Raw genomic sequence first — 114,555 nt, forward strand, 5'->3', positions numbered from 1 at the left:
TTAAGTCTACTTATTACCTGCCACTATTTTTTTTCTTAATGCCTGAATACTAGACATTTTCCAAAGCTTGAAGCAGACTGTTGAACCACGAGATTTAACTCAAAAGATTAAATTGGAGTGGATATACTAAAAAATATGAGTTCATTCAACACTAACATGACTGATGTTCAGGGTTGTGTAAGGACTTCATACATAGATTACTTTTGAAGTCTGTCTTATCACCAGTGTTCATGATAACTTAACTGCTTTCTGTGTCCTGCAGATAAAAGCAGCAGCATTAATGGAAAATTCAACTCTTATCAAGTCTTTCTTTAATAATTAGCTTACGTATTATCTCCGGCCACTTTATTGGCACCTCTTACTAAAACCAGGTTGGACTTACATTTGACTACAGAAATGACTTCTATCTTCATGGCATCAATTTAAAAAGGGACTATAAATACTTTTTAAAGATTTTGGGGCTTATTGACGTGAGAGCGTCACATAGCTGCCTGAGATTTGTCAGCTGCACATTCATGGTGTAAATCTCCCCTTTCACCACATCACAAAGGTGATCTACTGGATTCGGATCTGGTGACTGTGGAGGCCATTTGAATACAGTTAACTCATTGTCATATTCAAGAAGCCAGTTTGAGATTACTTGAGCTTTGTGACATGACACTGTGGTCATAAAGAGAAAGAATACTCGGGTAGGGTGTGGCATTTAAATGATACTGAGTTGATACCAATGGGTTTGATACAATGCAGGATGCATCCGTGGTTTCATGTTGTTTACATCAAAATGAAACCCTACCATCCATCTGTGTCACAGTAGAGATTGAGACCCATCAGAATTTTAGTCAGAAAATTGCAGTTTCAGTTTCCTGTTCTTGGCTGACAAGTGTGGCTTTCTGCTGACGTCACCCATCTGCTTCAAGGTTCCACATGTTTTCTGTTTAGAGATGCTCTTCTACATTTTTGGTTGTAAAAAGTGGTTATTTGAGTTACTGTTTCAGCCAGAAAACTGTTGCTCACTGGATATTTTCTAATTTCTGGACCATTAATTGTAAACACTAGAGACGGTTGTGTGGGAAAATTGACAAGCCTGTCTGGCACCAACAGCTATGCCATGTTCAGAGTCACTTAAATTACTTTTCTTCCGTATTTTGATGCTCAATTTGAACTTCAGCAGGTCGTCTTGACCATGTGCATATGCTGAAATTCACAGAGTTACTATCATGTGATTCATATTCGACTTATCAAACAACTGAGAAGGTGTACCTAAAAAGTTGTAAAGTAAGATAAAAAATTCAAGTAAACTACGATCAATTATGGCACAAGTTCAGTTTGTTCTTTTTATTATTTAGAAGTGATCATACATAAAAAAATAAACTCATAACATTAATTTAGTGACTGTAAACCACTGACACAAAGAAACCAGAGTTCTCTGCACTGTGCATCATTTCAAGTGTATCAGCACATACAGCAGGAGACCCTCACACAAACATAAATAAATCACAGTATAAGTGTGTACAGATACATCGTTTTAAAAGTAAAAAGATGTTACTAGCTTTTTCTCTATCTTTGTATGAACGCTTTAAAAACCAGAAGAGGCAGAGCATTCAATGTTCAGCTGAAAATCTGCTTTGAATCAAATACTAGAAAACTTTCCACAGACAAAACCGCTTAGCAAAATTTCTCCAAAGTTGAATTATCGATCTTTTCCAGCCTTGCAGTAGAGAACCATTGAAACCACCATGGCAGCGATCTGCAAAGACAACAGTTAATCAACATTAGATCTAACTACAGTGATCTGAGATGAGATACAAGTTACAATGTGGACAAATTCTGTGTCATATTCTGTACTCTGTAAGATGCAAATTGCTGAACAAGCTGTGGACTTTGCTGCAACTGTCATGCCATTTATAAGGTAAGGTTGAGTCAAATTATGGGATGTTAACTGAACTGTTTATTTTATTCAAAAATAAATAAGGTGTTCATTTGGGCTGAAACTATTTCCCCTTACTTCAAGAGTCAAATCAGTATGAAAATTAACTTTTTTTAAATATGTTGTTTCACAGTAATAAAATTAAAATGAATCACCCAGAAAAAAGACACACACACTGTGTCATCTAGTATCATTTATAAGTATATGTAAGATATATGGCCATAAAGAAATTGAAGATAAAAATATACACAATAGATAATAACTAGCATGCAGTATATAACTGATGGATGACGAACGTGAACGATACCTCGAGAGCAGCGATCCCCATTGCCACACCTGCAATGACCAGAGCGTTGTCCTCTATCAGCTGCAGCAGTTTGTCAAAGCAGCCATCGATGTTCTAAAAGCAAAACAAATGTTTTTAGCTGAGGATGGGAAACACTGCTGTGCACTGTACATTGGATTCATTCTGTTGCTGACATGCATAAAATTAGGCCAAATGTAGGCTGGTCTCATACCGAATGTTGCGCTTTATTTTCATTGCATTTCTCAGCACTGATGGTTGAATTACAGCATGGGGCTGGATAGAGAGCACCGTTATTGTTAAAAGGCGAGTCTGTAAAATCTGTGTAGTTCCTGTATCCACAGCATTTAAGCTAGAAGAGAGCAAAAAACTGTTAATGCAACAAGTTTTTAATTACCATAACAACAGAACAAAATTACGACTACAAGTTTGATTAATGTGTAAAATGTGAAGTAATTCAAAACGTTAGTCTTAAAATTTTGATCAAATAAACCTCCATGTGCAGATAGATCACAAACCTTTCTCTTAAATAAATAAATGGGTACAGTACCTCTTTCATTGTGTTGTCCCAGACAGAAGTCAGCTGGTTTTCATTTCCATAGTTGTTTTTAATGCTCTTTTGGACGTTTTTCTCCAGTTCCTGAAGAAGCTCACCAGCCTGAGAGACACAGACAGACAGTAGCACGTTATCATGCTTTTTAGTTTCTAAATCTGACCATTGGCAGCTCTTGCCAGATTTTGCTCTTCAGAGCTACTTACCACATCTTTGAAGACAAAGAGCACAATGGCTCCTGCAACCTCGATGAGGAAGATAATCAAAACAATACTGAAGAACTAAAAGGGGGAAAACGAAAAAGCATACTGTAAAACATTCTTAACAGCATACTCTTAAGGTGTCAGTGGAGAAACAGATGTATAGTTACAAGAAAGTACCTGCTCAAATATGAAGCTAAAGAGTAGCTACAGAAGAATCACAATCTTAAGTCACTATACAGTACATGTCCATTGATACGGTAAAGTTTTCAAGATGGCTATTTACTGTGCATTTCTAAGTCAGTGTAACAGCAAACCCAGCCCTAAAACACATTTATTTCCTGCAGTGTTTGTTTTTTTGTGTGCAGTACATTAATTGGCTGTTGGATATGCCTTTCCACACTAACTGCCATTTGTACACTACGAGTTTTGTCTTCTTTATCCACTCACATCTATCATATTGCCTTTAGCCTCATTAATTTGACAAGAACTAGCGTCAGCAGTCATAAAGTGCTGGCTCTGGTAAGTCAGACTGTTGAAGAATCTTTCAAGAGCACCTGCACCTGTTTTCAAATGTATCGATAGCACACGAAGAAGAAATTTACTGATGTGTCAGTATTTGGTCACATCATGTGTGAGGACACACGTCTTTAAATGAATGGCAAAAGGAAATACTAAACACTTCTTTTAAACATTTTTCTGACTCAGCTGACTTAAATATAATTCTCTCTACTCCCCAGTTGTAAACTGAAATTGTCATCTCAAGGAAAGACTTTGGTGCCATGTTATATTTTATTGATTTGGGCAAAGTTGCAAACTTTATTATCCTACTATTACAGACACAGAAGACCATATCTGCTGTTCTTTCTTTCTTTCTTTTTTTACAAATGTTTTATTCATTTATTTTTATTCCAAACTTTGCTCACCGTCAGCAGCATGCACTTGCTCTCCCTGATGGCACCGCAGCAGCCCAGGAAGCCAATCAGAACTAGTACAGCACCCACGGCGATGAGCAGGTAGCTGACGTTTGCCAGTTGTGATAAGGAGGAGGTGTCTTCCACCTCATCTAGTATATCCAGAAAGGAACTCCTGTCCACCTGCACCCAAATTCCCACACCCAGAATGACGGCACCTGCTAACTGCAGGTTTATGAAGAAAGAAAGGAGAGAAAGAAAAAAACTGTAAGATAATGTAAGCAGACGATTAAAACATGGAATGCTAATGGGAAATTAAACTAAAAAACTGAACGTGAATGATATGAACTGCACTAACTTTTTTAATAAGTAACAGTGGCAAAATAAATTGTATTTATTTATAGCTGTCAACATTTTAAGAAAAACAGTTTCTTACTACATATTAAATTAATTTTCTGATATCACTGAAAATCCGAAGGAAAAAGACAAAAATAGGGAACAACATACGTAAGAAGAAAAGTTGGCAACTGGATTTCTTTAGGTTTGCAAAGACATTTCACCTAAAACTACTCAATCTACTGAAAACTACTCAAGACTTCCAGTTGCCTCTTTTTACGCTTGATCGGGGTGACTGATAAATTACACAGACATAAAGAAAAATACTCTGGAAATGAGTTCGTTCATTCTAGCAACATCAGTAAAATAAAATGACAATGTAAGAAGTGACACTGTTACAATAGAAGTAATGGGAGCTGTAATTTTTCTGCATGCGCACAAAGTAATCATAAAAAAAGATTGATGAAACTGTTATGGTGATGAAAAACTGTGATAGTGGAGGAAAAATTGTTTCCGAGCATGGAGGGCAATCCACAGATCAGCGCTCCTGTCAGTTAATGCTCACTGAAAATATTCGACCTGAATGTGACATGTTTGCATTGAGCGGGAGCACTGTAGCGATAATTGGTGTTATGTTGTAAGTTAGTTAGCTAAGGCTAAGCAGACCATCTTTTCTCTTCGACCTTACATTAAATAGACATAATGTTCAGTGGTAATGTTCATCTAATCTGATTTATGGGGAAAAGCAAATATTCACATTATCGAAAACTCTGACTTAAAGCCATATCTGAACAGAGAAAGTGGGCTAAAATGTACGTCTTATTGAGACTACCTATAAAAGAGAATAATTCATACAGCCAAATGAAATGGTTTGGCCTTTTTTGATTCACTACTCTCTGTAAAGTCTTCTTTGTAGTCTGGTGTAGGATGTGAAACCAAGCTGTTGAAGAGATGCAGACAAACAGAAGTTCTCTCTTTTTTCCAACTTACAAAGATGCCGCCATTGAAGATGAACATCATAATTTTGAGAAAGCCGGAACAACACATTTTGGCTGATTTCTGTTTTTTCACTCTGTTGAAGAAACAAGAACAAAAAAAATTATGTCAGTTCAGGTGAAAACAACTTATCTAGTGTAATTACAATTATTCTTTTTCAGCATTTAACATGGGGAACTTTTCTTTTACTGCTGAAATTCAAATCAATAGCAAGAGGCAGACAACAGAAGCAGTGGCCAACATGGGTCACTCTGCATTCGCTTGGGTTAAACATTAACCAAAGTAGCTGGCAGCAAAAGAGTGGGGGGTCGTAATCTTCTTTAAATATACCAATCGTTTCATGCTGACGTCATGCAGTTTCGGTTGAAGCATTGCCCAAGTCTACATGTTATTTTTTATTCATTTTGCTGCTAGTTATTTAAATCATCCTACTCTAGGCACCTCAGCTGGGTGATATGCTTGCTTCTTTTTTCCTTGCATTAAAGTCTGTATTTGGTTGAGTTGAGGTAAAAAAAATAGCTTCCTCTAGCTTTGAACTGCAAGTGTGCTGAAATATTACAGCTGAGGTACCTTATCAGGTTAGTGGTTTCACAGTTTAGGTAGCACAGGAGTGCCATAAAAGAGGCACACACAACCCCTTGTCCATTAACTTGCATAACCTAACATGCCTGTTCCTGGTATCAGAGAAATAAACTCCGTTTTATAGTGACTGTCATGTTCTTCCTTATTGCAGCTTTGACAACAGCAATCAATTGGACCTACTTTGCAGCTGCAACCTTGTTTCCATGAGGCAATAAAGTTCCCTTATAACACCTCCATGTTAATTTCTGAATACATACTCGAACAGCCACAGAAGAGGGGAATAAATTACTTAAACTCTAAGAAGAAAAGATGTTTCTGCACCAACACTTTTAATAGAAATGCAGCAGCTAAATAACTCAGTTTGATGGTTTTTTTTGTTTTTTGTACCTGTTTTTATACAAAATAATAACACTTGGATATTGCTAAGGAATAGTAATCATGTCACTACAACTTGCCTAATGTTAATAAAATCCTTTGATTACAGAACAAACCATTCATCATCCGGATGAGCTTTAGAATAAGGAAGATTAATAGCAGTGTAGTTGTGGAGTTTGAATTAAAAAGTGAAGAAAGCAACTATACCTGTGTTGTACTGAGGTGTGCGTGTCCGCTGAGGTCTGATCAGCGAGGAGTGTCTGTGCATCGACGATTTGGACTGCCCATTTAAGTTCTCACAGGTCGCACAACCCCATGACCAACACGCCCACCATAGGACACACACACACACACACACACACACACACACACACACACACACACACACACACAGGGTTCAAAGTTATTTTCAATCACATTTCACAACTTTCCATGACATTGAGATACGTTTTTATGACCAAATGTCACGAAGACAAAAAAAAATCAGACAACAACATCATATAAAGCAATTTAATCTGACAAGAGATATTTTCTCAGGTGACGTAATTCAGTCACAAGCTCCTATACAAGGGTATCTGGGAAGCATGTTTTCCAAAACTTCCTGGTTTCATTGTTTTCTTGCAACTCATCAAGGGCTGAAAAAAATACTAATTTAAAATTCAATTAATAATCCAGGTTTTTCATAACAAACACGACTCACACAATCACAATTGTGCTCTACACAATAAGATCTTTCTTGGTGATCAGTCCAATCAAAGAAACCATGGTGATCAAATCAATGCAGGTCATGGTCAAAGTAAAAGGTTCACTATTAAAACACAGTAGGAAGTCCAGTGTGATGTCATTGAACAATTAAAACTGTCATGATAAACGATAACTGGTTTACTCGTGGAACATTTTTACGATAATATTTATGACTTTATTGATTTGTCGTGCTATTGATTAGTGAATGATTTCAACACTGCATGGAAACTTCCGGGAATGTTTTATTATTAACTTCATGGATCATTAGGAAGTACTTAATCTGATTCAGCACTGGTTCCTTCCCGGCTCCCTCAAAATGACATTTCTTTTGTATAATAGCTTTAAAATATCAGTGCGCAAAATTTACCCTTCATGCATTAAAAGCTACCTTTGAAGCACATACGCTATATTGCCAAAAGTATTTGATCATCTGCATATGAACTTGAGTGACATCCAATTCTTAATCCATAGGGCTTAATATAATTCCGTAAGGGTTAGTTAGTGTATCTATGGGAATTTTTGACCATTCTTCCAGAAGTGAACCCTGAGAAGGTCCGGCCCGGAGTCTGTGCTATGATTCAGCCCAAAGGTGTTCTGTCAGGTAGAGGTGTTTGTTCTAATACCATCCATCCATTCGCGCTCACATTCACACCTATGGGCAATTTGTTCTAATACCACCTAAGCAAAACTACACCAATTAAATGTCTATAACACAGTAACACAAAAGTGTGCCGGCCACTCACAGTGTTTTATCTCCTTTCTGATAATTCACTGGAGAAAACTGTCTTTCCAAGCAATGACTCATCCATTTAAAAACAAATTACAAAACTATACATGAAATGTTTTCATACAAATGAGGCCAACAGACATAACATACATATTCCTTTCTTTTAATTTCAACTTTATTTTAACTTTGGACTAACATTAATAATTAAATGTATAAAAAGAAAAAAACAAATACATTACTTAAACACAACAGATGATTATATTCCTATAAAACATCCAACAAAAAATGTGGTTTATTAACTGGAACTCACGCAGGGCTATCTGGCGTGTGTGATCTCAGCTTTCAAATATGTTAGACTTTGTACTGTACCTTCTTGCTCATTTGGTTTACAACAGGCAATTTCAACAGAAGTCACAGTGATGCAGTTTTGTGCGACGCCCACTAGGGGGTAGCATGACACAAGTCAATCGGGGTGATTCCCCATGCAATTTCAGTCTGGCACATGGCTTTCTTTCACATCCTGACCTGCAACAGGTGCTGTTCACTGCACTGTGTGAACAGGAAACGATAAAGAGAAAAGGCTGCTCAGTGGAGCTCTTTGGCATCTTAGTGTAACAGTTACATTGGGATTACAAAGACGATCCTTGAATCACCACCGAGTCAAGAAAACCAGGAACAAAAAGAAATATAAAAAAAAGAAAGAAAGAAACTGAACGCCAGGCATCCATGATTGCACTGCAGTAACATTTGGTAAAGTACAATCACAATGAAAGATTTAGGGGCAATTCTGGTCATCTGTGTAAGTGTGGGCACCTATATTTAATTATTAAACCTGTTTTATCAGGTTTTACAATCAGTAATCAGCATGCACAGCCACCCCGACTGCTGTTGGGTGTGTCCTTCAGGCCATCTCCCTTGTGATTGGTTGCCGGATTGGCATCACCGTTGACGCTCTCGTTCATCTTCTCGCAGATGACGTCCACCAGCTTATCAAAGACCTGCTTCACGTTGATGTTATCTTTGGCACTGGCCTCGAAGAAATGGAAGCCTGGCGAGAGAGCAGAGAGAGATAAAGAGCTTATGAGTGATTATTAAATAATGTTTTGTTCACGTGTTTTCATGCTGATAAACACCAGCGCGTACTGACCGAGCTCTTTGGCCAGTCTTTTGCCATCTTCAGTCGGCACCTGCCTGTCATCTTCCAAATCCAGCTTATTGGCCACCAGCACCACCTGAGCGTTGTCCCACGAGTAAGTCTTGATTTGTGTTGCCCTGAGAAAAACCAAAAAATCCAAACCATGTTCACAACTCTACTGTATCACCTACAGAGACCCTCAGTCCATCACAACAATGAACCAAAGTTGAGTCTCTTCTGATTTCTAGCATTCAAGTTCACTTTAATGGCAATGAAAAGGTTATTAATCACTGAAGGAGATCACTGAAGATGCATGGCACAAAATGATAGCACACTGTATAGACGAATAAATAAGGAAGTTAAGACACCAAGTAGTGCAAGATGGCAAACAGGATTATGATAACAATATCAACACACTGACAAATGAGACTAAACCTGTTTGAATGTCACATGATCTCGTCTTCTCATTGGTGTTGCTGTGAACACAATAGGCTCTGCTGACAAAGGGAAGTGGCATTAAGAGATTTTTGCTAAAAGGATTTGATCATCAAATGAGAGCTTTCACTTGAGTCCAAAATTCAAACGTTTCCGGATGTGTATGTTATTAGGAGGACTGTTTATTGCGCCTATCGATTGGTTTCCTTTTCATTTCTACAGGTTATGCAGTGGAACATTGCATTTCTTTAATATAACACAGCAGAATGATAATGCTCCTTTGACATTATTTGTAGTATTATTGTCAACCTGTTGCTATATGTGTTGATTTTTTTGATCGTTTCCAGGTCAAAGACGGAACCCCCCCGCCCCCCCCAAAAACAGTCTTTTAGAGAAAAGCCATAAGATGAACGTATCCATGGCGACACTGAGAAATTCCCTTTCTGAAGCGCACTGAATGTTTTCAACATCATAGCCTTTGTAAACTAAACATCATGGTCAAAAGACAGATCTAATTGCAAAACCTATGGACACACCTGCACATCTACACAGTGGATGCCCAAAGCATACTGTGCCTTTTTTGTCCTCGTGGACCTTAATGAGGGCCGTCATTAATATAATGAAATTCACTGAATTTATAAGGACTTGAAACCATACACTCCTAAGGGCAGAGGTTACTGAAGTTACAAAGCAAACCAAAGGGAACCAAGAGCCATTTTCGCACAGATTTTTCTGAGGATTCATTGGTCAAGAGTTGTCTGCAACCACTGGTTGCTAGGGAAAAATGTGTATTCCTTAACTGCTCGGCAGTGATTCATGGAAGCTACTGGCTGTTGCTGGATGAAATGAGATGCAAAGAAGGTGCAAAGAAGGTTCAGTAAGTTCACTTTAATTAGAATGAAAAGGTTATTAATCACTGAATAAAATCCCTAAGGATGCAAGTGGAAACATCACAAATGATGAAAGCAGTATTCAAAATGAAAGACTGAATAAACTGAAACTGTATGGCACAAAATGTCAGTGCAATATATAAATGAATAAATAAACAGAAATATCCATTAAAAACAGTGCACTGCTGTCATGTCAAGTCAGCTAAGAGCCCAAGTAGTGCAAGCTGGCAACCCGGATTAAGATAAATGAGACTTAACCTGTTTGAATGTCACATGATCTCATCCCCTGATTGGTGATGCTGCGAACACAATTAGCTTTGCTGACAAAGTGAAGCAGCATTTACAGATTTTTGCAAAAGAAGACCGTTGGAAGAAGCTCAGAGTGGGATTTAGAGAAGTCTGAAGCAAAAGCATCTGATTATTGAAAACAGACTGAGAGCTTTCACCTGATATCATTTTCTCACTTTTGATGAAAGTCGTGTTTCAAGTCTTCTGTATCTGAAGTCTTTGACTAGAGCACTGGTAATGATAACATAAAGTAACAGTAATTATAACACACACACACACACACACACACACACACACACACACACACACACACACACACACACACACACACACACCTTCAGTTACCCCAGAATTCTAGAGGCAAATGTTGACTTTTTACTCCACCATATTAATTTAAAGGGCGTTGATTTTCAAATTGTACTTAGAAAACATACACTGATCAGTAACTGACGGATTAAATTAATATTTTAATGTTTCCCGTGGTGTCCATTTTCAGGAGGACTGTTGGTTGTGTCAATTGATATACTGTCCTTTTGTTTCTACAGGTTATACAGTGGAACATTATGTGTATTTTCTTTAATTAAACACATTGTTATATCCAATTTTTTAATGCAGCATCTATTCTTGTGAACAAGAGTGCTGCTTTTTTTAATTTTCTCCAAGTGATCCAAAAAAAACAACAAACAGTTGAAGAAAATGATAAGATGAATGTATCCATGGCGACATTGAAAAGTTCCCTTTCTGATGTTTTCACCATCACAGCCTTTTAAACTAAATGTCACGATCAAAAGACAGATCTAACTGCAGAGCCTATGGACACACCTGCACATCTACACAGTGGATGCCCTAAAGCATATTGTGTTTTTTTGTCCTTGTGGACCTTAATGAGGGCCGTCATTAATATAATGAAATTCACTAAATTCAAAAGGACTTGAAAGTAGTGACTGAGACCATACACTCCTCAGGAAAGAGCTTACTGAAGTCACAAAGTAAGGAAACCATGGGCCATTTGCCCACAAATTTCTATTGAGGTTTCTTTCGTGTCGTCATGCACACATTGCTCAAGAGTTGTCTGCAACCACTTGTTAGGGAAAAATGTGTATTCCTTAACTGCTTGGCAATGATTCATGGAATTTGCTGGCTGGAAGGAATCAGATACAAAGAAAGTGCTGCACCAAAAACCTCCTAGTTATCGCTGTTTTTTTTTTTTTCCTGTAGTTTTTCGTGTTTGTCTACCAGCCCAACGTCAAAGTAGAGGTTGTGTCTCTGCTCTGCAGCCAGCATGTTTCTAGAAGAACAAATCTTTTACTTTGAAGGCAAACGGGTCTTCAATTCTGGTTCATGTTGCACTTTTCAGTTTCCCTAGAGGATAGCTGGACAGGCTTTGTAGACAAATCTGCCACTTGCATTAAAACTAAGACTGCAGCAAAATTTCAGCAACCAAAGCAAGGAGATTTTACTAATTGAGGAATAAACATTTTCCCTAGCAACAGCTAGTTGCCATGGGGGTTACTGACCAGTCTGTAGCGCAGCATGAGTGGGATGAATTAACATTTTCCCTGTCACTGCCATCACATTCAGCAACCACTCACAACCAGGGAATATCCCATTTTTCTTCACCATTGCTGGTTGCCAGATGGTCGTGAACTGGTCCCTAGGCCTGTGTGACTGAGGCCTAGACGTGGCTGGTGTTCACGGGTCTGTAAAACCTCAACACAACCACAGCGTTTTTTTGCAACCAAAGTGTCACCTCTGCTAGCCATTAGAAAGAAAGCAAGTTTAAGGCACTTCTGTGCAGGTATCACTTTTTAGACCAGTGAAAACCCCCCCCCAAAAAACACATGCCTTGGAAAAATGCCTTCAGCCACTGGAAAACACACATGCCTATTCTGCATTAATTATATGCTTCATCTACCCACCAGTCCTGAACAGCACAGAACGACTCCTGGCTCGTGATATCGTACATGAGCAGAAATCCCATGGCTCCTCTGTAGTAAGCTGTGGTGATAGTCCGGTAGCGCTCCTGCCCAGCTGTGTCCTGTAAACACACATTGAATGGTGGATGAATTATTTTTACTGGCCCAACTCCAGAAATCACACAAAAAAATGAAGAAACAACAACCCTACTGAAATTCAATTTCACCACATGCAACAAATTTCTCAAAAGCAACATGAAAGCTTAAAAAAAAACACTTAAAACACTGAAAGTTGTTTGCAAAATGAAAACATGACAGGGGAGCAAACGTAAACGAATGGTTAACTCTGCAGAAAATGTAGCTTGCCATCACCAGTGTGTGAATGTGTGTGTGAATGGCTGGATGACTGAATGTAGTGTAAAGCACTTTGGGGGTCCATAGGGACTAAGTAAAGCGCTATACAACTACAGGCCATTTACCATTTACCAAAAGCAAAGGTCAATCATGAACTTTCTTAGAATAGAATAACCCCTCACTTTTAAAATGTTGATGCTGCCACACCCTGGAAGCACACTAGGACACACTCTCAGGTCTTGCCTACATCTCCAGATGGTATTTTTCCTCTTCATGTTGCCTTGGGAAAAACCTTAAAGTAACAAATGTAACACTCCTGTGGATTCTTTGAAACTGCAGTAAGAAAACTAAGACTTTGAAACTAACTTCTTTAAACTTTCTCCCATGTAATGTGATGCCAGTAGCTGCTATGGACCTCATTAACACCACTGACTCTAATTGTACACATTCCTGGGCTTGTCAGCAACCTACAATTTATGTCACATGTAGCTGCGCTTATTTTAATGGTCCTAAGAAATCCCATTAAGTCCCTCAGCAGCCAATAACCCCGATTCTAAAGTGAAGGGCTCATAACAAAACATTTTCACAACCAATATACTGCGTGTCTTTCCTGAATATAAAACCTCAAGTCAACCAGCTGGGACGTTAAAAATCTGCTTGCTTGTTAATGCATCGGTAATAAAACTTTTACTGTTATTTATCTGAATTTTAATATGGTTATCTTTTATACTACTGGTTCATCATTTCACTTGGCACCTTCCTTGTGTGAAAGTGTGCAGCTGGATCATTGTAAAGCGCAGCCGAGAAGGCACGGCCCGCTGAATACATTAACTTCAAAAAAGATGCATTACTTTCATCTAACAGGAGTACTGTGGGTGAGTCCTCGCCTTCCGCTAACATTCAGTAATAGATCTGTCCTGGGTGTCAGTCTGCGCGGTAAGCACATTCGGCTCCTGCAGCTCAAACCCATGCATCTTTCATGAACCCCGCCGTCTGGGGACAATGTTAAACATCAACTGTTATTAACTCCAGAGAGTGAGAAATTAGTTCACATCCATGACAGGCTGCAGCATGTAAGAGGGCAAATCAGGGAATGGGAAGAGGATAAACACTCCATGTTGTGTAACAAGACTTTGAAAAGCTCTATTCATTTGGCCTCTCCTTTGGTTGAAGATGTATTTTAAAACCTCTTTGCCACAGGTAACGACCCCACATAAATTACCACCCCGACTTTAAAGAGACTGGAGCATTTTATAGTCAATTTTGTTGATATATTGTGTGTCAAAGCTGTTCTCTGTACAGTAGATTTTTACTCCGGTGTGGGGAGACCGGAGTAAAAATCTTCCTGAGCATTCAAGTGGAAATTATTAGGGACTTTTAAGATCTCAGTTATGTTCAAATGGAGCTACCTCTACATTAAGTGCCTCTAGGAGCATCCCAGACATCTATCACAGTCAGAGTAGTTAAAACAAGAACAACAAAAAACGGATAGGTTTTGTGTGACAGCTTGATTAAGATTACATTTGGTCAAACTGCAACACTGCCAGTGAGCTTTTAGTTCTTGGCTGCTGCAATGAATAAACATCTTTCAGTGAGTCAACAAACCTTGTTCTTGCCCTAATCATTATAACTATGTGCATGTGGTGACAAACAGTTTGAAAGCAGGAAGAAAAAACAGGTGTTTTTCTTTGGTTGGAAACCCCCCCGAAGTAAAATTAGTGTCTATTATTCCACGTCTTCAGATTTAAAAAAAAAAACGTCTTGGTTAGTACTTCAGCAAAACGCCACAAACTATTATTTTAATCATGAGGACTGAAGACATAATTACACTAGTGTATAAGCTGCTATTGTGCTCCCAGTGGCCTAAACCGCCTCTCCTCTTGCCCTGTTAATGGAGGTCAAATACCAGGTAAAGAAGTACAAAAGAAAGAAAGAAAGAAAAAAAAAACCAGCGGATGAGAGAAAATAAATCCTTTGCTTAGAGGGTTTAGGGGGTTTTCGATCCTAAGGACTTCTTAAAAATACTACCTCGCAGTGCAGAGGCTCTATCTCATGCCCAATCTCACCCAGATCTGTAGCTTGACCCGCTTGTTGTTCCTGTAGATGGTCTTGACTTTGAAGTCGATGCCCACCGTGCTGACAAACGCTGAAGTGAATGAGTCATCTGCATATCGGAAGAGGAATGAGGTCTTTCCCACGCTGCTGTTGCCGATGATCAGCAGCTTGAACATGTAGTCAAAGTTTTGGTCGGCTGGATCTCTCTGCTCGTGAGCCGCTCCTGGATCTCTGGCTAAAGCCATCTATCAAATGACGACAGACAAAAAGGAGAGGCACATGTGTGATCACTGAGATGGGCTATAAAGCATCTTTCTTTTTTGTTGTTGTTGATAAATGTTGTCTTTTGTGCTTCTTGTATTAAATATTGTTTGCAGCAATTTGTAGTGGTTGTGTGTGTACATTTTGGTTTTCTGTAGTGTCTGTTGTTGATTGCTGTCCCTTAAAATGCCTAAAAAGGGACAAGTTCTGCCAGTTACCTGTGGCTGGTAATCCTACATATACTCACTGACCACTTTATTAGGTATGCCATGCCAACAATGGGTTGGACCAATTTTTGCCTTTAGAATTCCCTTAATTCTTTTTTGCACAGATTCAACAAGGTGCTGGAAATATTTCATCAGAAGATGGGTACACGATGGTCATAAAGGGATAGACGTGGTCGACAACAATACTGAGATGGGCTGTGGTCTTTAAACAATGCTCAGTTGTGACTAAGAGCTCAAAGTGTGCCAAGAAAATATCCCCCACACCATCACAGCACCACCAGCCTGAACTGCTATAAGGTAAGATGGATCCATGCTGATCTTGCAATCGATTTCTGCTGTGACTCATCAGGCCAGGCAACTTTTTTTTTTTTTTCCAATCTTCTACTTTCCAATTTTGGCAAACCCGGGTGAACTATACCCTCATTTTTCCTGTTCTTGGCTGACAGGAGTGGCCAATCTAAGTAAACCCTAGACATGGCTGTGCAGTCCCAGTAGATCAGCAGTTTCTGAGATGCTCAGACCAGCTCATCTGGCACCAGCAGTAATGCAACATTTAAAGTCACCTTTCTTCCCAATTGCAATGCATGCCATGCACCGCAGCAGCTCATCTTGATCACGTCTATATGCCTAAACATACTGAGTTGCCATGCGATTGGTTGATTAGATATTTGCATTAATGAGCAATTGAACAGGTGTACCTTACACCTGTTCAACTGCCACACAAAAATAACACAAGTACAAGAACAACACAGAATAGGTGTGGCTGTAAGGCAGTTAAGGACAATTACATAATTGCAGGCTCAGGGTGCTGCACTGGGTCAACTGCTGGTAAATGCATACATGTACAGGAAGAAACAGGATAGTATCTACTAGTTCCTGTTTTTAATCAGTCACATAACTGCTTGGCTTTAATGCATACAAAAATAATCTAACAGAGTCTGACTTGCCAGTAATCTCAATATATTGCGCAATGATGTCTTATAGCAAAGACAGGAACATGTGACCATGGTAGGGAACGTCGATGCCGATGTCAGACACGTCATCTACACAATCAAATGCCCATTGCAAATAAATTTTAAATAAGGAATTTTTAGACAAAGGCAATGCAGATACATTCCTATAATTGAACATAGTCAAATGTACTGGTTAATCCTTTCAATGTTAGATGATTAGCTAATGTATGAGCTCATGTTAGTTTCTCTTAAATGTTAATATTGGAGGTTTAATGTTTGTTTGAATTAAAAAACAAAAGATGGCAACTGAAAACAAAAAAGGAGGGGGAATACTAAAGTTAAGAATAGCACTGGCTTTCGCAAAATCCAGGATTACCAGTATATCAGCTGTGGTGTCACAGTGATAAATATCAGCTATTTGAGAATTCAGGTTAACACTCAGACGTCTGAAATCCATCCACACTAAGAGCTGAGCAGATGCTGATGTTGGTAAATGGAAGTGTTATTTTAAAAATGGTCCGTCTTCCTCCCTGATTCCTCTTAGCGCTTATCACTGTGCTATGAATCACAGCCAGGGCGTGCTCCTTACTCTTTTTCTTCCCTGGACCGGTCACCTCCTGCTCTCTCCATCCATTTGTCACAAGAACACATGTTAAAAACGTATAGGATTGGTAGAGACTGAGCGGTGGGAAGGGGGCAATAGATTCTCCCCCGCTTGTGTATTTTATCTATCACCCATCTGGTCATTCATTCACCCAGTGACACTACTACTTACATGCACACACAAACACACTCCTTACTCTCATTTATCTTCCTTCTCTCCTCACATATTCATCCATCTATGCATCCCTCCTGTCATCATCCGGCCAGCCAGCTTCCCTCCCACTCTTAACTCTCTCCTTCCTCCATCACTCGGCATCAATCCATTCATCTATCTACCCCCCCTTCTCCCTCTCTTTCTCCTCCACCCCCACCCCCCTCCTCTTCTCTCAGGGGTTGAGTCCTGCTCCTCCTTGGCTGCTGAGAAGTCTCTGGAGACCAGCTCAGCATTACAGCTTCCAAGATCATAAAAGAGGGGCTGAGCGGCATGCTGCTGTACACACTCAGCAGAACATCAATATCCGCGCATGCGCCTACATCAGCATGAAAGTACCTGGCACACACTGAAGTGTGTGTGTGTGTGTGTGTGTGTGTGTGTGTAGTGTCGTGTATTTACTTTAGCTTGGGAAAACATGTCAACTCTCATTAATGCACATTCAATATTTGACTTCAGAGCATCTGACGCCTGGTTTGTAACTGCTTTAGTCAGTCAATGCAGTGCACGAGAGCAGCTGTTTCACGGGACACTTCATTGCCCCACTTGTTGACACCGAATCCAAATATCTGTGTACAAATTAGCCCGATTAACCACGAACAAAGTTCATATTCTGAAGCCACCGATGACACTTGTAGCCTTTAACTAACTAAGAGTCTAAGTTGCCTACACCGCCTTACCATACGGCAGCTCAGCTACAAACCTGATGACATTTAACAGCCCCCGTCTGCCTTTGCATACAACTGTGAGTGAATGCAAATTACCTCGGGTGTTGTTTATGGGTCTGTCTCCTCTCTCCCTCCCGAAGTGTTCACACGTCTACCTGAAAGTCGATGAGTGTGTGCTGGCTGCTGCAGCTGTTGCTGTCTGTCGGGCTCTCCTGCTCAGGTGTTCCTGTCCCGGATCTCCACACTATGCATGTGCATATCTATCACTGGGACGTCCAACACGCAACTTGTCAAGTCATGCCCAATATGAATCACGCACTTCCGGTATAAACTTTCAAAATAAACATTACAAAAGAAAGCTGACGTTTTAGGGTAACATACATCTGAGTGCAAATTTCTGGCAGTTGGGTGTATTTGTTTCCAGGAGTTTTCAGACAAAGTTGGCTCACCCTCTGCATTTCTATGTAAATTAATAAAGGATAACAATTTGTTCATCGCGGGGTTTTATATAGTAGGCAATCTGCACCCACTGATGGCAACCGAAGGAAACTAATAAATAAGTTGAGGGAGAGCTGAAGGTGTTGAGAAAATCTTCGAACTCCATTTCATAATGAGCTGAGCAGTGTAGCTAAGCAACAAGCCGTGCTACTTGATACCGGTACTGTTTTCTCATTACTTGGCCATCTTGTGCAAAGAAAAAAAAAGACGAAGAGATTTTTCAAACTCGGTAAACACGAAGGAATCATTTTGAGTCAAATGCAACTGAAACATTCAAAATCAAGCGAACATTTATTCAAATAATTAAAGAAATTAAGGAAATCATGAAGGAAAATGGGCTTGGTATACCATTCAAGTAAATTTCATTTAATCAGGTTCCATTAAACCTAAACTTTTACATTGCACTTATATAACGCATTACACGAAAAATTTACATGTAATTAAAATTGTTAAAAGCAGAATTTGGGGCACAATTATTTTACTTTTTCTTTTGAGTGTACGATCAGCTCTCGATGGTCAAAAAACGAGTTTATACTGGTTTATTTTGAAGGTTATTGCTAAATTTCCGGTATTCTGTTGCCTCACCTGCTGGTGGACGCACTTTCAATACTAAGCCTTCCGATAAAACAAACAGAAAGTAAAAAATAAAAAAACTAGAAAAACAAATAAACAAAATTCCCAGGGCAGCTAAATAATGTGTTGACTTGTGCAACAGTTAGGCATCCAAATCTCATGAGCTCCCAGGTTTACTGGACACCGACACGGTAAATAAAATTGTCTGATTTTGTGGAGCTACCAGCTGTGGCGAACCCTTGTGTGAATAAAGGAAAAGTAGCTTTTTCTCTTACCATTTACAAAACTGCACTTCAAAATATAACCTTCTAAAACACTTCAAGTGTTAGGTCACACAAACCAGCTGTGGTCTTTATTTACATGCATCAGCCTGACTATGAGCAAGTAGTCATGCACACCAGGGCACATTAATCATGTCCCGACCCGATTATCTTCACTCGTTGGGAAATCTCAAGTGATATTACTGCTACAAAACGCTTCAGGTGAAATGAAATGAAGTGAATCATGTCAGAAAGGAAGAACCCTACACCTACAGGATCATTTTTACAACAAACAAAGACTTTTATTCAGGTTTTATTGGCGTTTGCCTGCAATAACAAACTATAATAAACAACTCTTATTTACGCTATAAACAAAGAACTGTATGTAGATTTGACAAAGGACATTAAACACAATCTATATTATAGATTTTCTCTTTACTTCCATGGAATGAACCACCTATTAATATTATTGTTTAAATGAGAAACGACGTCAGCTTGATAATCTAAGATCCTAAAAAAGCTAATTTTATTAATAACTTTTGTCAACCTGTGACAAAACCTATAAAAACAACACTGAATATATAAAGTAGAATAACAAACGAAAAACAAGTATTCAGATCCTAAAACAGAGGAATACACACAAAGAAAAAACATTGTAGAACCTAAACGCGTTAATGTTGCAGGGTTGTGAAAAGCAGTGGAACAACAGCAGGCCAGTCAAGCAGTTAGCACCTCAAAGGCTTTGTTTTCATCTAAAACCACAAAACCTTTAACTTCACACTTAGCCAGCTAAATCACATAACAGTGTTATGAATCATAAGCATAAAAAAATCTAACTTTTAATACTTCTGTTATCTACACACAGTAATGCTGTTACATTAACATGAATGAAGTCTCTCGAAACCTAAACATAGCCTCTGGAAAAAAAAGAAAAGGCCACTTTTTTTTTTGAATCCTCACTCAGTATTCATCATAGCTAATCAGTCAATGAACTGAGGTACTGGGCCGAATCATTGAGCCCCCATAGCCTGCAGAACTCCTTGACGAAAGGCTGAACCAGGTCGGGCTCCTCGGTGATGATGATGTTCTCCATGTTGCTCTGCACTGCTGTCAGCGTCCAGTTGAGGGAGCCGGTGATGAGCGTGCGGCCATCCACCACTGCAAACTTGTGATGCATGTGGACGGCGCTCACATCGCACCGCACGCAGATCCCTAGGGAGCAGAGGGTGGATAGGCAGGAGGAAGGAAGGGAAACTCTTTAATGCCTTACAGTATACAGCGCTTGTTTCCCTTCATCTACTTACTGTGAAATTCTGCACAAAAATTCAATGCGCCTCAAAAGGGAAAATGGTGGTTTTTAAAAGTACAGTATGTATGTAACGATCTCTTTAGTGCTACACCTTTAAAGATTGAAAGACTGTTACATATGTGTTTCTAAATGGATGGTGTGGAAAACTGAGGACCCAGAGGACCTGTAAAATACAAAGGTATTGTAAGCAGACGAAATGTAACCGCATTAAAACCTGCGCGCTTTGACCACATATAGGATTACCTAACACCACATCAGCCTCTCATGAAATATTTAGGACACTCACTACTTATTTCCATTATGGTTACCTTTTCTTGGAATATAAAAAAATATATATATATAACATGCAAAGACTGTATATCTGTATATTTTTTGTAAATGTGACTGTTATGTGCATCTGAAAGTCTAACATTAACTCATATGCACTGCAACACAGTGAACTTGTGGGTTTTAAACAGGCAATATAAAGTAAAAAATGTAAAACATTCTGATCTAAACTACAGCACTGAGACCGAGTTTTTTTAATGCATTAAGTGTTTCTCTGTTCTTCAGTTGTTTTGTACGGAAATGATCATAAGGAGGATGTTGGATCTCAGTATGCATTACCCGGCAGACTGCTAATTTTTAGATTGGCCTGCAGATTACTCTCACAGATTAGTCATGCAAATCTTCTCTTGAATTTGGCAAGTGCATGCCTCTTAAAAAAAACCCACATTACCAGAAATGGCTTTTTAGCAAACCGAAGAAAGACAAGATCTTTTTCAGAATCTGTTTTATCATCCTTGTTAAAATGTTTAACAAATGAACTCTTGACTATCTTAAGTGATGATAACCTTTACCCCTGTGTTTATTTATGTACAGCGGTTCAAGAAGCTCCACAAGATAATGATGAAATATAATAAGAAGAAAAGAGACGTTGACTGTTCTTTGTGCCAAAGTGGTTTTCGTGTGATTTGCAGTCAATACACACATGCACACAAAAACACACACACTTTCTCTCTGAAGAGACACACTTTGCTGTCTGGCTGCCAGTTTTGCACTTACTTAATTCTTACTTAAAGCTTCTGTCTTGCAAAAAAAATAAAAATAAAATAAAAAGGGTTACATTGTATTAAAGTTGAGTGTCTCATTAAAGAACCACAAAGATCTCCAGTGCCCTGCAGTTGGAAAATAAAATACACTGGTGAAGATGGTGTCATTTTCACCGGTGGATGTACAGCTAATATAATAGTTCAAAGAGTATGAGCGAGAGTGCATAAGGGACAGAAACAGAAGAAAAGGGACAGACTCAATCAAATATAGGTGTGATATATAGTTAGTTAGCTAAGTGCAAAAAGCTGCAAAGACGGCTCAGACTTATTAGGGCAGACAAATCAAAAATGGAAAGGTTTTGCTGATTGGTTTTTGGAAATAATTGTGTGTGTGGGTGTGTGTGTGTGTGTGTGTGTGTGGGGGGGGGGGGGGGTTCTAGCTTACTGACGACAGGACCCAAAGTTCAGCAGTAAAAGGGATATTGTTGATATATGTTTCCAGAGGCTGATATATGGTTGGAGTAATCTATTAAATGCAGAGAGGGCTGCAGAGAAAGTGAGACAGCATGAGTCAGACACGTGACACAAAATCTTTCAGAGAATGATTAGTCTGACTCATAGGAGGGCTTGTAGCGGCAACCTCCATTCACACAGACAGCTCCTTTTATCTCTCTCTAATCACAACTAAGGAACCCAGTGATAGTAACAATGACACTTAAAGTCAAAGAACATAAACTGAGCAGCATTTCTTGAGCAGGACCTGAGTCATCCTTCTCGTATCTATAATAATGATCTCAGAGGTTAGTGTGACTGTTTTTTTTAACCAATAACACCACCCAAAGGACTACATACAGTATGTCTCAGTGGCCTGTGTGAGATTTATGAGACACTTTGCAACAATAGCACCCTGAGTCACACACTGACTCAAGTTACAATATATATGTATGCTTCCAAAACATTTCATATATATATATATATATATATATAAAAAAAAAAATCTCCTCCCTTACCGGCTTTGCGGAGGACGCCGATCTGGGAGCCACTGATGGCCGAGTAGACCTTGTCAGTGAGGACTCGGATGGTTACGCCCCTGCTATGCAGCAGTAGTACAGCCCTACTCAGATCCATGTTGGAAAAAGAAAAAAGACACAAGTCCAGAGAAGAGCAAGCAGACAGGATGTAGCGGAGAAGACGAGAGAAAGAGGTGTCTACACCATGAGGCAATGAGCAGACATGGGAGCTGGAAGAGCAGAAAACAAAAGATCACCTGTCATAATTCATGACCACTTAAGTAAAGTTTAGCTTTCAGGGTTCATTTCATGTGAAAAAAATACTTAAGTAGATGAAAAATGATTTTAAAAAGAGGTGAAGTTAATAGACATTGTAACATCTTTGGCAGCGATATAGGAAAACAATAATTACTTCAAGTTTCACTGATGTTCCACTTACTGAGGTAACGTGGGAGAGAAGATGTGCTCCACACAAGCCACCTCTGAGGGGAAGAAGAGGACCTTATTGGTGATTCTTTCAGATCGGCGACGACTGAAGAGCCAAAAGAGCAGCTCCAGACTGAGGGAGAGGGCCACCACTCCCAGGCTGACCACCTTTACTGTCCACATTGCTACCATGTAAAGAAAATAACTTTAAGAATCAAATGTGTAGCATAATGAAAACATCCTTGTCCTCATGCATGATCATAACGTGTTTTAATGTAGATTCTTTAACAGATAGAAAACAGAAAACAAGCTGAATTGTGGAGGACTCCAGCTTATCAGTTCTGAGGATTCACGCCCTTATAAACAACCTTTTCTTATTTTCTCGTCTCACCCTTCATTAGATCAGTAGTGCAATGTTTGTAGCTCCACAATGTTTTTTTTGTTTTTTTTTAAATACAGAACATCTTCAACTCTGTAGGAAACCTCTATGAACGCTGTTAAAATAACGCACCACAAATCATACATTTAACACATGTAGCTTGAACACAAAGGCTTGTTCATATTTGCCAAAGAGATCTTGATTATCTCAAAGACTTTTGGGAAAATGTTCTGTATGAGACAACAGTTTGGGTCCTGTTACATCTGATGTAAATATAACACAGCAGTTCATTAAAAATAACATCATACCTACAGTCAAACATGGTGGTGGTAGAGTGGTGGTTTGAGTTGCTTTGGTGCTTCAGGATTTAGATGACTTGCAGTAATTGATTGAACCATTAATTCTCCTCTTTACCAGAAAATCCTGAAGAAGAATGAACTGGCCATCAGTTCATGCCCTGAAGTTCAATTGCAATTAGGTTATGCAGGAAGACAATGATCTGAAACATATCAGCAAGTCAACCCCCAAAGTCCAGATTTAAAGGAAATCGAGAGGCTTTGACATGACCTTAGACTGTTTATGCTTTAAAACCCTTCAGTTTGGCTGAATTTAGAGCTGGCCAAAATTCCTCTACAGTAAAGTTAAAGTCTCACTGCCAGTTATCTCAAACGCCTCATTGCATTTCTTTGCCTTGTACTTGTGACATGTGCAATGACAATAAAGTTGAATTCGAATTCTAATTCTGATGCCAAGGGTGAAAAAAACAGTTATTAGACTTTGGGGCAATTGCTCTTTTCACACAGGGCCAGGTGGGGTTTAGATAACTACCCACTTTAATAAATTAAATTATAATTTAAAAATGTTATTTTACTATATGCTCTATTGGTTTTATTTGAAAATAAATGATGTACAATATTAACATAAATGTTGCCATTATGATACTTTATATCAGAGTTAGCATAAAGCTAATTTTCACCTCCAGTCACGTGCTAGGTTACATTACAAATAATTATAACAACAATAAAACAAACAATATCTCATAAAGGGTCATTCACAAAACACACACCCACATGCCCATGAGCGCCAAATAAGAAACAACAGGAATTATCTCAGCCTGATTAGAGTACTGTAGTTCTTTTATACCCTTACTCTGGTTATCTTTGTCTAAGAAGTTTAAAAATGATCTGAAACATGTAAGTGTGACAAATATGCCAAACAAACTGTTGTTCACTGCACTTTGTTTTCGGCTTTAACCAGTAGAACGCAAATTAGCTCCCTGAATCGGTTAACCAAGCTGAACTGAGCGAATCAAACCAGCATCTTAACAGTGTTGAGCTACTGTTGCTGACTAGAAATCGAAGCACATTTGACCAATGTTAACCTTGCGAGATGTGGAGCATGTCAAAACAGCAAAACTGAGGTTTTTATTTTATATTATTTTATTTCTTTAGAAAACAAAGGCAAACCTGAACAAGCTTCTGTCGCCACCACGTGGGAATAGGCAGCGCCAAGATCTTTGTCGTCACTATCAGGCAGTTAACAGACACGTCAGCTAGCCAATAGCAGGCCACGACGCTCACACTCTTCTCCAATTACGTAACGCGAAGAGTTACGGGTGCTGGAGCCAACGGAAGCCGTTTCCGCAAAACGGTAGCGTGTGTTTTCAACAAGAAAAGGTAAACTATCAATACATAACGTTTACCGGTCATTCTGTGTTTAATATGTGGGGATAGTTGAGGTATAATGAAATAGAATATAGCATTAAGTATTTTTTTCTATCGCGAGACGATTTGTATTGCACGAGAGAGCAACAACAAACATGCTAACGTTAGCCTGTTAACAACAGTGTGGGGCACCAGCAGCAACTAGCAGCTGGTGTTGTTCTTTTAGCAAATATTCTCACATATATATGGTGCTGTTGGTCCAGTGTACGTGCCGTCTTTGTTGAAGCAGTGTGATTTTTGTTTCTTTCACTCAGACTCGATTCCCTTTGTGTAAAATGGGTCGTCGCAAATCCAAAAGAAAGCCTCCTCCAAAGAAGAAGATGACGGGGGATCTGGAAACTCAGTTCACATGTCCTTTCTGCAACCACGAGAAGTCATGTGATGTCAAAATGTATAGTGCCCACCTAAACACACCTGGTCTATGGTTCGTAGGTAGATTTCTTAGGTGATTGGTGGTCTCTGACGCTTCTTCTCGCTTTGTCTTTCAACAGGGAGAGAAGCAGAAACACTGGGATAATATCATGTACAGTCTGCTTGGAGGAGTTCCAGACCCCCATTACCTGTATCCTTATTTAGGTGGCAGCTCTCTTTCTCATATAGCAGCAAAGCAAATATAAGGCAGAGCAGTTTCTTGTTATTTTATTATCTTTGCACATTTAAATTAATTTTTTATATGAGGAAAAGTAGTTTGACAAAATAAAATATTAGCTCATACATTATTCAGGGGTTAAAGAAGTTCATAGGGATGTACTATAAAACCAGTTTAATGGCTTGTTGAGCTATGTTGCGCTTAAAGTCAGCGTTTTCTTTGTCACAAAAGTGATCTCGTTTTACCTTGATAAAAACCTATGCTGAACACACAACCTGGTTGAGAGTAGGTTATCTTTAGAGTTTTGGTGTAAAATTCAATTATTCTTAAAATTGATTTATTCTTCTGCAGGAAATCTACGTCCTAGCTTACGTTGTAACCAGAAACTCATTTTATCCCTGCACTGCAACCATGCACCCCGTCAAAGTAATCGTGGTATGCGTTGATCCGACATTTAGTTGCATTTCTCTGGAGGTGCACATCAAGTTACCTAGAAGGTTGTGGCTTAGTGTTAAAAAGGCACTGAGGCTCAAGCGGTTATTATGTAATTAACTTAATTTAAAGTGTTTGTTTTACCGCTCTGTGCGATTAATCCCAAGATTTGCCGCAGGAGTAATCTCCTGACCTTTTCTTTTGTACCGGTCTTGTTCTTTACTATTATATGTTTTATGTTCTTGGTGGATTTTTAGACAGCATTGTATTGTCATTATCTGATAACATCTGTGAAGTGTAGGTGGCACTCACAGGTATCATTTCACGTGGAAGAAAATCCACATGATTTTATGTGAGCGCCCACAGAGCCTGAAGCAGAACACTCTTAATGGAGAAAGTTTATAACGTGCATCACAACAGTGGTTATCTAGGGTTATAGGCTTTGACAAGCACATTAAAGCAAAGAAACTGGCTGTATTGAGCTTAATTTGTTGTATACTGCCTCTTTGAATAATATAGAGTGGCATTAGGCTAAAACCTTGGTCATACATATGCAGGTGGTCAGGTTGTTGGTCATTTCTTTCTTTCTTTCTTTGTGAGGCCCTATATGTTTTACTAATAGCTCGTCTTAGGAAACCTGCCTTAAATGTCAACATCAGCATTTGCCTTCATTGCCTCACCACATCACTGAAATGAGACAGTGTCTCTTTCATATACCGTGCATATGACCATAGCTTCTAACTTATCTCAGGTTGACTATGTAGTAAGTCCACCTAAAAACTAACTGGTGCATAACTAAATCAGTATTTGTTTTGGGAAAAAATAATACCGTTATCTTGTTTTCACTTGGCCACAGTAACCACATAGATTAAATCAGATATCTTGAGAGCTTAATTGTAGGTCATATGAGCAATTTAATGATATCAAATGACTGAAATACTTGGTTGTTGACAGCTGGGAGACAAGGTTAAATTATCAGGAAAAAAGAGGTGGTAGGCTGACTTTAAATAAAGGTTATATAATCAAACTATATTATTATACTTTAAACAACAGCAGGTCACGTCATTTTTCCATCTCCGTGTAGTCTGAGACCAATATGAGGAACTGTTTAATTTTATCAGAGTAATAAAAATGTTGTGGTACAAGCTTAGAAAGGCAGGAGACCTTTGGAAAATGTTAATTTGTTTATTTTACTTCCAATAAATAACCTGGCTTCAGAATGCGATTTGCTCAAACACATTGTAATAACTGGAACTTTGTATTGATTTTTAAAGTTCACCTCATTCTCTGTCTGTGGATGTTTTTATTTTTAAGCAACAGCATCGTTTTTTTATCCTTAATCCATTCTTCCTCAGATCTGTCAGAGCCAGTTGATGTGTATAGTGATTGGATAGACGCCTGTGAAGCAGCCAATCAATAGAACTCATGAAAATGGTTAGAAACAGAGCGCAGTTAAGTTCTACCCACACTGAAGAGGAAAACCTTTTTTTTTTCTTTTTCTTTTTGCATTGCTTGATGCATGCTTGTCACATGTTCCTGTTCACAAAAAGCTGTCAATTGCCCAATGGCCGCTTTGCAGGTTCTTGAACTCTTTATAAGCTGCCAAACAAAAAACTGAGCTTGAATCAGCAGCAGAAATGGGAGAAAATGTGCAACTACTGATAAATAAAATATCCAAATGTCAAATTTGTGGGTACTCTGTTGCCGACACATACCTAGCATTAACTTTCTAACAGCTAACTAGACATGGATGCTACAATAATTAAACTGATAGTAAAATCTAATCTATTTTAGCTAGCTACAGACATTTTGTTGCACATTGTGAGGCCGGCTGTTTTCCTTCTAGCAGGCCTGATTTCAGAGTATGACATGTTGCGCTTTGTCTCTACACCTGTCAGAAAGGTGGTGAAGAGTTCTCCCCTTTCTGTTTAAGGTTTCAGCTCACAACTCTAGTTTTGACTCTTGAGATTTATTACATAATTTGTTCTGTGCAGTGTACCCTGATTTATCTTTACACATTTAGCAGAGCTGTCTGTTTTAAAAATACAGCTTCTTTTTTGGGTGGGTGGTTGGTTGGGGGACCTTATTGGTGATCATCTAGGTCCATTCTTTTAAAATAAAGTATTTTGCATTGAAAAAATGCTTCCAGGTATTTAGTTTCTAACTGCTAGAGATATCTAAGAGATACAAAGATTATGCAAGCGAACATATTCACATCTTAGCATTTGAATATTTTAATATGAATATTTGTATCATGAAAGAAACTATGAATATGGTGAGTAGGTTGATTTTAAAATGGACAACTCTTGAGTATTATTCCTACAGTTTTTCAAAGTCTGACACAAGCAACTCGATCTAGTTGAAGAGTAAAAATTGTCTTGTTTTTTTAATGATTTATACAGTCTTGGTACAAGGAATCCTGAGCCGGATGTTTGTTCAGTCCAACTGCAGTGCTGGAAAATGTCACTGAAATAGCTAATCATGAGCTTTGTGTGTATGTGTGTGTGTGTGTGTGTAATCTATAATGATTACTCAGATTTAAGTATGATGTTACAGATTCTGGTCATAATGCAGTCACTCAGACATCTGTGTCACAGCATTAGGTCATTCCACTCTAGAGAGGAACAAGATGTTCAAGATTCATGCTGAGCTGCTGAGTTCATGAGTTTTGAAATGTTTTTAATCCATTCAGTTTCTGTTTCTGATGTCTTTAGGTTATATGTTCATGAAATAAAATAATTTTAAGATGCACAAATGTTCTTTTAATGGGCATGTATATGCAGTAATGTGCAGTATTTCGATGCCTTGAAGTCAGTAGTTTATGCTCTATGACACTCTCCTACTCAGCCATCTGTTTTAGGTATCATGAATCAGAGCTGTTTTGTTTAATGTTTACTTAATGGATATGTTTGATTTTGATCCTGTGGTAGAGACTTAAGGGTAACCCCATCATTATTACATTTTTTATTACGCTCCACAAATCTGATGAAAATTCCAAATCCAAGCAGTATGTTATGTTTTCTGACTTACCTGTCCTGTTGATCTCACGTCTGCCGTTTAATGGGAAGAAGCAGTTTCGTTTTGCAGAAATACTCTGTAAATTATAGAAACAGCATGCTACTGTAGCTTAGTAAATATTACAAAAACAAATTCTTGGATTTTCACCCACATGTTCATAAACACTTGGGGTGCTAATAAGTATTTATGGAAGCAAGAATGTGTGTGTGTGTGTGGGCTTGCCTCCAAATACACCACATTGTCCAGATCTTAATGAGAAAAAACACACAACCCTGTTAAAGTCTGGCTTATTAATGTGATTATTTTTTTTGTAACATTTTTACGGCAATCGGTGGCTCTACAAAGAGACAGATGACTTAATTAGTTTTTTACTAAGAATTGTTAAAGTAATTAGGCTTGCCACCTTATATATTTTATGTGATATTAAAATATTCCAACAGAATAACAGAAATGTAAAATGATAACCGACATGACTGTGTGTGTGTGTGTGTGTGTGTACAAGCACAATTAGAAGAGATTTGCTTCCTTGAAAGGTTGAATGATTGAAAGATGTTTCCCCACATTGTTAAAAAAACATTAAACTTATTTACAAGGCCATCTTATAATTTCAAATTATTATCTTTGAAATAATTTGAAAGGCAGTATTAATTAAAAATGGTACAAAGACAACAGAATGATGAAAATTAAAAATTTTATTTTTTTTGAATTGGACAGCAGCAACATGTTTTGTGTTTTGCACAGTTTCACAGTGGTCGTATACTCGCGTGTTTAATCCACACCGTACATACGGCATAACGGCAAACACTTGTATAAAGATGTAAATGCTGGAAAGGGCGTCGGCAACTTGCATATGCTACACCGTAGGCTTTACATAGAATCACTGCATAAATATTAATAACGCGCCAGTGCTCATGAGGTTAATTAGTAACATGAATGGTTACAATTAGCATCTCAGAAGCAAACATAGGGAGTTCACCACTGTCGCAGACTGCACAGGAGAAATCATTTTAGGATTTTTATAATTTATGGTACATGATATCATTAAGAGCATCCACAGAAAAGTGTATACACAATGGGCACCGCTAATTTTAGGAAACCATTATTAGAAAATATAGTTAATCACTCCACCCACAAATCGGGGTTAAAACTACCATGTGAAAAAAAAAGGAGAAAAAAACATTTAAAAAATCATCTTGGATAAGAGGAGAGGGATGTGATCTGATTTGTGATTAGCATGCAATCCAAAGGGAAGGCGTTTCTGCGAATGACATCTGTTAAGGTGCCATTAATAGTGAGCAACATATGCTTCAATCCAGACAACATCTTTTCAGGGAAAGCCTTGTTTTATTTCAGCAAGACAATGCCAGACCACATTCAATATGTATTATAACTGCAATGCTGTGTGATAACAGAGTCCTGGTGCTAAAACTGCCGGCAGTCCAGAGCTGTCACCTACTATAAACATTTGGCACACTATGAAACAAAGAAAAATAAAAAGAAGCCTGTAACTGCTAAAATCTTAATGTAAGCAAGTAATGTAAAACACCCTGCTTTCAAAAATGGTCTCCTCGGTCCCAAATGTTTACAGAGAGGTGTTTAAAAAAATGCAACAGCAGCAAACAGCACCTTGTTGCAGCTTTTTTGAAAAGTGTTGGAACCATTATGATCGTCAAATAATTGCATTTCATTTTTAATTGGCCCTTTACACAACTTTACAGAGCCTTCATCAAACTGGGTTTGTATTGTACAGTATGCTTCGCGCTAAAAGCAAAACAGTTTGTTTTTTTTGGCGTTTGTGCAGTTTTGATCCTTTGATATCTTTAAACACAGAGTCAAAAATACGATTTCTGATATATAGGAAATTCCGCACAGCACAATGAAACCCTCCCTCAGCTAACAAAAGGGTAGATGGAGAAAACCAAAACGCTGATTTAATCAATTACAGTAATTTAAATGTTCCAAAGAAAACGATGGCACCTATTTGGAATTAAACGTCTCTGTGCAGCTCCTTATCTACTGTCTTGTGGCATTTGTGACCGTGACGCATTTTAGGAGTCCAGTATCCATTCATCCCCACGGAGTGGAGGATGTAGCAGATCACAAATGAAAGAAGACACAGCGTAGCAAGGTTGTGCACCAGGCAGGGCTGAGTGATAATAGATGAGATGTGGAGTGCCTGCCTGGGCTCTCCACCCAGGAAGAGTGTGTCCATGCATGCGAGCACTGTACTGTGTATTGTGTTTGATGATGGACCCCAGCTGGAGAGGTATTGACGACGCCTTATGAAACATGCTGGAGGATGATTACAATGGAGAATGATTATCACTTAGTCTCTTCTCTGTCTCTGCACGTCCCCTCCCACTGCCTCCCCCTCTCTTCTATTTCTCGCTTCTTCTTTCTCCTCTCCCATTCAGCACGCGAGGTCAAGTGTCACTCCGTCTCCGTTGTCAAGGCTGCCAATCACCCACACAGTGAGTGCAAGGCAACTGTTGCCAAGGAAACAGCGATTTGGTTGCTAGGCACCTGGAGCTGTGCTCACAATAGTCATTTTGTTGCTTAGAAGCGCACACACAAATACACGCCAAACCGCAGAAATGGCTTTGCCCAATCAACAAGTTTATGCAACCACGGAGTGAAATTTGTATAAATTATAATTACACACTCTTAAGAGATTTGCTTACACAGTAGTAAGAAATCGTGTGAATGATAAGGGTGTAATTTATCACGGACATAACCAGATGCTAATGTATTGCTGAATTCGCAATGAAATGCTGATTTTCTAATTTATAATACTTAGCAAAATGCGCCCAAAATGTAAAATGTTTTATTCGAACACAGCTGCTACCTGATTAATCAGCACGCCCAAACGTCCGGGAATTTTTCAAACCCACACCTCAGCTTGATCAATAAAGAACATAAACATCCATCATTCTGACTAAAAATAGTTAACCATAAAATCAGTCAATCCCTTATTTCCTCACTGGCACGCGGACCCAGTGAACCTACTAGCTGCACCGTGAGTCATATATGTGAGATCTATCTATATGCCTATTTTTGTGAGATCCCTCAATCCCCGATTTTCCTACCAGCATCTAGATTATGTGAACATTCAGGCACTTGAGCGTATATGCGAATGTGGGTCTGGATCTCCATCGTGACAGCCAGTCAGCTGAGCTGAACGCTGAAATGTCAGCCATGGGTGCAAGCCTTGACATGTCCTCATGTGGTACTGTCTACTGTTGCTGCTACGGGCATCAAACACACATTTTTAGCAAGATTCGAAAATAGGAATGCAACAGTGGTTGCAAGTGCAGCGGTACGATGCTTATGCACAGTTATAATATAATATATTATCCCCTTGCCTGGGGGATGTGAAGTCCAGGAACACACGGCTAGTTTTTTTCTTTTAACTTGAAATTTCTGCTCAGCTTCAGGAAAATGTTCAGTGCAGAGTGTGAAGGTCTGTGAAAGACACCCATCAACTGATAAGATTATAGGATCACTTGTGTGCACGACTGAATGACAAGGATATGCAATCAAGAATTTGGAATTAACGTCTAAGTCTGAAGACTTTTGTGTTAAGCTCCCTGAACTAATGCCTGGGGGTTTAGCTTAGTGGCATGGTACAAGTCTTTCCCACCAGCACCTCTGCAGGGGAGGCTGAATCTAGCCAATGACACAAACTCATTTCCTCCACAGGTGTAAAGGGTTGACATGGTTGATAAAACTGCGATGATAAAACCCTTTCATTGGCTGGATTGGATTTGGGCTCCTGCTGGCCTCGATTGGATTCTATTTAAAAATAAAAACCCTTTCTGATTAAACAAAATAAGCCTTTGCCATAAAAAGTCACCTCTGGGCGCTTAATTAAAAATCACCAAATGCCTCAGTTTGACTATACATTTAAATGTGTCTGCCTGGGCTCTGAGCAATGTTCTGTTTATGGTCCAGTGCTGATGATAAAGCTTCCGCTCGACTACGCGTATTCTCAAGCAATAACATCCACATCTGTATTATCAACCCAAGAATACCCGTGGTCGAGACAGGAGCAGAAATGCCCACCTCCTCCCCTCTATTACTTTCTTTCTCCTCTCGACTGTGGAGCTCACTTTCCTTTTCTGTGTGCTTCCCTTCAGCTTCTGCACTCTGAATAAGATTGCAGTGTTGAAGTAGGTCTGTGTGGAGGCACATCTTTAAGGACAGCACCTGGGATAAAAGAGACAAAAGAGATCATTTTTCTTTTTCATTTTTTATCCTTGAATGACAAGGGAGCGGCATTGCTCTGAGGTTATAATACGCATTTAACACACGCAGTCACATCTCGAGCACACTGTTAGACTGATAGCCCGACTGTAAGCAACAGCAACGCATACATCCACACACAGACACGCAGGCAGCCTGCTATGCGTCTGTACCTGAGCTGCACCAAGTAAACAGATTACACTGCCAACAGCTAGTCCCTGTGCTCTCCCCAGTATCAAGCAACCATTTAGCCAAGCGCTGAGGGAGAGGGCAGGCTCACCAATTATCAAATAGGTGTCAGTATGTGTTACACTGCACTGAGGGGAGAGAGTGATTACCAAACAGATGTTTAGTCCTCACCTCCATCCTCCCCTCCTCACCCGCTGTCTTCCTTCATACTGTTTACGACTCCGTTTGACCATCTATTCCCTTCTTCCTTTGCTTTGTCTCCTCTCCCCTCAACTATTGTTGGACCACTTCCCTGGATACGTCCCCCATCTCCTCCCCACCTCAACACACACTCTCTTTCTCTCTTGCTTGGTCCGTCCCATGGAGAATAAGCTCTACTCTCCCCTATCCACACTTGCCAATTAGAGCCACAGTAGCTGTCAGTCAATAGCTGAGTAGGAGAGAATGAGGGAGAAGGAGATTTTATTGGGAAAAGAGGGGGTGGGAGTTGTCGGGGTTACATCAGCACCACAGACAGTTCCCCCCGGAAACAAACTAGTTTACAAACCTGACTTGATGCACTCTCTTTTCTTTTCTTTTTCTCCTCTCATCTCTCACTTTTCCACTTAACCTTTCCTCTCTAATCATTGTGATCCCTCTGCTGCCTTTCCCTCTCTTTGCCACGCATTTACCCTTTTATCCCTTTGTTATCCTCGGATCAGCTTGTTTATCCATTTTCACACACACACACGAACCAATCACCTATCAGAGGTGCACTTCAGGGAACCTGACACCCCTCAAAAGTTCCCATTTGCCACTGACAAAACCCCTCACCTCTCAGACTCTGGTGATAGTCTACTTCCTATCCTGCTGTCATTCTGCGAGAAGTGCCAAAACTAGCTAGGGCCATCACATCGACAAGATCTTGACGCCTCCCTCATTACCTATACTTCTCTAGTCTTCTCGCCTCATCTCTCCCCTTCGCATCTTGCCTCTTCCTCCATCCCAACTGTCCATGTCTGGGCTGCTGATGATGACAACTCAAGTGGACGTGTCTTCTGTTCTCACCAAGAGCTGTGAAGAGATGTACGTAGGTGTCAGAGATCTGGTGTAAAAATACACCCTGCTGCTGCCCTCTTCACTACTCAGGACCGGTCTGTGTCTGCTCGGTGTCACTGGAATGTCTTCATGTAATTTGAAGACATGCTTCAGTGTGGTTTTAGCCGTGTATGCGGGGGTTAAGCTATGATAGCAAGACACTCACATATGGGTGTGCCTGTGGCAGCAGTTTTGAGTGTACAGACAGGCAGGCCTTTTTTTCTCGCCTCCTTTTTACGTTCACAATCATATGAACTTGCCCTGCATGCACATTTTATAATTCTAATAATTTCTGCATAGACTTGGTAAGAACTTCATTTCGCAGCAAACGACATCTGGCTCGCATTTATAAGAAAATCCATTTCCTGAATTGACTTGATTGAAATTGAACTGGCTCCAGCTGGAGGGCCTAATGAAAGAAAATCGGTCTGTGTTTCATATTTATGTCTGATGCAATAGACTTATCAATCATTTAATGTACCTGGTATTTCAGATAGGATGCAGAATCACAAGTGGCTGTGCCAGGGGCAAAGACAAGACAGTCTTGAGATGGAGACAGACTAAGCGGATGCTGAGCTGCTGCTTGCACATTACTGCTTAATTGCTTGGAACTAAAGGCACTGTTATGAGGATGTTTATGCTTATGCCTGCAACAGCAAATCTTTCCAGTCATTTTTTTTCTTTTTTGCTACACTGTGGGGTCTTATAGTCACCACACAGACAAAAACTAAACGACCCAGCGATGGCAATTGCAAAAAATTCAGCCTATAGTGCAGAATAAGAATCCAGCCCATCAGCCTTGGGCCAAACTTTTAGTGACAAACTTAAAAGAGACACTTTGGTTTCTTTAATCTTAATGCATAGGCTCCAGTTGGCCTACTAGCCCAGATAACCAGACAACCACACACACCACTGTAAAAATTGCAGATAGCCAGCACCTGTCCCCTACGTGACAGGCTTGGATATTAAGCTTTCTTTGTTTGTAAATACATCCGCTTCTACTGACAAGGAGAACCCAGTTCAGAGTGGCAGGCGTGGATTGAATCCTTAACCCTTTGCAGGGAGCGTGAAAGAGATTTTTAAGCATCTTTTCTTTTTTCTTTTTTTCGTTCTTCTTCCCCCCCCAACCGGATACAAAGGAGGAAGACACGTTGGCATGCTGTTGTGGTTAAATATTAGCCTAAGCTGCATGCAGGTACAATTCGCATCAAGTAATCTGATAGGCATTTGGGAGTGAGGCTGCTGGGACCAACCTGTTTAGTTATCAAATCCTAAAGCGTGCCAGCGACAAATTGATAGGGCGTAATCTCATGCCATGCTGTGCTGCAAAGCGGCTAATGAAGCAGAAATCTACAAGTCTTGTTTTCTTCACTTCAGGGATTATCAACAAAATATCTTTAATAAACAGGACAGTGTAAAGTGACGGGACCCTGAGCAACAACGCCGTGCTGCGAACTATGCCCAAATCGCTTTTCGTGGTTAATGAAAGCGAAAAAAACAAAGACATTTAACTTACCGCCACGTCCACCTTTATGTCAGCTGAAAAAGCCGCTCCATATGCTGTACAACGTATCCATGCTCAAGTGTGGTGATAATAGACTGTGCTGTGCAGGGAAACGCCCCCCTCCCCGCTATTCCTTTTCTCCACTGTGCGCTCCTCACCCTGCATGTGGGGAATCACATAACCACTCCTTGTTTTTTCCATTCTCTCCGAGGGAGGGATGGAGCGATGGAGCCTATGCAGCAGCATCACTATCCCATGCCATGCAACTCATCTGCAACCTCTCACCTCTCTTTTCCCCCACCTCTGATTCTTATCCCCTCCTCCTCTTCTCTTTCTTTCTTTCTTTCTTGTCCATGCCTCCATAAAACCACGCCGACAAGGACCAATGCCCCCCGCCCATAGTGCAGCGGTCCCCAAGTCCAGGGCCATAATGGACCACTGGCAGGCCCTAGAGAAAGAAAATAGAAATATTGGCTTTACACATCGAATGCAACACTGGTTGATTAATTCGCCCGCTGGCTGTAGCACACGGTGCCTTTTTGTTGTTGTTGTTGTTGTTGTTTTTAATTTTCCTATGCAAAAAATATTATATGTGGGCGGCTTTCACACGAAATCTGTATTTATCACAGGTGTCACGTTTTGTAGTTCATTGTTCGTGGATTCGTGATGCTTTGAGCCCGCAGCAGTCTGACTAATATTCTAAATAATGTGAGTGAACAAACCTGGAAAAAACAATGCAATCTGGAGCAACAGCCAGGTTTTAATCTTTCACGATATTGCTTCAACCCCATGGTCATTTTAGATTTTAGTTTGTGCTGTTATTGACTTAAAGGTCTGGGCTGTTGCAGTGCGTTACATTTGGCATTACATATACTTACCGTTGGCTCAGTTTGTTTTAAAATCTCATTTAGCTGCATCTCTTTGGAGGGGAAACCGAATGTAGTACTTATTTGCCCACTTAAAAGAGGGTTCTGTTGTTTGTCATTGTTGTTGATGTTGATTTAATGGGACCATTTTAAAATTTACAGCCAGCAACACATTTTATGTTCACTCTGTGTTTCATTATTCTTCATCAAATAACACTCCTTTTGGGGGAGAACTGAGGATATCTGTAGTTGTGGAAGTGATATCTTTCCTCAGTCTTGCTCAACAGTTCAAGGCTTTTAGAATGCTGTATTTTTATTGCACAATGGGCCAGATGTTTTATATAGGTGACAGATATGATATGCAGCCAGCCCAGTTTTGCACCTGGACGCTCGTACTGTGTGCACAAGGTTTCTTGGCTTTACCTTGCTTAAATAAGAAAGGCCTACACTGGAAAAGATTTTGTCGTGATTGCAGCATACGTTAGTCCAAAACACACGTATCCTGTGCAGAATTGGCGCTGCCTTCACAGAAGTTTGAGTCATCCATGCCGTGCTAGGTGGTCCTCTTGGTCTTTGGGCTGCAGGGTGTGGCATCCACCGTTTCTCAAAAAGAATTTTAGCTTTTGATTGGTTACCTGATAGTACAACTTTTCTGCCCATCTAAAGTGAGCTTGGGAGTGGCATTTCTGGCTCTTGTTCATATTTGTTTTATCTTTGCGTGACAGAGATTTAACTTTCATTCATGGATGCAGAGACCAACTGTGTTCACTGACAGCGATTTTCGGATGTGTCGCTGAGCCCACTTTTCAGCGGTTTTCAGTAGAATCCTCACTGCAACCCAAACGGATAAAAGATTTCGACCACTTAGTGTAGATTTACAGATTTCTCACTACAGAGAATGAATCTGGATTCTCAGAGTGTTTTAATGACAATGTATACCACAGACTACATATTCTTCCAATTATCGTGTGCGTATTTATAGTTGCACTTGATTAAGGGCGTTTGCTGCAGAGTCTCAAAAAGATTTCTACTGTATATTCCCCCGGTGGAGTGTCTGTGTTCCTTTTAACAATCTTTCTCTTATATATTCAGCGGATGGTCTTCCTTATTAGACATGCTGGATAGGATTGGTGGTAAAGACATTTTTGCTCATCTCCTCATTTGGCGGTGTGTAAAAGGGCTGACCGCTCAAAACCATTAGAGTGTGTGCATGTGTATGATTGCCAAGTGCTCAGTAATGGCCGACACACGAGATAGTCTGTATACACCCTTTTCTAGTAACTTTTGTGTATGATTTGTTTTTTAATCCATTTCTTTCTTTGTGCCTTACTGTCTCTGATTTGGTCAGAGGCATCAGTAACAATAGCAGAAAGGCAGCAAACATGTAAATTTAATGTTTGAGAGCCCAGAAGGCTGATGCTGTAAGGCACTGGAGCCTCCAGGGCCATAAAATAAATGAAAGCATATTTCTTCAAATCAGCAGCCATAGCGTCTCTGTATCTCTCTCCTTTCTCTTTTGGACACACACACATATATATATACACACACACACACACACACAAACGTGTATATATGTGCACTCACACTCGCAGTGTTAATGGCTTCATAATTGTCAGAGGCAGACCACTGAGGATAATCAGGAGACTGCAGCAAGGCAACAACCACTATTTGGAATTTACTATGACAGATAGTGCCTTTTTATTACTCAGAGGCCTCTGGTTTGTTTTGGGATGCGATAAACCACACTCATTTGACTACCCCCCCCCCTTGATACTTCTCTTTCTCTTTCTCTCTCTCATCCTCAGTCTCTGCTTCTTTTTCTCTGTCTCTCTCTCAAACACACATGCATAGCGGTTCAGTCCCAGACAGCGTGTGACTCAGGGATCAAGGCCATTACTACCAAACACTTAGTCAGGGAGTAAAGTTCAGCTTATCACAGGAAATCACAGACACGCACACACACAAAGGCGCACACAGACAAGCATGAACGTACTCAAGGAAACGCACACATAGAAGCGCAGTCAGTCATACATGACCCTTTAATACATAAATTGAATGCCTATGAGCAGTTTGGTCTCGGGTGAGAGCCAGATATGTTTTACATTTTTCATTTTTTTCCTCAGAAGGTTTAATGGTGTAATTACATTTGCACTTCTTTAAAACTGTCTCACTCACGATGAACAGGTAAAAAAAAAAAAATCCAGATCAAAATCCATGCATCAGGTCCAGATATTTAGCTGAAGCCTCAGCACAATACAACGCAATAGCTCTGCACCAAATTCTACTTTTACAACCCTTCCTCATTTTCATTTTTTTTTTATAGTTGATTGCTCTGCTATATAACTGAGTGGATGGTCATGGCATTCTGATAAATTGCATCACTACATTTATAAAAATGCTAATTTTCTTTTGTCCTTTTGTGTGTGTATGTGCTGAAAGTAGTAGGCTATATGTAGAAGAGCTGCTGTACTAGCCAGTATTAGATTTCACACATGTATTTTGATGTTAATGTAACATCAGTCTGCTCTCCCAGCCTGGCTAGCTCATTCTTTCTAACTCCACCTCAGATTTGTTCCATTTTCAAGCTTGTTGTCTTCAGATCCAAGTGCTTTGAGGCAATTTATAAAACTTCACACGGCTCCCTCTGGAACCACAAAAGGCTTTATACTACTTTTTTTTTTAGTTTTTTACACTTGTAGTACTCCTCCCCAAGACATTTAATAACATTTTGATGTTTAAAATCAGTGGAATCCTTTCTCTTTCACACAGGTATCTTAACAGATATGTGTGCTTCTCGTGTTCGCGTGTTTACGTCTCGCGCATTATGTTCTGTCATAACCGCTGATCTATCTCTGACTGCACTTAAAGTGATATTAACACATTCTAATCACCCAAATCAAGTTCATCATTCATCTCAGATGGCCTATATCAGCTCTAGTGGCTTGACATGTTACAAAATATCCATCCTGTTTTCTCAGTGTCTAGCTTTGAGAGAGAATTACTCATGTCCAAAACACTAATTTAACGGTCACAAGTCATTAGAATAGCACACATAAATTATTAAATTGAGTGGTTTTGCACTCTGAGGCAGAACTTCAAGATGTAAGTGATTCATACTCTAATTGGAGTGGATGTGTGCTTTTGCTCAGTAGCCAGTTCGTACGATTGGGAATGGGGATGCTGGCAATCAGGATGTAGAAAATGTGTGTGTGTCTGTTAGTGTGTGTATGCGTGTGTCAGTGTTAACAAGAGAGACAAATAGGAACAGAGAGAGAAGCAGGTGCATCACTAATGGCTTTTTAAAAAGGTTACAGCGTAGCGCTCTTCTTTTCTAATGGGGCTCTGGCTGTGCTTGAGAAGCAATTTCCGGAAAAGATAATGTTGTCGAGAGAGTGCAGAGAGTTCTCTGTTTGCGTGTGTGTGTGAGTGCGTGCGTGCGTGTGTGCATGTGTGTATTTGTGTTGCTATTAACAAGACTGACAAACACAAACTCAAAGGAACACAAAGAGGGGCGGGAAGAGATTGGGGCAATTGAGAGAGAAAAGAGAGGGAGAGAAATTGCCTTTGTCTTTATTGCAAAGTAATTGTGCCATATTGCATTGCATTTATTAGTTGACGAATAATGCCTGCTCCCGGGCCAGCAGAGGTCTCAAGCCACAACAAATAAATAAATAAAATTTTCTCTTTTAGCATATTTTTACATTCATAATGTGGGGTTTGATTTCATAAACATTAAAGCTGGTGAGTCCTGAAAGCTCCTCTCTTGCGCTTCCCTTTCCCAGTAACCATGGTAAACAGTGCCACCCTGTGTCCACAGTTATCTGCTTCAACGTTTTGAGCCACGTTTCTGCAGATTCACAAGGAATAAAGCTGCAATCCCGAAATGCTGCAGATTTTAATAGTATATTGATAAAGACAGATTTAGACAAATGTACTTCCAAGTGCGCGTTAGATAATTAAATGCAAGTGCATATGTAAATACATTTCATGTGTTGATTGGTACATCTTAAACAAGAAGTTCAATTAAGACCACTAAGGGGCAGTACTTTCCCATTACTGCCTGCATGCTTTACAACAAACCCTGTAGTGTTTACACTGTGAAATTGACAAAATTAGTAAGAGTCGGCTTTTCAGAATATGATGTTGATGAGAATTTTATTATTTTATATTTATTTATTATTTTCCTAAAAAGGAAATGAGTGAAGAAATCACAGATGCAGACTAATTGTGGTTGTTGTGGTATCTCCAGGAACACTTCACATAAGAGAAACCCTTTTTGTGAAGTGTAGTGAGAATCTAAGATCACAGTTTGAGTCAAGCCCTAATTTCTAATATAAAGTCTTTTTGTGTCGAAATAGCAAAACGGTGTGCTGTACAATACACTGAGTACTTGTAGTATGTATTGTGCAGATGTGTGAAACTGGATCATGACTCCAGAACCTGAGCACAGACAGATCTTTCCCACAGATCATCGCATGTCATGACATACAGCAGCAGGAAAAATGGAAATTGAATTCCATCTAGTGGCGTGCTGGGTCACAGTCACACTGTCCCGGCTAGAATTCTTGTAATCAGTCACGCCGGTGTTTCATTTAAAATGTCTAACACCAATCAGCTGCAATGTTAAAATCACCAGCCTTATATTCTGTCCGTCTAGTTCTGACTCTAGACACCTCTAGCAGTGCCCTGTGGTTGGATAACCACTGTGGATCTGGTTCATTTCAGTCAGAGACATTATAATAGAGAGACATGGCACTCATATTCAAATCTATGGCACAATTACACAATGGCAAAAATGGTGATATTAGTATAATTTCCAGGGGGAAAAAAGGAGTTTTTAGAAATTCTTTTAGGGGCAAAGTCAGCACACCACTGCAGCTGTTTTTATTGAATTTGTCCCATGATGGGTTGAGATGATTTGGACATGTAAAGAGGAGGGATAGTAGATTCATTTATTTCAGCCTGTACTACTTGATTATTCCAGCATCGCCCATCATAACATACACTGGCATCAAAAGACTTTCCTTGTAGACCTTCACTGTCTTAAAATAGTTTAAAAAATATTATTGCTGGTTTTTAAATCGCTGCATAGTCGGTTTGTGGATGCGCTCTGCATCCATAAACTGCTGACTCCATATAATATTGCCTGAGATCTTCCAACATGACCTTTATAAGTAATGCCAAAGACTTGTCAGGACACTAAAGATGATCAAGCCCGTGCACTCTCAGCAGCACGACTGTGTAATTCCCTGCACGAAGAACTCTGTGAGATAAGTGTGATTTATTTGTATTGTTTTGCTTCTTTAAACCATGTGTACTTGTTTTCAATTGTTTCCACTGAATTTGAAATTGCTTTAAGTTCCAGTGAAGTTATTTTTGCATTTTTCAAATTTGTACATTCTTATTCTTTAGCACTTTGTATGTTTACTTTGTTCTCTAAAAATCCAAAAAAGTCAAAGCAAAATAAAGGGTGCTGTCAGGGAAGAGGAAAAGAGGAAGACCACAGAGACGCTTCATGGATGTAGTGAAGGAGGAGATTGATTTTTCTGGTCACTGTTGTCAAGATTAACAGAAACCATTTGTCCATTTTCTTCAGCTATCTAATTCAGGGTCACAGGGAGGCTAAAATAGGGCAAGTAAAGGGTACACCTGGGACAGGTGATTCAGCGCTAACACAGAGAGAGACCTATGGCTGGTTTAGTATTGCTAATAAACCTAACCCTGTGTATGTCATTAGACTGTGGGTGGAATTACACAGAAAAGCCTCAGCCGCCTGTGGATTTGAACCCAGGACTCAGGGGTGGCTGTAGCTGGGGGTAGTTGGGTTTGGCTAGAATGGGTCATCTACTAATTGGTGGTTGGTTGGTGGTTTGATCCAGACTGCATGCAGAATTCTTGTAATGGGGCAAGATACTAACCCCAAGTTGCTCTTTGACACAGAGTATGAATGTATGTTAAAGTTATATAAAAAGCACCAAAGCATAGTGAATATTTGTGTGAATGGCAAGTTATATAAAGTGCTTTGAGTGCTCAGGCAGAGTAGTAAAGTGCTATATAAGAACCGGTCCATTTACCATTCTTGCTAGCTGCCCAACTGAAACAAATTGTCCAAAAACCGTCACTTGCATGTGCAGCATGCACCACTACTGAATGTCCGGTATTTCAAATAAGACCATGCAACAAAAAAAGAGTAACACATAAAATCCATATCCTCATTAACGGTAGCAAACAAAGTGAAAATTAGAAAATGTAATTCACCAAGCGGTGTGTTATAATTGTGATTTATTTTGGTAAATAAATACAAAACAGTGACATTTCAACATGAAAATAACATTATTTAGACAGTTATGGTATTCTCTATCTCTTCAGTTATTTACAAAGTTTCACCGTAGGTAATCACAGAGCTATAATGAGCACCTGCTATAACAGGCATTGTTAAGAAGCCTTGGCAGGGGTCCTTCGAAGGCCTGCAGTTACACACATGTACAAGTGTGTAATTATAGCAGCTACTTTTGACAGTTTAACTTAAGAAAACAGATTGCCAAATTAACAGTTATGCTGCCATACAATGTGCTCATTATAAACATACACACAAATATGCACACGCACGCACACACACGCTTAATAAAACCTTAACAACGTCTTCTTTATATAACCCAGTGTGTAGAGTAGTATACCCTCCCTGGAGTGTCCTTTTGAACTGAGCAGAAGCAAGCAAGTTGTGAGCCAAACACCCCAATTTTATGCTTTTAGATTTCACACACTTCTCCGCTGTGCTACATTCCTGCTTTAGATCAGGCTACTACTCATGTTCATACAAGACAGCTTCAGGTAGCTTCACATTTTTCACACAATAAAACATAATGTGGTATATACTGTGTAAAAAAAAAACCTATATTCTGTACAAAAGTATACACAGCTCAGAGGGCTTACCTCTGTCTTACACACTGGTCTGTGCCATCACTGTTAGAGAATCGGTGAGAGGAAACACTGATGGAGCTAGGAACAACTAGACAGGACAGATGCATGAACTGCAGCAAACTGATGTCATAACCACTCTTATTACAGACTAGTTTTGGAAACACCAGCTGATATAAATGTAGGAAACATCATACAGGTGTCCAGTATTTAGATGAATGTACTCTGGAATAAAAGACGATGCATGGAAGTGTTAAAAAAGGGGACGAGGGAAACAGACAAAAGGGATTTTGTTTTTACAGACTTTCACATTGGAACAGGCAGTATGTCAAATCACAGAGCTCTCCATAATGTTTCACAGGATGGAGATTAATCCTACAGTACATTTAGAACACACACCTGAATAGAAAGGAATAAGGATATTTGGAAAGTTGGTGAAAATCAAATGCTGTTCACTTCGAGGATGAATTAAATGATGCCACAAAACACGTGGCATCACGAGCACAGCTGTGGTGTGTATAAATCTCTCTTCTATCACGTCACACAATATAAAATAAAAGAAAATAGGATACAACACAGTTTCGTGAACACTTAGTCGGTTCATCTGTGCTATAATTTACAAAAGTGCTTTCTCTTTGACAGCATCTCTTATTGACTTTGAGGACAAAAGAAAATGTTAATACTCTCGATGGTACGTGTATTCTTATTATAAAGGTCTTTGTTCTTATTCCTGTCCTCTGCTTGTTTCTATTTAATCATCCTGAGTGTTACAAAATGGTCTTGAGGGCAATTCACTTGTGCCCGGGATTTTCTTCGATCCCCAAACCCTCAGCGCTGCTGAGTTGTTTTTTTAATTGTTTTTGTTGTTGTTGTTGTTGTTTTTAAAATATCAAGTCATCACCAGCCAACAGTCTTTATAGTCTTTGTGGAAAAACTGGACAAGAAAGCAGGAAACAGTATTGCTTTAACAGCTCTGGCTTTGGCGAGTCATGAAATGGGTCTTTTTCACCCAAAGGAGAAGGTAGGCCACCGTGGATGACAAACAGGACAGTGCAAGGTAAGGAGGGCAGGTCTCTGTCTCCGTCTGGTCCTTAGCAGATGGCGAATTTTGGCCAGGCTCGCCGTGTGTGATTTTTGCTGGTTTGTCTCATGTGACGGGTGGACCTTCAGACCTGGGTGGATTTGACTCGTCTGAGAGGCTTTCGTCCTTCAGGGTGGGCGTGGCAGGGCGGGGGGCACTCAGTGGGCAGGTCTAGACTGCGCTGGTGAGGCAACGTCGTGAGGGGAGGAGCACATCGGGAGGGGCGGGGGACGGGATTGGCTGATGGTCATGTGATCTCAGAATACGGTAGCCCTGGAGCCTAATGGGAGGACACAGGAAAGGGAGGGGAAGACGAGAGAGAAAATTCATATCAGAACACATTGTAAAATATTTGGGAAGTTCAATTTGAGCGAAAAGGGCAAATGAACTTGACTAGACTGAGATAATAACAGTAAAAAAAAAATGCCCAGTGATGATGTCTAGACAAGAGAATGGACACACAAAGCTGGGATATCAGACAGAGATCAGAGCATCTGGTACACATTAAGACATAATGAGTCAAACAAGACAGGAAGATCATTCCATAAAAGATCCATAAAATCTGACCCCTCAAATCAGCTGACTTTTTTTTAGTATATAAAAACAAAGCCTTACAAAGTTGCTCCTTCATACTGATGTATGAAAATTTTCTCTAATAGGTTGTCTTGTTGCACATATGCTTTATGAAAATATCAATTCCACAGGTCTCTGGGTGCGTGTTGTTTTGTCACTATGGTTTTTGTATATTCACGTCAAATTGCAATCCAACCTTTGCACATACAATCACTGGCAGTCACTGGTACATCTGTTCAATTGTTTAATAATGCAAATATTTAATCACATAGCAATAATTGGGTCCATTTAGATCCATGTACACATGGTCACGCTGACATCCTGAAGTATAGTCAGACTGCTTCGAGGTAATAGAAAGTAAAGAGTAACTTTAATAACCATTAATCACATCCAAGCTATGCAGAAGAGCATATCTGAACACATGTTAAACCTCAAAGCAGATCAGCCACAGCAGCAGAAGATCACCTGGTGTGTGCAACTCCTATAAATTGCACAGGAAACAGAAGATTGGAAAAATGCTGCCCAGTCTTATCAGTCTTGATTCCTGCTGCGACATTCAGACGGAATCAGAATAAAATATCAACAACATGAAAGCACTGATCCATCCTGCCTTTGATCAACAGTTCAGACTGCTGGTGTAATGGTTTGGGGAGTATTTTCTTGGCAGTCTTTGGCTCCCTTAGAACCAATTGAGCATTGTTTCACTACCACAGCCTGCCTGAGTATTGTTGCTGACCACGTCTATTCCTTTGTGAGCCGAGCAGCTATGTTCTGATGGGTTGAACATGACAATGACATCACCGTACTCCAATGGTCTCCATAGTTACCAGATCTCAATCCAATAAAGCACCTTAGGGATGTGGGGAATGGGAGATTCAGGATGTGGATGTGCAGCCAAGTAAAAATCTGCAGCAACTGTGTTTCCAGCACTTTGTTGAATCTATGCGATGAAGCATTAAGGCTATTCTGAAGGAAATGGATGTTCAATTAAAAAAAAATGGTTAGTTGTTAGTAATGATTAGTAAAGGATTTCAACACAAAGGAATCAGAGCTGGAAAATGAACCTGGCATCAAAACAAAAGACCTTTTATATTCTACTTGTTGTGACCAGCCACCTCGATCACTTGTGGATATGACCCTTAAAAGTAAATGCTTTTTTTTCTGTTCTTCTACATTACAGACTACATCCCATGATATTGACGCTCAAAGCTGGTTATAGAAATAAGAGAAAACATGCATAGCAATAGATAAGATCTGGGTTTAGACTGTAGCACTCAAAGTGGGTGTAAAATTGATTTGAAGCTCAAAAAAAGATCACAAACACTGGAAAATATGTAATATGATGGCCTGTAATATGTCAAGTTTTTTTTTCTATAATGTTAAAAATTTATATAGTTTTTCTAAAGACACTACAGCTGATTCTGAGGAGGTCAGGTTGGATGTACTCACTGATTTGTCATGGAATGAAAATGCCCAAACATTTCGATAAAAAAACAAGTACATGCACATTTAAAACATTGTTTTGATTGCTTTGGTACATTTCGTTTCCCCCACCCCTTACCTGGAGGCCACTTAACTTTTCAAGTGGACTCTCCACGCGGGGCAGGCTGAGAAGAGGCAGCCCAACGGGGGGCTCTGAGCGCTGAGGAGGTGGAGGAGTCGACGCTGCTATCTGGGTTGGCCTGAAATTGTTGATCACACATGACACCTGGTAGAGAGCAGACAAAAAAGGTGTAAAGGGAAAAGGAAGGGAGAAATTCTCTCTACTCCACTATAGAGATGGATGATTTTCTGCTGCATGAAATGCTGAAGTGTGCATGGAAACAGATAGTGAAGTGGGAGAGACTGAGATAAAAGAAAGAGGGATAGGCAATGAATTTTGCGGGGAGGCATGGAAAGAAATTTATATTCTTAGGGACACACACCAGAAATGACTTTGATCTTTGAAGTTAATACTGATACTTTGGGTCAAGAGGTCCAACACTAAATGACATTATTTGAATTATCAATATAAAAGACTCTGTTTAGTCCACGCTTTTTTTTCTTTTACAGTCATGTATGGAAGTGCATCCTTTTTGTAGCCTTAATCATCAGTAAATCCTCCCACCATCATTCCTGTAACCGTATTTTACCACATTTCTCCCTTCAACATGTCCCACACACAGAAAATGGAGTGGAACAGATCACAGTTTGAGTTTTTATGATGGTGAAGGCTCAGAAAGTACGACATCCACAAAAACAGCATGTAAACTCGAGAATGACAAGAAAATGAAACTAAAATGCAAACAGACAAAGGACAGTGACATACGAAAAGCACGCTGGTTATGTTATTCATTTATTTTTGCAACGGTTGTTCTCTGTAACTGTAAAATGGAAATACAATAAATGTGAATTAAAATTCTACCTTTAAATCACACATTTAAATACAAGAATACAAATATTAACAGAACATTCAGTCAGTTTAGTCAGAGAAGATTGTGATGTCCATTGACAGTAATTTATATTTGACAGCAAGGCCTGATGGCTACAGAACAGAGCAGGCACGATGGCAGCAGACGTGGCATTGATTAAGTCAGGCACAGAATGAAAATAAGGAGGGTGGAGGATGTAGGCGGGTTGCTGAGCAGCTTGCAGAGATAGAAGCAGCTGTAGGCAGCTTATAGCAACTGACAGCATATAAGGTGACTGTGTTCCTATCTGGAGGTGTATAAATAGGCTATGATCTATCGCCTCTTTCACCCTACTTTCTTTTACTACCCCTCTCAGTGTTTCCTCCCTCCCTTTCTCCTTCTTACCAGAAAGGCAGCAATGGCACCACCCGTTACGAATCCAGCCAGAACATCGTTCCAGTGGTTCCTGTGTTCAGTCACCCTCACCACCCCAACCAGCACAGCCAGAGACAGCAGCACCAAGCATAATGTGGGCTTCATCAGGCGGGTCCCTTTTGTCCTGAACACCAGAGTCACATACATCTGGAAAGCAGTAATATACTGAATTAGGTACATTTTTAAAATGCTATGTTATCTTAACAAAGCAAAGAGTTGAACAATGTGTTGAAAGCTCAAGCAGCAAGCTGAGATAATGCAAAATATTCTAGACACTGACTAGCTTAATAGTTCAAACAGCTTGAGTAAACCAAAAGAGGCCGCACTCTGCAGGGATTTTTGAACAGCTGAGTGGTTTATCCGCAGGGAAAGCAGCATAATAAAACCACCGCAGCTGGTTTAAAGGTTCTAAAATGACAGGAGCAAGTTAATGTAATTCCAGAGAAAAGAGGCAGAAGGGTGTGCGTTCTTTTTGTCCAACTTAGTTAAGTGAACGTTTTTTACTTTATAATCTCTTACATGAACATATTTTAATTCTGAATATTCAAAACTTTGAAAGTCAGGTATAAAACTTGCCAGTTTGCAGAGGGATTGTTTTAAGAAAAGATGATTTTCGGTTTGCTATGCTCTATAAAATATATAATATTAATATAAAGACTGTGTTCAAGCTGTTTATTTCAGTATGTTCGTAAAATGTAGATTTCTCTAGGGATAATCGGGAATTTTACTTCTGTTTTTTATTTGTGCACATACCTTAAAATGTGGTTGAAAGAACTACCAGGCTTAACCTTATATTTGTCATAACTGATGTAAAGTGGTAGCATTGGCTAGTGTTTGAATCCCGACACATATGATTCTGTACCCCAGGATCTCCAACGTGGAGATGGAAATGGACGGCTGCCTCGTGTTTGAGGAGCAAGTGACTCTGGGATGGTGTATAGAGCCACATGGCCATGACGAAAAGGAAGATGCACACAAATGCCAATTTAAATACAGTTTATTTTAAAGAAGAAAAGAACTTTAACTAACTATAATGGATGTAGTCAGTACAATCAGCGGTGTAAGTTAGAGCATGGGTAAAGAAATGGTTCATGCAGTGTTGTTTAGTGTAAAAATCCAAACCACAGAGCCACCCAGCAACTGAGCTCAGAGGCATTTCATAGAACGCTGGTGTGCTCAAAACATCACTTCTAGATGCAATAAATCAGAAAACTGGAGTTCTGCAGCATGTGAACCTTTCATTCCTTTCAGTGTCACTGATGGGAAACAAGCCACACCAGCCCTCCAGTGCCTGTGGTTAAGACCAGCCACACAAACAGGTTGAAAGGAAGGAAGGGTGGAGGTGGTTGTCACGGGATGAAGATCAGTTCATAGAGGTACATAGGGCCAAGACTGTGGAGGGACTTGTAGAAGATCTCATATTTATATCAGTGCACTCTATTGGGAGCCAGTGTAGGCGGAGAGTAGGGTTGATGTGCTGCCAGGATTTAGTGTGTGTCAGATCCAAGCAGCTGAAAAATACTTAACAGTGGAAAAAATAACCATGTTTTCAACCTGGTACAAAAACCTGTTTGGACATCTATACATATACAAATATATGGGGGTAGTCTATTCTATTATTAGTTTTTTAAATTACAGACTGTTGAATTACAGGTGGCTGAGGGCTCCAGCTGCGTGCTAGTGTTTACGTCAGCTATCTGAAACCAGCCATGTTTTCATTTCACTTCCTTTTGAAGCATTTTTACTGTAATTATTTGACAGATATGTATGATTAATTGCACAGCCAGTCCAAGTAACCTATACTCCAAATTTGATGAGTAAAATTATAGTATTTCATTTATATTTCTTCTGGCACAAAATGGGAGGTGTATGTGTCTGTGCAATTCACCTGTACAGTCTGTGGATGCACCTTGCTTGCCAAGCTCAGCAGCTGATAACTCAGCTCTCAGCATTAGCTAGACTTGAATAATAGTAAAAATGTTAAACAATATAAACAATATTAGTCTACTTTAAGCCACTTATCAGAAACTTTTCTGGTGCTTTGTTGTGTGTTACAGCTCTTCTAAAGACTCTTCATAAAGTAAAACCAGATCATCAGTCATCTCATCCGGTGCATCTCCCTTCACCCAGACTCAAAAAAGAAAGTCTCCTACCACCGTGTAGATGGCTGAGTAGAAGCTGAGCGCTGCATCTTTGGAGGGGAAGGATTTGCGGGCGGACACCACCAGATACGGGTTTCCTGTGCAGGCTCGGTGCTCTGCGATGTACTGCAGTGGAGACTGGCAGCCCAGAGCTGTGTAGTTTGGCTTACAGGCAGATAGGAAATGAGGCGTCTGGTTTCCTGTCACCACCTGACCGGCATTGGCAAAGATGGTGGTGGTAAAGAGGCCGAAAGAGTACACACCTGAGCGAAAGACAGACAGAGTGAAAGTGAGGGAGTGTGTACAAGAAAACAAGCACTCTCCTGGGATTTCAGCTGTTATTGTTGATTTTATGTGTTTCGCACCAAATGTGTAAGGACAAGAAAGACATTGTGGACAAAACAAGACACCCCCCATAATCTTTAGTGACAATATTGTAGTTAGTTAAATGGTCTGATTGTTCAAATCTGTATTTTCTTTGATTGTGGTAAAATAATGTGTGCCCCAGTCTCCAAAAATGACATAGTGCAGGAAGCGTAGTTATTCCTCCGTTACACCACAAGAGGGAGTATCCCCTAAAATGAGCAGCTCTAGTGGGAGTAAAGAAGCCAGCCACTACCCATAAGGCAGTGCGCCAATAAGCGTTATGTGAGACTGCAAAAGTGTGGAACGCTGTGCTATGTTCATGTATATATTTGCAGGTAAGCAGATACAAGATGGTAAATAACTTAAAATGTATCTACAGATGAGTCCACGGGGTTGCAGAGAATGTGGGAAAGTTGGCCGTTAATCCCCACTATGTGTCATTAGTATACAAGTTATTGGTAGCGATGTGAATTAGCCGTGATGCTAACGATTAGCAGCTAGATCTAATTCATTAGTTTGTGCGGAAACCTCGTGGCACTTTTGTGGATTTATACCTGTACCGGGCTGTAATCACAGCAGATATAGACTGGTGGATCACACTATCTTTTGTTTATGTTTATTTCATTGTTCCACTGTAAGAAATATTAGTGGTTTGAGTTTAAACACTACCCATAAGGCAGTGCGCCTATAAGCGTTATGTGAGACTGCAAAAGTGTGGAACGCTGTGCTATGTCCATGTATATATTTGCAGATGCAGTAAAGGCGAACTCACAAAGCCACACTGGTTTCAATTCATTTTAATTCAAGTGTGCAACAAATGACTAGACAGAAGCAGTCTTTGCTTTTATGCTTCAGAACCTCAGTCTGTCATACAGATGTGGTGAAAAAGATCACAGAGCATCAACAGAATGGGACATAAAAATAAGGCTAACGAAAATGCGTCCACAGGAGACTCATGTTAAGGACAAGGGCTTTTTGTGTTTAGTCTACATACTGTAAGATAGAGATGTAGTGGTGTGAGCCTTAATGAGGCTGCACCCCAGAGAAGAGAGGATTTATTAGTTAAAAGCAGAAGAAGCTCTGATCTTTAAGACTGTGACTGACCCAGAAAACGTACGATCCTACGGAGGAGAGGGTTGAAGTAACAGCAGTCAGCCGTCACTATGGTCTTCTCCTGAGCGCCTTCTGTCTTCACAAAAAAACTGGTCACCTCCCCGATAAGAATCTGGGACACACACACACACACACACACACACACACACACACACACACACACACACACACACACACACACACACCAAGAGAGAGAGACCACAAACATTTTTGTCAAACAGAAAGCTTAAACTGTGCGCTTAAGTATTGATCAGCCTCGATGAATATTCTGTCAGTTAAACATGGTGCAAAGCCAAAATTATTCATGACTGTTTCTCCCACAGCCTTGATTAAAATTTCCCCTCATCATTTGGCTGATTTTATGCTGCTAGTAAATCCCGACACCAACACCTCCCATTCCTTGTCATCAGCGAAAGTTTGTTTGCCAGCGTCTATCCGGTTTTTCCGCTCAGATTTTACTGCAACTCCATAAAATCATGGATGGACTGGTTATGTCACACAAGTTAACAAGCTCGGTCTGAAAGATAAGATCAATCAAACCCATTTTATATGACTTTCTTGAAATGCTTAAAATCTATGAGCAAACGCTTTAGCTCACACTGATCGCACCCTATCACCCATCACTGTATATATCAGTATTTTTACATTCCAAAACTCATTTGAAGAGCGCACACCCAGAGCATCTGGCAGCTGTTTGAAAAGCACTTTTAAGTCAAAGCAGCAGGACCTTGATCTCTTTTGACAGGAGAATAAATTGACTAAACACTATAATACACACTCCAGGACACCATTAAACTCTGCACACTGAACCTGTCTTATCAGGGGACCTCCGCTGACAGAAGCATGGGTATATGTAGGTTGCCTGCTCATACAATATGCGTGGCCCAGGGCCAAAAGCGTGGGACGATGCTAATGCACTAAAGCTCATTGCCCTTAGTGTGGCAGATGAAGGCTGGGGTTTGTGTTACGGAGTAAGAATTACCAATAGAGGACTCGGTGTGACATGTAGTAGCGTGTGTGCCACCATAAATTATCTGTTTGCAGCATAATGTCACCTGAGTGCCGCAAAGCTATGCAGCAGGGGTGTGCAGGTTGAGTGTTGCTCCTGCATCCCTGCGATCACCTTCAAAGTTTAGCATGAAAATGAAGACGACCTACTACAGAGTTCTAACTATTTATCGAGATTAATTCAGCAAAAAGTGTAAATTCATTTTGCCTGAAGAGAGTTCTAGTCCCAGGAATTTTTCTTCTTAGTGGAAATTTTTCCCTTTCAAAGCAGTCCTAATGTTTGCCATCCCGTCCCTCTGAGCTATCGAGGAAATCCATTTAATGATAGTATATTGTATAGTGCTAAGTGCAAGTGATCCTGGATCTACATCAGAAGAGCTGGCGTGTGACTGAATAATAGATGAATAATAGATAAGGAATTAAAAAAAATCTTTTAAAACAAGTATCGTAAGATAAATCTGTCTCAGGATGGACGATAAAGTTTTGATTTTTCAGAACTGAGTACTGGTACTGATGCTAGAGTGAGTGACAGGTGTGGGTAGGTAGAGCTATGTGTCAGAATGGAGCTGCTGTCAGTTACTGACCTTATGTGCACATCATTTCTGTGGACGTGATGGCTGTATGACACATTTATTCAGTATTTATTTATTTATAAAGTTTTGTTATGTATGTAAGTGTGTTACGGTCATTCTTTGGGTCCGGATTTTCTCTAGCTGCTCTTGTGCACTGACTTGACATGTATGCGTGCACATGGCAGATTTCACCCTGTTGTGTTGCTTTCAGGCAGAGACTTGTACTCATTCATCCTATCCTGCGATGTCTCCTGCAGAGATTTAGGTGACACCCACCTGTCTCATAGTGCAAGCTTCTTGTCATTTTACTGAGGCAGAGATGTTGACTTGATATATAAAACTCTTTTTTTCCACATGAAGAAATACAATATAACAGGTAAAGCAGTTACATGTAAATTTCAGTCTGATGCCCAAACTTAAAAAGCTCTATCAAGCCTCTGTTGGTGGTCGTAAAACTTGGATCACAGTGAGTTTCACTGAGAAAGCAACACTACAAAGGAAAGGCTTTCTTGTATTTGGTTTAAAACATATGGTCAGAATCCACAGAGGCCGTGGCAGAGCTTTAGAGAGGAGGAAATGAAAGCAGTCTTTCTTTGATTCTCTGAACTGAACTTGGGCGTTGCTATAAAATTGAAAGAGAGCATCTGTCTGACAGGAACATGTGTAGTGAGGTAATTATTTAGGTTGCAAGGCAATACAAAGATTTAAGCCATCACAAGGAACTACCTTTGTAGTGTTTCTACAGTAGGATCATGATAAAACTCTTCTAATGTATTCCTGTGACTTGGCTGTGTGAAGTGAGTGTGGGGAGAATATGTAGAAGACCGGAGGAGACAGCACCACTGATGATAGATACAGTAGCTAGCAGCCAACAAGGCAGGAGGCAAAGAGACTTGCAAATGGTGCTGGCAAATAATCATTGTGAAGCTGAGATTACAGATTAAAGAGGTCTATAACAACATAATTAAAACTATCAAGAGGCTCAATCTACAATTCTCAAATTAGTTTTAGCAGCTTTCTTTCTAGTGTGGAGTGCAAAAAAGATTTTCTTTTGTTTGCTTTTGTTTTTATAACAAATCAAGGAAGCATGCCACGTGTGTGGTTTACGAGTGCTCTGGCTGCCACTAGCACGACCACAAAAAGGAAGACATCTCTGCAGGGCAGCAGGATGTGTAAGCAGCGTCACACAGACCTTATAAAGAACAGCATGCGCTAATTGGGTGCAGCGCGTTATTTGGCTATTTTTAAACTTCAGCAAAACCCACAGAAGACAGCTGCATCCCTATTTGTACATATTACACACACACTGTGTCTCGAATCTCATAATTCCATACTTATGCTCACACCATTAAGTGCCTACGCGCATTTGCGCTGACAATTATATGGCTACATTAAGTACTCTATGAGAACGCAAATGGTGGAGTGGTGCAGTATACATTTCTAATCTTTAATGGTTGCCATCTTGACAATGTTGCAAAAACTTTCAGCGTGTAGAAGCAGGACACAGCAGCTGTTACGGCCATCAACTTATCTCCATGACCAAAAAACTTCTTTTATTTAAATGGAGAGAGAAAGAGCGTAAAAAAGAAAAAAAAAAACAAGGTGAAATGGGTTTGGGCCAGAGAAACAATGGGGTCTTGGACCCAGAAACTCCTGCCCTGAAGAAAGAAAACGAAACTAACAAGTACAGCTGCAGAAAAACAGACTTCCAGGACCGCCATCCCAGCCATCAATCATGCCATGAGAAAGAAAGAAGAGATAAGTAAGGGAGAGGAACAGAAAAGAGGAAAAGTGGATAGAGGAAACAAATACAAAGGAAAGAGCATGTAACACTGAGCTAACTGTAAAAAACAACAGTGAAGGTGGTTGTGCTGGCTCACAGAACATCACATGTGTTGTGCACATTCAGACCTCCAGAAACCTGTTCTAAAAGGTGTGTTTGTGACATTCAGTAATAAGCTGGTAAACCTAAGGGATGGATGTTTTTTTTTTAATATATAAATAAGGACAAGTAGTTACAATTAAAGATCAAATCAAATCACGGTGCTATCAAGTCACTGAAAGGATTAAATAAATTAGAATACCATCATCTTAATCACTAATACATCCACAATTATAGCATCTTCGTTGTCTTTAAAGGTCACCAAGCTGGAATCTAGTGTAACACAATAAATATCCATCCACGCCTCCAGCTGGCATTTTCTGTTTAGCCACTGATGTTACGCATGTTTTTTTTCTTATTCATTAATGTTAAATTGTCATCTTCATTTCAGAAGAATCCAGTTCTAACTTCACAAATGCTCACAAACTGCAGAAACTAGCACAACCATCATTTCTGGTAAGAGGACAACTAAATCTGTTCAAGACAATCCACCTCACAACTGAATACTTAGTGAAGATGCACAAACAAATATCCTAATTAAGACTATACAAATTTCCACTCAAACAACCACCTGGTTTAATTCTTTCTTATTTCTAACAGCAAATGACATTTTGTGTAATTACTGAGGGAATATTAATCGTGCACAGCTTCCTCAGACAGCATACCGAGGTTACACAAACAGTGTTACTTAATGAATACTGATTTGTCAGTATATGCCTCAGAAAATCTTTGTTACAGACCCACCTCTATATTTTTTTTTTAAAACATTACATAGCTTTTCAGATTGCACAGGAACAAAAACAATTCTGTGGGAAGACAGAGTGGAGGACACTTGTTGAAGCATGTATTTGAAGGTTTACGTTTAAATAAAATATTCATTTCTGATGTGATAGCAGTGCAATGTTCAGTGCTTTAGGAAGTGTGGTGTTTCATACAAAGCTGCAGCTACAGCTAACAACTGAATGGGCTTGTTACCCCTTCCTCTGCCATGTTTTTCCTCCCCCTAATTCTCACTGTGAGAAAATCAAGACTGCACACCAATTAGGGAAGTGGTTGCCATATCCACTCCATTATCATTAATTTTTTCCCGCTACTCCAAAGCTGTGTTCACACTGACATTCACAGGAAGGGTTCCAACTGAATTGTTATCCCCTACATGTCTCCTGCTGTCATCAGAATTATGTGGTTTCAATCCTTTTCCCCCACACCGACCTCACTAAAAGTAACTTCCTGCTGCTCCACAAAACCCCGACTTTAATCACAGTGAAACTTCTGAACGGAAATTTTAAAAAGTAGTCTTGGTTTTCCCCAGCTTTTAACAAAGAAGTCTCTTCATAGTAATCAGTAGGTAGTCCAGCTCCACCAGGACTGTACATCAATATGTGGCATTGCAAGAAGGTTTGCTACTGTTGCAGCACAGTCTCAAGAGTGTGGCAGTTTTATCAGGACACATGCTGTAACACAAGGACAGAGCACCACAGCAGACTTACCAGTGTTGGGATTTTCTGGCGAATGCTGATTGAGCTGCGAAGTGTGAGCACAGGACCCACTAAGGATGTTAGCACTTGTTAGCCACCCTCATAAAGACTATTTCTCAGAGTCTGATTAGGAACATGCACATTAGTAACCTGCTGGAAGCAATTTTGTGCCGCCTCTTCTTCCTCGCACAAAGGAGCAGAAACTGGTCCTACTACCACTCTGTCACCCCAGCTCTACTCATGTAATGGCACATCTCCTGCTAAACCACTTCCTTTTTGGTTGTCTTGTTGCTTGTCCAGTCACTTTCATTTGCACTGGGAGGAAATAAAATGGATTCACAATGGTTTCTGCTTCCTAACTGAACAGACTGACATCCATGAAGTTTTGTGTAACACTGTGATGATCAAGTATTAACTTAATTTTGTTGAACAAGGTATGTTTGAAACATAGTAATATACAGTACCTTATTATCACAGCACATATATCAAAGCTACACTTATAAATACTTTATAATAAAAAGACATGGGGATTGTTTGCAGTTTGAGAGGGCTCCCCTCAGTGATACAGAGTTAATTTGTATTTGTCTCATTGTCATAGCTTTCCAACATTTCCAACGATACAAAATAAAATTCCCCATATTCAGCCTGTTCAGCTACAAACAGCAGGCACACAGTTAGCAGCTATGGGCTCAGGAGAGACAGCAAGGTGTTGACTAATCAGTAAATCTGTGGTTTGATCCCCAGCTCATCCAGTATGTATTCTGTAGAGTCCCCAGGCAAGATACTGCACACGAAACTGCCTCAGATACATCCATGAGTTTGATGTTCGTGCATGTGTGCGTGATAGATAAAGTGCTTAAAGTCTGCAGAATAAAGTGCTGTGTGACTTTTTTGGATTGCAAAAGCGTTAAAAAGGTCACTCAGTTTACATAGTCCAGCATTTAACAGAGTCACATATTTCTCTTAGTAGTTAATGGATGCTTTCAGATTAAACAGTTATAAAAGAGAATGAATAATGGAATTAATATTGCCAAGTACATTACCTCAAATGAATGCTAATGTTGTTTTTTTAATGGTAGTTGCTAGCTGTGTAAATAGGCACCTGTTGTTGGTTGTTGATAATATACTAGTACTGTGCTTTTACTGAATGAAGAGAGACCTGGCATCATGGCAGCAAAAATTCAAAAACACATGCACCACATAACAATTAAAACAAATACAATATTCTGTACCAGTATGTGAGAAATATACAATAACAGATCATTAAGAGCGACGTTAAAAACAATCACTGAAAGAGTGATGCCAGGTCTCTCTTGGAAATGAGATTTTTAAATAATAAATAAAGGATTAATAATATTATCACAGGTTTAAATGTGTGGTGTGCAACACATGTGCATGTTTTTGCTTATCCTTGCAGTCGATCACTTTCTCTCTTAGACTGTAATTCTCACTCACAAATATCTTTTTTTTACTTGTTGTATCAGTAAAAAGTCCTATTTTTTTTTTCCACAATAGGCTCTAAAAATCTGGTAGTGCCGTACCCTAATCCTTCTCCACCAATAGGATTCCTTTCCTCTTCAGCTCAGGCAAACCAGTCTTTGCTTGCTAACAAAAGATGCACTGGGTGGGTCATTGCACTGTGTTCTGAGGATGGTTTTGCCCAGGTGTGACCGGTCACCTTGCCCAGCTTTCACATTGCAAACAGGAGTTCAGAGCTCTTTCAGAACCCACACATTGCACACGACTATGTCAGCACGAATCTCTTGCTGCATAGTCAATTGAGAGAGTGAGCAAACACTAAAGATGGACATGGATGGACAAACCAACTGTCTGCCTGCTTCTCTTCCGCAGGAACACTGAAGCATTAATTCAGCAATATGCCTCCATCCCAGGCTGCTCATGCAAACGAGCAGACCGCTTATTTTGCAGCACTACTTGTTGATGTAAAGGGTGCCAGACTATGAATGTGGCCATGAAATGGACAGTCGGGCCACTTACAAATATCCTGATGGGCTCTTGCATTTGTTCTATATCAGCAATGAAAAAAAGAAAAGGCTCTTAAACCAGACAAAGCTAAACGCTGCAAGGTAGGAACATTTAGGGCGAAAAAATACACGCTACCGTAAAGCATACACACACAGACACGGATGAACATATCACTGATATTTATAACTAGTCTGTCACTTATTACATCAACCAGTGGAGCTAAGCTACAGAATGAGCGGTCTGGTGCTTTGTATGAACAGGATGGCCCATCATGGAGAAAAATCCTTGGTTGAATTGTTGCTCAGTATTCGGCAGGTGCGCCACATCGGAAATGCAACTGCAGACACAAAATTTAAAACTGCACACTATTAAAAAAATAAATAAATACAGAGAGCTTTATCTGATGCTGATAGACTTACTCAACATTGTGTGCAAGGATTGGCACATACCCAATGCTTATTTACATACATACAATACCACACTCTAGATTTAACTTTTGTCACACAGAAGTATTTCCAGGCTTCCAGTGTATCAGTGATAGCAGCCAGTACTGAGTGTGTAAAATGCAATTGAACAGTTGCAATGTAAAAAAAACAGCTGAAACAAAGTTAATGTATGGAAAAGTATACTGAAAACACACAGTTTGCTGTCAGTATAAATGACATTAATACATAGAGAAAGCTTGAAAATGCTTTATAATCAAGCAGCAAGATCTTCTGTCAGCATGATTTGATTCTGACAGCAACTTCATGTCAGCAGAATTTCTGTGAAACTTCAAAACTCTGCTAAAGCAGCAACAGTATATTCCTCTCGCATTTACAGCAATGCAAATTAAACCCATAGAAGATATCGCAATCGTAATCTCTGCTTTTTAGCAATAGCAAATACTCAACCACAACCACACACATATGGTCAACCAAGCCAAAAGAGAGAGAGAGAAAAAGAAGGTTGGTGCAAATATGAAAAGGGTGAAATATTATTATCCGACAAACAGATAGTAAAGCAGGTGACAAGCTTTGTGAGGAGGTTCCAGTTTAGAGGAAGGTAATGAGGTGAAACAGCATTCAGAAATACAAAGCAACTGATTCCAAGCTAATAATCTGACTCTAATGGTGCTAAGCATCGTTGGGTAATTTGAAAGTATTTGTGAGGTTCAATGAATTTGTTAAGATCAGAACAATGTGGATGGGAGCTGCCAGACTGCCAGCATGCAGCCCAAAGCAAAATATAACCTGCTTTCCATGCTTTAGGTGTCTGGTGCCATTATGTTGATTGAAAATCAATCTGATTGTTTATGGGTTGCTTTCAAAGCCATCATGAGGTCTATCTGAAAGGTATTTTTGAGGCAACACATACCATATGTATTCATGCAAAAGTGGGATATAGTATAACAAATTCCGACATGCACTGATTTGATTTGATTTAGGAGACTCCAAATGAGCAAGGCTAGGCTGTAACAGTATGAAAACACAAGTACACGAGACAGGTGTCTGAGTCCTGCCAACATTAACTTTAATTCGCACAGTCTTGGTGGACTGAAAATCCACTGAAGCAATGTGAAAATCTGACTTGGCAGTCAGTTAGTTTTGAGCAGATGTTGGCTGTTTTCTGGAGGCAGTTGCTGTGTTTTTTAGGCCATATTTATTTTTTTGTAGGACTATTCAGGGAGGGATAAAAGAGTTCTCAGGTAGTGAGAGGAGATGGCAGGATACAGGCAGGCATTTGTGTGAAAAATACCTGAAGAGAGATAACGCAACAGGGTGTGGGAATGAGATGACACGGAGATAGTGGAGGGAGGAACATGGGGTAGCAGAGAGGGGCACTAAAAAGAGAAATGATGAATGAGTGTCACAAATTGCCCTCTCCTGTCACAGAGACCAAACAACCTTCTTTGTTGAGAAAATAGGCACATTTATTCATGTGTTGTGCACAAATGTGTAGGTGTCTGTGTACAGCAAAACCCGTTAGTGTGACTTTGCGAGTCAGGGAGTAGCTGTGGAGTCTTTGATGTGCAGCCCTGACAATTAGAGGTTGAAAAAGTTATAAGGACATCCAGGGAAACAGAGGTGGCACAGGAATGAGAACATGAATGTGTTTGCTCAAAGTGAGGGAACAAAATCAAGAGGCTGAGTTGATCTTAATTGGCGTTTTGGGCTCTCTGTGACCAGTTTTGGGTGTAACGTAAATGGTAAATGGTCTGTATTTGTATAGCGCTTTACTTGGTCCTAAGGACCCCAAAGCGCTTTACACTATACACAATCATCCACCCATTCACACACACATTCACACACTGGTGATGGTAAGCTACAGTGTAGCCACAGCCGCCCTGGGGCGCACTGACAGAGGCGAGGCTGCCGGACACTGGCGCCACCAGGCCCTCTGACCACCACCAGTGGGCAACTGGTGAAGTGCCTTGCCCAAGGACACAACGACCGAGACTGTCTGAGAAAATGCGGTCCGTTACTGTTTTTCAACAAACAGAAGGTTGAAGCTGTGTTCAGCTTACCGCATCTTATATACATACAATCACATGAGTGCTGCTGTTTGAGTGAGGAAGAGTAAAGTAGTTGTGGTAAGCCAGTCACATGACCACTTAAAGACAAAGCAACAAGGTGATATATACCAGCTTTCAAATTGTGTAGATAGAGTCAAAACCAGAGTCATGATACAAATGACTCTGGTTTTTCCCTCAAAGCTTAGTCGCGTTTACTGTCTAAGGACAGCGCTAGCAAGCACTCTGTGCTTATGAGAGAGAAAAAAACACAACAGGGGACGTTTTAGGAGTGACGGAGAGAGAGAGAGAGAGAGAGAGAGAGGGAGAGACAGCAGAAAAAGAGAGAGAGCGAGTTTTGAGATGTGAGAGATTTGTGTTTAGCGTGTTTGGAGTGTGTAGTTAATGCGTTGTCTTGTGTAGTTAGTGTGTAGTGTTGTGGATAGTTTTGTGTTGTGTGTCAGAACAATGAGGCAACTGCTGTCTCCAGGTAGAAACAGGAGTGATACGCCTGCTGCTGTCAGACCTGCAGATATCAGGCTGTGATGTTCTCCTTCATAGTGGACAGAAATGATTTTTTTGGAGTGGCACAAATAATTTGTGTGGCTTCTTATTTAATGCAGAACAGCTGATTTGTTCTGTAAATAGTTTGAAATGGTTATTTAAAAAATTGAGGTAAAAGGTAAATGGATGCAAATAACTTTGTTTGCAAAACTTGTGCATAGGATTTTAAAATTGAAGATTTACATTTGCATTTAAAGTTATGAAATATGATTCATTAAACATGTTTGTGGTTGTTACAGTAAAAAAAAGAAAACTTTTTCTACTCTGATTTTACGATTTTTGTCTGATTTTATTGTGGTAATACAGTATATCAAAATGAAAACACAACTGTAAATTCAGACATGTGAGGTTGTGCTGAAAAGAATGATACCAAACAAGGCAAAGTAAATTCCTTTTTAAAGGTAAAATGTGGAGGGAAAATCAAAAGTAGTTAAAAATGGCCAATTATACCCTGGACCCCAGAGGGTTAAACGTTTTTTTAAAGTAACGCAATAGTTACTTTTCAAGTAATTAATTACTTTTAGAATATTGTAACTCAGTTACTAACTCAGTTACTTTTTTGAAGAAGTAACTAGTAACTATAATTAATTACTTTTTCAAAGTAACTTGCCCAGCTAGAGCCTGAACTTCAACAGGTAACTAAAGCAGTGACGAGCAGTCAGGCTTGAAGCCTCCATTTCTGCTTGTTCATGCTTCTAAAGAATCACTGTGGAATTTGCTTTGTAGGAAGTGTCTTTGTGCTGGTGTTCATATGTAAAAACTGAAGAAAAGATGGTACGTGTATCCTCATTAGGATAGGAATTTGTGTTGGTGTGTGAGCCTGTAGCCTGAGATTTCTATTGTTAGCTGGTTATTATGTACGTGTTTCAGGTCATTTTAAAGAGAAACAAAAACGTAACGAGTACTCGTGGCTTTCTCTGCTTTTAATTATGCTACGTACTTCATTACTTTTCTTGAGTAACAACCAAAACACTGCCTGGGTCTGAGTGACAGCTGATTGTGGGATGTGCTTTTGCCTGCTTTTGTAAGCATGACTCTGCACACTCATTCTTGCTTCACAAGCGAGCGAACATCAAAAAGGATGAAAGGGTGATCCTTCTTATTTTAACAGAGAAAAACAGCCTGTTGAAAACCTAATTTTTCAGAAATGTATTGTAAGACAACGGAGCCGTTAACAGGCATCTAATCGTCAGCTTTGTCTGTAAAGGCAGGACCTGCAAACTCATGTTTTTCTGTAACATCAGATGTATCCAGGGTGTTCAGTCAAGCGTCACTTTCAATTTCTCAGCCCCTCCGCAAAGAAATATACGAGAGCTCCTTCAAAAACAGACATCATATCACACACAGACACACAATATACGTAGAAAACAGACACACACACTCGTTCGCAGGATGCACTGTGAGTAACAACAATCAGGAATCAGTGATGCAGCATTAAATGTTGGTTTGACGTCACGACGTATAAAAAGCATGTAAAGCTTGAGGCAGAGTGTGAAAATGTAAACCGATGCATCCATTCCTTCCCTTTTTTTTGTTCCAGATTTGCGAGGACTTTTCTTCGCTAACACCTCGGGCACATCGTGAGAAAACAGTAAATTTAGCTATCCATTTACACCGTGAAATGCTCAGAGTGACTCACATTTGATGCAGTGCTACATTCCTGCTCTATGTATTTACGGTTTGTGTCTATAACGCGTGTCTTGATAGATGTTCTTTACAATTATCCACAGTTTAAAAATGATGTAATGCTGAAAACGGCTCTTCGTTGGTTAATGTGGAAAGAAGCAAATTGAAAGAAAAAAGCCTTCATAAGGATTACACTCAATCTACATAAGCCTTCTGCAAATATCACATGACATCTGTTGACACTGCAAGCCCAGTGCTCTACTTTAAACACACACGCACGCAGATACACGGCCAGCCTTCGCACAGACTAGCAATGGTAACCATGACAATTTAGCTTCATCATCACCCACACTCTCTCCATCCTTCTCTGTATCTCTAGCTCTGTTTTTACTGTTTTTATTTTTATAGGCCGGCTTTCTCAGGTCTTTGTGGAGGAGAAAGTAGGCTACCAGAAGCATCTCTCTTTTTCACTGTTTTTCTTTGATATAAATAAAAAAAAAGTCCTTTCTTGCCTTCTCTCAATCCTCTAAGATTTTAACTATGACCCCAATATTCTTCCTTTCCCATTTTCTCTATTGTTTCTTTTGCATTTTCATCTCTCTCGTTCTTTGAGTCTCCCCCTCCCTGTCCTCTTCCTGCTTTGTCTCTGTTTTTTCTATTTATTTCTCTTTCCATATACTCATAATCTTCTCCCCATATAAGTTTCCTTCCATCTGTGTCCTCTTAAGAAGAAACTGAGGGATCCTGGCTCAGTGTGGGAAGAGACCTTGCAGCTAATCTACCAGAGTGCGAGTATATTGGGGGATTAGGGTTCTCATCTGCGGGTTAGACCATGTCTTACAGGCTATCACAATGGGAGCAGATAGCTGGTCAGGCGTATCAGCATGGGCCCTTCTGTCTTCATTTTTCAGACCTCAACCAAGTATGACTGGCAGTGACAGGATAAAGCTGTGATTATCCCTTATTATCCCTGCCCTTTTTTCCACTGCTCCACCTCATACACATGATGACGCAATGATCTCGCCAATGATCTCGAGACACTGTGATTTGATGGTCACTGGTCAAACAGCTTACAACTTTTTTTTTTTACCAGTGCAAACCCCTTTAGATTATGAAAAGTAGCTTATAATTCTAATAATTCATCAGTGACAGTCAGATAACTGATGCACAGGAAGTAGAATGGATTATCTATAAATTGGAAGACTTCTCTATCATTTCAATCCACACGTATAAGTGTCCTTGAGACCCTACTGCAGTTTAAAGGTTTTAAGGATCAGGACACAATACAAAACATCAGGTCCATTGCATGTCTTAAAATTAGGTAAATACATCCTCAGGTGAACAACATCACATCACATATTAAATTGTTATTATCTGTTAAACAAAAAAACTAAACCAAACGCAGAAACAGTGTTTGCCCAACTGATACAGGATTTTAAAGACATATAAAATTTGATTTATGGGCAGATATTTTTTTCCCAGACAAATAAAACAAACTGATTTCCCCAATATTTGTGTAGTTATGTGTAGTTTTATGAGTGCCTACTAAGATAAACAGTAATGCCATTTAATTATGTTTGCAGATTTGAAAAATGAAGGTATGTGTTAATACAATAGTAAAGGAGGAAAGACATCTGAGACAGGGCCATTTCAAAATAATTGTATACCTATCATTTAGAGTGAAAAAGATTATTTGCAAGTGGAAAAAGTTCACCCCCAATGTCTGACCATGCAATGCTCAAAGAAACTGCAAAGATATAAACAAAAACAAAACAAGAGCTGCTTCTCAGACGAGCCTCAGTTAGTTAGATGTTAAAATTCTTGACAACTGGAGAAAAATGTGAAAAAAAAAATATCTGTTGTTTGGAAGTGCTGGCAGGAGACGCTGTTCTCTCGAAAAAGAACATGGCAGCAGCTGCAGAGCTGCATCTGAGAAAACCACAAGACTTCAGAAACAATGTCCTTTGGACAGACGAGACCAAAGTGGAGATGCTTGGCCATAATGCACCGCACCATGTTTGGCAAAAGTCCAATTACACAATATCAGCACAAACACCTCACACCAACTGTTAACTACAGTGATGGAGGGAGGATGATCTGAGATTGTTTCACAGCCACAGGACCTGAGAACTTTGCAGTCGACGGGTCAACCATGATGTCAAAGGGTTCTAAAGTAAAATGTGGGTCCGCTGTCCGACAGCTAAAGCTTGGCCAAAACTGTGTCATGGAACAGGATGATCCCGAGCACAGCAGTAAATCTACATCAAGGTTTTGCAATGGCCGACTTAAACCTCAATGAAATGCTATGTTGGGGCTTTGAGAGCGCTGTGCATAAATAAATGTCCCTGAAAGTGATTACTTTAGTTTAGGTTGTACTGCTAAAGCTGCTTCTGCAAGCTACAGGCTCTGTAGTTTTTTCCTCATTGCTTCTGCATTTTTTGTTAAATAAATAATGACATCGTGATTTGTTGCTGTTCATCTGAGGCTGTACTTACCCAATTTTAAGATCTGGTGAGAACCAGGTGAATTTTTTATGTGCTGATATGTAGAAGGTTGTGTTTCCTTTTTCACAATTGTTAATGCCAGTCTAATTATAGTCACCTTTTGACAGTTTAATACCTTCTCTAATGCTGATCTATGACAAGGAGAAAGTACTAGGCTAATATTTTGTGATTTTACTTACTTCTTGTCCTTCTGGTAGTTCCAGACCATGCCATTTCCTCACCCTCAAGCAGCTGTCCTGAGTTTTTCCCAATGTTCCCCAGCCCCCTCATCTACTCATGCCAACAGTACACATTTGCCCATCATTTCCCTAATCAGTGTACAGCCACTTTCACTCTGTTCCCTGCAAGAATGTCTTCTGTGATTTTGCCTTCACATTCTCTGCTTATCTCTGTGGAGTAATTTTAACCAGAAAAATATTTATACTGGACTGCGTGCAGGAAGGTTTGTTTCACTTTAACCTTGTTCTAGCATTGATAAGCACACAGACACTGCTATGTGTGCTTTGTGTGACTATTAAGTCACACCAGAAACACTGCTGCCTCTCAGGGCCCCCAGAAATATTTAAGGTCCCGCTCACAAATGAAGCTACTAAGGCATACATTACACTGATCAAAGCATTTTGTTAACCTCTGGGGCTGAAAAATGAAGCCAAGACAGAAATGCCAAAAACTACATTATTTGAATGGCCACTTGAGGCTGACTCTAAACGCAATCCCCATAGATTCCCACGTTAAAATAAATAAACAGGTTTATAGCCTGTTTTAGGAAAAAATGGTTTGGTGGAACCTTAATTTAAATGCATCTGTTTAAACTAAGGCTTAAAGTTATGGATTATCTGGGTCTGACTGCTTTGACTGACAGGTGGATGCTGACACAGGCCCCTGATAGTTGTCAGCTAGGCTTCACCTCCAGTAATTCAAGTCTGGGCCTCTCTGCAGTGTTTGTAGTGTTGGTTCATTTTGGAGCATGTTTATTACACTCATCTGACACACTCTTCCAGTCTGCGGATGGAAAGCACTAACCAAGTTTGCTGAAAACTTCACATGCACTCTGTCAGCAAAACGTGGTGACTTCTAGCTCTGAAAAATCAACAACCACAGGCTTCAAAAGTTAACAAACAAAATATAGGTGACATCATAGTGTCCACATCTATGTGTTATATACAGTTTAAAGCTCTCATGCACTGCAATTCAGCAAACCATGGCAACAGACACAGAAGGTAGCACTGAAACACACAGGATTAATCAAACATAATCAAGTAAACTAGAGAGTGCAAACAATAAGCACTGAAAATACAGTGACGGCAGCATTACAAGCACCTTTTCACAGCAACTACAACATCCATGGTTTTGGAACGAAAATACTGGAAGAGTTTCAGTGTCACACTCAAATCTGTCCTCTCACCCAGTGGCTCTGCTCAGTCTTCTTCTGTCTTTCATATGTGACTCCATTATTCATGAGGGATTGTGCCCAGGCTTAGCAGTATGCAAACTTCTGGTCAATTTGTATATGATTATTTTGTTATGTTAGGCTTATGTGTGCACGAGTGTCCAAAAAATACAGAAGGTAACTGCAATCAATCCGAAATGTCTGTACAAAAGTATGAGTTCAGAGCCGTCGTGATCCACGAAAGACGCTCGTTTCAGCTTTCCTTTACAGTTTATGAGTATGTAGTTGTATGTTTCTGTGCATTGGTGTGCATGTGTGCGAGCAGATTCCTTTTGGGCTGCTTGTCAAAGATGACAAGTCTGATTAGAATAACAATAGGAGGTAAATATAGAATAGAGAAAGGCAATAAATGGGAACAGGAAAAGCCCGGATTTTCTGAACATCATAATTTTCGAAACATTAGCATAACAAAGGCTCTGTCAAGGAGTATGATGGGGACCATTTTCATACATGAGAACTCCACTGTTGCTGGGCTCACCCACACCCTTCCACCAATTTAATCGGCAAGTCTACACCTGAGCTGGGAGTAAAGAGGGAAACCAATTTCCCTATCCACAAGTGTTTACGATGGAGAAACAGAGGACTAATTGTTGCCGGCTGCAGTTACAGCTGACATTTCCATCTCTTTTCTGACATCTAATTGAGCAGATTGGCTGTTGTGAAGTAGCCGCATGTTACCACAGGAGGAAGTGTAACTGCTCCTGAAGGTTTTTCATGTTCGAAGTAGAATAAAGGGCCATGCTCCAACTGATGTTCAGCCAGTATTTTAATCTTCTTTTCACCAGCAAACACCGTGAAAAACTATGGTGAAATGATCAATGAAAAACACGGATATTACATCAGCAGAACAAAAATTACAACTCAAATAAAACATACACACAAAGTAAATGCACCAACATACCGTGTGCGCCTTTCTACTGAACATTCATGAGCAATTGTAGTCCATATCTTCTATATTTCCACCCTTTACACAGGCCAGCATTCTCTTTCTGGCTCGAGCCTTCAGTCTCTGGTGACACGTGCGCTTAATTGAGCATCACCCCAAAGCATGCGCACTACAAAGCGCCACACTCAGGCCCACCAGTAGGTGGCGACAACACAACATGAATCCAGATTAAACACCAAATTTTGAACATTGCAATCACATAATAATTACATTTCAATGCGACGGCTACACTGCCACCAAAATTACAAAGGATTTCTATTTACATGTGTTAAACAAAATTAAATCCTGTAATTTTTAATAAATTGACAATCAAACATCAACTTATGTTACAAAAATGTTATGTTTGTGTTCTTAACCCTTGTACTACTTCACTGTAGTTTAGACCCTTTAACTAGTACCACTAGTTTCTGAACTGGTCTCTCAAGAAAAGAGACTTGTTTCAAACGTTCACCTTTCTTTCCCAGATCCTTTTGCCCTATTTGGATCTTAACCTTCCGCACTAAACCATCATCATCTTCATTGGCTTCAACCACCCTTGCCAATTTCCACTCATTTCTTGGAATATTGTCCTCTTTTAAAATCACTACATCTCCAACCTGTACATTTTGTTTAGGAGTATGCCATCGTTGTCTTAAACTAATGCTGGTTAGGTATTCCTTGCGCCACCTGCTCCAGAACAACTCTGTTAAATATTGCACCCTCCGCCACCTCTTCCTGGCGTACAAATCTTCTCTTACAAATCTACCAGGAGGCGGAAGTGGCACAGACTCTTTCATTGTGAGCAAATGATTAGACGTCAAAGGCTCAGCACTGTTGGTGTCGTTGATTGTATCAGTAGTGAGTGGACGATGGTTCAAAATTGACATGGCCTCGTAGAAGAAAGTTTTCAATGAGGTGTCATCTAACCTCCCTGTGGCTTGGGCTAGGACAGAACTCATGACATTCCTAACAGTGCGGATCTGTCGTTCCCAAATGCCTCCTCTGTGACTAGCTTCAGGAACATTCATTTGAAAGTCACACTGGTTTTTAGCTAGATAAGTAGAAATCATCTCCTTGTCTAATTCCAACAGACCCTTCTTGAACTCGTTCTTAGCTCCGACAAAATTTGTCCCTTGGTCAGATTGAATCTGTCTGACTGTGCCTCTGATTGCTATGAAGCATCTTAAAGCGTTTATAAATGCGTCAGTGGAGAGATCCTCCAACATCTCAATGTGTGCGGCTCTCGAGCTCAAACACGTAAACAATAGGCCATACCTCTTCCATTCCTTTCGACCTTGTTTCGTATAGAAGAGGCCAAAAACATCAACTCCAGTGTAGGTGAATGGGGGCAAAGGATCCACTCTGTCAAATGGCAAGTCAGCCATCCTGATGTATGAACATTGTCCATAGCCACTTCTGCTGGCATCCGAAAAATGATGCAGCTCAATTTTTTTGACCTTGCCGAAGTTCTCAGGAACAAGGCATCTTGGTATTTCAATCCTTTTTAGATTCTCCAAGTCACCGAACCATGCTTTCCATTTGGTCTCTAGTACCGGGGGAATAGGATCATCCCATCCCACTCCGCGTTTGCACATTTCCTGGCCTTTCTTTGAGGGCTACACTGAATGAGAACACGTCAGCGTCTATGTTCCACTTTACTCCCAGCACACTTTGCATTTGAATTACAGAGTAGTTCAGGTTTACATCTTTGGTCTTGCTGGCTCGTTCTGTTTCTGGGATAATGCTCATGACCTCCTTGTTGTTGCATGCAAATTTGTGCAAGCGCAGTTTCCCTTTTGCACAGACCTCTTGTGCTTCACAGACCAGCTGCTTGGCTTCCCTTACTGAATCAATGGTGATTAGCCCGTCATCCACATAAAAGTTTTTGTGAATGAATCTGGCTGCCAGTGGGTAGTCCTTTTTTTGTTCCCTGGCGAGATACTTCATGCCATAGTTAGCACATCCCGGTGATGATGCCGCTCCAAAAATGTGGACTCGCATGCGATACTCCTTAGGCTCAGTATCTGTATTCCCGTCCTTCCACCACAGAAACCTTAAGAGGTCTCGATCCTCTGGGCTGACATGGAAGCGATGAAACATTTTTTCCACATCACACATAATTGCTATTTGATGCTCTCGAAATCTGCACAAAACCCCTGCCTGAGCATTAATCAAGTCTGGGCCTGTGAGTAGGTGGTCATTTAAAGAGATGCCTTCGTGTTTAGCAGAGCAGTCGAAAACAACTCGAATTTTCTCTGGCTTCCTGGGATGATACACGCCATGGTGCGGAATGTACCATGTGTTACTACCTGATGTGCCATCTGCTTCCTCTGCATCACCATCTTTAAAGACACTATTCATGAACTTGATGTAGTCTTCCTTGTACTTTGGGTTCTTATCCATTTTTCCTTTTAAACGTTTCAAGAAAAACATTGCAAGCTGCTTGTTATTTGGAAGCTGTGGGCGTTCTCTAAAAGGCAGAGGCATTTCTAAATGGCCTTCCTCATTGTAGTGAATGCTCTCATTCAGCATCTCTAGAAACTGAATGTCCTCTTGAGATACACTCCCTTCTTTATGGTTTGTGTCCAGAAAGTCATTTTCAAGTGCTTTAATCACAGAAGCAGGTGTGACAGATGGCAGCACCTTTACTGTGACACGATGACAGATCCCTGCTGCTTCCATCGAACTTTTCCATGGCTTAATGGCTCCCACGATACTCCACCCTAAGTCTGTTTTTATTGCATAGGGATCATAATCATTTCCTGGTATGACTTCCCTTGGCTTTAGCGCTCTTGCACAGTCGTAACCGATGAGAAGAGCTATAGGACAGTCCAAGAGATCTGGCATTTCATTTGCAATGCTAAGTAGATGGGGCCACTTTTTTGCTGTCTCTCGAGTTGGAATAGTGTGTTTCTCCAATGGAATGTACTCTTGAGTGTAAGTTGGTGGCAAGTCAATGAACTTTTCTGAGTTGTACCCTCTTACCCTCAGTCCATCCACTCTTTGACTAGGTACAATCGAACACCTGTCAGTCATTGTTGTCAGCTTTAGCTTCACTGGTTCCCTGCTTGCCTGTATCTTTTCACAAATATCTTGGTCAATAAATGTGTTGCTGCTTTGGGTGTCTAGCAGAGTATAAACCAATGTCTCTTGATTCTTCGCTGATGAAGAAAGCCACACTGGAACAATCATTGAAGTGCAATCATTGTTGCCCACTCTCACACTGCACGATACGGTGGCTGCATTCTCCTCTTCTGATGGTGGTTCAGGTTCATCTCCCAGTGGAGGATCTTCATGGAGAGGAGAAGGGTGGCTTCGTCTGCAGACATTACATGTTGCTCTCTGTCGACAGTTTTTGGAAATGTGGCCGACTCGCAGACAAGCAAAGCACATATTGTTGTCCCTAATAAACTGTTTCTTTTCTTCAAGCGGCATTGCTGTAAACTTTGCACATTTATAGATAAAATGATTTTGCTTGCAGCAGATACATTCAAGTTGCCGTTTGTTCTGAGTTGAGGAAGGGTTGGGTTTTGATTTTCTGTTGCTCTTAACTGTAGTTGTGTTCTTCACATCTTTAGAGCCATTTGCTGATGTCACCAGGACACTGGCCTTCAGACGTTTTTGTTCTTTCTCAGGTTTTTCAAATGTGTTTTTTAAGGCAAACAGAGAAGAAACTGGATTACATGCTATACGCGCCTCTTCAGCCACAAAGTCTGCAAATTCTGCAAACCCTGGATATGCCTTTTCTTCATCCAGTAATTTTGTGACATAACGATTCCAGCAGGTTGTGGCCCAGTCAGGAAGTTTCAGCAATATTTTTTGATTTTCTTCACAATCATCTAAAACCTTGAGGCCTTGGATGTGAGGCATAGCATTCTTAAAAGAAATGAGGAAATCACTAAACTCTCTCAATTTAAGTGACTCCTCTGGACCAATCTTTGGCCAACTGCTTAGTTTTCCCCTAAAGTCTCTTTGAACTACAAATGGGTGTCCATAGCGTTTGTTCAGAGCACCCCAAGCTTGTTTGTAAGCTTCCTCGTCACTTCGATAAAATGTCCCTTCTAAAACACAGAGAGCTTCTCCACCAATGTACTTCTTCAAGTAGAACAGCTTATGGGCTGAATCTGTGCAGCTAGTCTCGATAAGCGCCTTAAAGCAAGTGCTCCACTCAACAAATTTAAGTGGGTCTCCTGTAAATGTAAACGGCTCTGGCACTGGGAGTCTAGACATTACTAAGGACTCTTTTAATGCCTGCACCAGAGACGGCTCACTTTCTTTTGGCACCACTTGAGTATCATAGTGAGGGGCGTGAACACTTTGTGAGGTCAGGATGAATTTACCTTCAGAGTGAGGAGGTGCAGTGCTCTGAGGAACTTGGGTGCATGGGGGACTGCTAAGTGGTTTAGGAAGCTGACTGAAAGACAAAGTACTCCTTACTTCACAATTTCTTATTTCAGCATTCATTTTTGATTCCTCTTCAGCATATACATTGTATTCTGCCGGAATGACCTCAAGATCTCTTTGATTTTCCAACATTTTCAGTTGCTCTTGTTGAGCTAATATCTCCTTTCTCCGGGCAGATATTTCCATTTCTCTGTTTATTTCAGCTTGCTTCGATGCCAGTCGTGCTGCTGCCTCTGCTTTCCTTGCAGATACATGACTTCCTTGCTGACTATGGCTGTGCTGGCTATTTCTTCCAGCTCTAGACACAGTTGAGCCATAAATTGATTCTGCACCTTCTCTTTGGAGTAACTGAAGTAGTGATTCTTTTACAGCTCCTGCATCAAACTCTTTGTCAGCATCTGCGTAACGTAGGGCTGCTCAATTAATCGAATTTTAATCACGATTACGATCTGGGTTTTCAACGATCATTAAAAATGACTGAGCCGATTATTAGCCCCTCCCTCATGCTTTACTCTCGCGCTGCTCCGTGTGGCAAATCGAGTGCACCACTCTGCATTTCGAACACGCGTCACAACAATTAAGAGGACCCGAGGGAAGCTCGGAAAGCTAAGCAGAAGTTATTTGGAGAGAAGAGTGACTGCCGTTGGTTGAAAAGAGGTAAAAAAAAAAAACTTCAGTGGTGTGGAAACATTATGGGTTCGCGGAGTCAGACGTGGATCAAGTAGACATAGTGTGTAAACTTTGCTAAACACTAAACATAGATGTTTAAATTTTTCATTTATTTCTTATATTGCAAACATTTGCACTGTTATCAGTATTTGCACACTATTTTATATTATTTTTTAAAGTCATTATTCAACACATTGTTATTGTTAACCCTTTAAAGCCGGTCAGAGCAGCAAGCTCCATTTTGTGTAACTATTTTTAAATCCCGCTAAGCCGCTAAGCTAGCGCAATAAATTTTTTTCCATATGAAACCAGAGGAGTTGTACTTACATCTTATGCCATCAGCTTGTCCTAGGTCACGGTTTCCTTCCACATAAAGCTTTGCAAAAATTGCATAAAAAGCGCTTGCAGGAACAAAAACATAATATTCCAGAAACACGCTTTGCCGATCCGATCAGCTGTTCGTAACACTACCCACATTGAAAAAGACGTCAACGCGAACTATCGCATGTCCGCCATTTCCTGCCCGAAACCGGAAGTGACGTCATTTTTGCGGAAAATGTAGTTTTTTACTTGTAGGCCTTAAAAGCCTATACTGGTGTTTTTATAAGTCATGTTTGACTTTTCTGAATAGTTTCTGGGATGCTTAGAACTCGAATTGCACTGCTGGAAATAGTTTAAGATAAGATAAGATAAGATAACCTTTATTAGTCCCACACGTGGGAAATTTGTTTTGTCACAGCAGGAAGTGGACAGTGCAAAAGTTATGAGGCAAAAATTAGAATACAATAAGAATAAATACAGTACACAACTGTACAGAATAGAATAAAATACTATATACAGTAGAATAAAATAAAATAAATATACAATAAGATAAAAATAGAATACAAATACAAATACTATATACAACTGAGTAAAAATACAACGATGACAGAAAGGATTATTGCACTTAGTATTATTGCATATGTATGGATGTGTGTGCTTGATCAGTTAAAGTCTTTATTATGGAATCTGACAGCAGTGGGGAGGAAAGACCTGCGAAATCTCTCCGTCCCACACCGTGGGTGCCGCAGTCTCCCACTGAAGGAGCTGCTCAGTGCTGTCACAGTCTGCTGCATGGGGTGGGAGATGTTGTCCATCAGGGATGACAGCTTAGCCGCCGTTCTCCTGTCACTCACCACCTCCACTGGGTCCAGAGGGCATCCTAGAACAGAGCTGGCCCTTCGGATCACCCTGTTCAGTCTCTTCCTGTCCCCAGCAGAGATGCTGCCGCCCCAGCAGACCACGCCATAAAAGATAGCAGAAGCCACAACAGAGTCATAGAATTTCTTCAGGAGTGGGCCCTCCACTCCAAACGACCTGAGTCTCCGCAGCAGGTACAGCCTGCTCTGCCCTTTCCTGTAGAGGGCGTCTGAGTTATGAGTCCAGTCCAGTCTATTGTTCAGATGAACACCAAGGTACCTGTAGCTGTCCACAGCCTCAATGTCCATACCTTGGATGTTCAGTGGTTGCAGTGGAGAATGCTTGTGCCTTATTTTGATGCACCTGCTGTTTTCTTTGCAAATTTGCATCATAGGATTGTTTTTTTTGTTTTTCCTGCAGTATATAAAAATTGCTGTATCTCCAAAATAAAACTATGAGGACACTCAAAATAAATTTCCTGTTGTTGTAAACTATTTTTTGCAACTTTTTTGTATTTAAAGATTTGAGGGATAAGCCTCTTAAATTTCTCCAAGTAGAAATATATGTAAAAAAAAAACAAAAACGATTTTCAATTTTTTTCTAGTTTATTGCACTTTTTTGCAATTAATGTAGTTACTATGGACTTAATACATACATATTATTAAAATATGGGCCATAACAGTTGTATTGATGTATAGCAACTTGAAATGCTCCCACAAATGGCACTACAGCATGTAAAATAAATAATATAAGCTCTGGCCGACTTGGTTCTATGGTAGGTCTTAAAGGGTTAAATAAATATCATCAAATAATCGTGATCTCAATTTCAGTGAAAATAATCGTGATTATCATTTTTGCCATAATCGAGCAGCCCTAGCGTAACGCCTTTTCAGAAGTATCATCATCTCAGCAGAAACTGAAGTACAGCTATCCATCTTTCTTCTCATATCTTGAGATGGTGTAGTCAGTGCACGTAAAGCCACATAATCTTGCTGTAGGTCTAACTCACATTTTTCTACTGACTTGATCATTTCAGCTAATTCTGCTTTAGAACATTCTTCTTTAAGTTTGGACCTAGTGAGCTGAATTTCTGCCTTAAAGTTTAAATATGTTGACATAAACTTTCTTTCTTTGCTTGTTATCTCTGTCTGTTTAAAATCACGCATTTTTTCTGTTAGTTGCCTTTGACGGTCTGTCCGCCTCACCTCTGCGTCAGGTTTAGATGATGGCTGAGGCAGCCCTATTTTGTGTATTTCAAGGTCTCAATGAATTTCTCCTATGCGTGCTTCAACTTCTTCTCTTTCTGCATCTTCAAGTTCAGTTTCTAATTTCTTTTCTAACTGTGCCTTTTCATCTTCTAAGGCTAGAAGTATTTGCTCAAGGATATGAGTTTCTTGTGTACTCTGCTCCATTACAATGTTTTGAACCAACAACTTAGAACAATAAAAGGAAACTTACCCAGAGTACACTACCTTAAATATCAAACAGCACAGTAATAAACTTTCAATAAATGAACAAATGTACAATATCTACACCATACAATTTTCTTTTTGGCTTTTTCTTAGATCTCTTTATGCCGTTCAAACGTTTCGCTGATGTAAGAACTCACAGTCTACTCTTCCATGTGGGCTGCCGTCTTGGAAGAACGGCGTGCAGGGCTCTGGCTGCTCGCTCCATAACAGGCCACGTTTTTCACTGTAACTGCTCCTGAAGGTTTTTCATGTTCGAAGTAGAATAAAGGGCCATGCTCCAACTGATGTTCAGCCAGTATTTTAATCTTCTTTTCACCAGCAAACACCGTGAAAAACTATGGTGAAATGATCAATGAAAAACACGGATATTACATCAGCAGAACAAAAATTACAACTCAAATAAAACATACACACAAAGTAAATGCACCAACATACCGTGTGCGCCTTTCTACTGAACATTCATGAGCAATTGTAGTCCATATCTTCTATATTTCCACCCTTTACACAGGCCAGCATTCTCTTTCTGGCTCGAGCCTTCAGTCTCTGGTGACACGTGCGCTTAATTGAGCATCACCCCAAAGCATGTGCACTACAAAGCGCCACACTCAGGCCCACCAGTAGGTGGCGACAACACAACATGAATCCAGATTAAACACCAAATTTTGAACATTGCAATCACATAATAATTACATTTCAATGCGACGGCTACAGGAAGAGTTTGGTTTGTGGTTACAGAGAGCAAACGTCTTCTAAAGAGTTCACAGGTTAGAGCACATTTAATGACTTTGAGCCCAAAAAGATCAGCAGGGAAGGAGTTCAGCTTTTGTGTTCGACACCTTTGACAGAAATAACTCTAAAAAGATAGTTTCCTGAGGGAGAAGCTAGCTTATTAGAGGTGTGAGAACATTACATTTGACAAAATCATGTTCTCTGAAATGATAAGCAGCAGGGTTTTTTGTTTTTATAGCCACCTTGTCATTGAGAATACTAACCAGTAGTCACGATGTCATCTGTCAAATGTCCTAATCTGATACGTCCCAGCACACAGACTGGAAATATAAGCACTGGCGATTTGTTGTTTTCTGTACAATCCAGGTTTAATTTTGTGAACAATTTCCTGTTTTTATTGCAAACAGTGGCAAAAACAAAAGAGTTGACACTAAAAGACTTGAAAGGCATTTAATTTTTATGCCATTTCTTCATTTTATGGTGTTAAGCTCCACTGATGGAGCTCTTTTAATATCTCAAAATAACTCATTGTGACAAAAAGATAATTATCAAACAGCAAAAGAAAGGAAATTGACAATTAAAAAATAAAGCACTGTATCCTGTCTCTCCAGCTTCATCACGCTGATCTGCAAACACCCAGACATCTGACAAGCAGGACCATCTCCTTCCCCCGAATGCTGCATTTATTCAAAGCTACTTTGCTTTCGCCAGTCCTCTTCCACTCCCACTATTGTTCCCCTTCATCACTTCAGACCCTGTGATGGCAAAAACAGCACCATACAGATTTTCATGCATCAAGAGCTCTCCCTTGATAAACTCTGGCATGACTGGATAATGTGGTCTGTATCCCTGGTTTGCCCCAATCCCCATCTTTCTGTCACATGGAATTGCATAATGCATGAAGGTTTTTTCCCAAGCTTTAACAGACAGCAGAAAACAAACTTGGAATAGAGCCTCTTGTTTCTTCTTTCCTTCTTTTTTGGCTGCCCTAACACTTCTTTTTCATTTTCTTTTCTTTCATTTCGCCATTTCTCTGCCTCGATGTTGTAGTTTGTATTTGCTGCGTTTTGAACTCGTTCTGTCTCTGCGTCTCTCCTCTCAAAGAGCGCCCTCGCTGTGCCTTCTCACACAGTTTGAGAGGCTTATATTTAGCAGCATTAGAACGGAGCTCTCAAGGGCAAAGGTATTTAGCATTATGCCTCTGACCCACATAAAAAAGGTGGAGAAATAAACCTCTGCATTCAAAACTTCATTCATTTGCCGCACCCTTGTGTGTGAGTGTGAGTGTGCGTGTGTGTGTGTCCACGTGCTGTGAAAGCTCACACCAAGCCTGCAATTACCACTGGGTGGATTGCAGTGTGATATCAACATGTGCACATAAGGTCTCCATTCACTCAAATACACTCAAATACACACACACACATGCACGTAATTAGCAAATGGTTCAAATAGCACTTCACCTTGCTCTTTCAGCTTTGAGTGATGATTAAAATGAGTGCTGAAATGTCACCTGTAATGCATTTGCTACATGTATTGCACACGCGGGATGCTACATGCTCTGCACTGAATACTGTGTCTGTAAAAACAGAATTATCTGCAGTTGTGGAAAGTCATAGAGATCGCCTGAGGCTACTCTGACTAGTACTTAGATCCGAGCACTACTGCGTGCGCACACACACACACGCCGTTTTCTATCTTCACACACAAAAATGATTTTCAGTGGCCGCGGAGGAGATGTGTGCCGTCATCCTCCCACACACTTACCTTCACTGATGCACTGAAACCTACAGCATTTTTGCCAAGTACCACACAAGTGCCTTTATTTCACTCACCCTCTCACTTCCTCTCTGTGTGTCCCTTTAGCATTGTGCAGCATTCACGTACTGCACACACTCACACACAATCTGGTGTGTGTGCTATTCAGTTCTTACAGGTTGTTTGAGATTAACAAGATTTGCACTGCTTTTCAGCACAGTCAGCTTCAGAACAGACTTTTGGGTCAGAGAGATGGAGTGGACTCTGTTTTAACCAGTGCAAATCAAATTTTCACCAAGGCTAATGTGTGCTACTAGCTATTGCTTACCATTTTTTCTAACAAAAATATGTGAAGGACTTGATGGAAAAACAAATGGAAAATAAATAATTATATTATGAAAAAAAAAACCCTCATGGAGCTTTTGATTGTAGTCCAGTGCCTTAGTCATTCAATCACCCTTGCTTGGGTGCGATTGCAGAAAACCATAATGGAAGCCAAAATTTATTCCAGGGTGAAAAAACAAGCTTAAATAAACAGATAAAAAGAAAAAGCAAGGCTTAATTTTAAAAAAAGTAAATGGATCCTGAAACTGAAATGCACCCAAAAAAACAAATTCATGGTCCCACACCAGTGCAGAGGTCTGACAGATGTGTTGATCTTAATCTTAAAACAGCCGAAAACTTGAAATATTTTATTTGTCTTAATTCCTCGCAGCATAGTCTGAACAAAGCGCTGGAGACATTCCTCAGAGACTTTGGTTCATAATGACACAATAGCATCACACAGTTGCAGAGCTGAGGCCAGTGAACTCGCTGTCGTGTTCAAGAAATCAGTTTGAGATGATGTGAGCTTTGTGACATGCTGTGTAATCCTGCTGGTTAACATGGCAGTTACTGTTGCCTTTCTATCAGCTCAAATTAATCTGGCCATTCACCTCTCATAGCAACATGGCATTTTCACTCATAGAACTTTTTTTCAGACCATTCCCCATAAACCTCAAGAAATATTTGTGTGGGAAAATCCCAGTAGATCATCAATTTCTGAAATATTCAGACCAACCAGTCTGGCACCAATAACCATCACCCGCTTGTAGTCGCCCTTTTCCCCCCAGTTCTGATGCTCTATTTGAACTTCAGCAGGTCGTCTCGACCATGTCCACACGTCTAAATGCATTGAGTTTCTACTATATGATTGGCTGATTAGGTAACAGTCAGTTGAAGAGGTGTACCTAATAAAGTACTGGGTGAGTGTATGTTGCTCCAGTAGATCAGTAGAAAAGTACAGAGCCATTTCCAGGAACGTGTACTGAAGGGTAGGAAACACATTCTGTAAAATGTTAATGGTGAGATGAATTATATAATGTTCAGCATATTGCCAGTAAGAGGAGATTTAAATGAAATTTGAATTCCTGAGTCATGCCTCTGACACTGTCTGACCTCACATATCTGTGTAGATGAAGACAAATGTATTCCGCTGAGCAGGTCCTCACTTCACTTCAGCTGAGTTGTTTAGTTAAAGTGCATTATATTAAGCATGTAGCACTTAGAAATGTGATGTGCACATCATTTCAGAACTTTATATCACTTTGAATGGTGATGTCCTCGTCTGAACAGAATTTGGCTTTATATGTGATACAAAATACAATACAATATATATAAAACATCACTTTTTAATTTGTAAAAGACATGTAAGGTATGACTTTACTAATCGTATAGAAAATATCTTTTAATGCTCATTAACTTATTTAGCATAGCTCTGCAACCTCGCCTGAAATCCATTATTACATAATTGCCATCCTTACATATCAATGCATATGCTTTCCTGAAAACAAAGACATACCAAAGAGCTTTGCACTTTGCCATCACATTCTTGAGAGAGCCTTTTCACGCACGTTGATGCATCTCATGATGTTTTCTTTCTCTCTTTTCTTTCTCTTTCTTATCTCCTCATTATGCAGATAATTGAAGAAGTTATGCAACACAAGTGGCATAATTTTTGGATTAGAAAGTAGGATGAAAACTCTGAATCTAAGAAGACTAATGCATTTCTTTGTTACATTACAGACATATTTAATCTCATTACAGTAGTGCACTATTTTGTTTTGCTGCTTAAATGCTGTGTCAGCCAGAGGAGCACCTGCCCTGAGTGTCAGTGCAACACATGCCTATCTTACAGAGAACTAAACTAAACACATTCCTGCATGTGACAGATTCATTGAAAGGTTGTGCAAAGTTATGCAAAGACATTTCTAGGGGCACTCAAATTTCACTGTTTATCAAAGGGAGTATCTCTCGTCTCACAAAAACTGCAGTAAAATGTCTTCAGTGGCTCTGGAAGGGGGGTTGTGTAGTCAGAAAATTTAAATCTGGGGCTTTCACTTGGGTTATTCTAATAAATAAATGGACTCTAATGGAACAAAAAAAACTTCCTATATTCATTATAGAAAGTGTAGGTGTCAGCATTTCTGGAGATTCAGTCACACTAAGGGCTAGATGTCAGAACATCTCAGTCCTCATTTAATGGAGAGACTAAACGTAAATCTCCAGAGTTCTGTTATAAATATTTTAACTTGGGCAAGACAATGCAGCAAGTGTACGTGAAAAGAGAGAGCAGCAAAAAAGAAGAGGGGTTAAAGGGAAAAAAGAAAAATCTGCACAATTTCTGGTGAATTTGAAAATAATCTTGAGCTATCAAAGATAGAATCCGCACACACGAGATATGGATACTTTGTTAAAACAAGTGTTTGCACGGTCACTTGAAAGAGCTAGAGTTGTGTTTGTAGCTAAAAGTCTGAGTGAAATTTGAGGGAAAAGTTTGCAAAATGTCTGCCTTTTTCATTGTTACTAAAGAAAGACTTGTGGGATGGAGCGTTATCTTCCAGAAAAAGAGAACACAGATGCTCTGACTTTTAAAAAAGCCGCTTCCCTTCTCCAGGCAAAATCACACCACTCTGCTCCCACTCTGTACCCCGACGCTTGGAGCCTGCAAGCATTAGAGCACACGCTAGGCTCCACCTGTGCATCTGTGATATGCATGTCAACTTTGGATGATTCCTAAACTGGTGGTAAAGTCTCACACAACCTAAATATCAGTTACACACAATAATGTGCAAGTGATACATAAGTAAAACAGGCCAACTAATGATATATGTAAGTTTATAAAGTATGTGTGGAGGATTTTTTTTTATGTGTGCACTGCCCTAATATGTGTTTCCGAGGCAGACATGTCCTACTGCCAATTAATTGTAGGGCATCAAAGAAGTAGTCCCTAAGAGACAGAAGTCATGGATGCACAGCTTTGATGAGGATGTGAATGTTTCATTATTAATGATATTCAAATCTACTGATGAGAAACTGTGCATGCTGTGATTAACTTGGGGTAATTACATGAATTATAGCCACTATAAACTGATTGAGTGCCAATGAAAATTGATAAATTCCTAAAGATAATTACTAAAAGAAAGCACTTTAACACTGATTGGTCTGATCTGCTGTATTATGACTGACAGTATTCAATTCTACTCAGCTACTGAAGATGCTTCTATATGCATATTGAAGTAACAGGTGAAAATAATGAAACTGTGCCTTGCAGACCTAAATAAGTCAGACCACTCAGAGGTGATGTTTTATTCTGTTTTAATGCAATGTGGAAATAAGGACAGACTTTCTGCACACTGTAGCTATCTCTGACTGCTCTGTGGAGGACAAATATAGTGCCCGTTGCCATGGTTATTACAGAGAACGCAACCACACAAACAGAGCTGCGAGTCCACGAGGATGCACACCTACACATCGCTACCCTGTTTTAATCCATAAACACCACGTGTAGATGAGGAGGTACTGTCCATGTGCATGTGCGTGTTTATTTCACATGCTGTGGGTCAATGTTGTGTGCATGACTGTCACGTATATTCATGTAAGATATGTGTGCATGTGTGCAGGATGATCACATGTGGAAGTATCTTTTTTTTAATTTAAGTTGAAAACAGACTCACCGTCACAGTGGGTATGGCGGTGGCGAGAGAGTAGACGAGGACAGGTGGAGCCTTGCTGTTTTCTTCTGGTCCTGGGTACGGCTTGGAGTAAGCTTTGTCAAAGCAGAAGAAGCCCTGGATGTGCACGGGGAACGTGTCTGTGTACTCAAAGTAGTACGCCAACAGAACGGTCCCTGCCATGATGACCAGCTGAAAATAAAACATATTGGTTCCAGCTTTAGGATTGGATCCACAGGAGAGTGTAGGAGTTGGGAAAGAGAAGACAGCCGTAAAGAAGAGAAGTGGAAAATACTGTTGCGGGTTTTTTTTTTTTTTTTTAAAGAAAAGGGGGAAAAAAGAAGAGATTTTTCCTCCACAGAGCAAAATGATGGATGCTTCCGTAATGTGTAAAATGAATCAAGTGTGCATGGAGAGATAGCGAGGGAGGAGGATGACAGGGAGGGAGGAAAGGAGGGAGAGTGAGGGAGGGAGGTAAAGATAGAGACGGAGGGAGGCAAATAAGGAGAAAGACAGATAGAGAGAAGAATGAGAGCAATGAGGGAGACAGTGTGAGAGAGAGAGATCCCTTCAGCTGTGTCAGTATGCTGAGTGGGAGGGTAAAGAAACAAATGGAGAGCGATCAAAGAAAAAAAAGCTGTATGGAGGAACAGAAGAAGAGCTGAAGAAGGGCAGGAGAGAGAGTGGAGGGTGAGACACAGAGAGGTGAAAAAGAGCAGAATAGTGAGGAAGGAGCAGGCAACAGGGTACATGAGTCTGCATAACTTTGTGCTACTCTGACATTTATAAAATATCAGATTTATGCAAAGCAGGAGCTGTGAAGCATAAAATATGACCTTCATTGCTGTTAAAACATAAATAATAAATAAGCATTTCAAAGCAGATCGTATGTATGTGAGGGAGAAGACAGGAAGAGGCGATGATAAACATAGAACACATCAAAAAATGCGAGATATTCTCCCAAGATGAGACAGATGCACAAGTTCTAATTATTCATTTATACTCCAGTAAACAGCACACAGACGCTCTTTGCAGGAAAAAAAAGTGACTGCAGTGCGAGCTCCTGTAAATTTGCAACTGAAAACTGGAGGTTTGTGCAATATTAGCTTGCCCTCGCAGATCGGCCCGAAACAAAAAAAACTGCAAATGAAAAAGGAAAATGTGAGTTTAAATATAGAGAGCTGCTGATTAGTTTCCTCTTAAGCTGCAGCCTAAATGCTTGCTAGATGGACTTGCATTGTATGCGAAGGACAAATTTATCAGCAGCAAAACATGAGGAGCCTCTGCTGGCAGGCTGAGCTGGTTTGCAGCTTCAGGGACAGTGAGACAAGGAGCAAATTGTAGCGGTTTTTGTGGCTGTCACTAACAATTTCTTATTTTACTTGAAGAAAGTTTTACTATTTAGCATTTGCACATTAACAAAATATAAATGAACAAATTAATCATGTGATGAGATCCTTGGTTTTCAACCACAACAACAGAGTACTACATCATAAGTCAAAGCAGATCTTAAGAAAGGACCCCAGCTGAGAGTTAATAATTATTACAGCTTATTAATGATTTCCTAGGTTTGTTTGTTTTTGATTATGTGCTGGACTTCAGAGTTTTCCGGTTGGTTACATTTCAGTTATGCTGCCTCATCTATGTCTTGTTAAGTCTCTATGTGTGCTTGGTGTTTAGTTACTTCCTGTTTTTTTTTTTTGTCTGTTTGGTTTTGTGGGACGTTATCACTTTTTCTTCCCCTTGTGTTTTTTTTTTCTATTCAATTAACCCATGTCTTGTTTCCCCCCGCTGTGTCCTCTATCCCTGTTACCTTGTCTGTATTTGTTTTGGGGTAGGAGTAGTTTTAATGTTTTATTCTGTGTTTTTTAGTGGTTTAGTTTATACCATGTTTTTTGTATACATTTTGCATGCATGCTTTTATTCTGAAGTTTTTCTTTTACTTCCTACCCACACCTTAATCAAAAAAAAATTATCTGCACCTGCTAGTGCTGCATAAAAGATGGGAGGTGAGGGCAGTCAGACAGAGGTGGCACAGAGCATATGCAGAGGTGGTACAAGCATGAAGATGGCAGAGCTTCACAAGAGCAACAGGATGGATTGGCCAGATGGATGCCAATGAGATTGGCCCTGGAATTGTCTGTGGAACTGGTGCTGGATGTAGTGGAGGAGTTGGAACCAGTAAGAAGGCCTTTCCCAGTGTGATACGACTGGTGAAGAGTGACTTCTGTGATGTTTGGTGCTAGAGCATGTGTTTCAAGACTTCTGCATGTCGTCTGTATAAAAGGGACATCTAGCTCGCCGTTAGTTTTTCCATTTTTTGAAATGCTCTACTCTTGTGTTATTGTAAATAAATGACGTTAACCGCTACGCTTGAGTTTTGTACTCCTTGGCTAACACTGCCCTCATATTTTTAGCTGCTCTCCACCTGATGGAAAAGGACCTCCCCTCATTACATATTTAAGCTTTCAGTTTTCCCATGTTCCTTGTTGTGTCGAACTGGTGAGTTTCACTGTGTTTCTTCATTACATCTCTGTTTGGATTACTGGACTTTTCTCTTTTCTCGCAGCATAAAACATGTTACAAAGCTCAGTTTTCTAGCTTACCATGAGATCTACTACCAGAGGTTTTAAATGCACGTAAGTGATCAAAGTTGGTGTGCTTAAAAGAAAAATGGCACGCCTTCTTTCATTCATCTATCAGGTGGTGTTAATGAACAAAATGGGGTCTGGGTACATTCTTACGCAATACCTCATGTTGCCGTAAAAGTAAACTGCTGAACTGCTGTCATATTAGTGATATCAATAGTGTAGGTTTAAAAGAAAATCAGGCAGGAAGCCCAAATCTCAAATATATTTATTGATTATGGAGATAGTCCATAATAAATGGGGTTTTATGGAGCTCCAGTAAATGTAGTCTTCCCTGAAGTTGAAATGCAGCCAAATTTGGTGCAATGGGATTACTAAGTGAACAGGCTCTCTGCCATTTCAAGAAAAGCAGTTTTATTAAAACTTATACTTCCTGTAGTTCATATATATTTCATCTTCACGATCCTTGCAACTCAGAGAAAAGGAGAAACTCACATTAAGTGTGACTTTCACACAAGTGTAACATGTAGACAGGATGCTGTGGTGGACAGATGGGTTGACAAAATACTGGATTTTACACAAAGTCCTTTATTTTTACTTTCTGATTCACTTATTTAGTTTTACTTCACATAAACATAAACCCTAAAAGCTACTACTCACTGCATTTCAGTGAAGCATCATGAAATCCTCAACAAAGTTGGAAGTGCAACGTGCTTCACTGTGTATATAACCCCATGCATCGTGCCATAGACACTGATGGGCACCTTGCACATGTCTTTGAGAAGTTAGTCACTTGTAAATGTGCTGGCTGTAGCAACATCTTGGAGACCAGTTAATGAGTGCTGTGGATTCCCGCAGTCTCAGCTGACTGTTGAGCAAACTCGCTGTTGTGTAAAGACTTCAGGGAGTCACCTGGCAAGGCAAACATGCCATCTACAAAACTCTTGCTTTAACTTCCTGCATATAATGTAACTTCAACTACACACAGAGCAAAAGATGCTTAACATGTTGAGTGCTTTTAACCGAAAGCTTCTAAAATGCTATTTCAGTTTATGCGACAATGTCAAGCAGACTTGCATTTATTCATTTGAAATGAAGAGATGTGCTGAAGGAGCTTCATCTTCTTTTACAGCACCAAAAGAGAAAGGTTTCACAGTGGCAGATGGCTGGAAAAGTGACATAACACTGAGAAACGTCCTCCAACACGTTTATGCTCTTCAGAAAACAGAGAGCCCACACGGATTAATGCTATGGGAAGGGGAGGCTTGTTATGTCTTAGATACTATTCTGCTTTATTACACAGAAAGGAGCACTGAAGATGGGATGGAGAGGGTGACCTAATTTAAACATTCATTACACACCCAGCTCTGCTGTCTGATCTGCAAGTCTACACGTTTCTCTTCAGTGTTTTTGTAAACAGTTATTGAATTTCAATGAATGGATTCCCTTCATGAGCAACAAGATCAAATAATTGATCTGTTCCTGTTGGCAATATGCAGACGTAATCTACATAACTCTGTTTATGGGAGACGTTTCACTGAGGGTCCCAAATGAAGAGAGCATCATCACGTAGGCCATTCGAGCGAAATCTTTAAAAAACACACACAGCCTGTAGTTTATATATAGACCAATAATATCAAGCAACTTATTCCTCCATGGTTTTTTCGTTTCCCTTTACATGAGCTTTGTGTGTGTGTTTGTGTTTCAGTATGTGGGTGTGTTTCCGTGAGTGTCTGTGGGCATGTGGGTGCATTCCCATGTCTGAGCAGGAACTCTGACACAGATACGCTGTGTTGAACATTTCTTTCCATCATCCATTTCTCTCTTCTGCCCGAGCAACAGAAGGCTTGAGGCAGGGAGGTGTAGATAGTGGGAGAAAGAGAGCGAGGGAGGTCTGCGAACAACCATCAAAGTTTAAAAAACGTTTGAAAACAACCGCAGAAAACCTCCCTGGGAGATTACGCGTCATTTTGGTATCTACTTTTGCTCTACGCAACCGTCAGTGTTTGTGTACTATATGTCCCATCAGACTTATACATCGTGTACTATAAGAATTAAGCATCATGTTTGCTTGTAGTCAGAACATTCAAATGGGGGGTAATTTTCACGAGAAAGTCAAAGTAGATCATTGCAAGCCTTACGGGATTTCAACACTTCAACGGCTCTGGACCTACCTATCCCCTTACTTTCCTGGCTTTGTGTGTGTGTGTGTGTGTGTGTGTGTGTGTGTGTGTGTGTGTGTGTGTGTGTGTGTGTGTGTGTGTGTGTGTGTGTGTGTGTGTGTATGAAGGGGGTATATCAAGGTGTTCACAAGCCAGTCTCTCCAGTGTCCTTGGTCCTGAATATGACTGAAGCCTGAAGCATCTCACCTAGGGGGCATGATGTAAGGGGGGTTTGAAGCCCAAGTAATCCCAGCAGCTATACTGTCTAAGGCAACTTGCCCCTGGTAAGATTTCCCAAAACAAAATGTATTCTGATTGAGAGGCCAGACTAAGTGCAATTCAAAAGACTCCTGTGACAATGATACCTAATACCCACCCGGGGTATTAGGGAGGAGCTCACTCACGACCACCAGGTGTCCAAACCTTAGTCCATGGGGCCCTTTAAGGACTAAGCCAGAGCAACCTGCATAGGCCCATCCTCCTCTGGGCCATTCAGCAGCAAGAGCAGCCAAAGAGGTCGTGTGCTTTGTGGACTGGGTTGGGGTCAAAAGCTCTTGGTCTCTGCTAAACCACTCCCCAGTTTCTAAAACTGGCTAAAAGTTCTGCATTTGGACAGATTGAAATTCTTGAGTAATTAAAGTTCGTTAACTTGGTAAAAACAGGAAATATACATAGTATTCCTACTGATTACAAATTCAGAGGTGATATATAACATTTAATCCATCTTTATTACACACAAACAAGAAACCAAATCCCTGCATATTCCGCAGGCACTGCCAGTTTGCCGTAATATCTGTAAAGGTCAAAGCAACTTCAAGTTGATGGTTTCTAATTAGCATCGAGGAACATCCTGCACAAGTTACCTTGGAATATTAATTTGCATAAAATTATTTCTAAAGCATCATGAACAGCACTGATGAATTAAAGTTGGTAGTAAGGGTGGTAATGAAGGGCTATGGCAAGCCAAATGTCATTCTGTCACAAGTCATCTTCACACATGCTCTTTAACCAGGATACTGCCGTTGTAAATTCATTAACATCTTTGCTACAATAGTAACCAGTAGAAGTGCTTAAATTTTGATTTTTTACACAGTAAGTCTTCCTTGCAGCCACTGAAAATAAATGTCTTCTTTATTGCCCCAATACGTCGCGACTCTGGCACCCTTTGAATCCAGTCGGTCCACCTGTTTGTCCCACTTAAAGGAGTGCTCACCAGATGGTCCACACCTTCCCCTTTCAATTCTGTCCTCATTTTTGTTCAGGGTGTACACACATAAGACCTCCGCCTAATTCTCACATACAAAATAAAACAAAATGTTTTATTTCCTTTTTTTAAAATTTTTAAAGTAGCATACTTAAATTTTTTGTTAAAATGTATCTTGCACTAGATTTATATCTGCTACTTGTAAATGTTCAATGTTTCTCTTAGTAATTTATCAGCTCTTTGTTAAATTCTTTAGAGGCTATTTGGGAAACTCGCCTGGAAATAGAAATAAAGCATGGTGAAATTGTAATGAAACACAGACAGAACCAGGCTTAAGAGCTGCATTCACACAAAAGTCCTCCTAATCAAACAATAAAATATGTAATTTTTGCACGCCTTCAAGAACAACAACTATCATGTGGAGGATAAGACAAAAATTCAAATTAATTCACTTTCATTTTAAGAAATGTGACGGTAGAGTGCAGAATGGGTGAGCGACAACAACTCACTGCTGTAAACATGAAATGTCTCCAAAAAACTGCAAATACATGACAACACAAAGCCAGTAATGCTAGACCTCAAAGTCCAAAGAGATGCTCAAATGTGTGCCAGCCCCAACCAAGCAGCCAGAGCCTGAATTTTCAACAGGTCACCGAAGCAGAGATGAACAGGCTCGCGCAATTGAAAATAGTACAGTAAATGTTGCCCTTCTCTTTAATATGAGCACTGTTGACACAGCATTTTGAAGTGCTCTTTGTGTTTGCTTTTATCAGGTCTGCTGGTGGCTCAGTAGAACAACACTAAAAGGATGACCTTGTGTATCCTCGTCTTATTTTCAGAGTATTTGTGCACAAGCATTTGTGCGGATATTTAGCAATACGTAAGGTTTAATGTTAATATTATGAATTGCTAAGCAAACCAACATCACTCAGGTGGTAAATAAGAGTGATGCATAAGTAGAATGATTTACTTTCTGAAGGGGATAAAGTAAAGTAATGTGTAAGCACCTGTAGCGCTTCCCTCAGGGAAGCGCTACAGGTGCATCAGCACAAAAACCCACAGACTCAAAAACAGTTTCTTCCCCAAAGCCATAACTGACCTGAACTCACACATGCACCGATAACACAGCCCCCCCCCCAAATTTTTTTATTCCCACTTCCTCTATGGACCACCACTGTGCAATACCAATTCTATGTGCAATAACTCAACTGTATATACACAACACTATTTATTACATATTACTTTTTTTTTTTAAACGGCTTGCATATTTGTACATTATATGTATATATATATATCTTTTTCTCTATGTTAATACTGTCCATATGTATATAGCGCTGCAGAACTGTACCCCCCCCAGCATGTTTACACTGAGTAGGAGATGCTCTGTATCTCATTGTACAACTGTATAGTGACAATAAAGGCATTTTATTCTATTCTATTCTATTCTAATGATAGTGTGCCAAGAGTAGAGTGACAAGTTGCTGGTTTACTGTGTATTATATATATTCTATAAGAAATGAATCCACATAATCATAGTGTCAAGAGGGCAGAGAAAGTCTGTGGCTATCACATATGTTATCACAAAAAAGGGTCTAAATAAATTTGCTTGTTATCTTCTCTGAATGTGAAAATTAGCAGTTGGTTTTATGCCACAAAGCGTGTTCCTTTCACTGCTCTGTCAGTCTGTTTCAAGAGATGTGAAATTAATCTTTCAAAGACTATAAAGGATAAAACACTAAAGCCTCGAAACATTGAATGCCAGTTCAACGACAGGAAATAAGACAATGGCTTCTGTTCACATATTTTAAAAAAAAATTCAAATATGACGAAACTAAATATTTCATGCATTTTTTAAGTCTTGGTGGACACTGAGGTTTGAAAGGCTTACTGTCATGCAAACACAACTATATGCTTGTAAATCTTTGAAATAAGAACGTACAGCCGTACTGTACTGCACAGTAAATATCATAGCACAGCCAGGAATTGGCATCCCTGTTTATGAATCACATAGATTTGTTATTTCTAGCCTGCTGCTTCAGAATCTGGAACAATGTTGCCAGCAGAAATGATGATGAAAAAAAGGGATTGCACTGTTATGCAATAAAACCCAATTTGATTTAGATACTAAAATCTGTCAGGATAAATTTAGCCATGGGATTAAATCAGATTTGTAAATTGCAAAAGATTCAAGAGCTTGACCTCTTTCCATCTGACCCAGTAAACTGAAATCACTTATCAGACCATGTAATTAAGACTTAATGCTTACACCTCTGCACTTCAAAGGGAGAAAAAGCAAGAAATCAAAGAGACTAATATGGGACTCGTGACAGAAAATGAGGAAAATCTCCTTCCCCTAAAAGCCCTTTAACTGGAAAGGGGGAAATGAAATGTGACAATAATGGTGCATTATGGGTAGGGAAACTAGAGGTGAAAATAGAGTGGGCATCACTAATGTCTCCTGGGGCCAAACTGTGAGTTCGCACATAACTGCTGCATGTCTACCGTCGGCCTGTGTGGAGCAGCCAGATGGCAGAAAAGTCAACTGCTAAAGTCAAACATGTTTACAGGAGGTGAGAATGTGTGGATGGAGGCTGGTGACGAGATGACAGCGTCCTGCTGCAAGAAGACAAATGTCACAGGGCTCAGGATGAACTGGAGGCATGCTGCTGCTTTTTGCTAACAGCAGGTCTGCAGTGTTTTTAAATGAATATACACTCTATACTATAACTGAGTCATAATGAGCACGGGTGAGGCTGGGTAAGCCTACATTTAAGAGATAATTTTCTATATTTAAGTATGGTTTTGCACATTTGAAACTTCATTTATATAAATTAGTTATGTTGTTTTTAATTTTTTTGAGTCATGCGTATTAGTTGCACCTGATGTAAATGTTCTGCAATAAAATCTACTTTGGAAAAGTCTAATTCCTTTGCTTCCAAGGAGCCAGACTTTATTGTAATTGTTTTAATGTGCTCTTAGTTCTCCAGGCTTTCTAACTGAATGCTTTTTCCCCACTAATTTTCAGTCCAGGCTGTAGTTTTTATGTCATTTATCACTGACCCATGAATCATTCAAGCATGAAAAAGCCCCCTAACTGGAAGGATGAAGTAGTATTGGATCTCCAAATAACAGAAAACTTAGCAGCCTGTTGCAAAAACACAGCATTTGTTCCCAATTATTTAAACGAATCTACAAAAAATGCCAAACATAACACAGTTTGACAGGCATATAATAGTATTTTTGCACTAACAAGGTGATTCCCAAATAGCTATTAGCTGCAAACTTGGCAAATCTCAGCACATTGTGCAGTGTGTCCTTGGCAGGCCTAAAAAGCTATCTGCAGCAGATAAACAGCATCTGGAAGTCATGTCCTTAAGAAATAGGAAAAGAAATCCAGCAAAGACCTGACACAGGACCTGAAATATTTAGCTCTACTGTTGACTGAAGCCTCATCAGAAATGGTTTTAGTGGAAGGGTGGGCATCCCTTGTTAAGGAAGGGAAGCAGGGAGAAAAGGCTGAGGTATGGCAAATTACTCAAGAAAAAAAATCAGCAGTCACAGATCTTTTAAAGCTGAAAATTGTCGTCATCAACATATCCATATATACAGAAGACGGCAGAAGTGAGTGTCTATCTGTAAAACACAGTGGAGGCTCTGTCATAGTTTCTGGCTGCTTCTCAGGCAGTGGTGTTGGAGACGTTAAAAACTGATGAATTATGAATGCAGAAAAGTACAAGCAGATCTTGATCCATCATGCAATATCACCTGAAAAGCATCTGACTGTCAACAGCTTCATTTGTTAGCATGACAATGATCCAAAACACACAATGAAACACTATCAATCATGGATTGGCCTTCCCAGAGCCCAGACCTCAACATTACTGAAGCAGTGTGATCTTGACAGAGAACAGAACAGCAGCCAACATCCAAAGAAGAGCTTTGAATCACCTCCAAGAAACGTGGAGAATTATTCCTGAAGACTATTTAAAGAAATAAGAAGAAAGCTTTCCCAATAGAGTTAAGGCTGTGTTGGAGAAAAAAGACATCAAATATTTAATTTCAAGCTTGTTAAAACGATAAAAAATCTGTTTTTGTCTTATATAAAATATGCATCTAAGCACCTGTTTCACTAACTTGCTACATACATTTTCTATTTTCCTAGCTTCATATAAATAAATGAGGGGTAGTGCAAGAGTTTTACATCACAATGTATGCTTTTAAAGGGAAAGTTTAACCCATAATCAAATTTACTTACATTTGTCCTCTGACTGCCTCCCTCAGCTGACTGGTAATATTGGCTTCTTTTAACTGGCGGATGCAGACAGATAACTGTTTCTAAATGAAACATATCACGGTACAATTATCATTTAGTTCTATTATATTAAAGAGAAAGCAAACATTTTTGCAGCAGATACCTGCAAAACCAGACAACCCACACCAAAGCAGTCTGTGTGAATGAACATCACAACAGGGCAGAAGAAAAATATGTAAATTTAGTTAATAAGGAAATTATTATCTTGATTCTTTGTTGTGCTGTTCCTTTAATCTTTCATTGAATTGTTAAATACATTAGGTCCTCAATAATACCTCCTTTAACCTCGACCACAGTTATATACATAATATAACTGAATGAACATATTTTAATAATGTCACCAAAAACAAATGATTATGATCTCTGGCACACATTAGCCTGTGAAGGTGTTTCTCATAAAGTGGCTGCAAAATGTTTAACCTTCTTCTTATTATATGTTACTAAACAGCTAAATGTTCTGTTTTTTTTAATGTGCCAACATTAATCAGCCACAATTAAAAACACATCCACACAAATTAACCTCTAAACCAAAAGCTGGCATCTTCAGCTGAAACGCTTTTTATATTTGCATGGCTTCAGTTGACTTCAGAGTTACAACACACATCACAGAGCCTCACTGAAAACATTTCATCTAAATTAGAGTGAGACGAGGCAGCAACACCTCTCCTGTTTTCCTGATGAGCGACATGATTACTCGCTCACGTGATCGGAGCCACTAAATATTTTACAGCGGCTGAGATCTCGATCTGTGCGTCTCTATGAGATTCAGCAGATTTCCAGATAAAAAAAAGCAAAGGTGTTGGGCGCATGCAGCCTCTGGGACAGAAACAGCTCAAGTAGAGCACCAATACGATGCATCGCAGGGACACTGCCCCTTAAAAACATATTTGTTAAATAGATGAGTGTGATTATATGAGATAACAAAGTAAAAAAAAAAAAAAAAACTCACTAAAGGAAATCATAATCAGCATGGATAACAAGCAAATAAATGGCCTTGACTGCCGCCTGGTGTCACTGGGTTGTATTACAACACACTGAGCAAGAGGACTACAAGATGGATTAGATGGAAAACCTTGGTCAAGCCAGAGGGATAGAGCCTTTAAGAGAGCACTGGGAGAAGCAGCAGAGGGTTAGGGTTAGTGGAAGTGGAAGAAGATAAACAGACAGATAAAAGAGATAATGAGACATTAGTACATCACAGAGTGCGGCCGGGCAAAGCCGCTGGGAAATAAAACTAGGAGTGGAAGCGGGGAGGAGGGGAAAACAGGGGAGAGGAGGTGCAAGAGAGTAAATGAGGATATATGAGAGAGTGAAAGAGGGTGAAGTGGAGAGTGAGGTAAAATACAAAAAGGGAACAAGGGAAATGAAGAGGATCAAAGCAGGCGTTCAGTTTTTTGTGGCGAGGTGGGGGGGGGGCACCCACATGTCCTCCACTCTTTTCCCTGTCTCTCTCTCTCTCTCTCTCTCTTTTCTCCCAGTGCTTTTGTTTCTCTTATGGGTTTATTTATCTTAAAATCGCCCCCCCCCCCTTCCCCGTCATCTGTCAAAAACATCTTTCCTCAATAATTTTCAAACCCACGCTTTCTGTGTCTCCCCTTCTCGCTGCATTTCCTTTTATGTCTCTCAATCATCCTCACTGTCAAAACATCTTTGTCTCTCTGTGTCCACAGTCTCTCACTGGCTCCCTCACCCCTGTCTCTCTCTTTCTCTCCCCATAGCAAACAAATGCATTTAGAGCTTCCTCGTGCCAGTGGACTACATATCCATGAATAGTGCGTTTAAATGTTCACTGCTACACACCAAAGAACAATCACATAATTGTATGAAATCCCCAGTCCTCAAGCACACATGCCCCCGCATCTTACAAACAGGGAGGAATAAAAGGAAGAGGCTCACTCGCACAAACACGCTGCCAGAATAAAAGCCTACAGTGCAGTTAAAGGTTTTTATGCCAACGCTATCTTGCTTATGAATATACACATGTATTTGCTTTTTTTTTTTTTTTTTTAAATAAACAGTTATTTGACATGCATCCCCCTTTTCTATTGTTACTTCAGCCTTTAAAAAAACAGCACTTTTGCAGAATAATTTAAATCTAACTTGATTTTAACGTGTTCTGGAAAAAGTGTGTACAATTTAGAATTTAAGCCGAATCTATTTAGAGCTACATGGATAACCAGCACTGAGAGCCAACCTCTATATCTGACTCCTGTAATTACATGTAACATGAATAGAAGGAAGAGTTTGTAAAGACTATATCTTAGATACAGATTTTATTGAAAGTCTCATTCCAGCATCTTGTTGTTCTATTTCTAAAACAGTTAGCTCTGATGCCGCTGGCCAGATATTCAGCTACTCTACTGATTACCTGCAGATGACAGGGACCTACAGTATATTGTGATATCCATACAGTACAGGATCTCTATCACCCCCCCCCCCCCCCCACATCCCTTTCTTCCTCCCTCCCTAAAGGGATAAAAGGTGGGAAGCAGCGCAGCTAACAAGTGTTTCAAACATCCACCCAGAATATTGAGAAATCCCAGAGCAGCAGACAGGTGGGCAGGTGCTATTCATGGAGTCAGAGAGATAACGAGGAGAGAACTAGGGAGAGAATGATGTGCCAGTGAACTGTTACAGTGTCTTCATGGGAGTATGTGTGTGTCTTGAGGAGGGAGGGGACATAAAAAAAAAATTAATCTGTGCAGGCACTTTTTCATCACCCAAAAATTACCAGGAAACTATGACGCTCTAGTGTAAAGGTAATGTGCTCAGAGATGTTATGAAACTGAATTAATTTTTTTCTTATCTTTCCTTTGTGGCATGAGGAAATGTTGATTGTGAATAAATGGATCATAACAAAGTTAAAAAGAAGTTAATGGCAATCATTAGCACTATTACAAAATGACTTACGGGGATGTACAGTACTTTAGCAATAACGTTTAATCTACTGGAGCGTTTTAATTTAAGTAAAGCTGGACTGAAAGCACATATGAAAAGGAACACTAATGGAAAAGGTAATGGGGACCCTCTATGCTCTTTTTAATTTCTGTCATATATAAACTGACAGCAATAGATGAGATGGCCATCTCAAGCACACAGCTCTGACTCGTAAACCAACCAATCAGAAGAAAACTGGGTTATTCTACAGTCATAAGGAAAACTGTGGTTGGACCAAAAGAATTGTGACTTGTGATCTGGCGATATTGTTACCTTTGAAATGCGGTCTTCAAAGCAGCTTTGGTGATGACAGCGATAACACAGAGACAGTCTGATGTCAGTTTACAATTAAATGGGTCAAGGTGGCAATTACTTGCAATCTGTTTTTAAAATACAGTGAATAACTATGAGAAATGGTTGAAAATTGCAAATTTGTTGCTGTCTGTTCCAAATCTGTTTCCGTCTACATACACAAAGAGATTCAGACAGAACCTCATATAGCTGAAAACTTCAGAAATTCCTCCACAAATAGTTTAACTGCAAAATGACATAGGCGAACGACATGGTTTGACATAGGAGCAAAACCAGTGGGCAACAAATTGAGTCAGGTCCCCTTTTACGCAGATGCCTGTCACAGATGATTTGCACTCAGTGGTGCAGACTGGATTAGGTCAGTTGCAAAGGCTGGGCAATCTGTCTGCATTTATAAATTAGAAGGCAATTATTTGCCAACCTTTGCCAATCTAAGAGGGACTGATCAACCAATCGTTGATGGAGACCTTAAAAGACGAGAAGCTAAAGTGGCTTGTTTCAGGCAAGACTTCAGTACAGGTTAAACAGGGATTGTTTTGAACTGGGAATCATGCAAAGCTGCTGCAATAGAGCCTAGTCATGTTTATTACTTTGTATCTGAGAAAATATTGTGTTTCTTCTTCCTAGCACAAATGAACCAAAAAGAAATATTTAGAAAAAAGCAAACGATATATCAAGCACGTTGCCTGAAGGTAGAAGATGTACTGAGATGATATCATACCCAGCAGGGACTGTGGATGAAGTGAGCGCATGTAAGGAGAAGGCTTTGGTGGAGGCAAGTGTTGGTCTGATGTATTAGCAACACTGTTTATTATTAAAGCAAACTAGGCTAGGCTAGAGAACTTGTTTTTAAAACCTGAAACGATAAAAAGATGCTAGATTTGTGTCTGTCCTGAATAACATAACATATTAAGAAGCAAACTGATGCCGGGGCTGAATCCAACAAGATGGACAAAACAAAACAGAAGTTTGCTCTGTCTTTGTCAGGATCAGTACTGCCCCCAGAAATTATGGTGATATTTATGCTCTGTGTTTCTAAAAGGGATGAAACCATGTATTTGGAATGTGTTCAGTGTCTCTATTTTTCTGAATACTGAAAATATCAGAAGGAGCAAGTCTTTTTGAGACCAGAGATCTAAATTATGATTAGGCGAGCACTCCACTGTTTTAGCACTGCATTGTAACACTGTCAGAGATGGACAAAGGATCAAAACAGATGCAGCAGATTCAGAGATTTAAATTTTTCATTCTTGTCGCACTCAAACAACAACCGGCTCAGTGACATCACTTCAGACAAGTCATTTCACGCAGCTCCCTCTGAGACACAAAAAGGCTTTGCACAACTTTTTTACATATGCACGAACACTCCCCAATGCATGTAAACAAACCGAAGCGTAAAAACAGCAGTGCTTAACCAACCAAGAGCCTAAATATTAAAACTTTTGTCTTGCTTCGGATGCTAGAAGTGAAAACTGTTTCGCTAGAAAGGAAAAGCAAAGACATCTGTGAATGTTTTGAACTTTCAGTATCAAGAAAATTTGTGACTTGCAAGATATCCTCAGTATGTTTTAGGATTGAGGATGTAAATTATTACAGTTGCATATAAATGCACCTATTTATTAAAACTAAAATAAATAGCCTCACTGACCTCTTTAAATTTGACTTTGGATTTGGCAAGATTGTTGTTGCCTAATGGGCGGTGGTTTAATGAGAATGGTCCAGAGAAATCAGTTCTCTGGGCACAGATGCTTTGATTATGCCAGAGGAGAATTAGCAGACTCCTTTGAGTTGACAAGAACGCAACGGTAACTTGTTACAAACTCGGCGTCCAGAAGAGAATCAACACAGAATGTCAAACCTCGAAGAAGATGGGCTACAGCAGTGCACCCCAGGGCAGCTGTTGCTACAATGTAGCTTGCCATCACCAGTGTGTGAATGTGTGTGTGAATGGGTGAATGACTGAATGTAGTGTAAAGCACTTCAGGGTCCTTAGGGACTAAGTAAAGCGCTACACAAATACAGGCCATTTTCCATTTACAGCAGCGGAAGACCACACTGCATGTCACTCCTATGAGCTAAGAACAGAAAGCTGATGCTACAATTCACATGAGGTCACCAAAATTGGAAAATAGAAGGCTGGAAAAATGTTGCCCTGTCCAGACCAAATTTCTGATGGAACAATTAAATCGTTGGGTCAGAATTTGATGTAAACCACATTAAAACATGTCTTGTATCAGTGGTTCAGGATGGTGATGGTGTAATTGTGTGGGAGAATTCTTTTCTTGCCACACCAACTGAGCATTGTTAAACACCACACCCGACCTGCGTATTGATGCCCACCATGTCCAACACATCAAACTATGTCCATCTAGTGATGGACTGAGCTTCTCAAACTGGTTTCTTGAACACAACAATAATTTCCCTGGACTCAAAAGACCTCCACAGTCACCAGATCTCAATCAAACAGAAGACCTTGGGATGTGGTAGAACAGGAGATCATCGTGGGTGTGCAGCCAACTATGATGTTGCCATGTGGACATGGACCAAAATCTCTGAGGACTGTTTTCAGCACCTTGTTGAATCTATTCCATGAAGAATTAAGGCAAATTTGAAAGCAATAGAGTTTCAATTGGCTATTAGCAAGATGTATATAAATAGATGGCCTTTGAATGTATTACTGACCTTCCAAAAGTTGATTCTGTTCATCTGGACGTAGCGTTTTGTGGGGGAAACTTCTTCAGTCTCAACTGACTGCAGGTTTCCCCAATCTTATAAACAGTACATTGCATAATGACTGAAATCAGCCAAGTGAAGGAACAATGGGCTGGGAGGTCAGTTCCTTAATCCTAATTATGCAAATCTCATGACCATTGATCAACAACCACTGATCAAAGCCCACTGATCAATGGCCACGAGTATTACTGTATTATGAATATTACTGACTATTAAAAAATTACTAAGCAAACACGTACTGGTGTATGTACAGAAAAGCTCAGCTATGAGAGCTGCAAGCTGACATGAACTAACACCTCAGAGTATCATCAGACAGCATAAGCTGCAGACCTGAAATATTATGTGGTCTGATGCTGAGCAGTCTGTTTATTTTACAGAAGTTGCTATGCCACAGGAGGACGCAGCCAACGAGGCGTGAGGAAGGAGCGAAGAGGAGGAAGCTTAGCGAGCCCGAGCTGGCCGAAAAGTAAAGCTGGAAAGCCCGCGCGCACGCTTCACAAGCTGTGTGCCATGAATTAATAACCACAGCACATTAACAGTTGACAGTAATAATTATCATATTTTACTATTGTTGCAGCTGATACAACACTACTATTTGACGGCTGCAGTGAGAACAGTCAATTTATAGTCACTCCTACTTCGATACTATGTAACTCGACTTCAGTACAGATTTTCACAGTAGGCCCGCCTGGCCTAGATCACACCAAAGAACAGCCCTCCTCCCACCCACCAGTGTCTAAAGCAAGTCAGGAGCCAGTCGTATCAAAATGACTTTTTAAAGAGGATCCTTTGAAGCCGTGCCTCTGTTAGGCCCCAGACCAGCCTCTTGTGTGGCTTCACAGCTGCAGAAGCAGCATGATGCAAAAACAAAAGAGAGCAGCAAGGACGGAGAGATAGAGCGGCGAAGGAGGACGACTAATCTGCTGTCCATTATGTTGTTTTCATCACATGCAGTTTAAAGGAAAATGGTGTAAACGCTTTCTTGTTTTAACAGGAAAGTGATAGGGCCAGTTCTCACATTTTAATCAAGCAGAGGGAGAGAGAGAGGGAAAAAACAATCACTAAAGGGGGGGCGACACAAGCACGATCACAGGGGAAGAGAAATACAGACAAGCGCGGTGAGATGTGGTAGACAGGCCTTTATAAAAAAAAAGGAGTGACGAACTGACAGAGACTGACTGAGTAAGAGGAAAAGGGCCATCGCCATAAATAAAATTATAAGGAAGGAATAAAAGAGATAGAGCGGCAGACAGTGATAGAGAGACAGTTAGATTGTGCGGGAAATGAGAGAGGGAATAAGACTGGGCGTTTGGATTGAAAAGAAATGGGTAATGAGATGCTAATGTAACAACAAAGGAGAGTGTGCCCTCCGGGGGGAGCTATGCTACAGCAAGCTGCTTTAGTCTGAATGCAGCAGAGGGGGGAATTTAATTTTAAAACGCTCTTTATTAAACTACTGTAATGCACGCAGATTCATTCAGGTGCACATACAGTCATTAAAGTCAGACCAAATCTCCATCTCCAAATCCATCTCTAAGCTGAAAAAAAGAGGGGTCCTCAGAAATGGGGTAATAAGGTGGCAAAAATGGGAAGAAGCGCTCACACCCTGGTACGTAATGCCCTCCTGTCTCCATTCTGATATGAGGTAAGGTTGGGGACAAGGTCTACCGAGGACAAAATCTATCCTGAGGAGGAGCAAATGAACAAAACCAAGAGGAGCGACACAAAGAAATACCAAGAAACGATGGACACTCACGGGAAAACACGGACAGAGTGTTGGTGAAAAATGAGGAGAATAGAGACTTTGTGATAGCAGACTGGCTTTTGAGTGGGAGGAGGAGACGAAGCTTTACAATCAAAGGGGAATAATGGAGAAATCTATGGTACAGACAACGTACGGTAATTACTCAAGGGACCGAGTGCTGAATAGGAGTGATGCAGAGAGGTAAAGAATGACTGGGCAGTACTCAGGAGACCATCAAAGAGAATATAGAAGGAGGTGAAGAGCACCTGTGACAGATTCAAGCCTAGAGATATTACAAACGCACTATGAACAATTTTTTTAAAAAGGTGGAAAATCATTATAACATGTCCTCAAGAGGATCCCGAGAATGAGCGAATGCTCAATCGCAATGAATGAAAAATAAAAGCAAGCTTAAGGCCGCGTGTAAACCTGGAGGGATCGTGAGATATTTGAGCTATAAAGAGATGGAGAGGTAACTGAGGTGTGTGCGTGGAAACAGTGCAGGCTCTGTGTGTTGGCTGAGGCACAAAGAGCAGATAAAAAAAAAGTTATAGTCACATCTCAAGAGGTTGTTGTGTTTTTGAACATATAGAGAGATGAAACACAAGGCTGAGGAAAATCCCTTTGGAGTTTCAGGTGAAGAGGTTGGGTCGTGTAGAAAAGAAAGAGTCAGCTTAATTTTTTTTAAAACTGCAAATCCACAGCACTGAAATAGACTGGCGACCTGTCTAAGGTATACCCCACCTCTCAACCGATGGCAGCTGGCTAACTGGAAGAAAAAGGATGGATGGATACCACAAAGAGACCAGCTTTTCACAATATCAGTGATAGTCAGTTTAAGTTTGTCTCAGTTGGTAAATCAGAAAAATGGCCATATACATCATCAGCTCTTTGCTTGACTGAACAGCCAAGCAGTCTCCAAAAAAAATACAAATAAAAATACGTTCCCATATAACTAGATTGCTTTCTCAGTGATGTTTCAAGAGAAACCAATTTTCTCTCCGGCAAAACAAAGATCAATAAAGACTGCATGAGGGGGCGGATAAGCAGAATGGTGGCAACATAATCCGTGAGACTAGGGTTCATTTAAAGGCACTGTCATTATTTCACCTACTTTAGTGTCTGTTTTAATTTGCTGTTTAGTTTCATTTTCACTCGCCCTTTGATTACGTTTAGGCACAAAAAGCTGTAAGTAAGTACCCATCAGTTGGATCAGACATTAAACAGCTTTTGCTTTTGCTCCAGGCGCTACCCCTTGCCAAATCCAAATTGAGTATTTCCAGTAGTGAGAGCACATCTGACACAGCGAAGCGCCTACTGTGTGATGCATATGAGAGAGGGAACCTGTGGACAATGTCTGGGCCTGATTTTCCCAACACTGTCCCGATTTCGTGTTAGCTTCCTGAAAAGGGGAGACACTATGAAAGCAAGAACACAAAGATCAAAGATATGTTGGTGACACACACGCACACAAAAAAATGCTTTCCTCAATTTAAAAATGTACATTACTTGTTTAGGAATATCATTTTAGGGTACAGGGCCCTACTGGAGGCACTATTGTCAATTGCAAAACCTCTATTTCTAGTCAGCTCTCTATGGCACTACTTGACTAAACAGCTTTCATCAACATTAAACATTAACATTTGATCTCATGTAAGAGTAAGAAATTATATTTCTAGGCTGAATTTAAATGCAAAGACCCTTATTTTAATGCTAAAAAGTGCTAATTTTGCATATTTTGCTATTTCTGCTGTAACTCTGAGGATCCTCAGGCTTGGAGCATGTTAACAGTAGCACAGGCTAATTGGGTTTCCGTTCTTAATCAGGCCAATTAATTAGGAAATGCAGCTTGATCCATGAGAGCTTCACCGGGTCATTTAGGGATTACAGGGAAAGAAGAAGAGTTGTGGGAAGAGCAGGAACATATGAGGGAAAAGGTCTTTGTGACAGATCCCTTCACCCTTGTGCTGAATGTTATCACTAAACGGACTCATGGACGAGGGGGTAATTACCCATTTGTGACAGTTAATCAAAATCAATCACTTCCTTCGAGAGTCACTGAATTGAAAAGTGGTTCAGCCAATTCATGCATTTTTTCCCCAAGGGACACATTTTGCTCTTCATCCACCATGAGAAACACAGGAAGAGATTGCAGAAAGCGATGCAGGAGTGAGGGAATAGAAAGCGAAGAGAACATCCACCAGCAGACGGCTGTAAAATGTGCTTTTATGTCTCCATCCGTTTGCTCTGTGTGACTCCAACTTACAGAGGTTTCTAAAATTTCCAACAAGACCTAAATACACAGCTGAATTTAAAGCATTTTTTTTTAAATTTCTGCTGTGCTTGCTACACAGCACATCATTTTGTTCCACAGCACAAAACACATTAAACCTTTAGATTGCAGTAGATTTCTTTCAGTTATAGCTTCCAAATGATGTTCGGGCCAAATCAAGCTGAAATGTCCTGTTGTGAGTTAAGCCTGATGAGCACAGCAGGGACCAAAGCGCTGAAATGTTGAAGAAAATGTGCCTTAACAGTCACACTCACCTCCACAAGGAGGAAGCAGGGCACGATGTAGGTGCTGGTTTTCTGAAAGCCTCTGTCTGCAGGAAGGTTCCTCATTGTCCTCTCCTGTGCTGACAGGCGACTGTCCATCATCTGTTGGGGAAAAGAAAAAGTCTCTGTAAAGCTTCAGTCTACTGGATTTATAGTGTTGAACTAATCCTTATACTGAGCCTTTGTGTCTACTCGCTTCACCCACTGTCTGAAAGAAGCTGCTTTAGCTCCTCACCTCACTGCTTTCCACTGACTGGCTGCCCCCTGCAAACAAATAGGTTTGAACAGCAGGTAGATGAGGGTCCAGTGCTTTATAGCCAGGACTGTGGCTCTGACCACTGTGGCAATATTGCCTCTCACTGTCATCATACAGAACCAAGAGTAGAGAAAATGATCTGAAACTGTTTAGAGCAGTTTGAAGCCTGAATGTTTGGCTTACGCTGACTATTTGTATACACACTGACCTCACGTTGTCTCACGTGTATTGAGGAGATTTTGGACAGAATCAGAGTCAATATTAAGCTTTGGCAGTGGTTAATAATTGATTTGAAATGTTGTATTTGCAAAAAAGAAACCCATCAAAGAGACTGACACTTCAGTTTGGTCACTTTCTTCAACTTTGTACCTAATATGAGTCACTAAATAGTTCTGGGCGATAAAAAGTGGTAGTTAATATAGTGCCAATCATAGAGTGGACTGTGTGTGAGTGGAAAAGCCTGTATAGCGGATTCTTGTGCAGTTTTTTGTGTATCACTACATCCTGTGATGGTTTCAAATATATTTGTTTTAAAATATGCTAGAGAAAACCTCTGCAAGGCCTTACTCATAGAGAAAGAGGTCAGCATGCTAGAAAAATCGTTTTTATGCTGTTTTTGTTCGGAGAATGCTGAACAATCAGACTGCAATAAACTTTACAATGAAGCAATGTTCAAACACAGCAAAATACATTTAAAAAGCACTGCATGCTGCTGAAGTTCAGTTCAGATCTAGAGTTGTGCAAACCTTTTGAGCTACCTCTCATTTCTCCTTACTTTGCCTCTAATAACAATAGTTCTCGTGCATTTTATAACTTTGCCACTGACCCTTTTTTGCTAAGCTACATACACTCACCTATGAATCATTCAAGCTTAAAAAAGGCACCTAACTCAGAGGGTGAACCTGTGTTGTGTCTACAGACAACTTTGCAAAGAAACAAATGTGCATTTTACTGTTTGACACTTTAATTTGTTTCTTTAATTGAGTCTATAAAAATACCTGGGATAACACAGCCATAAACAGTATTTTTGCACCAACAAGGTGATTTTGAAATAGCTATTAGCTGAAAACCTGGCATATCTTGAGAAAAGGTCTTAGTGGTGAGATGGCTGTCAAGAAGCCATTCTTAAGAAAGTGAAACAAGGAGAATGGATGAGGGATGCCAAATAAACACAAACTGGATTGAAAATCAGTGGCATCCTATGAAGTGATGGATCCAAATTTTTGTTTTAAATCACTGTTGTATGGAGGAGGTTAGGAGAACGATACAGCAGTGACTGTCTATAGCCATCTGCAAAACATGGTGGAGACTGTTAAGGTTTGGGGCTGCATTTAAGCCAGTGGTGTTTGTCTTTAAGTACTCCTAATTTAAGTACTGTCAGATTGTGATCTACCATGAAATACCATCTGAAAAGTGCCCGATTGACATCATCTTTCATCACATCAATGATAGCGAACACATACTGGATAGAAAACCAAACACTGGACCACTATCAGTCATAGACTGGCCTCCCCAGAGCCCGGACCTCAACATTATTGAATCAGTGTGGGATCGCCTTGACAGAGAGCAGAACAAAAGGCAGCCAGCATCCGAAGAAGAGCTTTGAATCTCCTTAAAGAAGCCTCAAGAACTTTCTTCTTATTTCTTTAAATAGTCTCAGGGAAAGCTTGTTTAAGACAGTTCAGGCTGTTTTCATATTAAATATTGACTTTCAAGCTCATTAGAATTGTAGAAACTCTGTTTTGTACTATTTACTGTATTTCATTTATATTTCTACATTTGAATAAATGCACCATTTTCCATTTTCCTGGCAAAATATAAAGAAATGACAAGCGACACAAGACTTTTATACAGTGGTGTATTTGCATGATCAATTTATGCTGCTTTATAGTTCAATGAGATAGGATGTTTAGTTGTTTTTAAATTTCTTTCATTTACTAGTATGATGATTAAACTGTTATCTCACAGCGAGAAAGGTCAAATCCAGTCTGGAGCTTTTCTGCGTGGGGTTTCTGTGTTCGCCCCATGTCTCTGTGGGTTATCTCTGGCTACTGCCACGGTCTAAAGACATGCATGTGGTTAGGTTAACAGGTGTTTCTAACTTGGCCATGGATGTAAATGTGAGTGGGAATGGTTATCTGTCTCTATGTGTTAGCCTTGTGATAGACTGGTGATCCTGTGTCTCACCCTGGGATAGGCTCCCAGGTTGTTGCCCCCATGCAACCCTGAATTGGATAAACAGATAAAAATGGATAGGTGGACACTTACTTGCCTAAAAGTGAGTATTTATTTTGTAGAATATATAACTAAGAAATTAAGATATAAAATTGTTGATTAACTCTGTGGTATATAAAGTAGATTGAACCTACCTTTACAAAGTCAATATCAAAGTGTTTTTTACACACATCTTCTTCTGCAGCAGTCTGAGTCTTCACTGCTTACAGTCAAGGCTGAAAATGCCTCTGCACCATGCATGAATTGAGACCCTGGGTGCAGAAGGATATTTGGACTGTGATAAGAGTATGACGTTTTCTTGAAGACATACAAGAAAGTGTATTCTAATTTATCTTATTTAATTATGATATTTATTTGAGAAAATATACATCACATGCAAATATATAAGCTGCCCTGTCTCGTAAAGATAATAAATCATTAATCAACTCCAGAAATCACTTTGTTGTCGATCCCAGCCCCGCCTCTTCTAAAATTTTCATGCAGTTTTGAATAATCTTGATTACAAACTGGCAAACAACCACCAATCATCTCCTTGGCAGACTAGTAATTTTTCATTTGACCTAAAACATAACCCCCCTGACATTTCCCATGGTGAGTTTTTAGGGGGGATTTTTTCAAAGTATATTCTTCTTCATTTAATAATGAAAAAAATGGACCTGAGAACTCCTAAATATAATTGAGGAAAGGTTTTCTCACAACTCATCTTGTTAGAGCACCGCTTCTCCTAGCATAAGAGAAAGCTTCACTCGCTATCACTTCATCAGCTCGGTGATGTGTTTCTTTAAAGATATGGTAACGCTTTTCTGGGACTAAATCTTCACGGTGAACAATAGAGGCACCAAGTGTTGTACTACTTAAGATCATTAACTATAATGAGGACACTTTTTGCCTGATGCTCACAATGTGCCATCCATCCATTAATAAATTGGCCCCTTTGAAACAGCTGATAACCCCTGTGCTTCATATTTTCATAGATAATCATGTCGGAGCACAAAGAGAGAAACCATTTATTATCTATCATCAGTACGAATACAAAAAGATTATTCCAAAGCAAACACACAACCACAGTTGTATACATCCACACCAGCTCACTCACCAAATTGTCGGGATGCCTGTAAAGACACTCTGCATGGCACATCAAAAATGCACACAGGTACACACACGCACACAAACCAGTATGGGTAGGCAATCAAAAGAATTGGAGGGGAAATGAGGTTGAAAGGAGGAGAAGTAGAGTGGAAACAGAGGAGCAATGATCAAAAACAAAAGCCTGACAGTAAGAGATAAGAGCGAGACAAAGTCCTGATGCAGACGTTCGGAAACTCTTCAGAAATCAAGCGGGTGGGGTGAAAGCCAGCACTCAGCAATGGGAAATTATAGTGACTGAGGGATAACAGGTACACGCTGAAGAAAAACAGATCCAGTCCCCAAACTGAGAAGAGGTGGTAAGGGGGGGATGATGATAAAAGTCAGAGTAAGAAGAGTAGCTTATGAGTTGCTCAGGGGTTTGTGACATGCAAATGACTGCGCTCATGCTAAATAATGACAGCTACTACTCTTTTAAGTTTAGGAGAGCCTCAAAAGGCTTTCCAATATATCCTCTGATTAACACAGTAAATGCATTTTTCAAGAACTGTGAAATCCTGATATTATCAATCATAAAGCAAAAGGCTTCAGCAATCTTCAATATAATTTTACTCACTCGCAAACCAATTGGTTTTCCTCTCAGATATCGAGCTTAGCCCCCTCCCCGATCTCCCTGACAACAATTATCTTGCTGACTTTATGGCTTAGTGAGAGTCTCTGCTGCCTTGTCAGCCCTTTCCCCAATCAATGGTCATTATGGGTGAGAGGAGAAGGAAGGCACTTCACAAGTTTGGAGTGTGTCCATGCATTCGTTGTGCACTTGACCCCCTATCAGTCACATCCTAAAATGATAGAAGCCAGATTAAAAATAAAATAAGAGTAAAAACAAGGTAAATGATTCATTCCTGTTTACACAAACACTAAAAATACACCATCTTGTTATTCGTGACGGCGATTCAAAGTGCACATTTGCATGACGAACAGGAGCACGGCAGTTAAACGCTGTCATAGTATGCATAGTAGAGATACAATATATGCATTAATAAAGAAAGAATTAAAGATGTAATACTCTGACAACCCGGAATTCATTTAGATCTTCTCTCATCTTTAACAGCTTTTTTTCCCCTAGCAGATAATTTAAGCTCATACATATATGCTATCAAAGCTTTTTCTGACTTCTGAGGCAGCAACAAGATAAGATTTAAAGAACTTATTTTTTTTATATAATCATCTTATGCTGTGAAAGGAGTGAAAAAATTATATTTTTGTCACTTTAAACATGGAAGATTTCTAAATTAAAAATCCCAATTTGGGCAAAAATCACCCTCAGGTGACATTGTGCACAAACTTAAAGAATCAGTGGTTCCTCTGCAGTTATCAAACATCATGTCCCGCTATTTATAGACCTGAATGAGGCTTGTTAATGACCAAAAATTCTTATAATATTCAAGAATTTCCTTCAGACATGTACGCTTAATGAAGAAACGGACACAAGTATTCATGCTGTGGTTCATATAAATGTATTTGATTCTTTAATTTCAAGGCCACCTGTCTGCTTCATTAATTAAACACTATTCCACTGTAAGGTTCTGCTTCAGAGCATGAAAGACAAGATTGTTTAGGTTATGGCAGGAGATCAAAAGACTGTGTATTGTATATGCATACATTCCCACACAGGGGGCTGCATGCTGTAAATACTGTATTTGGGTCTTCTTTTATGTTCCCATCTTCCAAAGCAGTGAGAAGCAATCAGGCATAAGACAGCTGTGTCTGATTGTCTTTTGTGTTGCTGTCCATGTTGCTCACAATGATTTTTTTCACCCTTAAGCCTTGCATTGGTAGCACAGCACAAAAAGAGTTAGTCACTATCTCACACATGCACAGGTGCATTCACACATTCACTGATATTCATGCAAATGTGTGCACGCATACAACTGACCAGTATTTCAATATTCATAGCATGTCAGTTTGGATGTCAGTCCAACAAGTGGTGTCACACAGCTGCGTGCGAGTCTGTGTGTGTGTGTGTGTGTGAGAGAGAGAGAGAGAGAGAGAGAGAGAGAGAGAGAGAGAGAAGGAGAGGAGAAGAGAGATAAGAGGAGAGAGAAGGAGAGAGAGGGGAGAGAGACATCCTACAGAGAATTCCTGCTGTGCTGCTCCTCAGGTTCAACAATGTGGGTCACACTGATGCACATCTGCACTCACACGTTTTCCTTTTCGCTCTCTCTTGCACACACACACCCACACTCACACAAATTTAGGAACAAAATGTTTCCCAAAAGAGCCAGAAGAAAAAAACACAGCAGTAACTGGTTTGAAAAAGTCTCACCTTCTATGTCTTTTTGTTGGAAGCAGTGCTGCTGCAAAGTAACGGCTGCCACCTCACAGTTTCTGTCTCTAGGAGGTTGTGCTCCTGCAGCGGACTTCCATTCTGAGGTTTTGTTGTGGTCTCAGCTCCGCTTCTTTCTCTTTTCCCCTTCTCGTCTCTTTCAAAGCAAAAACGCCCCTCACTTCCGCCGCTCCGCCACTGAGAAGCCCTCGGCGGTGAGTGTGAATAGAGAGAGATAGAGAGCTTGCCCGCTGCCAGGCACTCTGCCTCCAGCCAGCCAAGTCTATATCTGTCTGCACTCTGCCGCTAGGTCACTAAGCTAAATATGATGATCTTCAACAGCACTTCAAGGCTAATTAGTCAAGTGAAGGGATCCACGGGCTTGGTGAGGGAGCCTGCTCAGTTGCCGGTGGATATGAGGAGAGGGAGAGAAAGAAAGCGAGAGAGAAAATGTGTGTGTGCATCTGTATGCGTGTGTGGAAGAGGAAGAGGAGGAGGAGGAGAAGCAAAGAGGAGAAGAAGAAAAAACAGAGTTGGAAGAGGGAACAAGAGAATGAGAAGGCAGGAGTGGAGACTGAGAGTAGAAAGCAGCCAGAATGTGTATGAGAGAGAGAGAGAGAGAGAGAGAGAGAGCATTAGATAAAGAGAGAAGGAGGGACTGTATGTGTGTCAAGCAACACAGTGGCTAAAATGGTAGATGCTGTGCACTTTAGTACCCTAGGAAACCACTTTGACACAGGAAGACATCATGTACTCTGTGAGAGCGAGTGTACCGTTGTGTGTTGTGTAATTATGGTAAAGTGGAAAGCCAAAGCAATGGAGAAAAAAAATAAACTAATGGTATGGTGCCATTTCGTATGTGTGCGTGTGTGTGTGCTTTTGTATCTAAATTCAACGGTGGGTTCAGGTGAGCTGCAGGGACTTGGCTTTGGACAGTCAGAAGTAGGTTAATGATGCATCGTCAAGCGGAAAAGTGGGATGCATCCCCCACACGCTTCAATGTAGGTCACGGGCCTTCAGGTGAAAGTTCACGGGCAGCTTTCTGGGCTATTGTATGTACGTAAGAGCACACTGCATAATTTTTAATAAATTCTGCCTCCCTCAGGGCTAAAACGAAACCTTGTGCATTTCTGTGGCCGCGCATGCATATACATGTTGATGTGCTGGTAACCTTTGGTAAATATTTAGACATGCTGCAGAGGCTGAACTGTTGGACCACTGTGAAATAACCAGGCAGCACTGTTGCACAGGTCTGTACTTCTTTGTCTCATATAGGCATCGCAATTACATTCATCAATGGGTGGACGTAGCCTGCACAGATTATATTGTGAGCTTATACTTTACTTCTTTATGCTGTAGTGTCTTGTCTTGGCTGGCTGTTCACACTGACAGAGGACGTGGCGTCCACTGAAGATGCATTCGGACTACTGGCACATCATACAGCTGCGGCTTCACATTGACTGCAAAGAAAAAAATGACAAAGACAAGAAAAAAATTTGTTGTTGCATTCACAGACACACAGGGTTCTGAAACAGAAGGAACTCCGATAATTCATATTTCAATCATACATACTAGCACAAACACACACATGCACATACAAAACCAAACAACAAAAAAAACACCTAAAATCATAACCTTTTCTAAATGCACTGTAACAAAATTTGTGTTCTAAGTTTCGTTTTGTTGTTGACAGAATTTGCTGATTTTGTTGTGGCTATGTGGGCTTCCTCTGGGGCTCCAACCCACTCTAACTTGGATAAGAAACAAAACAAAACAGTGATAGATATATTTAAGTGTTTTTAGTCCTTGTCAGGGACACACACACACACACACACACACACACACACACACACACACACACACACACACACACACACACACACACAACAACAACAACAACAACAACAACAACAACAACAACAAAAACATAATCTCAGAGAGATTGAGAGAGCTTTTGATCTGAAATTACCAATCCATTTTTCAAACCTCTTCCTTTTAAATTTCCACCCACTACTTCCAAAACCCCACCCTTAGATGACAAGCTGAAACCAACCTTGTTTACGATATCTGCATCCCTCTTAAATATATAAAAGCGAGGCAATAATAGCAAATTGCATCTTGAGACTATAGCATTATGATGAATGAAATCTAAAGAGAATAAAAGAATAAGTAAAGGTGTTTGGCATCCCTATTGCTAACACAGTTTTTTGAATACATCTCCGTCGTTAACAGGAAGCCACCCACCTTTCTAATGCACTCAAACGAATCATTCACAGCTGGAGAGGGACAACGGACCACATGTGGTAAAGTGTGTTTCTTTTTTTCTGAAAATCAGAGATAATATCACGTGGTGTCACAGATGTCATGGTTCCCATGGTAACTTAATACATTCATTGAATGGTATATCAAGGAAAGGAATGTGAATACGCAGAAACGTGTATGCTATTACAGCACAAACGCAATGTAGATTCAACAAGTGCCACTTAATAATGACCTTGCCTTAATGACACCACTTGTAAAACACACACAGGAAAAAAAAACACTTTAGCAACTAGCCTAAATCACTGCTCTCGGAAGCAACAAAAAAGTGTTGGGCATGAAAAAAAATAAATAAAAGAAAATCATATCAATAACTGCACAGCTAATAAATCTGAATAAAAAAAATAAGGATAAGTGGATTTTTTTTGCACAGATACAAATTTCCTGTCACCACAGCACCTGCTTCCTGCGAGGACATCATAAGAACTGCAGTATTTTTTTGTGACTACATTAATATCTGTCTTTTATAATCTCCCAAAGGAGAGCTACTTTTTCCATCCCATCACTTTAGCCCAAACACTGCAGGTGTACATTTTTCTGTAATATCTCTTCTATGACAGCTGATGCTTTTAGATATGCCCGTCTGGTCTGATACCACGATGTATGTCTGACAAAATAACTTAGATTGCATCACGCTTTCTAAGAACAGAAAAAGCACGAAAAGTTGACAAAGTCAAGGGCAAAACAAGCAAGGTAAGACACTGCAGAGCTCTTTAAATAGAGCAAGCACACAGAGGTGGGCGTGTGTAGCCTGCAAACACTGAGACACACAAGTGCAGTGGACATGCACACAAACAGAAACACATGCAGTACACTTATCATCTTTACAGTCATTTTGAACACACTCCTTATAGCCCCATCTATAGGAACTACAGCTTTGTGTTTACAATAGACTTCACAAATCTTTATTAAGTGTGCAGCTAATGTTTTATTAGAGAGTGGCAGGATCTAAATCTTCACAGGTCACAGGTTTGCACTAGAAAGGACTTTTCAGGCATGGAAGTAATGTAAAAACAGTCATGTGATGCTGATAACCTAATCAGCATTTACGTCACAAGTGGATCACATGACTGTTTGAATACAGGTGATGGTGAATAAAGGTGAAGCTTAACATTACTTAGATGCTTGACAACACACACATAAACACACACACAATTGTTTGCAAGCACCAGATGAAGTCCAAAGATTTACTCCTTCACTGTCACATCTTATGTCAGCACTGTTTTCAGCCCCAGGTTATACCTTTGTGCTGACAAGCGTCTGCCCTGTTAATGTTTGCCTTAACAACTGTGCTCACACTGGTTTGTTAGAAGACACAAGGTGTTTTCACCAATGAACCGCAACCCCAATGTTTTCTAGATACAGAGCATCTGATGACCAGGGTACATGTAAAAACAAAGTTTCCTACTCAGTCAAATGGAAACTAGCCAGCCTTTAGTTGTTTGTGTGATGCTGGATTGCCAAAAATGTATGAATGAAGTGTATTATTTCGTGCTGTTTGCTACAACTGTGGAAAGTACCTGTTTACCTGATTATGTGTGAGAACACCTACACGGCAAACAACCTGGCTGAACCTCACTGAGATAATTCTGTCTCTTAAAAACCACAAAACCCTGTCAGTAAACCGCCCATTAGAAACCAGTGTTCACACTTCCTCTTTACATTTGTATTGTGTTTACATAAGCACGCAGACAAGAACAGCGCTTTTTTCAAACTATGCCATTAAAACAGATGCAGGCAAACAAAGAGCCGTGCTGGTACTTCTACACGTGAACACAAAGGTACAAAAAGCCTGTGCATGCAGTATTGTTAAAGAAACGCTGCTACCCTGCCAAATGCCTCCCCTACAAACACAGACAAAGGACTAGTTGCTGTATTGTTATCTATATGATTTTAGCCTGCGTGCTCCCTCTCTCTCTCTCTGGTGTGGTGTAAAGACTGTATCTTGGGGAATTAGAAGTAGGACGAGTCAGTGGATGCACTCATTTCATATAATATCACTGTAGGGGATCACAGCCAAGGACATTCTTACTTCAAATTGCCATGGTAGGGACTTTCAGATATAAAGAATTAATCAGATTTTAAGCAAAATGGGATTATAAAGAAGAGACAGCACAGGTCAGCTAAGCTGTGATTCATGAGGCTAAAATACATCTCTAAAGAACTTGTTACGCTTGGACATCAGGGGTTCATACCCTACATTTGGGAAAATTAAAAAAGCAATTAATGGCGGGAAAATGAGGATGAAGTATATGTAGTATAAATGAAATATGACTAAGCTGTAATGATACGTAAAAATAGCTTGGCCTAGTTTTATTTCATGGGTCTATAGAGTAGCTGAATAGCGCCTTTGGTCTGTCCTTTCTGTCACTCATAAAATTATTTTATCACTGATATAAAGTGCCCTGAGACTTTTTCACACGTGAACCATAGATAATGTCATGTGAATCAGGTCAAGACACTGTCTGAAGCTGTCCTTCCTCACATGTGACAAAGAGCCGGAGCTAGATTGCGTCAGCTAATGGGAATACATCGTTGAGTTGCAATGAGCAATGGGAGTACAGGAGGCCAGACAACTACTCAGTAGCTGTAAATTTACTGGACTAAAGGCACTATCGGCCCAACTTTGCACAACTGGACTCACATGTATTTTGTACTAGGGAACTGGCAGGTTAAAGACTGATTAATGGGCAGTCTCCCTGAGTCAGACATTAGTATTTTCCCGTGCACTTCCTCTTAATAATGTCTAGAAAAATCTGCTGCAGGGCACATGTGAAAACAACTTTAGTAAGGATTTTGGGCCCAGTGCCTACCAGCTCACCAAAAGTGCACCTTGAAATAGATTCTGTCCAAATTAACACACAGATCTGGTGACTGTGAAGATGATAGTGCATTAGATTTTTGGAGGTTAAACGAAATTAGTCTTAATGGAGCTTTTAGGATGATGACCTTGGCTTTCTTGTGGTGCCTGGTGTTTTGGCTCCTTGGTAGACACAAGGACAGCCTAGCTGCTTGCCGACAGTGCAGAGACATACTGAGCTTCTTTATCTGGAAAGCTGATATATAAGAAGGGGTATGTGACACTGTCTGAGATTAGGACTTCAGAATGGTATAACCGTGCCTGCTTTTCACCCTTTTTCCTTGATATGAGGCAATATATCATAACACAAGCATATATATTCTCTACTATTCATCTGCATCTCAACATTGATTTTTCTGCACAAGAGCCTGAATGATTACCAGTAGCAATGAGGCTTTGTTTGTGGGGCACTGTTCAAAACAGTGTGGTTGCAAAGTG

At 40.0% G+C, this 114,555-nt stretch overlaps 5 protein-coding genes and 2 long non-coding RNA genes across 13 annotated transcripts; 2 read left to right on the forward strand and 5 right to left on the reverse strand.

Annotated features, from left to right (window-relative positions):
* Positions 1-1,308: 1,308 nt before the first annotated feature.
* On the reverse strand, positions 1,309-6,459 carry tspan34a (tetraspanin 34a). The gene is made up of 8 exons (XM_085459608.1): positions 6,395-6,459; positions 5,225-5,306; positions 3,911-4,123; positions 2,991-3,065; positions 2,782-2,889; positions 2,446-2,583; positions 2,235-2,327; positions 1,309-1,747 (listed from the first exon to the last, which is right to left on the reverse strand). The coding sequence occupies exons 2-8, from the start codon at positions 5,279-5,281 to the stop codon at positions 1,691-1,693; spliced, it is 741 nt and encodes a 246-aa protein (XP_085315734.1). The 5' UTR covers positions 5,282-5,306; positions 6,395-6,459; the 3' UTR covers positions 1,309-1,690.
* Positions 6,460-7,805: 1,346 nt separating this feature from the next.
* LOC146707964 (ras-related protein Rab-3D-like) lies at positions 7,806-18,257 on the reverse strand. The gene is made up of 5 exons (XM_085459609.1): positions 17,751-18,257; positions 14,743-14,976; positions 12,326-12,444; positions 8,806-8,930; positions 7,806-8,706 (listed from the first exon to the last, which is right to left on the reverse strand). The coding sequence occupies exons 2-5, from the start codon at positions 14,974-14,976 to the stop codon at positions 8,519-8,521; spliced, it is 666 nt and encodes a 221-aa protein (XP_085315735.1). The 5' UTR covers positions 17,751-18,257; the 3' UTR covers positions 7,806-8,518.
* A 1,005-nt stretch (positions 18,258-19,262) lies between these two features.
* pld6 (phospholipase D family, member 6) lies at positions 19,263-25,120 on the reverse strand. Of its 6 annotated transcripts, none has more exons than XM_085459612.1 (5): positions 25,044-25,120; positions 23,453-23,563; positions 22,775-22,946; positions 22,336-22,565; positions 19,263-20,197 (listed from the first exon to the last, which is right to left on the reverse strand). In XM_085459612.1, the coding sequence occupies exons 2-5, from the start codon at positions 23,460-23,462 to the stop codon at positions 19,962-19,964; spliced, it is 648 nt and encodes a 215-aa protein (XP_085315738.1). In that variant the 5' UTR covers positions 23,463-23,563; positions 25,044-25,120; the 3' UTR covers positions 19,263-19,961. The 6 variants fall into 6 exon arrangements, with proteins under 6 accessions (XP_085315738.1, XP_085315737.1, XP_085315736.1 ...); XM_085459611.1 differs by lacking the exon at positions 25,044-25,120 and adding an exon at positions 24,607-24,680; XM_085459610.1 differs by lacking the exon at positions 25,044-25,120 and adding an exon at positions 24,607-24,673 and having other exon boundaries at positions 23,453-23,597.
* Positions 25,121-25,139: 19 nt separating this feature from the next.
* LOC146707966 (transcription elongation factor 1 homolog) lies at positions 25,140-29,498 on the forward strand. The gene is made up of 3 exons (XM_085459617.1): positions 25,140-25,255; positions 25,356-25,426; positions 27,241-29,498. Exons 1-3 carry the CDS (start codon positions 25,140-25,142, stop codon positions 27,303-27,305), a joined length of 252 nt encoding a protein of 83 aa, XP_085315743.1. The 3' UTR covers positions 27,306-29,498.
* A 79-nt stretch (positions 29,499-29,577) lies between these two features.
* LOC146707967 (uncharacterized) lies at positions 29,578-36,078 on the reverse strand. The gene is made up of 2 exons (XR_014920895.1): positions 35,928-36,078; positions 29,578-34,387 (listed from the first exon to the last, which is right to left on the reverse strand). It is a non-coding gene; the product is annotated as an uncharacterized LOC146707967 (long non-coding RNA).
* Positions 36,079-43,046: 6,968 nt separating this feature from the next.
* On the reverse strand, positions 43,047-109,528 carry LOC146707968 (phospholipid phosphatase-related protein type 5-like). 2 transcript variants are annotated; one of them, XM_085459618.1, is made up of 8 exons: positions 108,939-109,528; positions 103,024-103,134; positions 82,488-82,676; positions 51,790-51,910; positions 50,332-50,582; positions 48,149-48,325; positions 46,931-47,061; positions 43,047-45,060 (listed from the first exon to the last, which is right to left on the reverse strand). In XM_085459618.1, exons 2-8 carry the CDS (start codon positions 103,132-103,134, stop codon positions 44,952-44,954), a joined length of 1,089 nt encoding a protein of 362 aa, XP_085315744.1. In that variant the 5' UTR covers positions 108,939-109,528; the 3' UTR covers positions 43,047-44,951. The 2 variants fall into 2 exon arrangements, with proteins under 2 accessions (XP_085315744.1, XP_085315745.1); XM_085459619.1 differs by having other exon boundaries at positions 44,962-45,060; positions 46,915-47,061.
* LOC146707969 (uncharacterized) lies at positions 48,216-50,337 on the forward strand. Its single transcript, XR_014920896.1, has 3 exons — positions 48,216-48,352; positions 49,430-49,554; positions 50,236-50,337. It is a non-coding gene; the product is annotated as an uncharacterized LOC146707969 (long non-coding RNA).
* Positions 109,529-114,555: the final 5,027 nt, after the last annotated feature.

Source organism: Copadichromis virginalis, linkage group LG6, assembly GCF_057382275.1.
Source record: "Copadichromis virginalis isolate Kocher_CV1m ecotype Utaka linkage group LG6, C_Virginalis_male_GT1.1, whole genome shotgun sequence".
NCBI classification, from domain to species: Eukaryota; Metazoa; Chordata; class Actinopteri; order Cichliformes; family Cichlidae; genus Copadichromis; species Copadichromis virginalis.

Bases quoted from the DNA above. Each gene is read 5' to 3' on its own strand.
- tspan34a (XM_085459608.1), bottom strand. From the start codon at position 5,281: ATGTGTTGTTCCGGCTTTCTCAAAATTATGATGTTCATCTTCAATGGC. The intron at 2,890-2,990 runs GTAAGTAGCTCT...TGTGTCTCTCAG, and splicing joins TCTTTGTCTTCAAAGATGTG to GCTGGTGAGCTTCTTCAGGA. The intron at 1,748-2,234 runs GTATCGTTCACG...TTGTCTTTGCAG, and splicing joins TGGGGATCGCTGCTCTCGAG to ATCGCTGCCATGGTGGTTTC.
- LOC146707964 (XM_085459609.1), bottom strand. From the start codon at position 14,976: ATGGCTTTAGCCAGAGATCCAGGAGCGGCTCACGAGCAGAGAGATCCA. The intron at 12,445-14,742 runs GTGAGATTGGGC...GTGTGTTTACAG, and splicing joins GGGTCAAGCTACAGATCTGG to GACACAGCTGGGCAGGAGCG. The intron at 8,707-8,805 runs GTCAGTACGCGC...CTCTCTCGCCAG, and splicing joins AAGACTGGCCAAAGAGCTCG to GCTTCCATTTCTTCGAGGCC.
- pld6 (XM_085459612.1), bottom strand. The intron at 22,566-22,774 runs GTAAGTGGAACA...CTGCTCTTCCAG, and splicing joins TTCTCTCCCACGTTACCTCA to CTCCCATGTCTGCTCATTGC. The intron at 20,198-22,335 runs GTAAGGGAGGAG...TCTGCTCCCTAG, and splicing joins CGGCGTCCTCCGCAAAGCCG to GGATCTGCGTGCGGTGCGAT.
- LOC146707966 (XM_085459617.1), top strand. From the start codon at position 25,140: ATGGGTCGTCGCAAATCCAAAAGAAAGCCTCCTCCAAAGAAGAAGATG. The intron at 25,256-25,355 runs GTATAGTGCCCA...GTCTTTCAACAG, and splicing joins AAGTCATGTGATGTCAAAAT to GGAGAGAAGCAGAAACACTG. The intron at 25,427-27,240 runs GTATCCTTATTT...ATTCTTCCTCAG, and splicing joins GTTCCAGACCCCCATTACCT to ATCTGTCAGAGCCAGTTGAT.
- LOC146707968 (XM_085459618.1), bottom strand. From the start codon at position 103,134: ATGATGGACAGTCGCCTGTCAGCACAGGAGAGGACAATGAGGAACCTT. The intron at 82,677-103,023 runs GTGAGTGTGACT...TTTTATTTTCAG, and splicing joins CCTGCTTCCTCCTTGTGGAG to CTGGTCATCATGGCAGGGAC. The intron at 50,583-51,789 runs GTCAGTCACAGT...TCTTTCGCTCAG, and splicing joins TAGGATCGTACGTTTTCTGG to GTGTGTACTCTTTCGGCCTC.